General features: G+C 41.0%; 2 protein-coding genes across 4 annotated transcripts; both read right to left on the bottom strand.

The window, feature by feature from the left end:
* Positions 1 to 32,978: 32,978 nt before the first annotated feature.
* On the bottom strand, positions 32,979 to 55,711 carry CCDC34 (coiled-coil domain containing 34). 2 transcript variants are annotated; one of them, XM_065683370.1, is made up of 6 exons: positions 55,437 to 55,711; positions 49,937 to 50,069; positions 47,016 to 47,123; positions 37,522 to 37,680; positions 35,070 to 35,211; positions 32,979 to 33,495 (listed from the first exon to the last, which is right to left on the bottom strand). In XM_065683370.1, exons 1-6 carry the CDS (start codon positions 55,625 to 55,627, stop codon positions 33,287 to 33,289), a joined length of 942 nt encoding a protein of 313 aa, XP_065539442.1. In that variant the 5' UTR covers positions 55,628 to 55,711; the 3' UTR covers positions 32,979 to 33,286. The 2 variants fall into 2 exon arrangements, with proteins under 2 accessions (XP_065539442.1, XP_065539443.1); XM_065683371.1 differs by lacking the exon at positions 55,437 to 55,711 and adding an exon at positions 54,746 to 54,802.
* A 4,029-nt stretch (positions 55,712 to 59,740) lies between these two features.
* On the bottom strand, positions 59,741 to 141,046 carry LGR4 (leucine rich repeat containing G protein-coupled receptor 4). 2 transcript variants are annotated; one of them, XM_065683368.1, is made up of 18 exons: positions 140,493 to 141,046; positions 107,171 to 107,242; positions 91,778 to 91,849; positions 90,130 to 90,201; positions 76,984 to 77,199; positions 76,274 to 76,345; positions 74,474 to 74,542; positions 73,806 to 73,877; positions 73,634 to 73,705; positions 72,921 to 72,989; positions 72,450 to 72,521; positions 71,140 to 71,205; positions 69,948 to 70,019; positions 68,923 to 68,994; positions 68,510 to 68,635; positions 66,483 to 66,604; positions 65,757 to 65,831; positions 59,741 to 62,731 (listed from the first exon to the last, which is right to left on the bottom strand). In XM_065683368.1, the coding sequence occupies exons 1-18, from the start codon at positions 140,675 to 140,677 to the stop codon at positions 61,455 to 61,457; spliced, it is 2,853 nt and encodes a 950-aa protein (XP_065539440.1). In that variant the 5' UTR covers positions 140,678 to 141,046; the 3' UTR covers positions 59,741 to 61,454. The 2 variants fall into 2 exon arrangements, with proteins under 2 accessions (XP_065539440.1, XP_065539441.1); XM_065683369.1 differs by having other exon boundaries at positions 59,741 to 62,392.
* Positions 141,047 to 144,179: the final 3,133 nt, after the last annotated feature.

Here is a 144,179-nt window from a genome sequence, read left to right as displayed (position 1 = left end):
TGGTCTCCTCAGTGAGGATAAACAGTGTTGTGCCAATGTTTGGCTAATGAAAACCTCCAGAAACATACCAGGAGCTTAAAATGGAGACATTATAATTTTGTAGAGAGCACTCCTCCCTGTGAATTACTGTTCTGTTAGCATACCACCATGCCATCGCAAGACACCACTCTGATAGTAGTGGTAGCTGTCCTAGGGCTTGTTTACAATGGAGCCTATTTGCCAAAGCATCACCAAACCAACATAACTACTCCCTTTCTACTCCCCAACTACTAGAGATCTCTCAAAGCTTTGCATTACACACCACAGAAGGCCCAGAGATCCCTGCAATCTCACATAGAAGAGAGTCTTTAACAAGAGAGCCCATGCCCAGTATAGACATTGCTAACATGTTTCTTAAGTTGTTTCTACAGAGTTTCCTCAGACTGTGGGGCCAAAGCTACTTATGTGGACTAATGGGTCAGTTGCCACTTTCTACACTCAGAGACTGGTGGCTGGAGAGACTTGCCCATAACAAACCTGTTTTTAAAGCTCTTTTCTGGATAAATACGTGATCATATTTTTAAAACTGTTTTTTCTGCAGCAGTCTAAAACATTACAGACTCTGACACCTACCTCGTGGGAAATGCACTTGTGGCTGATGCCCAAAGCAGCGTTCAGGGCAGCATCATGAGATGATCCCATTCCTAGTCCCTGCCTCTCAGATCGCCCCTAGCACGTGGCTGATTCTGTGCCTCTTCCATTGGAGACACAGGTCAGGATGAACCTCCTGTCACATCTGTTAACACAGGCTGAAGGAAGAGGTCTGCCTGCTGGTCCCGCTCCCACCCCTTGGGGACCACTCCCACTAGGGGGACTTAGGCATCAACATGATGCCAGAACATGAGGAGCAGCTGCTACTTCTCCATGTCCCATTCGAGAAGTGAAGGGAGGAAGCTACAGCTTCACTTGTTGGCTTTTGCACTGGCTGTTTCTTTAGAGGAGAATAGCTGGAAGGCTACATGAACCAGGGAATTTGTAATAAGAGATAAAATGCTTTTTAAACAGTGCATATGCTTCTGATCAGGCTTGCCTGGACAGCAGTCCAGTGCTGTCATTGCTGCAGAACAATGCCGCTTTGTTTTTATTTGTTATTGGTCACATGAAGGTAGCTAATGGCCCCAACCAAAAGTCAGGTTTGTACTGCATCAAGCGCTGCTCTGCAAAATCCTAAGTAAAAGCGTTTGTCCTCAAAACCTTGTGTGGGAGGCAGGCAGTGGAAGGAAAGAAACAGTATCTCTGCTTTGCTATGGCAACTGACACACCAGGATGTTTGTGCAGGGTCACATAGAAAATCTGTAATAAAGCCAGAATTTGAACCTACATCTTCTGCATGCAATTACAGCACTAGCGCAACAGGTCCTTCCTTCCTCTCAAACATGTGTTGCCTGACTTCTATCTGTGAGCTTGAACCAAAAAACTTCAGCATGGAAAACAAGCCTTAAGCTATAGCACTGAGGAAGCAACTCCATCAGCAATGGGCAGTCAAAAACTCCAGTGATGCCTGCCGTCAGACACAACCTAGCTCTATTTATAAGGCTCCACAATACATGTTCTAGGAGGCATCTATTTGAGACAAGTTTGAAAGCCATCCACGACAGAAAAAGCAAAGCTGGTTTTCCTGCTGTATCATTGTGCTGTGTAGGGGTGAACACAGTGCCACGGGATGCAAATGCAGACCTACCCCAACTGGCAGGAAGCACTGGACATAGCTTAGGATATTTATTGGTCACCATCTCTGCTGGTTCCCTGGTCAGAGCTAGTATCTTTGTTTTCATTGAGAAGCCCTAAACAAGGTCTTCAGAAATTACTTGTTCTTCCCCAGAATGCCATGAGGAAGTCTGAAGATGTAGCGCTGTCAGAGCTAATGTCTTTAGACTGACATTGAGCTTGTACAGAGCAGGTTGCTAGTTCACAGAATAAGCACAGTAACAGAAAAGACAAAGAGCAGAAAGGGAAAAGCAAATAAACTGATGGCAGCAGATATTGTGAAACTGATAGCCTTAACTTACTGTGTTTCCCTCTCAGAAGTTATGGCAACAGAATATTTAATCTTGTTTATTCAAGACTTCAATGAGAAGTATGTGAGTAATAGGACAAATCCTAGTATTAGACAAACTAGCATAGCAAATTTTACTTCAGAAATTTAAGTAGAAGTGTATCTTGCACTATTTTTCCCTACTTAGTTATTGCTGCTATCTCCAAAATTCAAGACTTTCAATATACAGGTTTTTTGCTTGTTTAATTTTTCCAGAACTCTGATAAAGTACATACCATGTACTGGTATGCCTGCTGGCTTAGGAACTCAGATGCTTTAACAAAATGGCATTTCAGAGCTGCTCAGTGGCTGTTAGAGGTTTCCGGACCCCACCATTCTTATTGCTTCAGCTAGAACCCAAGGCACAGCCCAGGCCACAGGTTTCTAAGCTCTTGTCTCCTGGACATCCCTGGATATGCAGCTTCTACAGCTTGAGGAAGGTCACTGTTCAGAGTGATCTGGTGATGGAGAAACTGGCCAGATAAAGGGAACAAGGCCAGAGTCCATTAGAAACCTGCCTGACAGGAGGTGTTTCATTGAAGTTGTGCTGCTGGTTAGAAAATCCCTTCATTTCTTCCAAAATCCATCCTACTCCAGGAAGTTACCAAGCAGATGGCAGTCCACACTCTTGTTTTCTCAACAGGGATTGTGAATGAGCAACATGATAAAAGGTGCTGATTTGATTTGTTGGCCTGCTCCATAGTACAGATTTCAAAAGCTATTTGTTATGTAAAACAAAATCCTCAAAGATGGATGAGAAGAATGCGGACTTACTGATTCTCTTGGATGCACTTTTGGAATTTTGTGAAGTGAAAGATTTATGGGAACAAACAAGCTGCACTGTATGAAACAGCATGCAGAACTTCCAGCTAGGAGTTCAGATAAAACAGGGGATGACACTGTTAACAAAAATCAGAAGTAATAAATGTTAAAATAGTGGAGTACTCTCTATGGATCCACAAGATGCTATCTGGAAGGGAAACGGTGTTTCAGGTCAAAAGGATCCATTTTTACACTGCTCGCAACAGTCTTTCCTAGCATTCCAGGTCATTCAGGAAGTTTCACAGAACCCTTTAAAACTGCCATTTGTTCAGCTATTTTTGTTGTGCCTTTTCCATTAACATAATTGGGAAGTACAAGAAAATTAAGGTGGTCCCCTCGGGCTATCATAGGGAATGTTCCTGCCACTTCCACTATTGCCTCAGTTCTACCTACCACAAAGCCTACCTACTTCTGCAGTGGAAGAACTAAAGTAAAGTATCAGTGACCTTGTGCATACTACAAGCACAAATCAGAATATGCAAGGGTCTGCTGCTCAAGGCTGTAAAGCCCAGTGGTGAAATGTTATTATCCAGAGCCTGATTTACCACTAGGAATTCCAACATGGTTACCTAGGGGTTAGCAAGTCTAGGAAATACAGGAGGTTTTACGGAGCAAAGCAACTGGCAACAAGAAAGCAACACAGGCAGCATTCACTGCATGCCCTCAGCTCATAAGATTTAGGCCAATATCTGACCATACAGTATGTACCCATGCTGTTCTGTACTACTCATGACTTTGAAATCAGAAGTGAGACTTGTTTGTCTTCCCAGTCCAACTTTTTCCCAATATTGTACCAGTATGAACACAGTAACTGTTGAAACAGTTATTACTATGAGCCACATGTTGGTGTGCTCACCAGTACAAGCAGTCCCACTGAAGCAAACATTCCCAGTCATCATGCTGCAAGGCTCCAATATTCAACATGAGGAAAAAAAAAAACCTGTTCCTAAATCTCAAGGGTTAAAATAGGAGAAAAACTAAATATGACTTTTCAGTTACCGTGAGATAGAATTGCTTCTCACAATTGGAATCAGTTAAGTGATTGGTTTAAACTCATTATTAAACCAAGTGTTCAAGAATGTGCTATAGTTATAGTAAGATTTTTATACAGTAAGTTGTATAACTACTTAGTAATTGTCCTTTTTATTGTGGGTATTAAAACAACTACATTTTAACTTTTCACAGTAGCAGAACTACTATTGGAATTGAGAGAAAGTTTGTTGAAGCATGAATTTTCAGGATCACTTGAAAAACCAGCTGGACGACTATAGATGCAGGACACAGTCTAACTAGGAGTAATCCTTACATCCAGTAAAATTCAACCCTAAACCCAGGGATTTCACCTGAATAATAAAGGAGATTAGTCTATGATCCCATGTCCCTGATAATGATTTGTTACCCCATATTGCCTGGCAGTAAACAATTAAAGGCAAATCTTGGAAGGCTGATAGGAGTTGAGAGAACTTCATGCCTAGCAAAGGTAAGGAAAGTATATGTTCACACTGGAAATGAGTTTTAGATAATTATCCTACCAGTTAGGATTTACTGGACAATTATCCTGGCAAACAATGGGACATTGATGACAACAAAACAAAGGCATTTGTTTTGTTGAGAGCAGCTCATCTGTCAGCACTGCTGCCAGCCGGAGCCCCAGCGAATTGCCTCGGTCGTGGCTGTGGTCCCAGTGTGATCAGCCCACAGACAAGAGCTGCACAGCTACAGGGGGAGCAGAAAGGGAAACAATTTTCCTAACCTGTCAGCATTTAAGAACTAAAACATTTTTCCTTACCACAAAAGGAGTCAAAAATTTGGAGGGAAAAATGTGCACAGACTAAGTTTATGCAGATCAGATTGATTGGAGAGAGCAGTTTTGCTTTCCATGCTTCTGAAACATTTCCTTCAGATTTTGACCTCTATCTGAGAGACAGCAGCATTTCAACAGTGGAATAGAAAAAAGAGAAAAATGTCAGAATGGAAATGTCAAAAGACTGTGTCGTGTGTTTTTAAACCCAAAAATCCTCTAAGTAGGAGGCTCAGCTAGCTGAATCTTTCTTGGCAACTATTCCCCTGCAGTGAATTGACCCATATTTTCAGAGAACTTCTGACCAGCAACAGTCCATGGTTCATATGAGACAAAAGAATAAAACAACAGAGTCCTTCCCATGAGTCTATTTCTAGCACAGGGGACTTGGTTCAAGGTTGGCAGGCACCGCTGTAGCATTTTTATATCCTTTGCCATACTAGACCTAAACAAAGCTTGAGTCATGTAGGGTGATCACTCTGAGCACCAGCTCTAATACTAGACAAACCCTTAAAGTAACCCCATCTGAGCAATTTATAGAAATGAGTCATTCCAAATGTTAACACTGAACTTGTCCTCTTTCAGCATATTTCAGAGACATTTGAAGAGTACTCCAAAAGGCACTGTGCCTGCTGGTCCCTTGTTAACCTGAGAATCCCAAGGCACTAGAAGTTTAAACTTAATTCATAATCTGGCTGATTATATTTAGCCCTAATGTGGTGGTTTTTTTTCTTCAGTACAGAGAAAAGGGAAAACTCTCTTTTGAACGCTAATCAAAAGATGATTGTGTCTATAGAACACCTCACACTAGATCTTAAAACAGCTACATTCTTAAACACCTGAAAACCTGAAACTTTAGATTCAATACCTACAGCAAAAGAGAACTTGAAAATCACCAATATTCAAGTATTTCACACATTCCTTCTCTCCAGCAATATCTACAACCACCATCCTGAAGGAAATCATAGCTGAGAATATCTATTAGTTATTCAAATCCCAGATTTTCCAAGATCAGCTGACCCGCACTGAGAGAGCTGGTGCTGTATAATTGTGACCAATGCTTATTTCAGTCTGGGTAAACTCACTGCCTTACTGAGGCTTAACTAAAACCTCCAGCAAAAAACCTTGTACCTCAACCATATTAAAAAGGACAACTTCTCAGTCCAATTGGATCCCAGTCAAGAATGAAGTCTAAAACTCTATGACTTCAAGTTGCTTTTATTTGTTTTATTTCATTTTGGAGACACGAAGCCAGACGCCTCATCCACTGCAAATATACACTAAACAAAGAGAAGTTCCCTTCAGTTTAAGGAAGATAGGTACACAGGGACATATTCTTCCAGAAACTGAAGAAGGCTGTAAGAAGATAGGGTGATATTTCTTTTATCCTCTTGTATTTTTTTGTTTGATTTTTTAGTGGCATTTTCTTAAGGTGAAGAAGACTCATGAGGAAAGAGGAAAAAAAATCATTCGGAAGCTGTGTGGGTTAGCAAAATACACTGGAGAAAACAAGAGAAAGGGTCCTAGTACTTCCATACTGTTTAAGCAGGAAAGAAGCATGTAGATACTTTGCAATGAATGCGATGCTACTTTTACATCCCTGTTGTCTCTGTAGATTTGTACAAACTTTTTAGTTTTGACTGATAAAACATAATAGGTTTCCTGCCACTAACAACATGGTTCACCTCTCCCCCCCCAGTTTAACTGGGTCTGTCCAAGAGATCTGGCCCTTCACACACAATAGTTCACTTGCTGCAGAGCCCCTGCAGAAGCATGCTGAAAGCACACAGGAAAATATTTCTTCTGCTCTCTTCCTGAATTTCTTGAACTCTAGATGACCTGGAGTAAAACCCATTTTAATGGGGCCTCAGCTAAATCCATCAACTGAGTCCTTGTTGAACTAGGCAACACTATGCAGAAATAAAAATAATTAGAAAAAGACATTCTTGTTTCTTTTTGGAGTCTTGGTTCTTACTTTCTTTTCCTTAGAAGGCAAGGAAATAGTTATGTTTCCAGTTTTAATCCTCACTTCACTGTACAGCTAACCAGGACTATTCAAATAGTGCAGCTACTGTTCATTAAATAGCAGTGAACATGGTTTTAAGGCAGTGCCACAGGAGATGAGGTCCTGGTTCTCCACTAAACTTTCCAACGCATGCTTCTGATTTTCACTCAATAATTCCCTCTGATGGTGACACAAGTCCAGCAAGCAACTCTGAAAACTGAGAATTGGTAAGGAACACATAAAAATATTTTTTTACGTAAAGAGTGCATTTCTGTATGCCACCAGAACATCAACTTTATAATATCTCATTTCAGTCTGATGCTGCAGTGAAGGAAGCCAGAGATATTACAGTAGATGCATTACTTCATCTCTGTCATGCTCTTCTCTGGAGTAGAAGTTACATACTCAAGCAATTTTAAGACAAGTACATAGAAAAGATATAGAAGACGTCAGATGTCTTCAAAAACTTATGTTATTAGTATTGTAAACCCAAAACTTCACTCTTGCAAGTACGATAACTCTATATTACCAAAATAGTACATTTTTGAATTACATTTTAACTTGGATTAGAGTGACAAAAGAGGTAGATTTTGCAACAAACACAAATCTCAGCTCTTGATATTGTCTCATGTATTTAAACAAAATCAGTTACACCAAAAGAGTCTAAGTTAAGAACAAACCTCTCCTGTAGTATTAGCAACAAGCAGTCTAGGAGGTGTGGGAGATAGCAGAGAGAGAAATCTTTCCTATCATCTAATTCTGTAGCTTCTCATGAAAAGAACTTTCATCAACCTTTGGGCATGTTCCTGTGAGATACAAACCAGCCACAAGTGTTACGATCACAGCACCAAACTTCTGCTGAGTGGTTTGTTTACCGTTTGAAAACCTTAACCCTGCCACCCTCACCAGTCTTTCACAATTCCACATCCACAGTTCCTTACACACTGCATGTTCTTTGGATTTATGTGTATATTACATTATTCTTGATGGCTGAAAGATCTAAGCACACATTCCTTCAGGTCCCCCTTGTCTTCTAATACTTCTACATCAGCAGTCAGTCTTTACCAATCCACAGCTACACAAAATGCACTTCTTTCATGCTCGTATTTCATTCTATTTTCAAAAGCATTTTTAGGAATGAGTCAAATTTTCTAAAGTATTAAGCAGCTCCTGGTTTTGAAAATCTTACCACATCATTTAGAGGGCCAGTCTATAAGCCCTGAGGCAAATTTTCAGTACTGAGACAACAGAGGAGACACACTTTTTTTAATACTACCAGTATTTGATCATGTAAACAGCCACATACGTTTTGAAATGCAGTCCTCGGAATTTTTACTCTACCCTCCAGGCACTCTTTAAACAAAGGGTGCCTACATTTGCTATACAGGTCTTTACACAGAGGTTAGGAAAACATTCTTACAGTAAAAGCCACAGAAACAAGAAAAACACTAGTTTAAATTATGAGCCACAGCTGGGGATCAAAGGGTCAGCATTTTCACTAGAAGGGAATTCCTGTTCCACTCCTTGTATTATTTATCAAACTAATTACTGGATTGTACTTCAATAAAGAGCACTGCTTCTCAACTTTTGGCTCTGTTTGCCTCTAAATTTCAAGCAATTTAGCAACTGTCAGTCTAAGAAACCTGCTAAGGACTACTATAACACTAACTGCCTCTATTTTCTTTTTGCCTCTGCCTTGCCCCAAAACCCACACCAAGTTTTGCTCTCCATTACTCCTAACTTAGATACACCATATTTAGATTAAACAGTCACAGTCCTGACAACAGAATGCTTATCTCCTTTCTACTGCTCCAGTCTAAAAGCAGTTGCAGTCCTCAGCATTTGTGATCTTTACAACTTGTTGGATTTTTCTTGAAATGTGTCTATTTTTAAAAGCAAACCCATGGAAAAACAACTGAAACCAAATGCCATGTGATCAGGGCCAACCATAACACGAGAGCCCTAAAATAACAGGAGAGATACTGTGGTCATGCCTGACCTTCTGGACTGTTGTCCTGGGTTTACCAGTAGTATATGCATATGGGTTGAAGCAAAACAGCCCATACTCATGTCTGAAATGGTGCATACTACTAGTTTATTTGTAATGCAGAAGAACCCAGTTTACAGAGCCATGACTTTAAAGCTTCAAGGATTTACTTCAGATGCCAGAAATGACTTCATTTTTTGGAATAAACTTAAAAAATGTCACAGTTGAACTTTATTAGCTTATATGGTCAAAATCAGTTCAGCAGGCAATTTAATGGTTGCAGGAAGGTGCTTTAGCAGATTTTATGTCCTAAACATTTTTGAATGTGGAGTTATTCTGAATAAAGAGAAAAAACATCACAAGCACTATGTAAGATAGTTTTGTCTCTCTTTCTAGATCTTGAGTATATGTATATCTGCATATCCATGCTTCTGCTTACATGACTTGCAGCAGAAGCTTCCTGGCAGAGGTGGGCAAATCAATAGGTAAAAGATACTGTGTTCAATTTGCCTTGCTCTGGATCATAGGTATCTATCTGAAGTAAAAATGTTGACAGTAAAGATGAGATCATAGAATTATAAAATAGTTTTGGTTGGAAGGAACCTTCAAAGGTCATGAGCAGGGTCATCTTCAACTGGACCAGGTTGCTCAGAACTACATACAGCCCTGGCCTTGAATGTCTGCAGGGATGGCACATCCACCACCTTTCTGGGCAATCTGTGCCAGTGTTTTACCGCCCTCGTTGTAAAGAATGTCTTCCTCACATTCAGCCCAAATCTCCCCTCTTTTAGTTTAAAACCATCATGTCTCATCCTACCGCAACAGTCCCTGCTAAAAAGTCTCTCCTAATCTTTTTTATAGGCCCCTTTTAGGTACTGAAATGCTGCAATAAGGTCTCCCCAGAGTCTTCTCTTCTCAAGGCTGAACAACCCCAACTCTATCAGCTTGTCCTCATAGAAGAGGTGCTCCAGCCCTCTGACCATTTCTGTGGCCCATAGCATATGTGGCAGCCAGACCACAGAGGAAAGGAGAACAGTCAAATGCTTCTTGATGCATGAAGAATTCAAGCACAAAGGTGGAAGCACTTGTACACACATAGGGTTGAGTGACCAGAGGATGAATCCAACAACAGTTGATTTTGGCACAGGATCATACTTCGCTATACTACATCCTTCAGATGAACTCCTGCCAGAAATATTGCTGGGCAGAATCCAAACTTTCATCTGACCAGAATCACTGAGCATGAGCAGAGACCACTGAAACTGAACTGTAGAGAAGGGGTCAAAATTATAAACCACGACTTCCTACAGGTCTCAGAAATCAGGATCACCATAAAGACATACCTTCTTTGTAGGACCTTATTTAAAATCCATGGAAGTTAGTAAACTGGATACTTCTAACTGTTAACAGGGATGCTTCTGTGTTTCAGTTTTGTGTTTCAGTATCACCTGCCCAGAACATTGATTTCTTTCTTCTCTGTTTGTTACAACCTCAAGAGAGAAGATGAATACACAGAGCTAACAGTGACTCACACAAGAAGGTTACAAGACGGACTTACAAGGAAGACTTACAGCAGGCTGACCCCAGATGATGAAAGTACCAGTCTACCGTTCCACCATCTTGAACTGTATCTTCTGCTGGCAGCGTTCATAATGCTTTTGGTATTAACACTGCAAAATATTGTTTTGCAGAAATGTGACTCTGCAGCAACAACAACAACAACAAAAAAAAGAACAGTTATTGCAATATCTTTCTTATGAAGTCAATCATTATATTAGAAAGTCCAATTATTAAATGTGATCAAGACAGAAATCCTCCAGCTGTGACATTTACCCAGTCCTATGAGATGAAGGATGATCCTGATCTTTCCAAAAACATCTCTTCATCTGCCTCCTCCTCTTCCATTCCATCAAACCACGGAGCTATTCTCCAACACCTGTACAAACAGGAAGAGGAAACTGAACTGCTGCTAAGATCCTCATCTTCATAAATAACATAGCTCTGTTGTGCTGTATCATTTGCTCCCTTTTGAGTCCTGATGAAGTACAAAGCATAACACACAATAGCTCTGCTTAACCTTAATTCTTAACATTCAGGTTTAATTCATAGCTTGAGCAAAAGGGTCTTAGTCCAGAACCTGAATTGTTATCTACACAAGGTTTTAAAAGCTGTAATTTCTGATTTCAGCAAAAGATTTTGTTTCTTCTGTATACTTTGCCCTCTTTCCAAAAATAATTTTAGTTTCCTGTCTCAAAAATCTGTCTGTCTTCCATCACAGAAAGAGAAAGATACGGAAAAATTTTCCTCTGTTCATCTGATACTTTCATACATGCTACAGGGCAAAAAATAATAGTGCCAGTCTTCATAATAATTTTAATTATATCCATAACCTATGAATGAAAAATTAATAATAATGCAGATCAGAGTCATACAATACACCTTATCAACAAACAAAACATGCTACCTTCATACTTCCACAGGATGGTGTGTCACTAAATAAGACGGGTCAGGGAAGTAAAGACAACTGAGGCTTAACCTGGTCAAGAAACACCTCCTGAAACTGGGCAACAGTTATGCTTTTTTCTAATAGATACAGCACTTCCCAGAGCAGAAATGCATGATATTATATCAACATTTGGCTTTGTTAACTGTATTTGAAGACAGCTGCGTGATTACAGAAACTATGCTGGAATAATGCTGGCTCTTATGTACAATAGTACCTCAGTCCTCTCCTTTCACAGGTGGCTTTCTTTTGTCTCACTAATATGCCTGTTTTCACATAGATTGGTAGAATTGTCTGGCTGTTCAGACCCAAAGCACCCAGAATGAGGCTACTTTTCCCTCTAACATTTTAATTGGCTTGTCAAGAACAGGCCCAAGTGGGAACTTTCAATGCAGAACTGCAATGAAAGAGCCCATTGCAGAGCATCTGGTTTCCCTATAATGCAGACTGACAGAACAGATTCCTGCAGTCTCTTACACAAGTTTCTCTTTTGCTGGGGTACTTGGATCTCAGAATTGCACATTAATTCTTTGTATATCAAATACAAAGATGTGCTGACAGCACAAATGTCGAAGATGAAAAACCTTCCTTTTACTCTGATAATTAATCTTCTTAGTAATAGCATGCTCTTTGATGGATTTTTGTAACTAAGCTCATGACAACATTTGGAAAAGAGAGTGAGAAAAGCCCAAAGCAAGCCACAAGAAATGCTGAGGGCTGACAGCATCCCAAGAATCTGGGGAGCACAAAAAAGAGCTACATGTTCATAGCTCTGTCTTGCTTGTTCTGCCAAGTAAACAAGCACCCAAAGAACATTTCCAAATGTTTCCATTAACCTGAGTTTTCTAAGCTTCACAACCATTGAGCTCTTCCAGGGAGCTCCACAATACAGCTACACTAGAAGAGGATGCTGCAGGGCATCATCTAACCCTAAAAATCCTGAGTGGTATTAAAGTCTCCTACCCTCTGCTACCTGAACTAAGCTAAGGTACCAGAGCTGAACCAGAGCTAAGGTACCTAACTCCACAGCATGGCTTTCATTCTTAGAGATAGTGAGCATCCTTCAAATGATGCCAATGCAAGATGAGGATTTTACATTTTAAAAACAGGTTGAACTAATAACACCTATGTTAATACATTTTGACAAGCTGGAGCCTGAACATTTGTAATCCAATGACACATGTAAAAACTTAAATGTGGAATGTGACATTTTATCTTAATCACATAGATCTAATGCATAGAATACAGGTTCTCGTATTTCAAATGTATCTCATATATGTGAGATATACTTTGGAAAATACAGCCAGGTTCTTTGCCAGATATTGAACTGCTTTGCTCAACTGCTTTTAATTTTTGGAACCTCTTTAAAATGTGCAGATTAGCTCTTTTTAAAAGACTTTAAATCATAAATATTCAGTATTATTGTCGTGGTTTAAACCAATCCACACAGGTCGTCCACTCACTCCCCCCGACCCTCCCCACTCCCGGAGGGATGGGGAGGAAAATCAGGAGAATGTAACTCCCACGGGTTGAGATAAGAACAGCCCAGTAACTAAGGTATAACACAGATCACTGCTGCTACCACCAATGATAATATTGATAAGAGAAAATAACAAGAGAATACGATACCACCGCCAAACGAGTTAGACCCCCCCGAAGAGCGAGAGCCTGCCCCTCCCGGGTAACTTCCAGTTCCCCCTCCGGGCATGATGTGCTGTGGTATGGAATACCTCTTTGGCTAGTTTGGGTCAGGTGTCCTGTCTCTGCTTCCTCCCGGCCTCCCTCGTCCCCAGCAGAGCATGAGACTCACAGAGTCCTTGGCCAGAATAAACATTACTTAGCAACAATTAAAAACAATCGGTATTATCAGCTCTCTGCCCAGGCTGGAAGTCAAAACACAGAGCTTGCACCAGTTACTAAGAAGGAGTAAAACAGCTCCTGGTAAACCCAGGACAGTATCCACTCCTTATTCCATACCATTCACATCATGCTCAGATCCCACATTTTTCAGTATACCATCAGTCTTGTCTCAGTACACTCTTAGTGCATAGACCAGTCCTTATAAAGCTGCTGAGTCCATTCGGTCCATGATGTCAGGTTCCATCCCTTGGAACAGTCTTTTCAGGGCAGGAAAAGCTGTGTGCAGTGTTGGATTGTTGCCTGCTGGTGATGATTCTTCACTGCAGAACTTGTCTGGTTCTATCAGAATTCATTCTTTGTTGGGATGATGGTTGGAGGGAAGTCAGGGCCAGTCGCTGGTAACCTGAAAACATCTAATTGATGGTCTCTAAAAGTATTACACAGCAGGCAACAGCACACAATTAAGTTCATTGGCTGTTTTCCCCTAAAATCAAATCCCCTTGAGGTATACATCGGACTTCCCCATTTTCCTGCATTACCCATCAAGTATATCCGGGTCCCTGAGCAAAAGCAATCCCACGAGTGGGTTTGCCTTTACCTGAAGCAGGAATAACCCAGACTGTCTTCCCCAGCAAATTCTTCATATGCACCACAGGAACTTTGTCCCCCTCTACAATATGTAAGAGTTCTGACTGGGCTGGGCCAGCTCTATTGACCGAACCAACCAGGTGGCTTTTGGTAAGTGTGTATCCCAATGCTTGAAAGTTCCCCCTCCCATTGCTCTCAGTGTAGTTTTTAACAGCCCATTGTACCGTTCGATTTTCCCAGAGGCTGGTGCACGGTATGGGATGTGATATACCCACTCAATGCCATGCTCTTTGGCCCAAGTGTCTATAAGGTTATTCCGGAAATGAGTCCCATTGTCTGACTCAATTCTCTCTGGGGTGCCGTGTCGCCACAAAATCTGTTTCTCAAGGCCCAGGATAGTGTTCCGGGCGGTGGTGTGGGGCACAGCATATGTTTCAAGCCATCTGGTGGTTGCTTCCACCATGGTAAGGACATGACGCTTGCCTTGGCGGGTTGGTGGGAGTGTGATATAGTCAATCTGCCAGGCCTCCCCATATTTGTACTTCAGCCATCGTCCTCCATACCAGAGAGGCTTTAACCGTTTGGCTTGTTTAATTGCAGCACATGTTTCACACTCATGAATAACCTGGGCAATAGTGTCCATTGTTAAGTCCACCCCTCGGTCACGGGCCCATCTGTATGTTGCATCTCTGCCCTGATGGCCTGAAGCGTCATGGGCCCACCGGGCCAAAAATAATTCACCTTTACGTTGCCAGTCTAAGTCCATCTGAGCCACTTCAATCTTAGCAGCTTTATCCACTTCTTGGTTGTTCTGGTGTTCCTCAGTGGCCCGACTCTTGGGTACATGTGCATCTACATGGCGTACCTTCACCACCAGGTTCTGCACCCGGGCAGCGATATCTTGCCACAGTGCAGCAGCCCAGATGGGTTTACCTCTGCGTTGCCAGTTGCTTCGCTTCCATTGCTGCAACCACCCCCACAGGGCATTTGCCACCATCCATGAGTCAGTGTAGAGATAAAGTACTGGCCACTTTTCTCGTTCAGCAATGCCCAGGGCCAGCTGGATGGCTTTCACCTCGGCAAATTGACTTGATTCGACCTCTCTCTCCGCAGTTTCTACAACTTGTCGCCGAGGACTCCATACGGCTGCCTTCCATCTCCGATGCTTTCCCACAATACGGCAGGACCCATCAGTAAACAAGGCATACTGTTTTTCACTTTCTGACAGTTCGTTATATGGTGGAGCCTCTTCAGCACGCATCACCTCCTCCTCTGGTGACATTCCAAAATCTTTGCCCTCTGGCCAGTCCATGATGACTTCTAGAATGCCTGGACGACTGGGATTTCCTATTCGAGCACGCTGTGTAATTAGTGCAGCCCGTTTACTCCATGTAGCATCAGTTGAGTGGTGTGTAGAGGAGACCCTGCCTTTGAACATCCAGCCCAGTACAGGCAACCGGGGTGCCAGGAGGAGCTGTGCTTCAGTGCCAATCACTTCCGAAGCAGCTCGAACCCCTTCATAGGCTGCCAGTATCTCTTTCTCAGTTGGGGTATAGCTGCCCTCAGATCCTTTGTACCCCCGGCTCCAAAAACCAAGGGGTCGACCTTGAGTCTCCCCTGGGGCTTTCTGCCAAAGGCTCCAGGTAGGACCATTTTCCCCAGCTGCGGTGTACAGTACATTTTTGACATCTGGCCCAGTCCGGACTGGTCCGAGGGCTACTGCATGAACTATCTCACGTTTAATTTGTTCAAAGGCTTGTTGTTGCTCAGGACCCCATTTAAAATCATTCTTCTTCCGGGTCACATGATAGAGAGGGCTTACAATCGAACTGTAATTTGGGATGTGCATTCTCCAGAACCCCACAGCACCCAAGAAAGCTTTTGTTTCTTTCTTATTAGTTGGTGGAGACATAGCTGTTATCTTGTTGATCACACCTGTGGGGATCTGGCGACGTCCGTCTTGCCACTTTATTCCTAAAAATTGAATCTCTTGTGCAGGTCCCTTGACCTTACTCCGTTTTATGGCAAAACCGGCTTTCAGCAGGATTTGGATTATTTTCCTCCCTTTCTCAAAGACTTCTTCCGCTGTATCGCCCCACACGATAATGTCATCAATGTATTGCAGGTGTTCTGGAGCTTGCCCCTGTTCCAGTGCAGTCTGGATCAGTCCATGGCAGATGGTAGGGCTGTGTTTCCACCCCTGGGGCAGTCGATTCCAAGTGAACTGGACTCCCCTCCAAGTAAAAGCAAACTGTGGCCTGCACTCTGCTGCCAAAGGAATTGAGAAAAATGCATTGGCAATATCAATCGTGGCATACCACTTGGCTGCCTTTGACTCTAATTCATACTGAAGTTCTAGCATGTCCGGTACGGCAGCACTCAATGGCTGTGTGACTTCATTCAGGCCACGATAGTCTACTGTTAGTCTCCACTCTCCGTTGGACTTTCACACTGGCCATATGGGGCTATTAAAGGGTGAGCGGGTCCTGCTGATCACTCCCTGACTCTCCAGTCTACGAATCAGCTGATGGATAGGAATCAGGGAGTCTCAGTTGGTGCGATATTGCCGTCGGTGCACTGTTGTGGTCGCGATTGGCACTTGCTGTTCTTCGACTTTCAGCAATCCCACAACAGAAGGATCCTCTGAGAGACCAGGCAAGGTGGACAGCTGCTCAATTTCCTCAGTCTCCAAAGCAGCAATACCAAAAGCCCATCGGTACCCTTTGGGGTCTTTGAAGTACCCTCTCCTGAGGTAGTCTATGCCCAGGATGCATGGAGCCTCTGGACCAGTCACAATGGGGTGCTTTTGCCATTTCCTCCCAGTTAGGCTGATTTCAGCCTCCAATACAGTCAACTCTTGGGATCCTCCTGTCACTCCAGAAATATAGATGGGCTCCACCCCTTGACAGCTTGACGGCATCAGGGTACACTGTGCACCGGTATCTACTAAAGCCTTATACTTCTGTGGGACTGATGTGCCAGGCCATTTGACCCACACAGTCCAGTAAATCCGATTATCCCCTACCTCCACCTGGCTGGAGGCAGGGCCCTTCTAATAGTCATCACAACTTTGAACACTTAAGTCATATTGAAAGGGATTATTCTTCGCTATCACAGGAGCTGGAGTGCTGCCATTCAGCGAGACCTGGACAGGCTGGAGAGTTGGGCGGGGAGAAACTTGATGAAATTTAACAAGGGCAAGTGTAGAGTCTTGCATCTGGGGAAGAACAACCCCATGTACCAGTACAGGTTGGGGGTTGACCTGCTGGAAAGTAGTGAACGGGAAAGGGACCTGGGGGTCCTGGTGGATAGGAGGATGACCATGAGCCAGCAATGTGCTCTTGTGGCCAAGAAGGCAAATGGCATCTTAGGGTGCATTAGAAAGGGAGTGGTTAGTAGGTCAAGAGAGGTTCTCCTCCCCCTCTACTCAGCCTTGGTGAGGCCGCATCTGGAATATTGCGTCCAGTTCTGGGCCCCTCTGTTCAAGAAGGACAGGGAATTGCTTGAAGGAGTCCAGCGCAGAGCCACAAAGATGATTAAGGGAGTGGAACATCTCCCTTATGAGGAGAGGCTGAGGGAGCTGGGTCTCTTTAGCTTGGAGAAGAGGAGACTGAGGGGTGACCTCATCAATGTTTACAAATATGTGAAGGGTAGGTGTCAGGATGATGGAGCTAGGCTTTTTTCAGTGATATCCAGTGATAGGACAAGGGGCAATGGGTGTAAACTGGAGCATAGGAAGTTCCACGTTAACATCAGGAAGAACTTCTTTACTGTAAGAGTGACAGAGCACTGGAACAGGTTGCCCAGGGGGGTTGTGGAGTCTCCTACACTGGAGATATTCAAGGCCCGCCTGGACAAGTTCCTGTGTGATGTACTGTAGGTTACCCTGCTCTTGCAGGGGGGTTGGACTAGATGATCTTTTGAGGTCCCTTCCAACCCTTGGGATTCTGTGATTCTGTGATTCTGTGATTCCATCTGGAGGCCTGCTCACCAGAGACTGAAGCCGCAGCTCTCATGGGATGATGAGTCTTGGGCCTTGCTCCCCTCTTCAATTCGCCCACCCGTTCCTCCAAAACTGAAGTAGGTTTTCCATCCCACTTTGTCATGTCTTCTCCATGATCCCGCAGATAAAACCATAGGGTGGCCCGTGGCGTATACCTCCTGTATCTTCTCTCTCGAAGAATAGGACGCCTTTTGTTAATAGCTGAGACGTGTGTTGGTACACGTGAGGAGCTGGATAAATCCCATAGATCGTCCCTCAATTGTTTGAGATCCTGGGACAGTTTTTCCACAGCTGAGATGATGGAAGGGGTGAGGTTGTCTTCGAACTCTCGGAGTTTATGAATCATTTCATCCACTGTCAGTGGTACTATATCATTCCAGGTTACTGTTGCCAATGAATGGGCATATGATGATGGTGCATTCCGTGTTAGTTTTCGCCACATGGGTCGTGTATATTCGACTTCATCTGGGTCTATGGGTACATCCCCATTATTTGGCTTGATGTGATAGATCATCTCTACGATGGCTGATTCCCTCAGAGACTGGATGCCTTTGTCTAAAGTAGTCCACTTGGCCGAACGACATAACATCATCCTTGTATGGAAACCTTTCTTTCACAGCTGCCAAGAGCCGCCTCCAAAGACTGAGGGACTTTTTCTCTCTTGCAATTGCTTTGTCAATTCCCCCTTCTCTAGCAAGTGATCCCAGCTGCTTGGCTTCACTACCTTCTAGTTCGTGACCATCGGCCCCATTGTCCCAGCATCGGAGCAACCAGGTGATGATGTGCTCCCCTGGTTGACGGGTAAAATCTTTTCGCATATTCCGTAGCTCGGTTGAGGTCCGAGGTCGAGAAGTCACCTCTTCTTCTTCTTCGTCATCATGCGATGATGACTCCTCCTCAGATTCTGGACCAGGTGGTGAATACATTGTTTCTTCATCTTGCTTCACCCTTCTTGCCTCCTTTTTGCTTTTTCTCTTGCGTACAGGGGCAACTGATATTGGTACAAATTGATCCTCTGGTTTAGCTACAGTGATTTTCACTGTGGTTTGAGTAGCAACTGTACTTGTCGCTGGGGATGGTGTAGCTGCTGTACTTGGAGCTGGGGTAGCCGTGCTGTCTGTTGCAGCCAAAGTTTGGGTAGCAACTGTACTTGTCGCTGAGGATGGTGTAGCTGCTGTACTTGGAGCTGGGGTAGCAGTGCTGTCTGTTGCAGCCAGAGTTTGGGTAGCGACTGTACTCGTCGCTGGGGGTGGTGTAGCTGCTGTACTTGGAGCTGGAGTAGCTGCACTGACTGTTGCTTTGCCCTCAGATGCAGGGGCATTTTTTTCCTTTTGAAGGTGCTGGATAGTGTTGAACAAAGCCCTGTAAGCATATGCCAAGCCCCAGCACGTTGCCGTGATTTGTCCGTCTCTGGTATGGCCAGACTGACCACACACCTCATTTAAGTGTTTTACTAATTCTTCCGGATTTTGCACTTGTTCGGTGGTGAAATTCCAAAGTACTGGAGGAGCCCACTGACCTAGATACTTGCCCATGCTATCCCACACACCCTGCCACTCATGGCTGTCCAGCCCCGGGGAAAATCTCTTGGTCCTCCTATATCGTCGTTTAACCCCAGACAAGGCCCAAACCTGACTCTGCTTAACTCTTGAAATCAGACGAGATGGTTGTGGGCAAAACACACTCCGTATGCGGGCCAACGTGGAAATCCCCATCGCAATCAGGAAACAGGTCTCAACAATATTAAAAGGCCATTCAAGAACTTCAAAACTCTCAAATGATGCTGTAGCTGGTCTGAGAGGGGGGCTAGGAGGGTAAAAGAATGTTTCCTTCACAGGTTGACCACCCGAGAAGGAGAAAAAAGATGTGAAATTGCTAAGCACCTATATTATATACCTCCCAAAGTATAAAGGTGGTGACCACACTGGGAGCATAAGACCGATCAGTTTCATGATCAATGATTCTATTGTATTGCAAGTCATTATAATAAAGTACAATGAGACAAAAACCTTAGCCCAAGCCCCACACTTGAAAATCATTACCACAGCAAATACCGGCTGTATGTAATGTACAGAGTTCTGAACCTGTGAGACCCAGAGGAACAGCTTTGAGAGCCAATAAATCAGCATTGTGACGAGTGACTATTAATCTGGTCAGATCTGTCGTTATCTCAACCCTTCGTGCCCCACGTTGGGCGCCAAAAAGAACTGTCGTGGTTTAAACCAATCCACACAGGTCGTCCACTCACTCCCCCCGACCCTCCCCACTCCCGGAGGGATGGGGAGGAAAATCAGGAGAATGTAACTCCCACAGGTTGAGATAAGAACAGCCCAGTAACTAAGGTATAACACAAACCACTACTGTTACCACAAATGATAATATTGATAAGAGAAAATAACAAGAGAATACGATACCACCGCCAAACGAGTTAGACCCCCCCGAAGAGCGAGAGCCTGCCCCTCCCGGGTAACTTCCAGTTCCCCCTCCGGGCATGACGTGCTGTGGTATGGAATACCTCTTTGGCTAGTTTGGGTCAGGTGTCCTGTCTCTGCTTCCTCCCGGCCTCCCTCGTCCCCAGCAGAGCATGAGACTCACAGAGTCCTTGGCCAGAATAAACATTACTTAGCAACAATTAAAAACAATCGGTATTATCAGCTCTCTGCCCAGGCTGGAAGTCAAAACACAGAGCTTGCACCAGTTACTAAGAAGGAGCAAAACGGCTCCTGGTAAACCCAGGACAATTATAAAGAACAGTAAGGTCAAATTCTTGCTTTCTGTAACAGTTCACTCCTTCCACAACATTTTACAAAATATTTTGTAAAAATCAATCGTCTGACAATCTAATTAAATATCAGCCCTTTGTCTGCCTTTGTTAGATTCAAACACAGATTGAGATTTATGCAAGCAATGAAAAGGAGCCTCATGCAGTGTTGAAGAGTTGTGCCCTTAGTCTGAAGAAGCTTGGAAAAGTTTTGTTGAAAGCACATATAACAACACAAAAATTTATAGATAATGTATCCAAGAAGCACAGTAGTTTCCTGAATAAATCAAAAGGAAACCCATAGTTGTAATAGTTATATATGTAGTTAAAATCATGCCAAACTAGTTCATAACTCATGACTGACTGTACCTTGTCATACCCCTTCCTTATATTGGTCTGGCAATACAAGGAGAAAAGATTCCCATAACCTTCCCATAACCTGCCTGTGCTATCAAGACTTACTTCGAGGAGGAGAATTAAGAGATTTAAAACCAAATAATAATGGTTAGAGGGTTAAGAAGTCAACTCCACAACAGAAAGCCTGGAACGCATGCAATGCGCTGTGTCCTAAAGATGAAACACTTGCTTTTCAAAGCAGTTGATGAGAATAAGCTTCCAACAAGTGAACTTAGAGATACATCAGAACCTAGAGTTCAATTAGATGAAAGAAAAATCCCACTCATTTCTATCAGCATTTCCATCTAAACAGAATAGATTTAAAATGTCTTTGGAGTCAGACTCCTTGCCATTCGCCTAATGCACTGATTAACTGACATATTCTTTGATTCACTTGCTTTGCAGTCTTTTTATCATTTAAACCAAGCTGAACAATTACATATTACAAAAAACTAAGGCTAATGTTAATTTTCCTCTGGATTAAGAAATGGACAAACATTGCAGACCTTTCATTGATACAGGGATTGTTTGGTTTGACAGAATTGTTTTCAGATTGAAAAAGTACTCATTCCTTCTTAAAAAGCAAAACTGGTGCTATATCGTATAATTGTGTAATCCTAACCTCATGTCACAGCAGGCAATGAGAAATGCATATTCTAGATACTAAAACCCAGAAAATGTTCTCAAATGAGTGGGAGGTGTGCTAACAAGTATGGTTCCAAAAACTTCCAATAATTTAATTATGTCTCAGGTTCTTTTTCAAAGCTCACTTTACCAAGAATCATACCATATCCAGAACATTACAGACCACCAACACATCTAGTGAGTGAAAAATATATTGCAAATAAAATTACGTTATGTAACCTAAACAGTGTGGGGTTTATTAGATACAAGAAGCCTATGGGATCATTGCTAGAGAAGTATCATTACTCTATGATTTTTTTCCACTGTACATTTACAATTCTGACAGTACCCAGGAAAGGAAATGTGTGGGATCTCTCATATGACTGTATCCATGCACTGCATTCCACCCTCAGCAATGAAAGGAAAAACTCAAGTTCCACTATGAAAGGCATACCTCAGCTGGTGCTTTTGCAACTGCCAATCCCTCTTCCCCTAAAATGGCAGAGACAAATCCTTTAATCTATGTTGCTGGGTGCTGTTTCAAGTTTTATCCAGTAATCTTCCTTATCTTGGGGGCTTTGCAATGCTTGGGTCCTTTATCAGGTTCCAGCTTTAGTAAAGACCTAGTACTATAAGAACTCAGAGAAATAACATTTACTGGTTTTGCTGATAATGCATTACGTCCTACCCATTAGATAGACACCTAGCAGATTTATCACTGTAGACCACATTTATTTAAATTAAAATTCAGAAACCATGATGAAGCACACGGCACAGTCTGTCCGAACCCTTCCTTCTTTTTAAAGGAAACACAAGTTTTCCACAACTATACTGACATAAAGAAGTATGACAAAATCCTGCAATGTCTTAATTTCTGAACCAATAAAAATATCAAGCTAATTATTTCCCCTATGAGCTTGGCAAAAACAATCCAACAAATCTACCATCAACAGCTTCAAATACATCAGAGCTGCTTCTTGGGGCTCATAAAATAACAAGCAATCAAATTAGTTCAGAGAGCAGAACCCCTCATGTTCTGCCAGGAAACTAAGTAGAAGAGTACGTAGGAGAAAACTAACAGCAACACAGGAATCACACTTGAGAAACAGAGATGTACTCTTTCAAATTGAAGTTAAAATTATCAAATAATCATAACCAAAAGTGGAGGCTTAAAAAAAAAATGAAGTCTTGTAATAAGTTCACTATAAATTGCAAGGGTAGGTAATGACGAGAAACTTTCTGATTCCTTTAAATTGGAAATCAGGCCACATTTTCTCATTCATGTAATTTTCTTTATAAATTCTTTTTTTCTTTTTAAATTGAAGCAAATTCATCTTCACCTTTATACACAATAAATAGCATATAATGGATATACACCACATCTTTGTTTCCCTATCTATCTTCCAGCAAGAAAAAATATTCTTTAAAAGAGGAGCAATAGAACAGGATTTCTTTTATATTTTCCCTTCAAGAACTTGAGAAAAAATGTAGGTATTTTCCAACCACACTATTACAATTAATAATGTTTAAGGCTGACTATGTTGGTAGGGCAAGAAAAGCTCAGAGAGAATTTCTGTTTGTCAGCACCTTTTGAAAACAGACCCCTCACAGTCCTTACTCCTACATTTTATGCAGTGCTCTGCCGAGATGGAGACAGACCTCTCACACTACCCATTGGCTGGCCTTTTTGCTGGACCAGACATCCTTGACCTCCTAAAGTGCTTAGGTTTTAATTGTTTAGGTTTAGTTGCTTACACTTGACCTGGTATTTTCAGGGGATTTTTGTATGTGGACTTTGCTTTTTGTGATGTGAGAAAATTCTGGATTGAAAGAAAAGGGAATCCCATCAAGCTTGAGTTCAGACTGACCTCAGTTAGCTGTGAGTTTCATCTTCACATTTGATTAGGATTCCATCATTACTTACGGTTACATACCAAATTACTTTTGATAAATCTCTTCTACCAAAATCTGGCCAGAGGATCCTAAACCAGGGTTTCTCAGAAATTTCCAATCATTTCACTAGTTGCAGCATGTCTGGATTTTTAAAGGTATTCACACAGCTGCTGCAAAGCACTAGGAAAAGGGTTGTTAGGTAATCTAGAAGTATCAGTGAGTATCAGTCCTAGCGATAGTGAACATAATGTCAAGGGTTATTTTACTGGATATTTTACTGCTGCTGGCAAATATTTATTTATATTTTTTTTAACTGGGTTAATCAGGTTTCATAAAAACCCTTCTGTTTTTTCACATATCACAATTTTCAATACTGCAATATCATTACTAACCTGTACACTGAGAATTTATGCATATCATATGGTAACTACCTCATCATTATCACAACTGCACAAGCTTCAGAAATCTCATACAGGTTTCTTTACAAAAATCATCTTTCAGACAATTTGCAGGGTTCAATTTTACAGAGTTAATAGGAATATTATTTTTTACTTTTCTTTGTTACATTGCTTTTCTTGCAACATATAATGCTGCCAGGCACCACATGCACAACCCATACTGTTCACTTATTTGTGATACAGTTGGGTCCTGCTCAACATAACACTGGAAACCTCGTAAGGACTGAGGATGTACAGGCTGCTAGCGACTGTTCCGTGCTACTAGAAACCTACTCAACCATACAGTCAAATGACATCTTTATACTTCAAAGACCTGCTTCTTAGTTTTCTCCATCTGACAGTGGAAATGAAATTAGCTGTGAGACACAGCAACAGCTAAACCCTGATGGACGGGTGCAACCTCTCCCTGGGAGGAAATGGAACTAAAACAACAAGAAATTTAGTTTAGATTGACTAGCAGTGTTGCTCACCAAAAAGCACAAAAACTACAAGTTGATTTTCAGTAAATTACCAGGGCATTAGATTACAGATCACAAGACTAAGCTTTCTCCATTTTTGTAGTGTTTTGAGGTCGTTTCTTTAAATGAAAGTGAGATTATCATTCAATGCAGGATTTTAGTGAAAAAATACAAGACTCAGAATAAAGCTGGGACAGTGACAGTAATAACAGACACTGTTTATCTCAAGACACAGCTAATGCTACAAGAGCTGTGGACTGAAATGGCACAGAAAGAATAAAATTTACCAAGCAGCAGAGGCTTGCATGTTAGATACCCTACAAGACAGTAGTTGTATACAATGGAAAGAAACACACACACTTCTAGAGTTTAATTTGCCTTTCTCAAAGAGTATCACTGCACCATGAGCACGCCAATACGTATTCATTGATATAAAAGAACATAGTGGGAGTAGTTTACAAGGTAGGTGTCTAAAGTTAGGTGAGGTAAAAGTGAACCCAGGTGACTTATGTTTTTCCTTTGTCCCCAATTATTTGAGAGAAAATTCAGGAAAGGTCTTTCTGATTTAAACTGATAAGCAATTTCTCAAAATTCACCCACTTTGAGACATATCAAAAGTTAATAACCTAAGGAAAAAAAACCCACAACCCATCACTTAAAACCACTCATGAAAGTATACAGCATGGCAAACAACTCTTGAGGTTGCAAATCAAGTTGCATTTGAAATCCATGACACAGACTTTCATCTCTCCCCTCCCTTCTCCAGGAACAGGAAGAACTTGTCTTTCCAAAAACCTGGATTCTAAACTACGCCTCAGGCTGCAGTGAGTCGAGGTTTCATATGGGATTGGTTCAGTGGTTGTTGTTTTTTTGCCTTGTGGTTTTTGTTTTTTCTCCCCTGAAAAACTACCAAAGGGATTTGGGGTGGACTTAAAGTATAGAAAAGTTAGCATGTTTTAGAACTGGTAAAAGAGGAGAAAACTTTTACTAAGAAATAACTACTCTGTACATAATACTTTCTTGCACGGTGTGGGACATTACAATTGGATATATTTCCTTTATAGCCAAAGTTTTTCCTTTTTTTTTTTTGGAAAAGGCAAGCTCTTCTGGCTTATAATGTTAGTTCCAGACATTCTTTGAGTTTGGGCTGTGCTCTACTAGGAAGCTTTTATTATAGTTTTTAGCTTTTTAAAATTTCATATTGTCAAAGTGAATTTAGCTGCCTAGTGGAGTGTGCCTTTAACTCATAATCAAGAACAACAACATTACAGCGAAGATAGAAACAAATTTAAAACAAAGTCATGGAAAATACATAGTGATCTGGTTTCTAGATAACATTTAATTGCATCTGTTTGAGACAGTACCTCTTATAGCAATGGATCACCAGGGCAGTTAAAGTAATACTGCGCATGCTAACCATTATAAAAGAGCCAGACAATTTAAAGTTTCCCTTATCACTCAGCTATTCTGTGTAACAGAGCCTCCTACACTGTATTTCATATGTGTGCTTCTACCTGGCAATCAAAAGTGTTAATTTATGAAAGCTAGTAGCTTTCAGACATGCTCTGAGACTTTGGCAGCGAGAACTTACATAGCTTGTCCTAGATCTAACAAAGAGTCAGAGTCAGATATCTAATTCAGGAGTTTTAAATCGAGTTCTTTGATTTCATCACAAGACAGCATTCTTTACCCACTATATATTGTCTTAATGTTAATTAAAGAGCATGCTGTGCAATTCTACAAACTATACACAGCTAGACAAGAATCGCTTCTTGAGATCATGATTCAAAAGCTTATGATTATTCACTTCCCTTTTGTGTTAAGAAACCAAAGCAACACTAAAACTTAGCCAAATGTTTTTCATATATATAAAAATACACATATTATATATATTAAGACTCTGAGAGAAGTACATTTCAAATCTTTATGCAAATAAAAATATAATTTCATACATGTTTCTACTCTTGAAAAAGTCCCAAGATAAAACAGAACAAAAATGCTTCGTAGTATTAGAAGGAAGAACAAAACAAACCAAGCCCTGGATACACTTTGTAGATTGTATCATCAGCTTGTGAGGTATCTTTTGTTTACCAGTGATTTGGCCTAGAATGTCTAGATTGCAAACACTTTTTTATATAGGACTTAAACATAATTTACAATGGAATATGTGCAAAATTAAAAGGAAACAATAGCACAGTACTGCAATATTTGTAGTAGAAATAAAGTCAAAATGTTTATTAATCCTATTTCTCTTCCTAGCTAGCCTCTTTGTTGATCCCAGAGGGAAACATGAGTTGCAGTGCACCAATGAGTCACCATCCATGCATTTGCATCCTGACAACCAGCCGTGTATAGCAAAACCTTAACTGTAACTTAGATGCTAAGGGACACAGTTGTAAAAATAATTAGGGCTTTAGCATCAGAAGAGGAGCTACATTTTACCACCTCAATAGTTTCCCCAAAATTATCATTCAAATCCAAAGCATCCAAACCCAAGCTAAAACTGTTCTTATCAAGATCAAAAGTCAAAAATACTGTTCACTCAATAGTAACTTTTGAGATGCAACATTTTTTAGTTACTATAAATAAAACATAAGACTATTAAAAGAGATTTTTCACAAAACTTCTGGAAAAAAAATTTAAAACACTTTATTTTCCAATAGTCAACACTTACAAGTGATTTCCATTCATTCCTCCCACGGGCATTCAGGTGAGTAACCTAGTGGCCAAATGAGAATATATTACCTGGAGATGTTTAATCCCTTCTGATAAAAGAATTTTATTTTGCATATATAAATGAAAGTTCATGGATCAGAGAATCAGAGACTGAAACTCACGTATCTTATTTTCTAGGCCAGCAGATCTAAATCATTACTTTTAAGTTCTTTTATAAAAAAAACATAACAGTTTCAACAGCAATGCATTAGGTCAAATTCTGTAGCTTTATTGGCAAGGACAGCAAATTAATAGTAAACCACCATTCAAAACACTGAACTAGGCATGAAGTAGATTAATATTCTAAGTGACTATACCAAACATTTCGACTGCTTTACAAGATAATGCTTTAAAAGTATTAAAGGCTTAATGACAAATTGCAATGACACTGTTCAGTAGTTTTAAAAGGCATACTGTTGAAACCTAGTTCCCTTACTCCTGTTCAAGCATTTTAATCCTGAAACATTATACCTCTGAAGCAGCCTTAGAAGAACCCTAAGAATTTTATGTATGAGCAACACACCCAGACCACCTGAAATAACAGAAAAAGTAGGGAGGTTTCTTCACAGATTTATGTTGGAATCTCATGAAACATGATCAGCACATCCTACATCTCTACAGTCACAAGATTACACAAAATCTTACCAATTTTCAAAGCTGTTCAGCTTAACCAATATCGATGTGAAAACAGTTCCACAGTCAGTATGAAAGCACAGATTTTAGATATAGACCAAGAACAGCTCTGGCCAAAAAAAACCCAAACCCAATCAAAAAAACCACCAAGACCCAGAAGGATTAAAAAACATCAGCAGCACCTGGATCTCAAGAGTTTCTTCAAATTGTAGTTCCTGTAGTTTTTTCTGTTATTAGCACATTAAACCAGTATGAGAATACTTTCCTTGCCAAATTCAGTGGAGTCACATTACCCACTTCCCCTACACCAAGAATCTGGTACATTTAAACTGATTTAACCTCCCATTTTCCCTTCTGAGCAGTATAAGAATATGCATATGAAACTGGGCAAAGTCTGGAAAGCCATCTCAGGTTGAAGTACACACAGACTGAAGGAAACAAGGCAGTTTCATACAGTTTATGTCAGCTGCAATAGCCTGGAACATTATAATTAGTAATTTCTAAAATCTCTGAAGGAAGTACTCAGTTTGATTATTCTGGCTGAGCCATCTGAAAGAAACCTATTAGATTTCAACATTTACTGCTATATTCCCATTCCCGATCCAAATACACCTTTAAGACTTCTTTAGTTCTTCACCCTGAGTGCATACATGCAATCCTGAAGGGCAACTCTATTTGAGATAGCACAAGAACTCTTATTAAATTGACATTTGCCACTGTTCAAGCCAACGGAAATGTCAGCAATGTCTTAAAGCAGAATTGAGCCACAGATTCTTTCATACTCTGTTAATATAAATGCTATCAATGCCTGTCTTCACATGACAGGCCATTTTATGTCACTACAAGTAAATAAATGCTAAAACAAATACAAACTCATAAACAAACACAGAGATAATTACATCAACACACCTTACTGGTGGCCACATACTATTTCAAAAAACTTACTAGATTAAATACTAACATGATAGTATACGGCTTTTCAACTAAACCAGAGCCACAAAAAACCTTGTAAACTATCCCCCCCAAACAATTTACCTTACAGTAAAATGCTGTTCCTTTATCTAAACACTAATGAGCTTCAGGAAGCATAATTGTCAAACTTCTGACTCTCACAGGTCACCTCCACATGGCAAGGTCAGATAGAGACATTAACAACTAATCCATTAATCCACTAGTTTCACACCAATCCTCTGAGGAGATCCTTATAGAAAAATCCACGCATGGAGTTCTACAGCCTGAAGAAAATGCACAAACTTATCCTGTGAAGCCCACATTCTCCTACTTAAAAGAAACAGAGTTTGACACTCGGCATGTTTTATGGAGTCCGGACTTCTCCTAAGTGTGCATAGCAAAATTAATGTCCAATAAACACACAGAAGAGAATAGTGCATGAGCCACTAAAATTACTTTCTGCCTTAAAAAAAAAACCAAACAAAAAACCAACCAACAAAAGGAACAAGCTTTAGTGAACCAAAGGCTTTATATACTTTAGAATATGGAAATAACCTGCAAACAGCATTAAGAGAACATTCTAGTAAATCATGGCAGTAGTCTTGCTATGATTTTTTAAAGCCTTTCATAAGACCTGAGTTAGGTGTCTTTATTTATGTATTAGAATAAATAGGAAAATAAGCTGTTAAACACAGCATTAAAAGTAAACAGTTTTTACTCTGTATGCCCTATGATAAATATTAGGCTGCAGCAAGGCAGGTACTCTTAACAGACATTCATCTACTAATATAATGATAACCCATATTATATATTACATATTCATAAATGTTTGGCACTTGATTTACACATTGTTAGAGAAGTAACATGAAAAGACCCACCACGGACACTGTGAGCCTAGATATTTTGGTGACAGTAGAAATTACATACATCAAATCAGCTTGTGCATCCACCGTATGTGCTAAACTGATGAATATACTGGTATTCTCATACGAGCTTTTGCTTATTTTGTCAGTTTAAATGCCTTACCTTCAAGTGTTAAAATAGGCTTCCACTTGTATTTAAATCTGTAGTACAGATGTCCCAATTTTAGTTATTTTTAGCCACTACTATAGTAAAATGATAGACTTAATGAAGATTAATACATTGCTCTTTCAAATGCTTTTCTTTTTGTTCTGATGAAGAGTATTTCATGACTTTACAGTGTAAAATGAAAAATTAAACTCAATTGCTTAGTGTCCTTTGCACTGCTTTAACAACAGGTGAATGTGAAGTACTTTGTGAAAGCATAAATATATGAGACTTGACACTAATTCATACCATATCTTACTGACAAACACAAACCAAATCATCTATTAGCATGAAGTACAGTAAGATGCTGCAGTCTTGTTAGCATTTGGCATTATCTAGCAAGAACAGTCATAAGCATATTGTATAAACTGATTCACTCAAAGTAAAGGTAGAAGTAACATTTTAAGTAGAAAATTGACACGAGATAGCATTTTTCACTATTTGCCCTGAAGAAATTTACATTATTAACATTCAAAGCAGAAACAATATATTAGAATACTTACATGCCAGAATGTGCCTTAGTGGTTGGCGGCTTGTTGGGGTTTTTTGTAACCATTTAAATTTTATAATAGGTAACATACTTTTTAAGATTGTGTAACTTTTAAAGGATAACAACAGATTTCTTAAAGTGATACAACTATGATAACAGGGAAAAAGCCTTATTTCTTTCTGCTTTCTCCTTTACGCATTAATCATAGCACTGCTGAAACTGGAAAGGAGCTCTGAAAATCGTCTAGTCCAGCTCCCTTGTTTAAAACTGTGCCATCTATTGGCTGGGTCCTATAGAGTGTCTCCAAAGACAGGAACTGGGCTTACTGTAAAAACACTTACTGTATTTTAATTTGTGCCCATTACCTCTTCTCCTGTTACTGGGCACTGTAGAGAATGGTCTGCTTTATCTCTCCACACATCAGGTATTTACAGACATTGGTAAGATCTCCTCTGAGCTTTCTCTCCACACTGAACATTCCCAATTCTCTCAGCTTCTTTTTTTCCTGTCAAATGCTCTGATCTCTTAGTCATCTGTGGCCCTTCACTGAGCTTGCTCTAATGTGTCCATACAGCTTTTGGGGTGCCCAGATGGGAACAGGATGCCAGATGTGGTCTTAACCAGTGCCGAGTAGAGCAGAAGGTCCATTTCCCTCAACTTGCTGGCCAATGCCCGCCCTTATGCAGCCCAAGACGCTGTTGGCCACCTTTGCCACATCCACCACCTTTTTAGGGGACTGAGGTGAGGCTGACTGGCCTGTAGCTCTACAGGTACACCTTCTTGCCCTTCTTGAAGACAGAATTAACATTTGCTTTCTTCTAGTCCTCAGGATTTTCTCCTGATCATCATGACCTCTAAAGGTAACTTGGAGTACCCTTCGAATATTTGCCACCTCCCTCAACATTCACAGGTGCACCCTATCAGATCCCAGAGATCCCTATCTATCCAGCTTGTTTAGATATTTTGTAAACTGATCCTCCTCAACACCAAGGTTGTCTTCCTTGCTCCAGTTTTTCCCACTGGACTCTGGGACGTGATATTTCTGAGGTCAATCAGCAGATTGCCAGGAAGAAAGAAAAAAGTGAAGAAGGTGTTGAGTACCTAAGCCTTTTCTGTGCCCATTTTCACCAAGCCCCTGCCCATCTGGCAGTGGGCCTGTAAAAAATACAAGAATGATTCGTGTCAAGAACTTGGGAATCATTGTTACCAATGCACCTGTGACCAGTGTACCATGTGCGGGATTTATAAAAATTACTTTGATTATAATAAATGTTGCTGTCAATATAATGAAGGGAGAGAAGATGAAACAAAGGAATAGAACAGTCTTTAATCATTTTTGACTGTTAAAATAATAAGGTTTTGTTTTACTGCTTGAATGCTTTAAGGAAGGGGTTTGTGAAACCTATGCTTTGACTAAATAACCATATAAGGATAGAACTAGGGCTGTGATTAAGCTTGTGATAAACGATTCTTTATTAATAAATTACCAACGGGTTCAGTACCTCTTCCAAGAAGTTTCTTCACCGAAAAGCAGACCTCGGCAACAAGAAAAGAACAATGAAAAGGGGTTCACGTCGGCATCTGGGTACAGAAGAAGGGACTGGCTGAGACCCAAAACCAAGAATTACAAGAGACTGCACCCCAAAGACACCGGTGTGCGTCTTGGTGGAGCAGAGACTCCCCTGTGCACCCAGCGCTGCTTGCTTATTGCCTCTCTATATTAATCAATTGTAATAAAATAATTAAATCAGACCATGGCCAAGACAGAATTTTTATAACAGGCCCACATTTGTCCTCATTTCCCTTTTGCTGATTATATACCTACACATAGGCTTTGGCTTTCCTAATCCCATTTTTGCACACTTGCACTGTGTCTATATTCCACCCGGGACACCTGTTCCTGCTTCCCCCTCTTGTATGCTTCCTTTTTGTATTTAACTAGATGATCTTAAGGTCCTTTCCAACCCTAACTATTCTATGATTCTGTAACTGTAGTCAGTGGTTCCTTGTTTGCCTATGCTTGACTTTCTGCTCATTGAGGTGGACAATCCTGGAGCTTAGAGGTAACAGTCCTTAAAAATCACCAGCTCTCCTGGATCGTTCTTCTTTCCACAACCACATTTCATAGGATGCTTCCAAGTTCCTCAAGAAGACAAAATCTGCCCTCCTGAAGTTCAGGGTCCTGCTACTATTTGTTCCCTCCTCTTGGGATCCTGAACTCCACCATTCCATGGTCACTGCAGACAAACCTACACCAAACCTTCACGTCCCTGACCAGTTCTCCCTTGTTTGTACATATCAGGTCTAGTAAAGAGCCTCCCCTTGTCAGCTCCTCTACCAGCTGTGTCAGGAAGCTACCAGTGCTCTCCAGAAATTCCCTTGACTGCTTGTGGCCTGCTGCATTGCCCTTCCAGCAGATTCCAGGGCAGTTCAAGTCTTCCTGTGAGTCCAGGGCCTGCAAGAATAAGGCTTCTTCCAACTGACTAAATAATGTCACATACTTCTTCCTGATTAGGTGGTCTGTAATAGATGCCCACCACAACACTGCCCACCTTGGTCTCCCTTTTTAATCTTGACTTGTTAGGTCTCAGCTAATCACTGGTCCTCAAGCAAAACTTGATGTGTTCCTTCTGCTGTCTCCCCTCCTTGCTAACCCAGCCTGGGCTTAAAAAGCCTGCCACCCATCCACTGCAGCACTCCAGTGAGGTAAGCTATACCACTACATCTCTGCGATCCCAATTACATCATAGCCCTGCAACTGCAGACAGGTCTTGAATTTCTTCAGGATTAAGCCAAGAATCGCTTTAAAGTCTGTGTTAATTAGCACGTTTAAAATAACCCAGTAATATTGATGCCCCAAAGAAAAATCACATAGACAAAAGAACTCATTCAACAGCAAAAGAGGAACGGAAAAAACAATCCCATGCATTTTATTGGTATGGATCTACAGTCCCATTACAATTGGCTAAATATTAATTGGTTTGGGGTTGGGGTTTTTTTTTTGCTTTTATTTGAGGGCTTGGTGTTTTTTTTCCTTTTTTCTCTTCTTTTGATTTTTTTTTTTTTTGTGGTTTGTTTTGTTTGGTTGGTTTTGGGTTTTGTTTCTTGGGGGTCTTTTTGTGTGTGTCTTTTTTGTTTTTACTAATACTTCTGACTCAGTTCACTCAAGATCCTAAGAACAGTTCTGTTTTCTGTGTTACAACTGTTTTCCACTCAAGGATCTAATGCAGGCTTTGTCCTTGGGCTTGTAAATTACTACAGGCAAAGACATATATGACTGAGAAGATACAGGTCTCTTCTTCATGGTAAGAACGCTGTCTTCCTTTGGAGGAGGCACATGTACAGGTTTCCAAGGAACGGGATTACAATATGCTGGAACTGGATACAAATTCCCATCAGCACACCCTAAAATGTTTAGAAAACACATGTAACTAAAAAAGATTATTTACACTACAAAGCTTCATAGTGCAAGCAGTTACAATAATCATCTGGACTAACAAATTCAACAGCACCTGCAGAGGAAGACAGCATAAGCACATCATACAATTTCAATGATTTTGTTTTTTTTTTTTTACCAATAACTGGCATATTCTTCATCTCTAAGATAATAAACAGGTTGGATGCTTAACATTCATAATGCTTAATCCATTGTGTAAAAGCTTTAAATGTCTATGACTTAGCTACTCTGCATTATTTCAAAGCATTTTTGAATAAAACTTCCTGCCACCACATATGCAAAGCTCACATATTTTTCCATCTTTGGTTAACTGTTATTCTTCATTTTATTGAGGAGAAAAAAACACTAATTTTCCACGTATACATTAATAACCTGCAATGAATAACTCAGGGCCCATAAAGCAGTATGAGAAAACATGAAACAAAACAGAAGAAACATGTTTCCCATCAGTCATTTGTCTGTAGTGGAACTTCAGCGCATACATCACGGTTGGGTTAAACAGTCTGAAACACATTCTATTTCATGAACACAACTGAGTAGAGAACTATGTTTCAGAAATCACTTAAACAAGTGATTGCAGCTGTGAGGAAGTAATCAAGGTCCAAAACAAAACATGAGGGCAAGGTGTATCACCATTTATAAACATATGGAAGCAAAAGAACTCCACTTGCTTGACACGTTTTTCTGAAACATTCAGAGGCTGGAATTTAGATTCCAAAATATTTTCTGTTAAGAATTTGAATAATAGCAATTATTTTAATTCTAAAAAAATATAGACAAAAGAATATATATATATTTTAAGAATTAATTAAGCACACAAACATATAATGAAATTCTATTTCGTACTGATCTTCTGCTTTTGTACCATGTGGAATGACAGAAAGTACTAAATAAAGTGAGACAATATGCTCCACTATCAACAGCATTCTTTCTAACATTTCCCTTTCAAACAAAAAAGGAATAGGGTTAGAGAAGGCAAGAAGGTATGATCCAGGTGTAAAGCTAAATGGAAAGGAAATCCTAGCTAAGAATGCAGGTTGATTCCCAACTCTTTTTTTTCAGACAGGACTTTAGTCAGCCTCTGATTAACTTTTCCAGCTCAAAAAAACACTTCCTTTCTAAGGGGATTCAGGTGTGAGAAGGTGGCACACATCATCTGTAACACAAACAATAACTTTACCAGGATTCTAACATAACTGATTTGCTTTACAGGAACCAGCAATCGGTTCTAGTGATTCGTATGCCAAATTAGAAAAATAAGATCAAAATCAGTTATCATTTGGTATGCCACATTATTCTTTCAAACAATGTAATTTTCATCCCGAACAGCATGAACAGCTACAAGAATGCACAAAGGGCCTCAGAGTAGAAGCTTCTCTGATTTACACCATATGAGATATTAATTCCTGTGTGCCAAAATTAGATATTGGAAGAAAATCTTAAATGGGCTTCATTTTACATTAAAAGTTTAGAGGGAAGGAACCACAAACCTAAGTCATGGCATACGTGTAGAAGTACAAACCTGTAGTCTTCCCACATGGAAAGCCATAACCGTTTAAAACAGGGCGTGGTTTATTTCTAGCATTATGTAGCCATTCCTTAAAGATCTTCTCTGATCTTGTTTTCTTCTCCTGTAGCTCAGCTTCCCTTTCTCTTTCTTTTTCCTAAAAATAAAACAAAATTCTAAGATACTTAGAGACAAAGCCCTATACAATATACACAAAATGGTAAAATACATCTTTTGCAGATTCCCAGACTGCTAAGTATATTTCAATGTTTTCAAATACATTTTCCTGATAATAGAAGAGTTACTTTTTTTTTTTTTTTTCTTTAAGTCTTGGAAAAAAGGAAGAAAATAAAAACCCAAACAAACCAACTTCCACATTAATCCAGTGTTTCTCTGAGAAAAAACTCTTAGGAAACCTTTTGGAAGACTACATACAGAAGGTATTCTGAACATAATGGGCAGATGACCAGGGCCTACTGTGCTGCAGTTAACAAGAGGCTATTGCATCTGGGACAGCCACTCACTCTTTCCCTCATCTACCCATATTCATGCAGCCCTGGGTTAGCCATGACTGTGCTCCCTCCAAGCCTGCAGCAGGCTTGGGAAACCATTAATCAGAAATAAAGAATAAAACTAACATGTTTAGGCACAGCATTTAGATTTAAACTCAGTTTAATTGATACCATGAACACAGCTTATAAGAACCTGCTTAATGAAGACATGTCTAAAAAGAACACACGTGGTTTAAATCTGTTTGACTTTGATTTTCTTGGGTTTCAAAGTCCCTGTGCTCTGCATTTTAGAGCTTGTCAGAGACATAGAATCAATTTGTTAATCAGAAAATAAACACCACCAGTACAGAATACTTAAGTGTGTTTTAATTATATGGGAAATATCAAGATACTGAGAAACTGATATAATTAAGGCCTGAAAATTGATCTGTTACAGTTGATGGTATTTTAAAGTTAATCCAAAGAAATTATTATATGTACTCGTGAAATACTTACAAATGTGTTCTGCACTTTAAGAACCGCTGTAATGTCAAGAGGAATATAGAGAAGTTTTTCTCACCATAATCCTCCCCACACTTAGCTACAACAGTAGTGTAATACTCTGATAATATTACATATCCTACTAAAAAATAAAACTGTAATGTTAACTAAATCAAAATACAACAATCAACCTCACAGATAAGAGAGCTGGTCACACATTTTACAGTTTTCAACCATAATCATTACCAATATGTGATATTTCAGAGGAATTTTGGATGATTCCTGCAAGCATAGCCTTGTTAGAGCATTTATTCTAGTAAACTAAAATACCTCAAAGGCCGTCCTTTAGGAAGCTTAAAATAAGTAAGAGGTCTTCTGAAACTATGAAAATGCATAGGTAATTAATTAATATGAAATAACGTTAAAACTATAACTCCTGGCAATAGATTGGTACAGACAGATACAAAGAAAAATGCTTTTCATCAGAAATACGTGCAAGTGTGTCGTGGTTTAAACAAAGTCAGCCATAAACCACACAGCTCGTCCACTGACTCCCCCTCTTCTTTCCCTCCCTCTACTCCCAGAGGGACTGAGAGGAAAATCAAAAAGAATGCAACTCCCACGGGTTGAGATAAGAACAGTTTAGTAACTAAGGTATAACACAAATCACTACTGCTACCACCAATAATAATAATGATAAAGGAAATAACAAGAGGAAAGAATACAACACCTCAGCACCAGCCGACCGATAACTCGCCCCACCCTGACCGAGCACCGACTGATACCTCGTCCAACCCTGCAGTGCACTAGCCCTTCTGGGGTAACTCTCCGTTACATCCTGGGCATGATGTGCTGTGGCATGGAATACCTCTTTGGCTAGCTTGGGTCAGGTGTCCTGTCTCTGCTTCCTCCCGGCCTCCCCTCCTCCTTGGCAGATCATGAGGCTCAGAAAGTCCCTGGTCAGACTAAAACATTTGAGCGGTAACTAAAAACACTGGTGTTATAAGTGCTGTTCCCAGGCCAAAAGTCAAAACACAGCACTGCACCAGCTGCCAAGTAGGAGAAAAACAACTCCTATTGATAAACGCAGGACAAAGTGTAATAATAATAAAACAGTGGTGCTGGGAGAAAATTGTGCATATATGCAATTGCCTGTTTTCTGTCTGGGTCACTCTGAGTTATGATAGGTCTAAGTACAGTTGCAGGTGGTTTACAGTAGACTAATAACCAAAATGCATTACTATGCATCTTGCTTTGCAGGCTGTACCTCTGTGCCCTTTCAGAAGTTGTAATGTGAATGGATACATTCACATTACAACTTCTGGAAGTTTTTTTCATGTACGACACTGGCATTTGATAAATTCTACTCAATTTCATCAACATTTAATACATTTAATAATTCAATACATTTAACAATTTAATACATTTAATAATTCTGTATTTAGGTAACTCCATCCAAATAAATTATTAAACACCTTCTCTTTCTTCCTCTTTTCTGCCTCTTCAGCTCTCTTCTTCTTTAACCATTCTTTATACTTTACTTCAGCCTTTTCTTGTAACTGCATCTTTTCTAGTTCCCTTGTGGCTTTTTCTGCCATTTCTTTGCTCAACTTTCGTTCCTTTTCTCTTCTTTCCTACGTGAAACAGATTGAATAAACAGAACAGAAACTTTTCAGTATATTTCAATAAGCAATTCTTAAGAGGACTACAGTTCATTGTATTACATAATTACAAATAAAATTATCACAGACCTGAGAAAAAGAAAACATTGTAAGATCTTTGAAAACAGAATCAATTAACACCAGGTCCCAGATAAAATAATTTTAAACATAGAAAACTGTCACAAAACATGATACAAAAATTACTTTCAGGACTCCTTTTGCTATGATGTTTACTACTTTGATTTAGTCAACATTTTTTAAAACACTTCAGACACTTCTGTTTTTCTGGCAATGAAATACAGGTTGCAGCTCTTGACAATGACATGTTACGTTTACTTTTCAGTGAATCCAGAGCAAACTACAGTTCCAAACAGAAGTCAGACAACTTGTCCCCTTCTGAGAGTTGTTGAGATATGCAGATTGTTCAGGACACAAAAATATAAACTGATACAAAAATAACATAGTTCATGCTTTAAGTTCATGTATTCTCTACATTTTATTCTTTAGTTTATTTGCATACCGACTTCTATGAATCCATCTACACATTTATCCTCTTAAATGATGAAAAGGAAAATAATAAAACACCTTTTAGGGTAGGCAAAAAGTGGGAACTGTGTGGAGTGAAACTGCAACATAATCGTATAATTTGAAAGATACAATACACAGAGGTTTCATTCACTTCTACATCTTTTCACCGTTTTGAAGACCATTCTCTAAGCAAACAAGCACATACAGATAGCCTTTTCTTCATCTGAGCAGGATGCATTTTCACTGGGAGACCAACAATAGCTCTCCCATCCCTTCCCTTTCATAACCTTTATCAGACGTCTGGGATTGTATTGATACAGCACTATTTCTGCTCAGTTTGCCTAGCTCTGAAGAACCTGCATACACACATAAAGGCGAAGATATTTACCAGACAAGCTGTGCACATGACTCGGAAGAGAGGCAGAAGATTTGACATCAGTTTCCACTTTACAGAAAAGAACTCTTGAATAAAAATGTTTTTCTTTTAAGGAATCTTTTCTCTTTTATGCTTACTTCTCTTGAACAAAGGAAATGTGTAGCTTAGCAGAACTTATGTTGACTCAAGATTGATTCTAGTTGGCAGTATGGAAGTCAAGAGCCTAAAACTACAACTGCAAAGTATAATAAATAAATGGAAAAGTGGAAAACCACACAAGAGCAGGAATATTCATCCCATTTTACCTCTTCTAAGCACAAAAGGGCAGAAAATCTAAGCTACGGGTCTTAACACAAAAAACATGAAAATAAATATAGGAAAAATCTGAAAATGAAAAAAAATAAAAAATAATGAGCCCCTTTCCATAGCTAAGGGGATTGATCAATAATGGGCAGCAATTGCAAGCAGAAAATAGCCTAAAAACGTTTCTGAAGACTGTAATCAAAAGGCAGGGAATCTTCTTAAATTATCTTTACTCACAATACTTCAGATGAGTTTAGCTACTATCTAGGCTGACCCAAAGTTAAATTAGGTCCAATGTAAACAACAATATGCCATGCACGCTACCATGAAAGCCACAACTATTGCTAAATGTTACTTCCAGTGAGACATCCTCAAGATGGGGAGGCTCTCTGAGGAACTGCAGACTTTGTAGCTGCCTAAAACTTATTCTGCAGACAAATCAGAAACGCTTCCTCTTTCTCTCATGCACAGAAGAGCTTTTCATTCATAAAGTTAGTATACACCAAATTCCCAGCTGCTTTAATAACATGTTTCATGTCAAGCTCCTGTCACCCTGGCCTTCTCAAGCTTTCCCCCATCCTAATTACTTCCCCTTACACAAGCCTATCAAAAATGCTAGGAATGTGCATACTAATGTACATGTTATTCAATCCTCCTTTCACTCTCCTTCCACATTATATAGGGGGAGGGAAATTATGTAATTTGTTTGTGCTTGGTGTTGTCAGATTAGGTTTTAAAAATTCTCTTTCATCCTGCATTCCAAACAGACACAATCTATTCACTAAGCCACTAGTAAAATTTACCTACACTTTAAAACATGACTACAGGTATTACACAAATTAAAGTACTGATTGTAAAAGGAGCACGACCAGCAGGTCGAAGAAGGTGATCCTGCCCCTCTACACTGCTCTTGTGAGACCTCACATGGAGTACTGTGTGCAGTTCTGGTGTCCTCAACATAAAAAGGACATGGAACTGTCGGAACAAGTCCAGAGAAGGGCCACGAGGATGATCAGGGGACTGGAGCACCTCCCGTATGAAGACAGGCTGAGAAAGCTGGGGCTGTTAAGCCTGGAGAAGAGAAGGCTGCGTGGAGACCTCATAGCAGCCTTCCAGTATCTGAAGGCGGCCTACAGGGATGGTGGGGAGGGACTCTTCATTAGGGACTGTAGTGACAGGACAAGGGGTAACGGGTTAAAACTTTAACAGGGGAAGTTTAGATTGGATATAAGGAGGAATTTCTTTACTGTAAGGGTGGTAAGGCACTGGAATGGGTTGCCTAGGGAGGTTGTGAATGCTCCATCCCTGGCAGTGTTCAAGGCCAGGCTGGACGAAGCCTTGGGTGAGATGGTTTAGTGTGAGGAGTCCCTGCCCATGGCAGGGGGGTTGGAACTAGATGATCTTAAGGTCCTTTCCAACCCTAACTATTCTATGATTCTATTCTATGATTCTAAAACATCCAGTTACTCATTGCAAGAAAGGTTTGCTCTCCTTCCACCCCACCCCAGCACATTAAGGAAAAATGATACAAATCTGCCCTGCAGGTTTACTGCTCTGGGCTGCAATCCTATCAAGCCTTGGAAACTACTGAATCCTGGGCTAAGTCACTTCTTGGAAATCCCCCACCCAAAACAAACCCAGCTGTGCCACAAGCAGAGGTGGTGACTCAGTAGGTAGCATGTGTGTCACTGAGTCAGTACCAACGCCTCATCAGCAGAACTACTAACTTTTCAAGAAAAATCAGACCTCTGTGTATGAGGAGAACTGGCAAAGGAATTTAAAATTTGAAGAAGCATTCCACTTTCTTCCTAACAGAAGGTAGAAATATGAAATAATTGTCCAGGCAGAAAAAAGCCCAGCTGCCATTGAAACAGGAACAATAGTGGGAAAATTAATAAAATATATGAGAGGCTGGAAAGGGTACAGTGCAGAGCTGGTTTCTGTTCCGCATTTTCTATGTGGGTGCCACTGAACAGAAATCTTTCCAGAAATTAATGTTGGGGTTTATATTTTTTAAGATACTTCTTATTGCAAGCCTTTGCCATTTTCTGGTCTGCAGAACATAACACCACTTTTCATAGATAACTGATGGTTCTATTTTACAGCTGTTTGCTCTGACATCTTAGCTACCACATGCTAGCATTATTTGATGCTGACTGATGGTAAAATGTAGGAAAAGTCCACATTGCTAGCAGAACATACATCCAAATTTCCCCATTTATCGTCATAGTAATCCTGAGCATCAATCACAGCAGCCTCAGAAATCTCGGCTGTTCAGCCAATTTTTATTATGTTTTCAATTTAGCCGTATTACACAGCTCAGTCACCAAGCCTAGCCCACAGATATACTTCTTTAATCTCTCAAGAACTGATATGCAAAAAAAAAAAGAAGAGGCCAGAAAGGAGGTCAGTGAAACAACACTGAGCTGCATTTGTCTACTGGCAGGAATGTTTACAATGATTTACTCTTCCAGTTCAGTCAGTGCAGACCCCACTGCAGTCTAGTAACTGGAGAATTTTAAGATGGTTACATACATGCATCTTTCACCCAAACCATGTCCTTTCATGTGCATACTCAATATATGTGACAAGCAGAAAGTCTTAGTGTAATTAGTCCCTGAACACTCTCAGGGCTTCAGAAGAATACAGACTCCATGAATTCTGCTAAAACACACAGACATTCCTATTTCAGTCATCTGCCACTCTGACCTCCTCTTCCAGAAATGTGTCTAAAACTCATTCTAACATTAAACATGAAGAATTACTTCATTCTACTTACAGTAGAAAGTAAGTCTGGATACAATTATGAGCCAGGTACAAACCACAGTTATAACCATGGCATTGGCCATGCACAACCTCACCGAAAAGAAGACACATCAACACTGCTAAAAAGTAAAGTACATTGTAAAGTACTCCAGGTCTAGATGCAGAAAACCCCACAATATGCAGATAAAAACTCCTTAATTAAGCCCAGTCACAAAGAGAGTTTAACTATGTAAAGACAGACTTAGGTAAATAAACAGGAAACTTAAATTCTTAAATGCAGTTGGTTCTCAGGAGTGGAAAGTATGCTAGATTTTAAGCTTCCCTCACAAGTACTTTCTTGAAAGGGTTCAGTCTTAAACAAGGTGAACATCCCAGTATCTCTTTCAGGTTTAAACTGCCAGCAAAAACCACAGCACATCAGACTTTACAAAAATGTAGCAGCAACCACTGCTTTGACTGAGAACATTAGCTGTTAGAACATCAACCTAGGACAGGGAAGATCCAGATTTCATTGCCTTTCTGCCTGAGGGGATTCAAACTAACATGTCCTACTGTGGGGAGAAGTGGCCCAAGCTGCAGGCTGGGATGATAGGATTCTCCACCTCTTCTGTTGAAGAGGTACCACTCCTCACCAAATAATTAACAATCCACTGGATGAAAGACAGCCAGCAGGAGTGAGCATGACTTTTTAAGTTGACAGTCATGGTCAAGCTGCTGAACCATCTGTGTTCTCTGTTACAACAGTGAGATAAAATATGCATTAAACAAAAAGCCTTTGGAGTAACAGCTGGAATCTAAGCCTCTCTTCTGAGAAGAATCATGAGGCACACCAAGAAAGGGAAGTCTGCTGCAATGTTCTCATTGTCACTCGTTATTTGACAGTGTGTTGGTCTTAGGCTTTCATATTTCGTACTGATTTTTCCTTCTTATAAAGACTACCAGTCAATAGCAAAGTAAATTGTAAGAACAATGCAGAAAGTATTAGAAATGATAGAGTCAAATTAAGATTAGTATAATTTCTTTTCCAATATAAAATGTGTAACTTCATTACTTGTGCTTTTATAACTTTGCTATCACCTTAATATAGATACCACATTAATATAGCATGAAGTATTATATGCCAATTAAAGACCAATGACAAGGATGCTAACAGCATGAGTTTCAGAATTATGTGGTTTTGGGGATGCAATCATTCCACTTTTGAGATAGCAGTTATTGTTGCAAATACATATATTACATATGTACTGGGTTTTGTCTGGGATGGAGATAATTTTCTTTATAGCAGCTCTTGTTGTGCTATGCTTTGGATTTGCGCTGGAAACAGTGTTCTGCTGTTGTTACTGCTGAGCAGTGCTTATACAGCTTCAAGGTTTTTTCTCTTTCTCATACCACTCCACCAGCAAGCAGGCTGGGGGTGCACAAGGAGTTGGGAGGGGACATGACTAGGACAGCTCACTCCAGCTGACCCAAGGGATATCCCAGACCTAGAGCATATAAAAGCTGGAGGAAAGGAAGAAAAGGAGGGATTCTGGGAGTGGTGGCATTTGTCTTCCCAAATAACTGTTATGGGTAATGGGAGCCCTGCTTTCCTGAAGATGGCTGAACACCTGCCTGTCCATGGGAAGTGGGGAATGAATTCCTTATATTGCTTTGCTTGTGTGTGCAGCTTTAGCTTTACCTATTGAACTACCTTTATCTCAGCCCAGGACTTTTCTCACTTCTACCCTTCCAATTCTTTCCCCAGTCCTACTGTAGGGGAGGGAATGAGCAGCTGTGCTGGGCTGAGCTGCCTACTGGAGCTAACCCACAATATGTAATATAAAGATGTGCAGACGAGGCCTTCAGTGGCATGGTTTAGTGGTAGACTTGGCAGTGCTGGGGTAACGGTTGGACTTGATGATCTTAAAGGACTTTTCCAACCTAACTGTTTCTGTATATACACATATGCATATACACAAATTGAATACTCTAGATATTTCTAAGTTCATATTCTATTGGCATTCTAAGAATGAAGTAGCTTTGCAGAGGAGGCTGAAGCGATGGTGGTGTTAGTGGCTGTTGGGCTTTTTTAACTTACTCAGTGGTGGAGAACAATGACTGAAGTTAACTGATCTGTTCAGTATCTACAGGAAGTCAGCCGGTAAACATGAAATGATAGATTTCAAGGGTCTCTTTTTGTAATGATAAATTCTAGGCATTCTTTGGTTTTATTTTCAATAAAAAACTTCATTCCTCTAAGAATGGGTCCTTTCTTGCTGAGAAAAAAAACAACACATAAAGCACCAGAATGAACTTACACAGAGAAACTAAGCATTCCTGAGCACTAATTCTAACCTGAAAAAATGAGACAGCAGTTGAATTTTCAATACCTATGCAAGATTTAGTTCTATGATGTGATATGGATTGAGGACATCAATTCCCTTCTTTTCAAACTTCATGGTTCAGCTATTAGTTGCCTACACAAGGGCTCCCAACCAAACTGGAGACTAAATACAGCAATTATCAACCAAGCAACTAATTAACAGTCCTGAAAGATTAAGACAGATTCTAATGGCTTTGCTGTTCAGTCCTGCATACCACTCAAATCGAGGCTAATTTAAAAATGAAAACAAGACACTGAACACCAGCTTTACTTGCTCAGCATTTAGTCATGCCACCTTATTTTTATTAATACATCTATCAGTAACTGACAAATAGAAGTTTTAGTTATATACAAAATCATGTTGGGTTTGTGCAAATTTTCTTCTGGAATCAAAGGAATGTTTGGAGATATTTTAGTGTTAAAATACTGATTTTAATAGATGAAAGATTGATATTCCAGTAACTTCTTAAAAAATAAAGCTCTACTACATCTAAATCAAAACAAGTCCAACAGACTTGTGTTTATGCACAAATGACTCCACTTTAGGAGAGAGAAAAAATAAGACTACCTTTGTCCTCCAGAGATCTGGTATCTTACTGGAAACTGTAAAGGCATTAGCAGAACCAGGACAGCACCTGACAGTTAATTTTATTAAACTTGCAATTCCTAATGAGCTGGAAAATTTTGTCATATTTGCATAAACATATTTCACAGCTGAGAATGTTCTTTGGTAGTTCATATTTCAAAATATTACTTCTAGTTCATTTACAACCTTTCAAATCATGAAAGCTATTTACATAGAACATTAAATAGCTATGCTTCCTTTATTTTCAAAAATAGCTTATATAAAATAACTGGAAACATCAAAAAATTCACAGCATATAGTTTTAAATATATATTAAAACAATAAAAACTGCCAGTGAACGGGGCTCAAGCTTTGCTTCCTAATCTGACCCAAAGCACTATGTTTAACAGTGAAAGTACCACAATTGACATTGCCATGCAAGAAAACTTGCTTGGCATACAAAAAATCATCAGAATTATTTTATGCACAAACATTCCACTTCACCAGGAAGAGCTCCAGGCCAAGTGACAGAAAGCAAAAGCAGGGACTGGGAAAATGAAGAATCACCTGTTGTAGGAGCAGATCAGGTTCAAGATCATCTAAGGAACCTAAAGGTGCATAAGGCCATGGGACCGGACAAGATGCATCCATGGGTCCTGAGGGAACTGGTGGAGCGAGTGGCTAAGCCACTATCCATCATATTTGAAAAGTTGTGGCATCTGGTGAAGTTCCCACTGACTGGAAAAGGGGAAACATAACCTCATTTTTAAAAAAGGGAAAAAAAAAAAAGACCCAGGGAACTACAGGTCAGCCAGTCTCATGTCTGTGCCTGGCAAAATCACAGAGCAGATCCCCCTGGAAACTATGCTAAAGGCACATGGACAATAAGGGTGTGACTGGTGACAGCCAGTGTGGCTTCACTAAGGGCAAATCATGCCTGACAAATTTGGTGGCCTTCCAAGACAGAGTTACAGCATTGGTGGATAAGAAAAGAGCAACTAATGTCATCTACCTGGACTTGTGCAAGGCTTCTGACACTGTCCCGCATGGTATTTTCTGCAGTCTGCACATAGGGGCTCAGAATCAGTAACTGGACTTGAAAGAGGGGGGTGTTTATTGCATGCTACAGTGAAGAGTACCATGAGGTTTTGCCTCAAGGAGCATCTTTTGATGCTTTGAGGAGAACATAAAGTGAGTTTTCCCTAATATGATATGTATACAGCCTCCCCAAGAAAATCATAGCAACCACTAGCGCTCATGAATATAGCCTTAAACTTCATTTGAAGGGAAATATAACCTTAAACTTCATTTGAAGAGGAAAACGGCATCGTTAGCGCTGAATAATAAATTTTCTACTACTTTTTGCTGTGTATCTGAATAAGGAAGAACCCTTTTTACATCATAACAAATGCTTAGAGCAGGACTGGTTCTGGGGTAGGTTTATGAGAATCATCCAGTCAGCATGGAGACTAACAGTAACCTAGCTTAGATCCAAACACAGGTTATTCTAGCAGCTCTAGACTGAATCTTGAGTTTTGAAATGGTGAAGACAAATGTATGTTTGGATATACAGCTCAGCTAGTGCCACTGTGATATCTTTACTCAATTTTCATCTCATTTTATTCAGTACCAGGGTACAGAACAGTAAACAACTGGCATTGCTAAGACTGTAAGCCAACGAATGCATGTGCCCCTGAACTACCAGGGGTTGAACAAGCCCAAGCGTCTGGTGCGTTCCCATTTCTGTCACTTGCTTTGTGCAACATAGAGCTGTATAGTGACATATTGATTGTGTCTGATTCTGATCCTGAACATAGACATCCCTCTCAAGAGAACTTAAAAAAATTTTTGATCCCCCTCAGAAATGACTTTTTGGATGAAGGAATTCCCAATTGTATACTGTGGCCTACAGAGAATTTCCTGAATCTGGCCTCACACCTCAATTATCCCTCTGAAGGCATATTATTTGCCTGTCCACAATGGTAGGTGACTCAAATCTTCTTCTGGCTCTCCTTTGTGCACAAGACATTGCAGACAATCAAGACATACACTCTACCCACAATGCTTCGACACTGAACCTAGGAAGTCACAAACAGTAAGGTATACTGAAGACTAGACTCCAGCTATAACTAGCAGAAGGCTACTGCACAAGATGTAGGCCAATTGTCAGTTATATGACTACTCAGGGAACAATCTCTTTATACCTTATAGAAAGAAAAAAATTGAGAAAAAAAGAAATCAGTCTTGGAAAAATGTTTAACTGTGTTGGCATGGTTTTAGAATTCTCAACTGAAACAGCCATTCATTCCAACTAGCAACAGGTTGTCCAAACAGTCTAAGTAAATTTTACATAGATTTATTTAAAGCATGGTATTTGCTCGAATATTTGCAGCCAAAGCAGTATTTACCTCCTCTCTTTTTTTTTGGACCCATTCCTTATGCTTCTCTTCAGCTATCCTTTTCCTCCTCTCACATTCTTGCTTTTGCTTCATCTTCTCAAGCTGTATATTCATTTCCTAATTAAAGAAAAAGTATACATCTTAAATCTGTGGTGACCACCTACACCAATACACTCAATATTGGAAATAGCGCTGCAGTTAAAACAATGTTACCATTAGATTTAAGTATTTTTCTGTCATTAAGATTTTGGAAAAGATGGATGAAAGTCAACACAAATATTAGGAAACGCAAGTGTGAAATTTTTAGAATAAGAACTGTAAATATGTATTTCCACTTGGAGTACTGTGTGCAGTTCTAGTGTCCTCAACATAAGAAGGACAGAGAACTGTTGGAACAAGTCCAGAGTAGGGTCACGAGGATAATAGGGCTGGAGCAACTCCTGTATGAAGATAGGCTGAGAAAGTTGGGGCTGTTCAGCCTGGAGAAAAGAAGCTGCGTGAAGACCTCATAGCAGCCTTCCTGTATCTGAAGGGGGCCTACAAGGATACGGGAGAGGGGCACTTCATCAGGGACTGCAGTGATAGGACAAGGGGTAATGGGTTCAGACAAATAGGAGATTCAGGTTAGATATAAGTGAGAAATTCTTCCCCATGAGGGTGGTAAGGCACTGGCACAGGTTGCCCAGAGAAGCTGTGGCTGCCCCACCCCTGGCATTGTTCAAGGCCAGGTTGGACAGGGCTTGGAGCAACCTGGTGAGGTGTCCTTACCTGTGGTAGGGGGTTGGAACTAGATGATCTTAAGGTCCTTTCCAACCCTAACCATTCTATGAGTCTATGATTTCAGGCTTTGGAAGCAATTCATTCTTCAGCTTACTCAAATGTCCTTTCAGTCAGTGGAATCTTAATTTGTGGCAATACTTTTCTACAACACTTAAAATTTACACACCACTCTGCATTCAGGAAAGCACTGAAAGCTAATCGAAATATTACTCACTTGTGATTTTTAGTACCAGAAGCTTAACCAAAAGCTTAAAGACAAATTTAGTGAAGATTTTAGCAAACTTTGAAACAAGAACTTTATTTTGAAGATGAGAGAAGAAATTCTGAAGTATCTTCATAGGACACAGAGTATATACATGATCACTTATATCTCTCCAAGGAAATTAATCAATAAATTAAAAAGATGACTAGGACAACGGCTTCTCTAACAGTAGCATCAGCACAAAGCGCTATTTTTCAATGAAAATTTAGAGACATTGAATTATTTCTATGAAACTGATCTTATGGTCCCTAAGCTGCAGTCAGTTTCATACAGAATCCCTTCTTTCTGAAAAAGTAGAAGCCTACACAGAAAGCTCATACCAAACAGTTACAATATAGACAACATCTGAAACTATAGTTGTTGCTGTACTGAGCAAAGTTGCAGCCACTAACACCTTCTCCAAATTCTGAAACATCTGTACTGCAGGGACCGTGGTTTCTGGAAAAGGCAATGGCACTGTAAGTACCTTAGAAGACCCACATCCACTATCCACTTCAAATGTTCACACACATTTCCCACATTCAGGGCAGTCTCGATGCTGCTGTCAGCAAAACACCTAGGACTTCACAGTTTCTTCTTAGGATACTTTTTATATGCAAATGTAGTAACATATTTTTATATCACAATTACATACTTTGTTCTCTTCTGGCATCTTACAGAAAGGTTGATTGATATAAGCTGTTTGAGTTGCCTATATTGCAGTTTAACATCTAATGCTTTTAAAATCTTTAAATTTTAAAACATTTACCTATTCCACTGATTTCTACATGGCTTTAAGTAATGCTTATCCTACAACTCTTCTTAATATATATTTGAGAGATTTCTTCTCAATTACATCTAGTAATGTATAAACGCTATCATGTGATACACAAGAATAAATTGCTTTGATTACTAATCAAGACCATGTGAGAAGTCCATACACCAGCTACATGTTTTACATGACACCAGAAATTACTTTGGCTCATTTTTTGTACTTAAAATTAAAATAGGGAGAGATGAATTGAATCTAAAGGGGAATATGATCTGAATATTAACAGATCATACCATATTCCTCAAGTTTAACAAACTATTCTGGTGTTACGCTGACCTCTCAAAGACTGTTCCAGAACCTTCCAGCAGTGAGTGTTTTATAAACAACATAAAACAGCTGTATGTTATTCACTTTACAGATAAAAACAATCACAGAAAGGTCAGGACATTGCTCAAGATCAAACAGTAAATCAGTAACTGAAGTGACAAATGATCTAATTTTGATGTGATTGTTCTAACCACTACCCAACACTTACAGTATCATTTAATCAACTGCAGCTACAAATACATTAATCAAGAAAAGATACAGCTTGCACTTAATTCTGCCCCAGCCCCAGTATTCAAAATATGTAATTTGCAGGGGGGCAAAATATAGAAGGAGAGAAAAATCCTGGGACAGGGAAACCTATCCTAGGGAAGGACACCAAACAGCTGTATAATTACACATTAAGTGGGTAACAACACTGTGCCTCATATCTAACCAAGTAGCTTCGCATACTTAACACCCAGCACACACCCTGTCGTGTTTTACTACCTACATGCAGGCGTATGTACCCATGACGAAAATTAAGGTACCAATTATATAAATGCTTGAGTGCTTTAAAGTCAAACCATTACCTGGGAATTGGATAAGCAGAGTATTAAGCAGCATCACTTCAGTGAAGCATAACATTTAGCAAGAGAGAATGTACTTAGCGTGAATCACGTCAGCATTGTCAAACACAAACACTACAGAAGCCCAAAACACTGAAAAATAATGGACAAAACTACTTGGGTTTCCACAACCAAAAAAAAAAAAAAATTCCTGTGCTTGCTCTCTCCTATTAGACTTAACACTGAGCTAACTGCATGTATTCACCTCCGCAGCTCTAGCTTGTAAGCGGGCACGTAGCTCCTTCTCTTTTCCAATGAACCATTCCTCCCATGGTGAAAGGTTATCTTTCAAAGGTGACTCTTTTTGCTCTTCTGCTATGTCAGAGTCTTCAGCCTTCCTGAATCAAAATGAGAAATGTAACAGAATATTACCTATATTACATTGAAAACTTAAGCAGTACTGCTGCCTTGCAAATGACATTCTTTTTATGGCATATTGTGACAGCAATTCCATCTTTTCTGTTACTAGCTTAGCAATCTCCAGAATGAATAAATGGCATATATAGTGCACCTCTGACCATCCCCCTTATCTTCGACTTAGTAAATTCTAGCTTATTAGTCATTTTTCCCCACCCTGTTCCAAACCATGCAAGAGATTTAGGTATTACCTCTTATGAACTACACAGAAACTAACACCAGAAACATCAAAGTGTCACCTTCCTTCTCACAACCAAGGGAACCAAAGGAAATCAGACTTAACATTAACACCCTGTCCTTGGTCACAGACAGGCTCCATGTACAAAGTGGCCTTTAGCATGAGCAAAGGATAACCATGAATGCTTTTTCTTCTTTCATGTCCTATAGAACTGGATTAATGATATCACACAGTCTCAGTATTAAGAATCCATTCATTCTAATAGGTAAAGTTTTCCACCCTAAAAAGCTTTCACTGTTGTGGTTTAAACTCAGCCACGCAGTCTCTCTCTCTCACTCCCTGCCACTCCCAAAGGGATGGAGAGGAGAATCAGAAGAATGTAACTCCCATGGGTTGAGATAAGAACAGTCCGGTAACTAAGGTATAACACAAAACCACTACTGCTACCACCAATAATAATAACAATAAGGGAAATAACAAGTGAAGAGAATACAACTGCTCACCACCTGCCAACCAATACCCAGCCCGACTGAATCACAGAATCACAGAATCCCAAGGGTTGGAAGGGACCTAAAAAGATCATCTAGTCCAACCCCCCTGCAAGAGCAGGGTAACCTACAGTACATCACACAGGAACTTGTCCAGGCGGGCCTTGAATATCTCCAGTGTAGGAGACTCCACAACCCCCCTGGGCAACCTGTTCCAGTGCTCTGTCACTCTTACAGTAAAGAAGTTCTTCCTGATGTTAATGTGGAACTTCCTATGCTCCAGTTTACACCCATTGCCCCTTGTCCTATCACTGGATATCACTGAAAAAAGCCTAGCTCCATCATCCTGACACCTACCCTTTACATATTTGTAAACATTGATGAGGTCACCCCTCAGTCTCCTCTTCTCCAAGCTAAAGAGACCCAGCTCCCTCAGCCTCTCCTCATAAGGGAGATGTTCCACTCCCTTAATCATCTTTGTGGCTCTGCGCTGGACTCCTTCAAGCAATTCCCTGTCCTTCTTGAACAGAGGGGCCCAGAACTGGACGCAATATTCCAGATGCGGCCTCACCAAGGCTGAGTAGAGGGGGAGGAGAACCTCTCTTGACCTACTAACCACTCCCTTTCTAATGCACCCTAAGATGCCATTTGCCTTCTTGGCCACAAGAGCACATTGCTGGCCCATGGTCATCCTCCTATCAACCAGGACCCCCAGGTCCCTTTCCCCTTCACTACTTTCCAGCAGGTCAACCCCCAACCTGTACTGGTACATGGGGTTGTTCTTCCCCAGATGCAAGACTCTACACTTGCCTGAGCAGTGATCTAACCCTTCTGGGTAACTGCCCCTATTTTTACATCCTGGGCATGATGTGCTGTGGTATGGAATACCTCTTTGGTTAGTTTGGGTCAGGTGTCCTGCCTCTGCTTCCTCACGGCTTCCCCTTCTCCCTGACAGAGCATGAGACTGAGAAAGTCCTTGGTCAGACTAAACATTACTGAGCAGCAACTGAAAATATGGGTGTTATCAGTGCTGTTCCCAGGCCGAAAGTCAAAAACACAGCACTGCACCAGCTACTAAGAAGGAGAAAAAATGACTGCTGCTGCTGAACCCAGGACACATACTTAAGAAATATGGCTTGAATAAAATACTTGATGATATTATACAAGATTCTATTAAACTTTTAATAGGATACCTTGCATAACTCCTAACTTCTGCACTCATGAATAATAGAATCATAGAATCATAGAATAGTTAAGGTTGGAAAGGACCTCAAGATCATCTAGTTCCAACCCCCCTGCCATGGACAGGGACACCTCTCACTAAACCATCCAACACAAGGCTTCATCCAACCTGGCCTTGAACACTGCCAGGGATGGAGCACTCACAACCTCCCTGGGCAACCGATTCCAGTGCCTCACCACCCTTACAGTAAAGAATTTCCTCCTTATATCCAATCTAAACTTCCCCTGTTTAAGTTTGAACCCGTTACCCCTTGTCCTGTCACTACAGTCCCTGACAAAGAGTCCCTCCCCAGCATCCCTATAGGCCCCCTTCAGGTACTGGAAGGCTGCTATGAGGTCTCCACGCAGCCCTAGCCCCAGGCCAGAAATATGTTTTAAAATATTCTGTACATGAACTATTTCATATGTAATACAGTACAATCGACTCAAAGTTAATGAAAACTGAGAACTTGCCTGTAGATTTCTTTACAAGATTCCTTCAATCATTCCTTCAACTAGTGAAACTAGACTTCACTTTAGTATTTTATATGGATGCATGGGTTCTGGAAACACCTACCTACTTCACTACAGTCAGTAATTCTGTTTACTGAATTCAAGTTACAGAATAGGCATACAAACAAGCATGTTATGTTAATGCTCCTGAAAATAAATCTTTTAAGCATAAGATGTCTGGTTTTTATCAATATAAAAGTATTACATATCCACAGGGAACAGCAATACTCTGTTGCCAAACATTTTACATCCCAGTACTCTTTAAAATATACTTCTGTGACATAAAGCATTTGGGGACAATGTCATTGGTCCTAATGTCTATTACTGTTACCTACAGGTATGTGTGCGAACATGACTATTCACTGGCCAAGCCATAACATACCCAGGAGAACTGACTCACAGTGAAACTAACCTGAAAAAGGGCTGTTTTCCCCTGAGAGAAACCCTCTTTATACTGTGCTGCCACAGAAATGTAGCACAGCAGGACACCTTAACACAAAGACAATGCATGGACAGACACAGCACCGTCCAAGCACTCCCAAGCCAAGCATTTTCCAGTACTTCCTGCTGCACGCTGGTGCTTTTATGCTACAGCATTAACAAAGACCTAAAACTTAACAGAGAGAGTTTTTAAACAGATACATATAATAAGGAAGGCAACTCAAGAATTCATAACAGCACATCTTATTAGAAAACAGCTCTCTGAAAGCTACTTAAAGATAAAGTATTATGCATTCAAATTTAGGAAACCAACACAGCTTTGTCCAGACTTGACGTTTTGGGCAGGGATACTTCCTCAATACATTCTTTCGCTGTGCATGATTTGCACTGGGGCACCTTCTACTAGAATAATGCTGACATATTAAACCAACCTGAGAAAAATACTAATAGAGGGACTGAATTAAGAAAAATAATATTTACTGTGTTTTCTTGTATCAATAATTATTAAATTGAAGCTTTTGACTTCTCAAAAAAAGTTAAAAAGAATCAGAGTAATGTTAAAAACTTGCTGTATGCAATAAATAAAAATTATCAGAAAATGAAGTTAAAACAGAGGGCAACACAAGGTCAATATGAAGAACTGCTAGGAGACACATTTCCCCTCTCTGAGCTACTGTGTCTGAAGCTCTCAGATGGCACTGTAGCACGGATCAGAATCCAATCCTTCAGTGCACATCCAACTGCACTCTCCCGGCACACCAATTATGTATTTCGAGCTACACAGACTCTGAATTTCATGGGACCATTTTCTGAAACGTTAATATGTTCACAGCTATGACCTTCTTCAGAATAATTAAAAGACTTCTTAATGTACCATATGCTCAAGTGCACTTTTCTTTTTAAATAAACATCTTAAATTAGATCCTTTTGGCATTAGAACTGAAGTCTGATTAACAGAACACTGTGATTATCATTTACCATATATTCACTTTAGTCATGCCATCAAACATAACCCTGATCCATAATGAAAGTATGAAAATGCCTAACACCATTTCACAAGGCTGAAAACAAGGCCTTTCTCTTTTGCAAATATTGCATTTCCCACATTAAATGTCTGCCTCCGGCTAATTTTTGTGCAGTTTTAAGAGGACAGCAACAAAAAAGACTCTTTGAGAGAGTGTGTACATATTGTGGGGGGTGGGGTGGGGTGGAGGGTAGTGGCTGTGTAAGAAGAAGTGGGTTTTATTATTATACTTTTGAGATCTTGGCAGTCATATACGGAAGCTGCTAAATGAATATTTAGTAGACACCTATTACAACACAGCAGCAGTATTATTCAGATGCAGTGTCTGCATGAGCAAAGTTTATATTGTGCCTGCATAGTTTAATGAGATTGTTTCAGCTCAGGCCCAAACAGAGGTCGTCTTCAGTCACATCTTACCGCTTGTCAGGGAATACTGCAGCAACAGGCCCTAAAATTGAGAGCTGTCTCAAGTAGCAGCTCAAGCTGCAAAGACATGTAGTGGTTTGAACCAAGCACTACAGAACTTCAAGGTACATGAACAACGCTGCTCACTGGGAAGGAGTAAAAGGAGAATTAACAAAACCTGAAACAGGAAGAACCATAAACTGGTTATTATCCTTCTCAGTCTGATGATTCCCTGACTACATTTGGACACTTTCCCTGGACTTTTAGCATCTTTTCCAAGACATGCTTGTAAGGAAAGTTCTGTTTGGCCCATATTCCTCCACTGACCTCCATGGAAGCTTGACAGCCACACGGAGACCCTGCATCCCTGTGAAGTTCATCTGTCCTTCCCTCATCCCACTTGTTAGTAACATCCACCATCAGTTACTGCACAGATCTGCAAAGTTTCCATTGTGAAGACGGTATTCCAGAATAAGACAGGCATTTCCTGCTCTTCCCCCTTCCATTTTAAAGGGAGAAATAAGAATTATTTATACTCCTGTCAAGCAGAGCAGATCCCAAGGAAAGAAGGCATATTAAGTTTGCACATAATTAAAAGGGAATGAAATTAAGCCACAGGAAGAAAACCTGTGCAATGCGTACACACAAAACTGCCTCTAGCTAGGTACACCAGGCAAAACAGCTTATTAGTTTCTAAGAGCATTTGAAAGGATAATGGCAATGGTTGTACTTTTGTAAGCTGCAAAGACCCTGAGGATCAGGCTAACAGCTTATAGGTATTTTATAAGCCCATGAAAATACTTTGCTAACAGAAGGTACTTCTGTAACCTGCAACTTCCTAAGATACTATAAAAACGAAGGAGCTGCCTAAAGCACTTATCTATGCAAACAAATCTATATTTATGTGCAATAACTTTCCAGCCTCAAGCGGAGGGAGGCGAGTGCAGGAGTCCAGCTCCTCACACGAAGGCCGGCCCCGATCTCCCTGCTCGAACCTGGGCCCGGACGCAGCGGTTACCTCTCGCCCCGCAGGGAGGCCGCCGCCCGCTCTTCCCCCTCGTCGCCGCTCGGGGAGCTGGGGCGGGACGCGGAAGAGAGCGGGGAGCTGCCGGAGGGACTGAGGAGCTCCTCGGAGCTGGCAGAGGACGGCGGGATGAGGTGGACAGCCCTCCTCCTCCTCCTGCCGTGGGTCCGGGCGCCGCTGCTCATGCTGGCGGGCGGAACCGGCAGTAGAAGGCAGCGACTAACAACGCTCAACGGCTTCTTCCCGCCCGCCACCAGACAGCACCGCTCTCCCGGCGGCCCCCGCGGCTCCCTCCTCTCCCCCTCCTCCTCCAAGCGCCGCCATGGCAACCGGGACGCCCCGCCGCCAATCTTCTCGCCCGCCGCGCCTTGCCTCAGGCCGGTGGGGGGCAACCGCGGCCCCGTCTGACGCTGCCGCCGTCGGCCCGCATTGGGCTCTGACATGAGCGCTGTACAGCTGTTCTTTCTTAGGGAGGAACAGTTTTGCACATTTAGCCGTTCAATGAACGGGAACCAGCAACCTCACGCGTAAATGATGATTTCCAACATGTCAGAAGAAGGTAGCTTAGCATTTCCCAACAGCCACGCCCAAGACAAGTGACACATAACATAAGCTGATGATCCAAGCATTGGAGACAACAAAATACCATTAGAACATAAATTTCATGCCAAGTAAAGTTACAACAAGAAGACTTCACATCAGACTGAATTCTTACAATATAAGGTGCACAGTGCAATGCCTCAGCCTTGTTAAACAGGAACCACGTATGGTTTTACATGAATGTCTGTGTTTGTGCTGCATGCAGCTAAGATGTCCAGGAAGTTTTTTACTACATGGCTAAACAAGCACTGAGAGCAAAGCTCCACATCATGATGGGAATGAAAATGTTAAGTATTTCAACAGGCTGCAGAACAAGGTAATTTCAAACCATCTTAGGAAGGCTTGAAAACCTTCCCTGGCTTTAAAGCCCAGCTCATAGTGAAGAGTGGCAACAGCCTGAGAGGAAAAAAAAAGTCCTGTCTCACTGAATTGAGGAATTCTGGAGCTCACTGCACTGGGCACCGCTCACTTCTGATGGAAGGCCCACAGCTGCTACTCTGGGATGGCTAGAAACTGGGAAATGAATGTCTCAAGGCAAGGCAGCAACCAGCTGCAATCTTTCCAAAGACACAAACATGTGAGTCTTTCTCTTCCCTCCTGGGAAGCCCCTCCTTGGGCATTCAAAAACAAGAATTGGGCAAGTAGCTTACATTAAGAAACCTCAGCATTGTAACAAGGTTTATGCATTGCAACAACCTATAGACAGGGAGGCAAAAGCCAGTTCACCTTTCTGTGGATTAAGGCATCATTACTGGAATAGAAGTGAAGTATAAAATAATACCATTGTTATCCCTCTTCTTACTGCTCTGCCCAACTTGTCAAGCCTGCTCCACAGCTACTCTGCCCTAGTTAATAACACAGGCACGGTAAGAGCCCAAACAACATCCTTCGTTAAATACTAAGGTTTGAAACAACAACCCTGCAGGTTCAGGTACACCACTCCTATGGCCACAGAAGGCCTGACAAGCAGACAAACAGCATGTTACGAGGACATGCTTCACAGCAAAACTTTAATTCTGTGAATTTAGTATCATAATAGGAAAGCTTCCCTCTAAAAAGCATCTGCCCTGGCAGGAATTAATCTCCAACTCTGCTGAAGCCTAGGGCAAAATGAAACCGACACGATGAAGCTGCTGCAAATAACTGAGCTTAGTTAATAAATACATACACACACCCTTATGGTTGTTACCACTGTTGAAAAATCAGCTTAATTTCTCAAAGAAATGGCAAAAAGTACATTCAGTCTTTCAGTGCTAAATGAACCAACATCATCATAGACTATGGAGTAAGTACTTAAAGCTATCTAGCAACAAGGAGTTAAATTCAGAGTAAAGACAGAGTGATGTATTCAGACCTATACTTTGTCTGTTCTGTCATGCCAATCAGCATGTCTGAACATCCAAACGATCCTGACAAATTGCTCACAAGTAACCCCTAATTGCCATCCACAGTAGTTGAAAAACCATTTAACATAGAAAATGATGTCAAGGAAGCAATTTCACAGGTAACTAACACAGAATTAAATTCTAGGCATAAATCAACTACCCTGAATCACTAACTACCCTGACTTGACAACTGTATGAAATACTTGAATTTGCCAAATCTTCTTTATGATAACAGTTGAAATTTAGAAATTGAACTGTAATCTGATCAGCTCAGTCTCCAAAAACTTATGAGCCATGAGAAGGAACCTCTCAGTTCAACCTGATTAATACTACATGGATTTAATAAAAAGAATCAGATCTGATTATTTTCAGATTTAATGCATAGTTCCACCTCTACACACAGGAATACAGAAAAAGCGTAAGAATAATCTTACTAACTCACCTTACTAAATTCAGACACAAAATAAGGCTTAGACAAGATGCCTGAAGTTTGAAAAATGTGTATCTTAGTTTTACTTGCAACCTGGAAAATACAAATCAAAACAAACAAACAAACAAACAAAAACTACAACAGAAAATTTGAATCAAATATAGCCAAATTTGCCTTCCCGAGTCTTCAGATATTCCAGTGTGGGGAAAAACAATGTGGCAAGCACAGGAGTGAGGAAGAAAACTACTTGGCTCATGCTGTGTCAGGGCTGAACAAGCCCTGCCTGTACTTATCTACTGGCTATTTTTGTGCCTGCATTTGTAGTTCTTGATGAGAGGCTGTGAAATCTAGAAGGTAATGAATTGCTTCAGTTTTCCTCCCTGGCAGAGCATATTCACATCTCTGTGATACACCATGCTCTCAGCCCTCCTGCTTTTGAACAACCTTCGCTTCTCTATCTCATTCATGCTTCTGCACAAAGTCTTTTTCTCTTTAAAAGCGTCAGGAACAGATTTACTTGCTCTTTTTTGGCCTGAAATTTTGAAGGCATTTATAGGTTGTATTTTAGTTATTGGAAACCAGTGACTCACTTCTCATTTTGTTGCCCTCAAGTCTAAATAATTTCCCCACAGTAAATGCCACAGTGATCATTAACTACTATTTCTTAGGTAAAACCTAAATTGTATTTTATAGTAGTGTTGTGCCATGAATGCAAGATCTGTAATGTGTCTGTTCACCCTCCAAGTTCTTATACAACAGTGAAGAGCAATTTGTGATGTATTATCCCATTTCAGATTTCACTTTCTTAATTATTGAATCATCTTCAACTGAACATCAGTGCTAAGAGTAAATCTGCCAGACTCTACTGCATGGTATGTGAAAGGCAGTATTAAAAACTCTTCCTAAAAATAAACTTGTTATGCTAGCACTGAAAGATCAAAAACAACTGTGTAACTAAAAGTTATTAAGTTGGGAGACACAGCAAAGGAGGCATTACCTGGTGGCTGGATTTCTCTGGGTTCTCCTTGTGTGACCATCCATAGGTGACAGGCAATGCTGAGACAGGCAAGTTTTGCAGCACTGCTTCTTGGTGTGTTGATTTCAGTAGCTACTGCCAGCAATCTCTCACCTCTACCAATAGATAAAACCTATGTGTGTTGGAAAACTCTGGGCTGACAGCATTAAAAGATAACTGCTAGCATCACCTTAAGTCCAAAACCAGACTGATATACAATCAAATACTGGAACACCAAATGGATCACATCTGAGCATTTTAATAGAATTTCAGTGAAGACTCATCTGTAAAACAGAGGCAGAAATCAATGCATACCAAAGAATATTGTTTGAAAACACAACAGGCTTTCTGAAAGCTGGATGGTTGGACTTCCTTCCTTACTGGCTATGAAATGGCAGCTGACATTTATTGTCCTTCTTGAGAAATATTCCGGTTATCTGTGAGTGGCTGGCCAATAGAGGGAGCATGGAACATGCTAGGTCTGACAAAACTATGGCTTTAAAAAAAACCTGCCTGCAACTCTCAGCATAGAAATAGTACCAAAACCAAACTCATCTGTATATTTTTCTAAACCATTCCAAGATCATTTAAACTCAAACACAGTATGCAAATCTTTAATAAGCAGACTGCTTCATAAAAGGGCAAGGACTTCTCTGAAGGTTTTAAACTTTTGCATGCCAAGAGTCAGCATTAGTCCAAGATCATAAATCCCCTTGTAAATGTCAACTTTCCTATTTTTTCTGGCAATTGTTTCCTGAAGCTCTAACCACATGTAGCACAGAGCAGATGACACATTATTTATGCTCAATAATTTTATATGTGTGCCATTTTCAGCCTTAAACTTTTGAAAAATTGAGATAAATAACAATCAATATTCATGTACCCTTTATTTGCTTTCAGTGTAACATTCCATGCTAATTGCAGATGTAATATTCATGAGTGTAAATATAAGAATTAACAACTCTGGGTTGGTTTTCTTCACTTTTGCTTTACATGTGAATATTTTGGCTTACAAAATTAACAGAATACAGTAAATAATCCTCCCATACTTTATACAAACTACATGATTTTGATATACAAGGATTCTGTTTTTATTACAGTGACAATATACAACCATGTCTATTTACAATGCAAAAAGTATATAAACCACATTTTAAACATTCTGCTACTGGCAGCAACTATTGTTTAGGAGGTAGCTTTAATTAACAAAATGAACTGAAGCCACATTTCCCATCATGTGTTCTATCAAATAATTTACAATACAAAGATAAAAATTCATTGTATAAACAGTATATACAGTTTAATTCTGAAAACAGCAATCTAGCTTTAAATCTTAATGAGAATGTCTCCAGAGTAACTGGGATGGCAGTGGATTTGCTCTTAAATTTAGTGTATTGTTCAAGAAACATACATGTATTTACTTAATCATGCATTCATAACTTTGTATCAATCGATTTCAAACTAAATATAGATAAATGGATTGCTGATTGTACTTAAATTATTTGGGTCTCAGAACTTGAATGGTTTAAAACTATTGCACTGATTTACGTGAAAATCAGTGACTCTGCACAGTGTACTTCACTCTCAGTAAAATAATTGGAAAAATGCTTTTCTTTATTGCAAAAATGCTTTCCATTTCCCCTCCATTTGCTAAAATCTCAGTCTATTCATAGGTATTATTGGGGCACTGTAACATTCTACAGGCTGCAAAGTATTAGTCGGTCTTTCTGCAAAGACAGCTGTGTACAATGACAGCACTGCTAACACCCCCCTGATGCATCAGTACTCCTTCCAACAGTGTGACCTGAGTGCCTAATACTAAAGCAAGTAGCTGTGGTTCACCTGAAGTCATGCATCATCACTGGAAAAACGTGTTCAACCCTATTATTCCGGACAGCTGTTAATATTCTTATTTCATCATCTACAGGTGTTGTGGATTACAAGTGCTTGATTGTAACAAAACTTTTTTTCTTAAAAATTGAGTATTCTGAAATACAAAATGAACATGGTATTCCTATACTGCTGTCACAGTTACATGTGGGAGAATTAATCCCTTTTTTGGCCCTGCAGTAAAATTCATCCTGAGATTCAATGCTGAATACACTATACAAAGCTAGCAAGAGAGGTTTTTTTGCTCAATTATAGAAAAGTCACATTTAAAAATAATTTCTTTTACTATTAAACAGCTGTCTTTTAAATTGTGCTTTGGCAGGAAAAAGAAAAAAAGAAATCAACAGAACTTACCTCACCAATAGCAGAAGCAAAGAACAACTGGAGTACAATGTGGAAACACATCATTAGCATGTAAAAAATGTATAAAAGAAACCACTATTGTGTGGAAAAAGAGTAAAAATATTGGGTAACAAATTTGGTTTACCAATTATTTACAGTCAGGGCAATTGATTAATTTGTTTCATTATTTTTAAACGTATGGCTCAAGAAATTACTGCCCACTTCCCTTCTTTACAAGTGACACTAAACAATGATTACAAAAGTGCTTCCTGCTCAGAAAGGTCAAAACAGGCAACAGTCTATGAAGGATTATACCTCTTTATTAGAACAGCTGATAGCAAAAGGCCTTTTCAGTCTTTAATTCTCGGTATGTTGTAGGCATAACGAACCAAAGGGAACCCTCGGCTTTGGTAGAAGCATGCACGGCCGCAGGCCTGCACTTGGTCTGAGCTGTCCGACACAAAGGAGTCGTCCTCATCCGCATAGTCAGAGTGGGCTGACTGGGTTCCACAGTCTGACCAGTAGCCATCCGCCCTTTGGCAAGGCACCACTGCCAGTGCGGGGCAGCTGTGTGATTTGATCAAGTGTTTACAGGGCACAGGCTTGGATAACAGGAGCGATTCGCAGCATTCACACACAGTGATGTTACCCTGCAAGTGCGTGTAGACACCACAGTCGTAGTAAAAATCCTGTGTCACACAGTCCCCTTGAGTATTGACAGCGATCGCTACTGCTCCGCTCTTCCTGGTCATGTGGCGCCTGAGCAACTTCCAGTCTTCCTTGAACTTCGGGTTGAAGAACACGTATAGGACTGGATTCAGGCAAGCAGGCAGTGGGAAAAATATCAAAGTAACAGACTTCATGATTTCAGGGCTGATAGAAATCGCAGTGATCAATGGTGCAAATGAGAAGAATGCAACAGGACAGAAAAAGATGCAGTTCGTGAAGATTAGCCAAGCGACATGCTTAATCATGCTGGACTGCGAGTTTTCGGAGAGGTCCTCTTTCTCTAAGTTGCAATACAGTTTAGTGTAGATAACAGCCATTAGCAAAAATGCTAATGAATTCAGGAGCACTAAAGTTACGGTGAAACCTAATGAAGATGTTTCTCCAGTGGGGAAGGGCAAGCAAAGGGGTGATGCTGAGTACTCCGCTGTGTAAAAAAGTGGTAAGCATGCCGCTATCACAGCGCACAGGAAAGCAAAAACTGCTGCAATCTGAAACTGTTTTTGGCGATTGCTTTTCCCCTTTTTAATGATCTCCTTCGCAGAGAAGCTCCGTTCAACAGCTGCCAACATCAGGAAAAAAATGGCACTTTCTGACGAAAAGACGGCAAGAAACCCAGCCACTCTGCAACCACTGCCAGTCTCCCACCATATGCCAAATTCAGCAAATCTTCCCCAAGAGACAGCATCCAAGAAAGTTAAAATACCAGTATAGACTCCCATAAATAAGTTAGAGACAGAAATCAGACCTATAAACAGTTTAGAAGATGGCAATGGAGTACAGGATGCAAATATTGTTAACATGACAAGCAGGTTGAAGAATAAAGCAACCAAAAAAATGAACCAAACAGTAAGTCGAATCATCCAGCTGCCCAACAAATATTCACAAGGCTTAAAAGCACCTAGAAGAAAGAAAAAAACAAACAAAAAAAAAAAAAAAACAAAAAAAAACAGAAGGACAAGCAATTTAGGAAAAAAATTGTGCCTTAACAAGCAAGGTTTTCAAAAGGTATTATGCGAGCAGTCCTCATTAATTCATGAATAGAGCACACAGCTGAACTGCTAAACAGGTCAGCTGAAAGTAAACTATTCTGCTGAAGCTATTTACTAATTAATTATGCCTGAAATAATAATTACTGTGATGAATGGTCACTTGAGAATACTTCATGTAAACAAGCTCCTAAACAAACTTAATTACCTTTCAGCTACTCAAAATAGCTTTCATTACTGCCACCTAAATACCTTTTATTTTCTTTAGATTTCATACTTCATTAAAAAAACACTGGTACCAAATAAAAGCTGATGTTCACAACCAACTTGCAAAGTGAAAGAATTTTTTAGAAGTAGCATGTTCTCTTGAAAAATGACTTACAAAAATGCCTTGTGGAGCAACTTTTCATCACAAGGAAACATCTGTAAAACAGCTGACAAATTCAATTTATCAGCTTTAACAGGGGCAGGAATTCACCACAAGCCCCCTCCCCAACCCTTGTCACTGAAAGGCACTTTGAGGTTGGAAAGTCGTATCAGGAAGATGAATTTTTTTTTCTTCTTCTTTTGCCACTTAAAAAAACTTAAAATAATAAAATACACCCGACAACAGAAATAATACGAGCTTAGACAAGGAAGAAAGGTCACTACTCCTGCTTACCCCTCTAATCCTTCTAATTGCTATTTATTCCATAGGGAAATCCTACTGATTTTAAGTAACAATTAGAAGAGCTAACCCCTCCTACATCCCCATTAGGCACTGCTAATTGTCCAAAGCACAATAGTTGGGGATGGCACTCTGGGAGCTGAAGGCAGAGCAGGAAAGCCCCAGACTGTGCTACCACCTTGGGCTGGAGGTTCGGAGCTGGATTCAGCCCACGACTCCTGGCTCTGTGCAGCTCATGCCCTTCCTTCAGGCAGGTGAAAGGTAAGTACAACCCATCCCTCCTGCAGGCTGGAACAGCAACGAGGCAGAACGATTAAATGCCAGCTCAAGAATCTCCCAAAGCCTAAAGCAACTTCCAGAAATTACTGAAGTGACAAATCAAAAAAGAATCTGCTAGTTTGTTTAAAAGAACAAGCTTCATTTCTGGGCAAGAAATAATGATGCTAACTGGATTATCAGATCAGTAAAATTCCCTTTTTTACAGATATTACTGAGACATCTTCACCAGAATAATTATTTTTACGGTACGTTCATGAGATGCAAAAATACCTGCTAAGCTGAATCTACTTGTAAATGAAAACAACTTTCACCTTAGGAAATGTAAAAGTGTCAATGCTGTGCTTCAAAAATCATTTTTCTAGTAGCTGTGCAGTGAGGCATCTTTGGAGAAAAAAAACCCACCACATTTTCCTGTCTTTCTCACAGGGTCTAGCTATCCTTAGAATTAAAAATTACCCTCCCCTTTAACCAATATTCCCAGCCCACAGGGGGAAATTCATGCTGGGAAAGACGAGTTTCACAGCTTACAGTGCTATGCTACTTGAGTACCAGTGTTCAGCAATCCATTCCTGCCATTAGGCAAAGCAGAAAGTGGATCTACGAGATGAGCAATGATTCAGAACTTAGGTGGTGGGTGGAGTGTCCTACTTATGACCAGACGACAGCACGGTATAGAAAACAAGTTGTTAGTATGGGAGGGACTGGTGAAAAACAAGGCAAATTGTGAACTTGTAGAACACGCTCTTCATTCCTTTTAGAGCTACAGCATCTCTGGCATGGACAAAAAGAGAGAGCTAAAAGCTTTAGAGATTTAACCTATGTAACACACCATCTGAATTCTTGTTCTGTGAACAGAGGATCAAAAGCAAATAAGCAGCTTTGGTCAAATTATTTCTCAGATCACGTACAGCTACATTAATAATGTATTTTGACTTTCTGACCACAATTTTTTTGATTGTGATTAAGAAATCCTTGTGATATTCTGTATACTAAAGCCAGAGCTAGCCAAGAGATGAAATGCTGACAGATTTTCATAACGGATGTAAAACACCAGTTTAGGAGAAGAGAATGAAACAGAACTTGGAAACCCCCTGCTCATCCAGTATTAACTTCTCTGGAAGTATCCTGCTCCTCCCATCTATGTGTTCCTATTCATGCAAAGATTAGAGTACAAGAGGTATAGAAGGAATCCTCTGGAGAGCCCATGGCAAAGGCAAGGTTGAAGGAGGCACCACAGCAAATGCTTTCAGAGCCAAGTGGAACCGTGTGTGGAAATTCGCAGTTCAAGGAAGATAAGCTGAAGGGCAGCAATGAAGCTGCCAAGGATGGAAACACTTGTTTGCAAGATCAAGGACTTTCAACACTCCTGGGCTGTTCAAGCCTGAATTGGAATAGTTCTGATATGCCAATAAGAATACTCATTGCATAGGTAGCTGTAGCAGTTTAAGATGCTACTGCATGCTCCAGCTACTTGTAACAGCCCTCTGCTGTCAGTTAATGTGGCTACAGTAGGGCTGGGGAACAGATTAGCTGAAGTGATCCCCATTCTCTCTCCTGCAAAGATATCAGGCTTAGTTAAAACCACCCGTGACAGTAGTTTGAGTTAAGCTTTTAAAGCACAAGCTGACTTCGCATTGAAGCAAATGAGCATTCGTATAGACATCTCTTTGGCAAGAGTAACACAGAATTAGGGGGCAGTGCATTAAACACAGCAGGCTCTAAACACAAGCGTTACAGTCTTGATTGTTCTGCTTATGGAAACAAAGTTCTGTTTTTTCCTAGTATAGTTCTCCAGTATAGTGCTACGTGTCTAAAGCTGAGCCAAATCTTTGTGACTGCTCATCCAAAACAATACTGACATCAACTGAAGTTTCACTCAAGCTTTGTAGAATTTCATCTTCTGTGTACAGAATGACTAGGAGGAATGAAACATGTAATTCTGCAGACAGATATTTGCATAACACCATGCTAAAGCACATTATAAGATTTACCTGTTGCTGGTGTACAGTGAATAATAGTCTGTCCCAGTTCCTCATTTTCCTCATTTCTTAGAACATCTGCATCAGCTGTATCCAAGTAAAAATGAAAAACAGATTAATTGTAGGAAGAAAAAGTGAAATTCAGGAAAGGATGGAGGTAGCGCTTTGAAAGATCAAAGGCCTAACAGTTCACCAGCATTCAAGACTTTAACAGTGGAGCTGTTCCCGTTTGGCACATGAAGTCAAATGCTCAGTGCAGGAATCGCTGCAGCAGTTTGAATTACTATTGCATGTCTCAGGTACTCACAATGCTCTATAACAAAGCAGCAATATCATCACTGGAGAAAAATCTATGGGCCTTGAAGCGCCACAAAGAACTGTCGTGTTTTAAGTGAAACCACGTGGTTTAAGTGAAAAGGACAAGTCCTTTCTGAACAGAAAGGTCAAAATACTAAGAACTATAACACATTTTCTGCTCTGGCAGATTATTCTTTTACTATTTTTTTTTTTTTTAAACAGGCAAATCTTGCACTGTCAGATAATACATTTCACTTTCATTTAGAAGGAATATGGCAATGCCAATCTGTAAGCAACAAATAAGCACTTCCAAAGACAGCTTTTGTATCCCTATAAATATTTTCATTTTCCAAATTTCCTTATTCAAAGACAACATACACCATTATTCAGTCTAGTGTGGCCCAAAATAATACTGCTGGTTTAGCACAATGAAATGCTTACCCTTCTCACGATCCAGCAAGGCACCTTGATCTTGGTGACCCGAATCTTCAGCATTAGAGTTTAAGTAAGAATCACAACCCCAAAATGCACAGCACTGGTAAGCATACGGTACAGAGAGTGACCTGAAGTACAGCCAGAATACCAGTGTTACCTACTTTAACCGATGTTAAGATTACCATCTATTAGTAACATTTAGATAGCACACTTGAGTGCCAAACTTGAAGCTTCTTTTTGTCACAGTCACTAATAAAAAACTATTACTTCAAATTGGATCAGTTGTAACCATTTTTGATGAACTTTTGCGCTGAGATAAAGAATAGGTGAAGACCTACATGTTGGCTGCAAGGAGTACAATGAAAATAGTGTGATGTTTAGCACTCTTTGCTACTGATTCTACTCATACAAACCAAATTCTGATCAGTGTTTGCAGTGTTGCTGTGCAAATGAAACTGCAAACTAATTAAGCAAACTAATTAAGGAGTAACTGTTTTGTAAGAAAGTTAATTCTCAGATGATGACATTAAAAATTACGTCTTTCCTTCCCACTCTTCATTTTGTGGCCCCAAAAGAGGAGGGTTTTTTTCCCTATTTTGTTTATTTAACAGAAATGGCACATACTATTAATTCTGGTACAGAAGTACAGCTGCACACAGGGATTTAAGAAGTCCACATAAACAATGAGATAATAGCAGATCAGAAGCTGATTTTTGTGACTCAAGGTTACAATATCAGCTATCTGCAGTATTGTTTCTGAATTCTGTTCTTGTAAATGTCATCAGTCTGAAGGATCCCACAATGCTTTAGTTCTCAAACACAGATCAAAACCTAAAACCAATCTGCTGTTTCTATAGGACTGCTGAGGCCTGATTCTAAAAGTGACATGGATTCCTTCCGTGGTCTTAGACAAATTAATACAGGAAAAAAAAAATCTTTAACTGCTTCTTAATGTACAGCAAGACCTTTGAAAACACAAAGCAGTTAATCACTGTCTGATCCACCTCGCACTGAAATCAGTACTGGGCTTTCATTTTAATGATTGCTGTGACTTTTATCATTTGCCTCCAAGAACAGATAGCGTATGTATTTATAAAGTGTGGTGATTATGGAATCAAGACATCTGTGCCTCTGCTCCTATTTTCCACGCTCTGAAAGACAGATGTGCTCAGTTCAGTAACAACTGGAATCCACCAGAAAACACTACTCCAAAGTTAGGTGCTATCTGCCTGACAAGTGGTGCACGAAAAATATAAAAGGCTCCAAGGAACCACACCTGCAAGTGTCTTCTATACTAGAATAGTCAGGTTCCCTTTCATATATGCCAACATAAGGCAATACAGGACTCAGCAGAGGGCCTGACCAGCAGGTCAAAGGAGCTGATTCTGCTCTACTCTAATAGAGTAGACCCCTCTACTCTGTTCTCTTGAGACCCCACACTTTGGAGTACTGCATACAGTCCTGGTGTCCTCAGCATAATGACATGGAGCTGCTGAAGCAAGTCCAGAGGAGGGCCATGAGGATGATCAGGGGGCTTGAGCACCTCCCTTATGAAGACAGGCTGAGAAAGTTGGGGCTGTTCAGCCTGGAGAAGAGAAGGCTGCGTGAAGACCTCATAGCAGCCTTCCAGTATCTGAAGGGAGCCTGTAAGGATGCTGGAGAGGGACTCTTCATCAGGGACTGTAGTGATAGGACAAGGGTTAACGGGTTAAAACTTAAACAGGGGAAGTTTAGGTCAGATAAAAGACGTTCTTTACTGTGAGGGTGGTGAGGGACTGGAACAGGCTGCCCAGAGAAGCTGTGGCTGCCCCATCTTTGGCAGTGTTCAAGGCTGGACAGGGCCTGGAGCAATCTGGTCTAGTGGAAGGTGTCCCTGCCTGTGGCAGGGGGTTGGAACTGGATGAGCTTAAGGTCCTTGCCAAACCATTCTATGAGTCATCATAAGCATTATCTAAACTGGCTTAATTTATTGTCTTATTGCTTGTTACTGTCAAAATAAGCAAGGCACTCTGTGGTGTTATTTACCAACGTACCGGAGCTTTGCAAAGCTCTTTGCTGCCAAAGCTTCTTTCAACTCTGAATTGCCTGCAAGTTTAAGCTGGTTCAGTCCACTCAATCCTTCAGTTGGAACTGAAGAGAGTTCATTGAAACTCAGGTCTCTGAAATGTGAATATTAAGACATTGTTACAACAAAGTAAGTCTGAAGATGCTTTAACATACATTCCATTGAAATAAGAAGGCTCTTTAGGCCTCATACTGAGGCTGTGGCCTGGCAGATGCTTGTGAGTGCAGCAGGCACTGCAAACAATGGTCAGCTACGGAGAGGTTTCACCATTCACGCATGAAACACACAATGGGCAAATATCAACTTTAAGCTGAAAATATTTACTATCTCAGCAGTTTAATGCTAGAGAGAGGAGGTCTCTGCACAGAACAGTCTACTTACAGGTTAACAATAGCTCCAACAGTGGTGAAAGCTTCCTTGTGGATCTGTCGGATCCGATTTCTACTGAGGTCACTACAAAGAATGCCAAATGAGATTATTTTATCAGTTTTATCAAAACTTTGTAACAGCCACTGTAATGAGGGAAAAAAGCTAAGGTGACAAATACATTATGCCTTTGTCAGAAAAGCTGGACAACCCTCCCGCTTCCCTTCTCTCCCCTAGTCAGTCAAGTGCAGTAGCAGCCAAATCCCTTGGTAAGGCAGCTGTATCCTGCTTCACCTCACCCCCAAAGGAGAATCCATCTCCCATTTCTGCCCTGCTTCCCTTCCTTCCTGGCGCTATCATCACAGCCTGTGTTCCCAAGGCATAAGCTGGCTCTAGCATCCCTTACTCCCAGGGTGAAGGTGCCAGGAAAATCACTTTGGTGACAACCACACCAGCACATTGGCAGGGGAGGGGAGAGGCAACACAACAACAAGCAGAAGGGCCTCCACTCTGCTGGATTTCAAAATCCAGTTGAACCACTATGACTTATATTATGACATTCCTTTTGAAACACCTGTCAATTTTTGTCCTGATAATTTCAGTGTTCCTAATACAATCTTCCTAAAGCAAGAGATATAGGGGAAAGAGATAATTTTGTTTACTGGGCTGCTCATCCTGAGGAAAATATATAGGATCACTCCAGTAAATACTGTATAATGGAATAATACAGTAATAATATAATGCAAGATAGCAGTGATATAATGCAAAATAGTGGAGTACCAAAAAAACACCATCTCATTTTTCAGTCTCCGTATATGTATGTTTTTAGAAGTATCTTTATAGGCTAGAAAAACAAAATGGCGAATCAAAATATCAGGACTGAAATAGCTGCTGCTAATATTTCCTGCACAAGATTTGCTTCACTTTAGGATCCAGCACACTTGGGTTTTGCCATCAATTAGATTTATAACACCAAGCAGTTTACATGATAATCAAAAACATTATCATGTTTTACTCAGAATGCGGTTATGTGCACTTACAGGACATGAAGGGAGGACAGTCCTTGAAAGGTATCCTCTGTGATTTCGTTGATTTGATTGTGCTGTAAGGAACTGCAAAGTGAAGAAGTATAAAGAGAACTAATTAGTTAACTGGTCTGACCTCAAACCAAGGGTTAGGTAGCTCTGTGCCTGCTAATTCATAAATTTAGCCTTACCAGTGGCAAGGCTTTTCTCATCTCCCCTTGCAGGCCAACAGTTTTACTATTTCCCATAGCTATTCCCATACTATTTCCATGTTAATACAACCATGAAGCTCTTTCATGGCACCTCTGCCTAATCCCAATGCACAACTCATTTAATTCAAAAGAGACTTAAGCATGGACTGAATTATTTCCAAGCAAAAAAGTAATACTTTGCAAACTCTGAAGAATCACACTGAGATTTAAAGCAAATCCACTTCATTTTGCAGGGAATCTTTAGGTATGTTCTGACCCTCAGTGTACTTTAATTTCTCAAAATACAGATTTATGAAAGGAAATACGTTGAGAAACACCTCAAGAGCTAATGGGAGAACTGTACGTCCAGTTCAATAGCTCCCTTTACAATGAACCACATGTACAATGAGCCTGAAGATGTCAAGAGCGTAACAGCAAACGCCTTTGAGAAGTTTATTAGCCCTGCTTTGGCCACGAGACAAGACGCTTGAGTGCAGTAGGGACAAAAGGAGAAGTAAGAACATATGCAAACATGTTCCACAACTTAGGCAGAAATATTGTTTAGGGTCTGGAAATTAAGCTTAAGAAAATTCAATGAAGCAAGGAAAAGCAAAGATGGGTTTTGAATGTGTCTTACAGTGAGTGGAGGAAAAAACATTTTACACAAATGTAGGCTGATGGTTGGAGGGAACTGAAGAAGAGCGGAAGAGATAAGAGGCAAAAAGAAAAACATATAAATGCTCATTCCATTTATGTGTATAGCAATACTATTCTGAAATGCAGGATTCCTTTTTGTGCCACATGAACAATTTAAACTTAGCTAATTGAGGAAATTGAACCACTAAAAACAAGTGGTTGAATTCTCTATCCAGCACACTTCTCACATTAGATGGTCGTATCTCCGTCATTAATCTTAGAAACTTAGGATAAAACACAAGCAAAAAAGTTTCTAGAGACTTGGATTCAGCATACTAAGGAGGCAATAAAGATAAAAACCATAGGTGGTTTTTTCTTACATTTCTTCCAAGGAATGGCAGCCTTTAAAACTTGGCAGGTCCTTTATATTGTTATAAGACAAGTCCCTTCAAAACAGAAAACAGGAGAAAGGTGCTTAGTCCAGCTCTTCTCTACTAGAAACATCTCATCATTTGTAACCATTAAATGGACTGGCATCATCTTCCTGTTAGCAATGGTCTGAGACGAAACTAAGGGCAGTTTAGAGAAAATCATGAAGGAAACCACAATTCAATCAGTGAGGTAAAGCCAGCAACCGTTACAGAAATTTCACCCATCAAAAACTATTTGACAAAATTGAACTACTGAAACTGGTGCCTTGTAATTGAAAAGTAACAGAAAAACAGGCTGTGCCTCTGCAGTGGCTTTGACAGCTCATGAGAAACCTCCCAACCAGTATTTTTGATTCTATATCCTATACCTACATATATTCTATATTCTATTTCACTGCTTTCACCTCCGCATCTGGATATACGTCTACCCCAAAACCACACTGTACAAATTCCCTGAATTCTGAGAGTTGTAATCTAAAAAGGTTTTCTAATTATCCGCTTTTTCAGAACAAACTGGATAGATGGTATGCAGTGAAGGAATTTAGTGCAATTTTTGATTTAGTGTGTTGGTACCTCCTTGCAAAGCATCCCCAAATTTCTGTTCAAAAATAAACTGCCATTTGAAAATAAATTCCACCTCATCATTTCCCCCGCCCAGTTTGTCTTCTATAAAACAGAACCTATTTTTCTTCTCCTTTTTTTGCCACTTGCTTTTGTTCCAAATTTTCCTGCATGTATACTTTGTAAACATAGCTTTGCCCCTCCCCTCCCAATGGTTTACTAGTTTGGATTTCTTTGCATTTATTCTAAAACACCCTTCTACTGCTTATTCTGTCTTTCCTTTGTATTGCTATCCTCTTCCTAATCCTCATACCTATTTCTCTTAGTTCATGATGCTCCTTCCTGTGTTCTCAAACACAGAAAGTCACAGCACCATAACTAAACTCTACTCTGAATGTAGATGACTACTGTTGTGTTACTAGCGAGTGGTGGCAGAATGAGTTTGAAGATGCAAAGACTGTTCTGCAGCACCACCTTATATGGATTTTATACCATAAGAAAGAAACACAGTGCATGCCCATAAAAGGAATATAAGTCATTACATCAATTCTGCCATGAGGCTTGATTCTTAAAATCAAGAAGCCACAATTGGATCTCCAACTCCAACAGAACTACTAGGATGAGCGTTTCTAAGCAATATTTTTGCTTTTCTTTCAAAACATTTTGATGCAAATGAAAATAGAGGAGTGTATACTTACAAAGTTCGTAGCACCTTTTGCTCTTGGCATAAATTAACAGGAATACTGTTTATCTTGGTCCCTGTTAGAGTTCTGTGGGGAAAAAAGGGAAAACATAAATGTTTGCATTGTTGCTGGTAGATGGCATAGCAAGCACATGCAAGAGCAGAATAAGGATGGTATCTCAGCTACCAGGGTGCTACATTAACCATCAATTTGTTTGGAAGTGGCCAACTTTTCTGGTTTTCAGTTCTGTGAGAGAGGAGTTAGTATCAATGGGTTTTTCATAGGCTGTTGTCAGCTCACCCTATTAAAAAAATAATTAAGAGGCACCCAGATACCACATTAAGGAAAGCTATATAATTACATTTTTTTACAGGAAGAGAACATATAAGCAGTCACTCTCCAGATCCACTAACCGTGTTTCAAACACTCCACAAGAGTGTCAAAGTAAATAAATTATTGCAAAAGACTTCTGTAGAAGATACTTACAAGCTCTCCAGGTTAACAGTTCCTGTCAAATTAGGAAACCACTGCACCATGCTGGCACCTCGAATGACCCTTAAAAATATACCCACAAAAATGAGCTGTAAGCTATCAGGTAGATATTTTCACTAACAAGACATTCTAACATTCTTACTGCTTTTGTGTAAGTTTTACACTTGAACAGTGTGTAAAAGTATTTTCACTGCTTCTTATACAAGTAATATGCTTAATAAATCACTCCTCCATTAGCAAACAACTGGAATTCATCAAGCTGATAAAAGTTGTATGAATACATGCATATGAAAAGGGCATAAACGCATAGGCAGTTTGTAGATCAAAGTTTGAAGCCTCACTCTGCTTCACTTACTCATCACCCTCAGAACTATCTTTTGAGAACACGCATACACTAACCTGCAAAACATTCTCACAATGCACATCCCTGTTCAAAAAACACCTAAGATATATTGCAGTTTGTTTAAGTAGGAACCTGAGCATTTGGCCTGAGGTTATGTGTCTTATGCAAAGCAATCAAGATTTTAAAAAAAGGTTGTAGAGCTTCTTAACAAACTGGATATTCCAAACAATAACAATGTTTATTAAAGCTTAATGCAAAAAAATTGTAAGGCAGTCAGAAGATTTAATTATTTTGAGTTCTTAGCCACAACATTTCATATCCTTATATCCATTTATTGTTACTGTATAGTTGAGAGGATACTTACAGGGAATGCAGATCTGACAGATTCTGAAATGCTGAGTTCCCCACAAAAGACAAAGGATTATCATACAAATGTCTGGGAAATAAAAAATGTGTTTTAATCCTTGTTCTTACAGTCACTGTCTGCTACATACAAACATACACCTATACACAATAGGTGCATAAAAATTGCTTACATCGTTCTAAGAAGGGGGTTTCCTGCAAATGCACCATCAGGAATTATGGAAATGTAGTTACTGTGAAATCCCCTAAAGATATTAGCAAAGAAAGAAAAAAAGAAAAAGTTTAAAAATATACTGCCAGTAGATTCAACCAATAGTCATTTTCTTCACACCTACTCAATTCCCAATCATGCCAAAACCAAGACTGTAGTTAAACAAGAATAGGTCAAGTTGTAGAAATAACTTGGAAGGAATGATTTCTGTCTTCTGCACATCAGCTAAACAGAAAATATTTAATTAGAAAGAAACTACCTCTGTCCCACAACAATCCTGTGTTTTCTCTCTTCTTCCTTCTCTCTTAAGGAGGGGACAAGGAAAATGTGTGATCAGTGAATACCTAATTCTGCTACTGGGGGCCAAAACCAGCTCATATTCAGGACCTATGGTAATGGTTCTCCTTGAAGAAATTGCTTACAGCTTATACAGCTCCAAAATTATTTTCAATAGGTTCCCTGTCTAGCTGATGATTATTTTTCCTTTAATTATAGCTTCACTCAGCATTACTTAATCTGATTTAGACTGCTGCATAATAAAATATGCATTCCTAAATCCAGGGTTTTTTTTTCTCCTTATTTATGAAAAGGACAAAAAACTGGTTAAAAGGGAGAATAAGTAATACTCACAACTCCTTTAGACTTGGCAGTGCTTTTATGGCTTCAGGAAACTCTACCATGTTATTATAATTTAAATCCCTAGAAGAAAAAAAGCAGGAGAATTATAAAATTCCTAACAGTGGTCATGAATTGTCAAAATAAGGTTTGTTTAAGACAATTCAATGAAAATAAAAAGTTCTCAGAAGATCTTTAACTAGGCCATAGAATAACTGAACTTATATTTAGCCTTCTAATGTTTTACATGTTTTATAACCAGCTAATAACTTAGGTAAGATATTTAATATTACCTAGAGGATTATTCATATTAAGTCAAATGTTTCTTTAAAGCAAAGCTCCTTATTTTTCAACACCTCACAGATTTTTCTTCACCAGAATTTACATGGAAATAAACTAAGATTTCAAAGTTCAAAAAAAGAGTAGACAGAAATGACTACCCTTTGTTTGCTTTCAGACTGTAGAAAACAAGAAGTAAATACGCCGTTAGGTAATAGCAGACCTTGTAGCAAAACCAATTATAAACCCTGAACAGGAGAAGAGGGAAATCTCATCACACTGAATCAATACACATCAGTGACAGAGATCTGTTGAAACCACAGTTAACCTGTTACCATTCCAGCAGTAATGTCAAGACCTGCTACAGTTGCGTTTCTGTGAAAGGGACTCCTTATAAGCAGCAAAAACTCGTGTAAAAAGTCTTACATTTGCTATGCATATATACATAGCATCTAATTATTACTTAATTGAGGTTCTAAGAGAATGACAACACAGTTGGAGTAAGCAGCATTCCTGGAGTCATCCAAACCCTTCATGTTAACAGAGGCTGTCGCTGGCTTGCTCTTGCCCTTATTTATTTAGCATTCTCCCAAGCATAACAAAATGCACCACTGAAGCGATACTGCATATTAGATGTTTGATCTGTGAGATGAAGAGAAGTGGGGAATGTAACACAAGCAGCTGAAAAGCATTCCTTGGCAAGGAGGCACTCTGGAGATGGAGTAGTACTGCAGATGTGGGATCTGGCCACCATGGACACCACATACTGAGAGGACTATGAAGTGTCAGCAGGGACAGCAGACACAAGGTGCGGGGAAGGTGATGCTTCCCACCCCCATCCAAAAGAACATAAAGCTCACTATTTCAGATAAACCAGTCCATTATCTTAATATCTGCCAGTATTTGAAGTGAAGTCAAGTCAACCTCTTGTATGAGACACTGAGAACCAGGAGCTGGGCTGTTTCCTATCAGCCTGCAGAGGATCAGTTCAGGAGCTGAGGGGACACGTGAATGAGTCTCCGTGGCAGGCAGTGGTGCCCGCCCAGTATTGGAGGAAACATGGAGAAACAGCTCTCTAGGGCCCTCTGAGAAACCTCCTGTTGTCACACAACAGTTCTGGCAGTGTATCTTAAATATGTTTAAACCTACAGTAAATCTGAGAAACAAATATTTGTCCCTTATCACCTGCAGGGCCACTTAAACACTTCTGATATATCCACCTGACTCAGTGGAGTGCTACACAAAGATACACCAGCCAGATCAGAGCTAGGAGCATTAAGAGCTACATCATCCAGCATGACATTTCACCCAGGCTAATGTTTACCTGCTTCTCAACATAATTAATTAGTTTTGGTGGAGCACTGCACTGATACTAGCCTTCAGTTCCAAGACCTGAACTGGACCCCGAGTGTTGGTGCTGTGCTGCGCGGTGCATACATGACTTATTTGCAAGATCTTCACCATACCAGTGAGGTAACCTTAATTAAGCTGAGAATGAGACAAACACTGATCAATCACTTTAAGAAGCATACTTACAAGGTTTCAAGGTTGTCTAATCCATCAAAGCAGTGCTTTCCTATGGTTTTTATTTTATTATTATGAAGATGACTAAAAAGCAAAAACAGAAGAATTACAAACTCAAGTTAATGATAATGATTTCATGCAAGTTAATACATTAGCATGTATTTCTATGAAATCAAGACAGTTAAATGGTTTAGAAAAAAACATTGCATGAGGTAGGTTATGCAGAAGAATGTCTTTCACTTCCAGACAGAAATATTTCATCCTCATATGGAAACAGAAGAGACTGCCTACAGTCAAGACAGCCTATTTTAAACCTTTACTCACTATCCAGAAGGGTGATAAGAATACGTTTAAACATACATAATTTTTTGTATCATCCTTGGAGATATTTAAGACTACACAGAAACAGGTCTGTAGCAGATAATATTTTCTTCTTGCAATATCTCTGAAAGCTTTCTTTGACAAACATTGGCTCAAAATACCCATTACTAAAATGAGATCTGAGGAACATGCCTATTTGACTTTCTGTTTAAGAGAAAGTCTTTAGAAAACCTTCAGTGGATTGTCTAGTACACATGGTCTCATCTTGTGTTGGCAATATAGGCTGTTACTAGACAACTGAGCTAAAATATAGCAAAACCATCATTTTCAGTGCCATCCTAGTAATCAAAATAACTGAAGAGAGAATCCGAATAACCTATGAAACAGTTACACATACTCACAGAACAACAAGACTTGAAAGGTTTGTAAATGCATAGTCAGGAATGTGTGTTATTTTGTTGAGAGCCAGCGTCAACGCCTGCAGAGAGGGCAGATTGCTGAGCGGGTAGATGGGAACTTCTGTCAGACTGTTGTCATCCAACCAAAGGTGACGCAACTGCACCAGACCCTCAAAACTGTCTTCTGGTATGGCAGTAATATGGTTGGCATCTAAACGCCTACATTAAAAGAGAAAGAATTCACACAGGAAACTCACAAACCACAGATAAGTAAAAATACCAATTGAAAGAAAGCTTCATAAAAAACTTCTCAGACATTTTTAATAAAACATGTTAACAAATTCATATGCTTATAATCAGCCTGTGATTATAAGCATATTGAATTATAAGCATATAATGAATATATGAATTATAAGCATATTTAATTATAAGCAAAGTGAATTGCTAACTGTAGACATCTCACACACACGCACAAAACCTCAGCTGCTAATACCAGAATAGGTCTTTAAAATGGTAGCTTGATAGTGCATCAAAGATTGCAGAGGCATTTATACATTTGAAGTGATTATCACAGACCCATAGAATGGTTTCGGTTGGAAAGCACCTCAAAGCTCACCCAGTTCCAAACCCCTGCCACGGGCAGGGACACCTTCCATTAGACCAAGTTGCTTCCAAGCCCTGTCTAACCTGGCCTTGAACACTGTCAGGGATGGGGCAGCCACAGCTTCTCTGGGCAACCTGTGCCAGGGCCTCACCACCCTCACAGGGAATTTCTGCATAAGATCTCATCTCAATCTCCCCTCTGTCAGTTTAAAGCCATTCCACCTTGTCCTCTCACTACAGGCCCTTGTCAAAAGTCCCTCTCCAGTTTTCTTGTAGGCCCCCTTTAGGTATTGGAAGACTGCTCTAAGGTCTCCCCTGAGCCTTCTCTCCTCTCCTGTAGCTCCTCCTGTAATGTATTATTCCTATAGCTACACTGTTGACAGCATCACGTACACTTTTTGCTGTGGTGCTGCTCTACACCTTAAGTGACTACTTTAGAGAACTGCCTTTAAAAGCAGTTCTTGAACAGTTCAGAGCTATGAATTATCCTCACAAATTAAACATTTTATCATTAACCAAAACTGACAAACCTGATATTGCAACTCTTTGTCTAATGGCTTTAGTAGCAACAGCAGAAACTCTTATGCAAGATGACGTGCTTTTTCCTCATGCACAACACTCTGAACCAATTTGGTTTGGCATCTTCCAATACTAGCAGTGTGGTTACTTGGATAGCATCAGTGGCAACCAGGGTGGGCAAAAGACATGGATGGGGACACATTCAGGTTTGTCCACACTATGTCATATAAGCACATGTGTTGTGAACAGAAGTGGAAAACCACCCATACTAAAAGTTTAAGCTTGGATTTACACAGATGGAAGCCCCAGAAATAGACAGCAGCAAAGGGTGACCCAGGAAGAAGCAAAACATTAATAAAGCAATATTCTTCATATAGAGCTGAGAGGAAAGGTCAGCAGTGACAGCCCACAAGATGTAAATGGACTGTAACCCACCCAAGGCAGGTTAGGGCTGTGAGCAATAGGCAATGTTTGCCTGTTCTCTGCCCCGGAGGCTGTCTGCTCAAGGTCAACACACAGCTGAACCATGGTGACACTGCTGTGAATGTGGAAGAAAACACCTTGCATAAGTGCCTTTAAACAACTGGTGTACCAGCCATGGGATGTACACTGCTGTCTGTGGAGACAGAACATGTACACCCTCCTCCATTAGCATAGATGACACAAATCAGCACAGGTTTTGACTTCCATTAAAGCATTCATTGTGTTTCCAAAGCCATGATCAGACACGCTCTGGGAACTCTAGCTGAGTTAGTTTAAGAAGTTGCTGCCTCCAGCCACTTGTCCTGTCCCTCTCTGGGCTGGCAAAGTGGACCAAGTGACTGTGCTGCACTTCATCCGAGGCAGTCATGACAACTTAAACACTGAATTTGAAGGGAGAAGACAGGCTTGATGAAGAATTGATACACCTAATCTAGATCCATAAAAGAGAGTTTTGTTGTTGTGATGTACATGGTTTACAGATTTCAACATATTAGGAAACTCAGCAGCTGAATTTCCATGTAATAAAAAAAACAAGAAATACACCAAATTAAGCAACAAATACACATACAAGTGGGAACCTTCCAACCTCTCTCTGCAGCCAAAGGCTCTCTCCTAAGATGAGCAAGGTGCCATTAGCTCTAAAGGCATACATCAAAGAGCTAATTCCTATGGTTCATACACTGGCATCCCCTTATCATTTGCCCCATGGTCTGACAGGTGTGTACACTATTCTGTTTGAATGCTTTTAGGCTGCACTGAGACTGGAACATTTCAGAGAAATTAAATGTCTGATGATAATGAAGAAATGGGGGGGGGGGGGGGGATAAGCCTGAGGCTGTGCTTCAGAAAGAAAAAAACAAACTAGACGTTACCTGTCTTTCTTCTCTCCCGTAAATTCACACACCTCCCTGAAGATCAAAAGAATTACTTTCCAGTGGAATAAACAGATCTGAGTCTTCTCCAACTAATTTCTCTCTGCTGACCTGCTGATTTTTTTTGTTTTGTTTTTAACTTGTTTTTATTTGTTTCATTTTGTAAGCAAGGCAGCGTACCCAAAAGGCAGGCCTCGGTTCTTGTCCACACCTATGTCTGTACTTTCACTGCTCTTCACACTAAATTCGTGTACACTAGTAGGCCCTGGAAAACCAAAACACACAATGAAGCCCTGAGCTGAGGAGCACCTCCTCTCCCACTGTAAAAGCAGAAGATGACCAGAGGAAAGAAGGATGCGAGCAACAAGGCAGCTGAACTCTCATCCAGGAAGAACAAAGAGGTCACAGAGATGATGATGACGGACCCTTCATCCCTACCTTGCATTGCCACAACCTATGTCCCCCAGTACAAGTGGATCGAGTACGCAAGTAGCTGCATCTTCAGCTGATGGCTCTGCACAGCCATCCAGTCTTTTGTTCACCTTCTGACCACAGCAGTAAAACTGGGGGGGCAGAAAAGACCACCACCCACAGCTGTCATTGAGCAGGCAGGTTTCCAGGTGAAAAAGGGTGTTTTTCAGGCTGTCACTTCTTTGCCAACTTTTACCATCATCTTAACAAATGCAATGTCTGAATAGAGTTGAAAGTAATAAACAATGCCAAATCATAAAGCCCAAGCCAAGCAGAAAGACAGGACATCATGCTGTGATTATCTGTGCGTCTCCCACCCTCTATTTACATAGTGACTTTCAGATCTCTGCAGCTGAAAATCGCTGTGCTACAGATGCCAATGGATACATCACTAAAATAAAAGTGGACTGTTTGCCCTGAGTTTCCTTTGACCTGCATTTATAGTTTCGACAAGAAAACCTGTGATTTACAAATGTTATAGCAACAAGCAGAGCACTGAATGAATCAAAGCGGTTATCATGTTCAATGCACAAAACACAGCTGAGATGCTTCTATTTAGTGGGAAATGCACATAACAGAGGACTTTGTGAAACAACCGAAAAGCAAACCTAGAATATTTGACAACATCCACAAAATAACCTAACTAAGGACTGTGCCTTTTGTTTAAGATGGGACAAGGGAATATTCACTACCTCAAATAACTAGCAAAGTACAAGTAATATTCTTCACTTGGACTGAACTTTTACAAAGACTGTCCTTTTCCACTAAAGTGTTAAAGATAAGACTGTGTTCTTTAAATTAGAGCTTGCGGCATGTACTTAAATTCCTTAATCTTTCAGAAGCTACTCCAATTCCAGCTTCCCTATAGGCATTGGCTTGTGAGAGACCTTTACATTTTAGTCTATAAATTCAGAGTTCACTTGTAGAGCCACCCCCTTTCCTTTTATTACCTTTCAAGTTCCCTCCTCAAACAAACTCCAACTTCCACCAGAAAGAAGAGCAGGAGGGTGATATGACCCTATATAATCAGCAGCTCTTATATCAGTATTTGACATGCTGTTAAAACATGTAAAGAACATGGCAACTTAAAGGACTTCAATCAACTCAGACTTAAGGAAACTCAAGCTAGGATGAACTCCTACCTCAATTCAAACAAATAAAAGCTGGGAAGTCGAACACACACACACACACATATGAAATTGTTATATTTACATAGACACAATGTTTTGTTGTCATCCTGTAGCCTCTCCAGGCATTATATGGTCAACTCTTGCTCTCAGGGAACAAACCACAGCAGCATGCCAGCAGCCACTGCTGTAGATGCTCCCTGATGAGCCAGCAGCCAAGCTCTTAGCTGCACAAGATACATCTCATAACTGTAATCTCAGTAATATTATGAATGTACTGCCACACATTAACACTATTTACTTGGGAAGAGGAGACTATGGCAGATTTGTTTGCAGCTACTGTCCCAGCCTCGCTCACTCTCACTGTGACCACACTGAGCCTCCCAGGCTTCAGGAGCTGGGAAATTTTTAACAGCCTTGTACTAATAGCAGTTTAACACTGATGCTAATGAAAAGAAAAATCTCTCCCAACTCTTGTGTTAAACCACTTCTGCTCAATAGCAATCATTAAAGAGCTTTTGCTCTTTAAAGTGCTCCTTCAGAAACCACAAAGAAATCACTCAAATAACAGTGGAGTAGATTTTTAGGTTTTGAAGTTGAGTACTGATAAGCCTGGTACCTAGGAAATCCTGCTACAATGCAAGGCAACAAACCCACCATGTTAACAGAGGTACTTTAAAATACTCTGCACGTTTGCTTACTGCATATCAAGCAGAGGCTCTCACTACCTTATGTGTTGAGAACATCAATACCAGGATTTCCTTTATTCAACAACAAACTTACAGCAGCTCTCAAAGTAACGATACACACCAAAGCTATTTCAGCTGCCAGTACTGATGTGCCAGCACATCTATTTCTTCTAAGTAAATGTCTAAGATGGCACCAGAGATCATACAAAGTTTGCTGCAAATTATGCACAGAGGATTCAGGTGATCTTTACCTACATGCTGTGTAACTTCCATTATCCCACTTCAGTTTCTGATAATTCAGTTTCTAAATAATTTCCTGATTCTTATTTAAATATTACATTTAAACAATTCTTTAAGCAAGCCCAGACAGTTTAAAAAAACCAAAAAGGCTACAAAAATCCCAGAGATTCCTGAAGCTCACAAGAAGTACCCATACCTCGCTTTCAAGAAAACCAGAACAGCTTCTGAAGGTGAACATGGCATAGAAAAATGGGACGCTCGTCATTCAGCAAGTATGTGAAGTTTATGGAGCAGTATATTTAAACTGCTGCCTATTTAAAGATCTTTCAGCACAAACATGCTCAGGAGAGCTCTTCTACATTCTTTACTCAAAAAAAAAAAAACCAACAAACTGCAAGGGAGAAGAGAATACTCAGCATATTTAAGTTGGCATTGTTTATGCAGTTTAAAAAAGACATGTGGGTAAACTTCTTTCCCCATTCTGGTGCCGATAGTTTAATCCCACAGTTTAACACAGACTCACTGAAGGGCTGGTCCCCTTTAACCCTTCAATAAGAGCAAAGCAGGGAACTAAAAAGAACTCTGAAGACAAGCCATTAAAACTTCGTTAGTTGAAAAACTATCTGCCACTGGTAAAGGTTCACACTACATGTAAGACCTTAGAATGCTTCATCAGTCATCACTGTTACTGAACATCATCTCAGAATCCCAAGGGTTGGAAGGGACCTAAAAAGATCATCTAGTCCAACCCCTCTGCAAGAGCAGGGTAACCTACAGTACATCACACAGGAACTTGTCCAGGCGGGCCTTGAATATCTCCAGTGTAGGAGACTCCACAACCCCCCTGGGCAACCTGTTCCAGTGCTCTGTCACTCTTACAGTAAAGAAGTTCTTCCTGATGTTAACGTGGAACTTCCTATGTTCCAGTTTACACCCATTGCCCCTTGTCCTATCACTGGATATCACTGAAAAAAGCCTAGCTCCATCATCCTGACACCTACCCTTTACATATTTGTAAACATTGATGAGGTCACCCCTCAGTCTCCTCTTTTGCAAGCTAAAGAGACCCAGCTCCCTCAGCCTCTCCTCATAAGGGAGATGTTCCACTCCCTTAATCATCTTTGTGGCTCTGCGCTGGACTCCTTCAAGCAATTCCCTGTCCTTCTTGAACAGAGGGGCCCAGAACTGGACGCAATATTCCAGATGCGGCCTCACCAAGGCTGAGTAGAGGGGGAGGAGAACCTCTCTTGACCTACTAACCACTCCCTTTCTAATGCACCCTAAGATGCCATTTGCCTTCTTGGCCACAAGAGCACATTGCTGGCTCATGGTCATCCTCCTATCCACCAGGACCCCCAGGTCCCTTTCCCCTTCACTACTTTCCAGCAGGTCAACCCCCAACCTGTACTGGTACATGGGGTTGTTCTTCCCCAGATGCAAGACTCTACACTTGCCCTTGTTAAATTTCATCAAGTTTCTCCCCGCCCAACTCTCCAGCCTGTCCAGGTCTCGCTGAATGGCAGCACAGTCCTCTGGTGTGTCAGCCACTCCTCCCAGTTTTGTGTCATCAGCAAACTTGCTGAGGGTGCACTCAGTTCCCTCATCCAGGTCATTGATGAAAATATTAAACAGCACCGGTCCCAGCACCGACCCCTGAGGAACTCCACTAGTCACAGACCTCCAGCTAGATTCTGCGCCATTGACCACAACTCTCTGCCTTCTTCCTTTCAACCAGTTCTCGATCCACCTCACTACTTGATCATCAAGCCCACACTTCCTTAGCTTATCTATGAGGATGCTGTGGGAGACAGTATCAAATGCCTTACTGAAATCAAGAAAAACTACATCTACCGCTCTACCATCATCCCTCCACCTAGTCACTTCCTCATAGAAGGCTATAAGGTTGGTCATACATGACTTCCCCCTCATAAAACCATGTTGGCTGTTCTTAATGACCCCCTCATCCTTGATATGCCTAGTGATGGAGTCAAGAATAAGTTGTTCCATCATCTTTCCAGGGATGGAGGTAAGGCTGACCGGTCTATAATTACCCGGGTCCTCCTTCTTGCCCTTCTTATAGATTGGTGTGACCTTTGCCATCCGCCAATCCTCAGGCACCTCGCCCATTTCCCACGACTTACCAAAGATGATGGAAAGTGGCCTAGCAATGACCTCCGCCAGCTCCCTCAGCACCCATGGGTGCATTCCATCCGGACCCATCGATTTACAGATGTCCAGTTTGCATAGCTGATCCCTAACCCAATCCTCATCTACCAAAGCAAACTCCTCCTTTGTCCTGACTCCTTCTGGGGCTATAGAAATCCGGGGCCCTCGGGGAGAGTCTGCAGGAGTAAAGACAGAGGCAAAGAAGGCATTCAGCACCTCTGCCTTCTTTATATCCTCTGTCTCCAGGGTACCCACTTCGTTCAGCAGTGGGCCTATATTGCCTCTTGTTTTAGTTTTATTTGCTATGTATTTGAAGAAGCCCTTTCTATTGTCTTTAACCCGACTAGCAAGATTGAGTTCCAAGGAGGCCTTAGCTGTCCTAATTGCCTCCCTACATCCTCTAACAACTGTCCTATATTCCTCCCAAGCGGCCAGCCCCTCCTTCCATAATCCATAGATTCTCCTTTTCCACTTGAGTTTGCCCAGCAGCTCCTTGTTTAACCACGCCGGTCTCCTAGATCCCTTACTTGACTTCCTACTCATTGGGACGCTCCGATCCTGAGCTTGGAAGAAGCGGTCCTTGAATGCTAACCAACTATCTTGAGCCCCTTTACCGCCTAGTACACTTTCCCATGAGACTTCCCTTAGCAGTTGACTGAAGAGGCCAAAGTTGGCCCTTCGGAAATCCAGAACTGTGGCTTTGCTAGGTATTCTATTCCTCCCACACAGGATCCTAAACTCCACCATCTCATGGTCACTGCAGCCAAGGCTGCCATTGACCGTCACCACTTCGACCAAACCCTCCTTGTTGGCGAGTACTAAATCTAGCAGCGCTGCTCCCCTAGTTGGTACGTCCACCATTTGCATTAAGAAATTATCATCAATGCACTCGAGGAACCTCCTAGACTGTGAATGACTGGCTGTGTGAGTCTTCCAGCAAATATCGGGGTAGTTAAAGTCCCCCACGACGACTAAGGCATGTAGTCGCGAGGCTACTTCCAGTTGCCTGTAGAAAGCCTCATCAACTCCTTCGTCCTGATCAGGAGGTCTGTAATAGACCCCCACAACTGTATCACCCGTGCCAGTCAGCCCCTTGATTCGTACCCACAGACATTCCACTTGCTCCTCATCCGACCCCGGACAGAACTCAATACATTCTAGTTGCTCTCTCACGTAAAGAGCAACTCCACCACCTCGCTTTGCTGACCTATCTTTCCTAAAAAGGACATAGCCATCCATGACCACATTCCAGTCATGTGAACTGTCCCACCATGTCTCTGTAATCGCCACTAGATCATAACCTTTAGCCCGCACACAGACTTCTAACTCCTCCTGTTTATTCCCCATGCTGCGTGCATTGGTGTACAGGCATTTCAGGGAGCCAGTCCTAGTACCCTTTTTCCCCTGCGGGACAGGGTCTAAAAAGCTATCCTTTCCCACAAGTGAAACAAGAGATTGATAGTCCTCCTTAGCCCGCCATCCTTCAATCCCTAGCATGTTCCTCTTGGGCTTGTCCCCAACAGGCCCAGTTAAATCCCCTCCCCCCTTCATAACTAGTTTAAAGCCCTGTCAATAAGCCCTGCTAACTCCTGCCCCAAAACCCTTTTTTTTCTCTGGGACTGGTGTATCCCGCCTGTCACCAGCAAACCAGGTGTCCCATACAGCAGCCCGTGACTGAAAAACCCAAACCCCTGCCTTTGGCACCAGTCACGTAGCCATACATTAACCTGCAGAGTCTTCTTATATATCCCTTCACCCTCGCTTGCAACAGGTATGGAGGCAAACACCACTTGCGCTCCAGACCCTTTAACCAGCCGTCCCAGGGCCCTGTAGTCTCTCTTCATCGCCCTTACGTTCCTCGTAATAATTTCGTCACTGCCAACCCTGCAGACACCCCTATCCTTCAAAACTCTATACTCCAGAATCACAAAATTATCAGCATAAACCATAAAACACTCTTAAATCTGTAGGGATTTAAAATCTCTAAATAGGGAATCCTTCCTAAAACAAGGAACACCTAGAAATGCAACGCTGTAGCAAGTATGTGCTACAGCACATACTTTAAATGTGTCCTGTCTGACTGAAATAACTCTATCTGACTGAAATGCCTTCCATCCTCTGTCCCCACCTTTTTACCCTGCATCTTTACCGTGCAAAGCAAGATCCTGATCTTGTTTCTTTCGGTCCCACACTTAAGACCGCAGCCTTTTCTGCTGGGCCAGGCTGATTTCCTCTCCCAGAAAATATAATCACATCCCAGTTGTGGATTCATGCCTCCATGTGGACACGTTCATGCCTCAGGCTTTATCCTGCTGCAGGCCTGCTCCAGCCTTCTGATATGGGAAGACAGACTGCAAAACTGGTTCTAATCCTGCAGCGGAGGCTGTGAGCAAGACCAGGCTAGGGAGCCACAAGTGCTACCAGGTACCGCAGACAATGTCTGCTGACCACATGCATGAAGCCACTTACCCTGCAGCTCAGGTGAACACCCACATGCAGAGAAAGGCAGGAGCTATCACATTAGAGTGCCACACTGGCATGATCCCAGTACCTGCAATTCGGGAATCTGGCATAACAGCGTAACTGTAGTGCTTTGAAGTAGTGCTGCAGAACACTCCAATATTCCCTGCATGTAGGCATGTGTGCACCTGTGCAGGGACAGTAACTCCGTGATTCCTGACCTACAATGATAATAAATCATCTCCAATACGTGAGCTGCTACTGACAAGCTTTCAAAAAGCGACTCCTGGATTTGATGGCAAATGCCCACTAGAATTTGTGGCAATTACATTTCTGGAGTTTAAATGGAACACTCAAAGCATCTACAATTCTTTGCTTATCATAGACTCAAAGAATGGTTTAGGTTGGAAAGGACCTTAAAGCTCATCCAGTTTCAACCCCCTGCCATGGTCAGGGACACCTTCCACTAGAGCAGGTTGCTCCAAACCCCATACAACCTGGCCTTGAACGCTGCCAGGGATGGGGCAGCCACAGCTTCTCTGGGCAACCTGTGCCAGGGCCTCACCACCCTCACAGGGAGGAACTTCTTCACAATGTCTCATCTCAGTCTCCCCTCTGTCAGGTTAAAGCCATTCCCCCTTGTCCTGTCCCTACAGGCCCTTGTCAAAAGCCCCTCTCTCCAGGTTTCTTGTAGCCCCTTTAGTCACTGGAAACTACTCTAAGGTCTTCCTGGAGCCTTCTCTTCTCCAGGCTGAACAAACCCAGCTCTCTCAGCCTGTCTCCAGAGCAGAGCTGTTCCAGCCCTAAGAGCATCTTCGTGGCCTCCTCAGGACTCACTTAAGCAGGTCCACATCCCCCTTATGCTGGAAGCCTCACACATCCTGCCAGATAGACTTTTCTGGGGTGCTAGACAGCAAGTTCCCACTCAGTAAAACTCTTTCATTTTGCTAAATCTCACCTCCATAAATAAAGGCTCTATTCTAAACCTCTTTCAGAGGCCAGAGCTGGGAAAATATCCAATGTAAACAAAGTAAAGAGCTGTTGCTTAGTATTCTGAACCAGGCTGGCTACTGGCCCGCTATAATATAAACATTAGAGATCATGAAGCTCCTGTAACCATCATCTTTATTTCCACCCAGGTATGTTTACCGGGCTTGTTAATACATACAGTGTGGCAACCATCTTCCTACGCAGCTAGGACTGGAGCACATTAACAGAGAAACTGGGTAGTGGATACAGGAGTTGCAAACCAAATGATTATCAATACATTATAAAGTTTTATGAACAAGTAATTGGTGTCTCCACCAAGAAAAAAAATCCCCCTAAAGCCTACTTCAGAGCAAACTGTGAAACTGCCAAGAAGAGTCAGTTAAGAGATGTTTAAACTTGCAGGTTTGGGATGGAGATTATATATTTAAAAGGTAGAAGCAGGTTTTTTACATCTATTCTGCAAAGAGTTATTTGTTTTAGAAGAAAGTCGCAGCAGCTCAGGAGCTTTAAACACATTTTTGCCACAAATTCCTTTGGGCGAGAAATAAATAATTTTTTTCCTTCCCTGCCCCCCCCTCCCCCCCTTATTAAAGAAAGCAATAAAGCAGTATGCTGACACTCACGTTTCCATGCTCACACACACACCTCAGGAAACTAGCCCTACATTTCTTTGACAGAAGGTGCTCCCTACATCAGTAGGGAATATGCATAATTACCCTGTAATCCTGCAAGTGATGCAATAAACTGAAAGTTTCCCTGAAATTTGTTAAAATGACAGATCTGCATTCTGGTGAAGGAAACAAACTGCCCAGGAAAAATGCGCTACATTTCTTACTACACTTGTCTCAAAACCCAACTTGTTTTCAAATTGCTGCCAATCCTCAAAAACAATGTGATCTTCAATGCAGACAGATGTCCTTCTCAGGAACAGAGACGCGGGCAACCCAAAGTGTGAGGCACAGCAGTGGAATTAAGAAATTTTGTCCCTTCCCTTTTGCACATAAAGTTATCATCAAACCAGTAACTGCAGATTTGATATACTGAACTTTAATTCAAAAACAAACATACTGCAAACAAGTAGAGGAAAAAAAGCACATTCACTGAAAATGAAAAGATGATTTGTAGACAACAACGGGTATTTACTAAAGCAGTTTCTGTTTTTTGCATTAGTGAAATGCTGGAAGCCAGAAAGGTGTTTTGTTTTAAATAATTACTAAAGGGTTATTCACATCATACAATATGAAGGATGTATTTGCACAAAGTGACAGTGGCACTCAGACCAAGGTATTCTGTCTTCTACGCACACATCCCAAGACAAGAGGGAAACGTGGACATTAGATTCACAAAATGGCTGCAAACTGAAACGTGCATCTGTCCTACTCTTGGATTCAAAAGCCTGGAAAAGCTCCTGCCAGCTCATGGCATCAAAACTCATTGCTCCCTCCTGCTATGAGTTGTGTGCTTCCCATGCTCACAGTGGTGGACAAGAGATACTTGTGGTAAGCAGCGCAGCAGAAGCAGCTCTGTGGCTCTGTGGGATAATCTGCAGCCCATCTTATTCTTCTGCCCTGTGCTGCTTACTGTGCTTTCTTCAGGTGAAAAAGGCAGGAATACCCACGCAACTAGGAGGAGGGTAGTGGCCAAGATCCAAGTTGAGGGAATGCAGAAAGCACCTTTGCAAAAGTTGCACAATAGTTTGCAAAGCCAGTTTGCAAAACTAATTGGGTTTTTTCCTCCACCAAACTGTTCCATAATCTGATGCAACACAGAAAGAAACAAGATCTTAGGCCAGAAACCTGAATTTTGGCACAAAGGGAAGAGATAATCTGCCCCCTCTCTCCATATGTAAGCAGACAGGAGGGAAAATCTTGAAGCCCTTCCCCCATCCGCCTCCTCATCACAGTGATAAGCATCTACCACCTAGAGAGCTATAACTAACTATTAAGGTCTGATTAAGATGCTTTATAAAACATAATAAGCCATGAGATAGTACAAGTATGTATGAAATACCTTGTGAGCAACTAGCAATAATGGCTGAGGTATTCATAACTGTCTGTGTGATTTCAACACCTTCCAGTAAAACCAATACTATGTATGTCTCAAGCAATACTGCTTCCCAGAAACCCCTTTTCCTCCTCTGGATACAAAAGACTTGGGCATGATTCATTTTTTTTTTTTTTTGCACAACACTTTAAAATTGCTCAAACACCTTAGGACATGCAAGAAGGATGATAAATGTTTAACACCACCACCACTGCATTTATACAGCAATCTTGAACCTGTGTTTGAGGTTTGAAAGAGTTTGGATTTGGGTGACCCCACCAAAGATGACAAATAAAATTCCTTATAAACTTAGCTTGGGAAACTTTGCTCCAGTTGAAACTGCAAATATCTGAAAGCCCAGGTGCATTACTGCACATGCATAATTATACTTCAAAACTTGCTAGAATGAAGAAAACGTACACAAAGCAACTGAAAGGGGAACTTGGAGAACAGAACAAGAACAAAAAGCAAAGTACAAAAACTCACAGGGACTGTAAACCGCTCAACCCTCTGATGGCCTCATTAGGTACAGTCTTCAGCTGATTGTTCTGCAGGGTTCTGTAAAAATCCACTGTGTTAGTAAAGTGCAATTTGACAATAATCTTTATCAACAGTAAAGGTGGCAGAAGAGCCCATGGTCCTGTTATGGTTTCACAAATTTCTAGCATACATAAAAACATGTAAAATTATCAAGCCCAGATACCCAAAGGCAAGGATGAAACAACAAAATGGCCTATTTCAGTTTTATTTACAACCCATTCATTAACTGCATGAATTTGCAGACAACAAGCCTCTGACATGTAAGTCAGAAATTGCCCTGGGAGTTCACTGGGGAGGCTGGACAACTTAACGCTGTTACAAATTTGCTACAATGCATGATATCTTACTGTTTTCTTGTGAAATCATCCTATACATGCTACGAAATACACAAACCTCTAATTTTTTCTTAAAGCCGCATCAATACACAATGTGTTAACAACCTAATTTACAAAGTGAGTTCACAACAAAGCACCCCTGGGCACAACATGAAAAAGACAAAGAATGAAATCAGAGCCAAACTGAATTAAGTTATACTGGGGTTTTATAAGAAATTCTCTTATGGGACAACATATTATTACATGATGAGTTCTTTCATAAAGAGAATTTAAATAACAGATCTCACGCATTATAAAATCTTCCTAGATTTTGGTGCATACTGGTGTAAGAACACAAGTGGACAAGTTAACTGTTACTTAATAGCCACAGTTTCAAGAACTGCTAGAACCTCAGGCACCTTCAGGACTGAGTACCCTGATGAAGACGCCTTCAACAGCTTTGATGCTCTGCATTTAACTCACAAAACATCACATTTGGTAGTTTTGCAGATGGGCAGCTTCCTAATCTGTACCCTGCTTACACTGTCTGTTTATAGTTCTTCCTTTACAACTTCAGGGTCCTTTTCCACTATTGATTTTTTTTAATATCTGCTGAATAAACTGTCCATTACCCTACTACCCATTGGAAATATTTACATTAGCATAAATGCTACAACTGCTACATACAGGTTTTTAGAACAAGCAACAGAAAGCTCTTTTTATCCTTAGCTATGGGAAAACAGTTGAAATGAATATTCTTGTCTCAGAAAGCAAAACAAGATATGGGAAACAGGGCATACAGCTGTTTGGGGTTTTCTGTTTCAATTAGAACTTTTTTTCTAATAGTAATTCATTTTCACCCAAAGCACCAAACTCTAGAAATTATTTCCAGAGTTTTAAATCACTGTAAGTACTAGTACTACCTGATAATGTCGGGGCACCTGATGGAGTAAGCTGAAGGGGTGGAAGAAAACAAAAATCTTTATGTGGCCTTTTTAGGATTTTTCATTCTTAGGATTCTTCTACAAGATATACTTCAGAAGCAAGTAAGTGTTCTAACTAAACACAGTAATTACGCTTTAGTCAGGCTCACCACTGTTCATCATCACCAGTGTTTATCATCACCAGTTATAGCAGGCTTTGTAATAGAACAAATAAAGCTGAAGAGCTAAAATGGGACAGGGAGAGCAAAGATTTCCTCCAGCCTACCAGTAAACAGGCTGGCTGTGCACTAAGAAAGCATACAGCTAGCTATCAAGCTTTAAAACACCATTACTTACAGAACTTTGAGTTCTTTCAACCCAGACAAGGCCTTTGGATGGATAAAAGAAAGGTCATTGCCAGCCAGTCGCCTAGAAAAAAATTGCAATAATAATTTCAGTCATATAATAAAGCACTTTTAAACCATCTAGAAAGGAAAAATCACAGATATGTCAAATCTTGCAAGCAGTTATGCATTCTGTGTTCAATTATGCCATATTCATGACCTTCCAAGTTGGCAACAGTTACTTCAGTCATTGCACATTTTTAACTACAAGAACACATAACTCAGCCTCATGGATATATTTTGCAAACATGCTAGAAAAAGCACAGCCCAGAATGATAAAACAATCTTCTTATGACACTGGGTTTGAAAAGTGCATTTACCAACTATTAACACAATCCCCCGGCTTTCAGCATGGATCTGCTGAAAGACATGCTCTGCTACCTATGTGGTTTTAATTTATACAGCAGTTTCTAAAGGAAGTTAATGCAGTTAAGTAAAAATAGCTAGATCCCAGCATGAAACAGGGAAAAGTTTCTGTGAGAATCCCAAATGTGAAGATGATATTTGTAAGCAGGCAGTATGTTCACAGTGCTGACAACTGACAGGATGCCTGCTGACATTACCAAGACATAATCTTGGTAATATTTCATCTTTTGGGTCAGCTGTTTGGACAGACATTTTAGGACAGAAAACTCTTCTGGGGGAGGTAGAGAGGGAACAAGATCCTCAGCTGTACTCTCTTCTCAAGATGTTGCTGGTTTCATACTTGGGACTTCAGACACTAACGTAAATTGTGAAAATCACCATGATATTAAAAGCAATAAATATAGGAGATTCTGCAGAAGACAAAGCAGGAAAGCAGAGACAGAAGCCAAAACAGCTGCTTTCAAAGAGCTTGCTCCCCCTTCCCCCATGTCCTGACCAGCAGACCCTGTGTGGTCCAGCCTTCGTTGAGTTGCTAATAGTTGTGACACGAGGTATTTTATTAAGGATAAAAGACAGTGATGCAGAACACCTGGTAATCTGTAGCTGCCAAAGATGCCATCACTGCAGCCAAAGTATCTGCTTTCAGACTTGATTTCACATCCAAGCTAAGGAAAAGCGATGTTATGGAGAAGGTTGTACAATGAAATCACCCAGTGGAAATACTATCTACAATGCACTATGTGTTAATAATTAAACAGTCAGTGTGCTTTAACAAAGGCAACAGAATATCAAAACCCACCTCTGCTGTTTCAGAGTAGTCTGAAGCAAACCAGCCACAGTAAGGGGAAAGTATTGTTTGAAAGAGGCAAACGAAGGAAATAACAAGACCGTCATCCAAAGCATCAGCTTGCCAGAACATGACAACATTATTACGTTCTTATTTTAGGCTCTGTTTCTAACTACATAAAAGAGATTACCCAAATTATTTTGTGCCCACATAAATCTGCTCTCAACAGAACTGATGACTTCATAAAATGCTGCCTGATAGAGAGGATGCTAGTTATGTTTATCAAATGCATTTGGCAAAGATAGATGGTTTCACTGACAAACCAAGAGAGAAGAGGATGGCTTCTCGTGAACAGGAAGGTGCCTACAGCAGCAGATACTACCTGATTTTAGAAAACTGAGTTACTATCATTTGTTAAAGCAGACCTTGGTATTTGTTTAGTCCTTCTATTTTCATGCACACCCCAACTGCCATAGCTATGGTTCTGACATCCTTACAAGCATGCTTAAATCTCAGCTTCTTCTGCCTGAAGAAGCTGAGCTCTCCGGACTGCTGAGAAAGGCTTGTCTGTGTGGCTTGTGTGTAACCAAAGGGAAATCACAAGTGAAATTAAAAGAATCAATGTAACTTACTCTTGAAATCTCCTGTCTGCAAACAACCTTGGGATTTCAGAGCTGTGGCATCATTTTTCAAATACTTGGCATTTTTAACATGAACAAAAAATTCCAGATGGCAACTAAACACCCCCCTAAATTCACTTTATTGTCAGTAGGTGCCTAAATCAACTGTATTAATTTTTTCGGGGGGGGGGGGTTGGGGGGGGGGGGGATGGATAAACATGGAAGGACGTTTGCAGTATTTCATGGCTTTCTTTTATCAGTTTCTTAAGAAGTTCACTGTAAGCAGAAATATTGATGAAACATGCTGGGTCTCTATACCAGAAAACCAGTGATCTAGAAAACACGTTTATTTTTAAAAGTGTTCAAAACATCAAAATAGAAATCCTTAAATCAAGCAAAATTTAGCTGACGTTATTGCATCAAGTTATTTTGACACTCTAGTTGATGTTGATTCTACCTATCACACCATTCGAGAAGCAGCAGCCCTGGTACAAATGGGTGTTAGCCAGCTCTGGCTACAGCTCTGCTGAGGTTCCCTGTTAATTGGGATGGTGTGTCGATCATCAGGCATCTGCTGTAACTTCCCCACCACCAGAAGAGGCTGGGGGTTATGATTTGTTTGAAAAAAGCTGAACTAGATCCAGTTGAATAGCCTCCCCCACCCTCACTGAGTGTCACTGACACAACCTACAGAGCACTAGAAACAAAATACAGCTGAGCCAGAGCAAGGCTTGTGTGACTTCAAATAGCAAGACTTCACCTACCTCAAGGCAGCTCCTGTTTATTCAGCTTTCTTGCAATCAACCAACAGAAAAAAACCCCTCTTGCAATCCATTGCATTTCCATTTCTCCTCCACCTGGCAACCTTCCAGGAAGCAGGAAACAACTAGCCAAGTGTGCAAAGGCTTTACTAATCAGTTTACCAAATACACATTTATCATTCACGTCCTAGCCTTGGGGAGCACGGCTGCTCATCAGATTTCAACTGCAGTTCTCCAGCAGGCAAAGACCAACGTATCTTCCCTCTGCTGCGGCATGCAGCAGCTGAGAGAGGATGGAATGATTTCTCTTTACACAACCAGGTTCATTTTAAAGAGAGATGAAAAATTAATGGAGTATAATATAGCACATGTACAGCATATAAATTAAGACACTACTGAAATCACCCAGCCAGGTTTTCCATGTTACCTCCTTTCAGCATATCTCAAGAATAGTCACATTCAGATTTTCAATCTGAACATTTACCATGTTCAGGCTGAATGCTTAAATAATCAAATATTTTAAAAAGCACTTCCAAACTTAAACGGGAGATTTAGGTTAGATATAAGAAAGAAACTATTTACTGCAAGAGTGGTGAGGCACTGGAACAGACTGCCCAAAGAAGTGGTGAATGCCCCATGCTGGAAGTGTTCAGGGACAGGTTGGATGGGGCCTGGAGCAACCTGGCCTAGTGAAAGGTGTCCATACCCACGGCAAGGCATTAGAACTGGACGCTCTTAAGGTCTCTTCTAACCCAAACCATTCTGTGATTCTTTCTCTCACACACATGGTAAATTTGCTAAGGAAAATCACAGCTTTACCAAGGCCCAACTCCAGCACAACAGAAAGGAAGCAAACTTCATCTCCTTGCAGCAAGACTCACTTTCAACTGCTTGGGATCAACCCTGAGAACCTCTTCTTCATTGGGAGACAACTTCACACTGCTACAAAGTGGCACCTGAAAGCAGCCCTACATTCACACTACCCATCCTTCCCTTCAGAGACCTTGTCTGAAAGCCCATCTATTGTTACTGAGTCAAGGTGCATCACCATTAGTTAAGAGATCTTTCTCCAAACGCCAGGAGACCATCCAACAGATTCAGTCATTGAAACAGTAAAGTCTTACTTTAATAAACTACTGTAAAGTGCCCTGTTATGCTGTAGGCCACAAAATCTTAATTTGCTGTTTCTTCATTCTCAAGGCACACAGAAACAGCAGCAGGCATCATCTGCCATGGAGCATGTGTGTACCACACTGACCAAGAGTTTCCCTGATAACTCAGTTATATCTCCCTTTGTTTGGAAACTCTGACCAGGATGCGGGTATCCTGCATTAGTTCATGTGAGTTACAACTTGAAGGTTTCTGCAGTGGAATCACAGTTGTAATGTGTGACCACATTAGGTATCTTTCTTCCAAGCTGGCAATCTCCTTGTAATTGCTTAGTATTGAACACTGTAGTCCTCTATTTTTGCTTTGAAAAATAAAAATTTAGTGTTTCAATGGAACACAATCTCTGTAAATTTGGATAAATTCAATTAGAAGCAATTTGAGCACAGCAGGATAATAAGAGTAGAACATGAGGACAAAATACTTCTTCTATCCCATCACATAAAGGTACCCTCTAATCATTAGTTTCAGTGACACAATAAATGATCTCCAGATGCAGAAGACACTTTGGTGCTATTACAGAAATGCAGATACAATCTGGCTGGGGAATAATATTCCATGGTATCTCGGTCCCAGAGTACACAGCAAGCACAGCTCCTTGCAATGGAACTCATCTGAAAGCAGCAGATTGCTTTCTGTCTTTTGGGAAATTAAAACTTCTGCAATTATGAATCTGGCAACCTGGCTGCATGCTAACCAAGCCAAATTAACCACTGGTGTCACTCCAAAATCAGGCAGGATGTCCCAGGTATACATTTTTGTCTGTAACAATTAAAACCATCACTCTTCATTTTGACAGGATGCAATACAACCTTCTTGGAAACCTCTCTGCTTGTCTTGCACCCCAGATGGTGGTGAACCTCAGGTTACTTGAGCAAAGAATTAGGTATTCTTCTGTCCTTCTGAAGATCTCGTGCAAGTAACGTGTTTTACTATGGGTTCCTTTCTTCCTCTTTGTGGTATTCTGGGATCCTCCTAACCTTATCTGTCCATCCTGTCTCTGATCACAATACATTGCCTACTTTTTCCATTCATCACCTGTAATCTTACTGCCTCACTGAAAATTCCAACAGTGACAAAGACTGCAATCCCTATGTGATACAAATCACCTGATTTATTACTTTTATTTCTCCATTAGCTGCTTTCTGGTAAGACTCAAGACTCTTACTTCAAGATCTAGTCAAGGCTGAACCTTCTATAGCCCTTATAAACCATCCATCACTGCCCCTCTGTCCACTCAACTTTTAGCTCTTCAACCTACCTATTTTCATCCCATTGGAAAACATTCCACTGCTTCCCCACTTGCACTTTTGCAATTTCTTTACTTCCTTGCTCTCTTACATCAAACTATTCTGCCATCCTCACATGCCTGTCCCCAACATCAATGTCATCAGGAGTAGCCTTTGAAAACACCTCATAGACACACCTTTTGATATGATGGATTAAATTTTCTCAAACCTAAGAAAAGAGCTTCAGATTAAACCTATTCCAGAAAAGCAGCTGCTTCAGAACAGAATTCAGTTTTCTTAACAGATGACACATAGTTATACACTACATTTTGTTCATCAAGGCTTGAAGTTTCACACAAGAGGTATAGCCACTTGCAGGAAACTACCAGGGGCTCTCTGTGGGCCCAAGGCCTGTTGTGCAGCCAGCTCCCACCCAAGCTGGGCAGCTGCAGAAGGGGACGGGCTGGTAAATGAAAGCCCTACCTACCACTACTTTGCTTATCTGTGATTAGCAAACAACCCCTTCGGGACTTCTGTCAGCTGCAGCCTGCTGCACTGCTGTGAAGCCAATCAATAACCTACAGATTACTCCCAACTCTTCCACGCTGATTTCACATAACTCAGTGGATGCTTTATTCTGCTGCTGCTAATGGAAAATGCATTTGTCCCCTTCTCCTTTTCTTATTGTAGTTTCAGTATTATACAACCTCAACCCCTAAAGTCATGAGTATGTAAGCCAAGACACATCAGGACTGAGAAACAAAGCCTGTAGCTACTACTAGCACTGAAACTGCACCAACTCCATTTAGCTGAGCAGGCACTTCTTATCCTCAGCCTTCCCTCCCCAAAGCATTTACAGCTTTCTCAAAGTTACATTGAAAACAAGCTGTTACCTTGAAGTTCAAAATGTGTTCCTGGTCTAAAACTTCAACATGTACAAGCAAACTAAACCAACTGAGTAAAAGAAACCTCAAACCTGACCAAAAGTTCTTCCGTTACATTGTCAGCAAAAGTCACCAGCACCCACTGCAGGACAAAATATGGCTCTATGATACTGCTTTTCATGGACTATCAAAGAGTATTTGTTATTGTATTTTTATTTTTTTTTTTACTTAACAGGAAAGTAAGTTATGATGGATTTTGAAGAAAGCAAGCATTCCCATCCATGCAAAATATGCTCTATCATTCAATTTGCAGGAAGTATCTGTGTTTGGATAAGACCTCCTTGAAGCAGAGCCCACAGGCTACAACATATATGCACTGAAGGAAATATATAATAACCTAAACCAATTATTATACAACATAAGCTCTTAAAGCAACCTGCTTCTATAGTTTCAGTTACTATTTTCCGGGGGGGGGGGGGGGGGGGGAAGTTTTCACAAATCTGCTAAGATACCCTTGTCTTAAATATAACCAGTACTGTGTTGTTCAGAAAACTGGCAACAAGTCTACAGCATGACAAGTTGCAGTGAGCAACTTTGATTCCTATGGCCACCAAATCAGAATACATTTTATAAAATGCACCTTCTCCTCTCCAACTGCCTTTGTGGTTCTTGCACTGTGTCATGATAACCTTTCCTTTGCCCTACCATAGGCCGAGTAGACCTTTCTCTTGATAGTTATCTCAAGGCACCTGAGTGAGTCTGCATGTGCTGATCCAGGTTCTACCGCTCTGGATTTCTAGGTCCCTCTAATTTCTCACTGCCTGAATAGCCATTGTTACAAACACCGTTGTGTTTACTTGAGAACATGTCCCTGTTCCTCACCATGATGACCAAACTTAAAACACTCCAGTGGCAGAGTATGGTGAAGTAGGTGGTTTGCTGGATTTTATTTCTTCTTCCTGTTGCCTCAAAAAGCCACATCTAATGTTAAACTTCTCCTTTTTTGCCGTGGATGCTAAGGGATCGGGGGCACTCAGGTGTGCTATGGGAATGATTTCCATAGCAGTGGGCTAGCTGCTGAGAAACCAGAGGGGAATTTGTAGTTGACAGCTGCGGTCTGGAGGACTCTGACACTCCAAGAGGGATCTGTGGATTTCATACCAACTTCATCATGGGCCAGCACAGAGAGAGAACTGACAGGAGCTCTTTCAGGATCAACACGCTCCTTCCTAACTAGAAATGTATTTCACATACCTTGTCTGGAAGCAGAGACACAGATAATGAAAGTAACTGAGCTCAGTTTTGATCAACTGGGATACAACAACTGAATCAACTACAGGTTTGTGCTTTTAGCCAAAACAGTGATATTTGGAAGCTCAGAAGGTTTCCCAGAGTATGAAATATGTTAATGGTTACACGAGTAAAAAAATGATTGTTGAGATAGTAAATCCTCAACATTGCTTTGATCTGTCCATACAGCATGTCTCTTGCCCTGATATTTATTGCTTTCCAGGCTCGAGATCTTTTGAATGACCATGTAGTTAGCAAGTGCAAAATGCTGAAGTAGATTAAGTCTACATATATTTGGCAATTAACCTTTTGTTACAAGTTCTCTAACCCCTTCAGCTACATACAGAGTGAATACGAGACCCTGGATTTGTAGAAACCTTCACACCGAGTGACCTTGGAGGAATGGGAGTACTTTTCAATATGATTTTTTTCTTGTTTCAGATTGAGGTCAACTGTTACCTTTCTCCCAGCTGAAAAAAAAAGGCAAATATTTTATCAGAATCATCTGGAGTTTTACACAGGAAGAGCAGGAAAAGAACTTTCTATGAGTACTGCTTACTGCTTCTGTGCCAGGATAACACCTGCCAATGCTAATTAGGCAAGAGTATTTCAGTACTCACAAAAAATATACCAAAATACAACCACCCAAGAGGAGAGGAAAGAAGGGAAAAGAATTACTTTATTCTTCACTATGTCTTCTTATGGTAGCACAGTGTCATACCAGAGCACTATAATGACAGAAATGCACTCTATTTTCTCAGAGCACAGCGATAATGCATTTACCTCCACACAGAGGATTTGCTTTTAGTGCTTTTCTGTCTAACCCTCTCAGCTTGTTGCAGAGCTACATGTGACTCTTGTTGAGGCTTGAGCCTAGAACTGGCTTCCTACTCGCTGGCACACGCACATCTTTTGTCACACGCTCCAATTCCTGAGACCAAAAGGAAGAGGTAGATGCACAGCAGAAGCACTGTTTGGGGGACTCTACCTGGAGAGACCCAGCCTGAGAGTTTGGGAGGCTACCAGAAGTTCCTTATCTGGTTTATACATTCACACAGCCCCAACCTGGCAGCTCAGGCAGCATAATAAATTCAGGCTCGTAAGATGGGTCTGGAAGCTTAACACCTCAAAGTTCAGCCTCCAGGCCTTTTAGCTAAGCCAGCTTCTGTGTGCATGCACATGTCAAAGTAATGCTAAGCACTGAAACTCAAAGACAACAGATAAGTAAAATGTGTAATTTCCCTCTAAAAGTACTTGCTGCAGAATAACCAGTCCTGAGATCCTCATACACAACAATGCCAGCTTTTGCAATGAACGTGTAGAAACAGAAACTGGAAAGAAACTTCCTCATCTTTTAAAAACAATAGAATTTACTCAACCTACTAGTATTTGTCCTCACAAACAGGAAAAATATGCAACTGTTAAGCACAGCAAGACCTTTCTAAACTACAGAAATATCATTGTTCTATCAGCAGGATCGAAACTGATTTAGAACTCACACAGATAAGAAAACATTAATTAAATGCAGGTTGGCCAGCATGTTTTCAAACATCATTAGCATCTAGTGTAGACCAAGTAAGTGATGTTTAAAAATATCTTAGCTGACTGTGGTTGGGAGACTACTTGGGAGTCTTTGCCTAAAGGTTTGTCTTGACTAGAATCTGAAGATGCAAGTTACAACACGCCAACGTGCTTTCTACAGCTCTGGCACGCACGAGGCAGCACATGTTTCTCATGCATGCTAGCTGGTCGAGTCGAAGCATAGGCTACTTGCTACCACACGTGAAATCTACACCTTGCATTTTCTTCATTAGAACTTTACCCCTTGGAATTCAAGCTGCAGCAACTGAGGAAATTACCTCCTCCAGCTGTTCAAATATTCAGAGCTGGTAGATGGATGAAGAGCACTCATCGGCTTCCAACCCAAAGTCAGCCGGCTTTTTGAAATACCAACAGAGGACATCTACCAAAGCAGCTGTAGAGAGCTCTTGGCTCGTTCCTCAGTCTCTGCTAGCAGGGCTGAATGGACACGTAGGGGGTGGTAACATCTCAAATCACACCAGCTAGTTGCACAAGAGGATATTTAACCACAGCCTCAGTTCCCACATGCCAGCTAACACAAGGCATCAAGAGAGCTTTTCTTGTGAAGATTCATCTCTATCTTTTCTACTCAAAACAAGCCCGTCATCTCCAGCTTCACACTACAAATCCTGGGACTACTCATGTTTAATAAAGGGAGAGGAACTGCACCATCTCATCAACATTGACACACTACCTTGAAAATAGTATTTTAAAAGACCTAGGACTAATGGACAAAAACCATCCTTCCTCCAAATGCTCCACAGCCAGGTGAGGAAAGACACTGCCTCCCAAACTAACAGCTCAGCCTTGGTGGCCTTGGCGTTACTTCAAAACATGTCTTATTCATAAAACCAAAGTAATAAAAAAGACAGACACTCCCCCTCCCTCCCCAAGGATAATACAACTTGGTGCTGATGCAGAAATTAGAAGGAAGGGGACCATCTAAATTACACACTGAAATAGATACAACAAAAGCAAGCAGCTGTGACATTTCAGCCAGGTGGTCATCTTCAGTTGCAGTCAAGAGGAAAAATAACTCTAGACGTTTCCCTTGCAGATACTTCCTGATTACAACCTTATGGCAAAACCACCTCATTTTCACTGCCAGAATGCATTTTAATTAATCCTTATGTTCTTAAAACATACTTTGTCAATGAAAAGCCATGATCAGAGACTCTGCCTGGGGAAGAGGGAGTTGAGATGTTTAAGCAAGGCCTCTTAGTGCTACAATCAGCACAGATTTTATTAAACAGTCAAGCAAATACTCAGTTGCACTCTTTCTTTCCCTGAAAAATTAGTTGCATGTATGCGGTCTCTCGCTTGCTGTTTTTTCATCTCTCAAAAAACAGACTAGCACTGTCTTTCAGAAAAGATGAAATCTTTATTGATCTAAATCTTCCTTTTATCATTTTATTTCCCTAACCATTTTCACCAGCCATTAAATAAAAACCTCAATAAAGTGTCACAAAATGAAGACTGTTTCATATTGTATATGAATAAAAGCCAGAAACACAGACCTTGACATCAGCACACATCTGGAAGATAAGAGAGCACTGCTGTCTCTTCAGTGCTTTCAGCTTCAGTGCTTGTGCTTTCAGGAGGTACTGTTTTCCTCGCAGTATTACTGGGCATGATATAGTCTTCAAAACCACACCAGTCAGAGAGCACAGCGTCCTCCCTAACCCTTACTGGAGAAGGTCAGAGCCCTGCTTTTAGACTGACTGGTTGGGAGGTGACCAGCACTCTCCTTCATGCAACCATGTGCTTGTGTCACAGGCAATCTACAAACAGACTGCAGGACAGTTTGCTGTCCTCTGCCTCTGCAGCCTCTCACACAGACCAGTAGCCAGGCAGCCAAAACCTTATCATCTAAACTTCACCCATCAGTGCAGGGCAAATAACACTTTAAAGACTATAGAGTGGAAATCGAAACAAGGCTGGAAGGTCAGTAAGTCAAGGGGTTTTCTGCTTTATTAGAGTGGTTGAAGTTTCTGAAGCCAAACTGGTAAACTGGGCAAAGAATGAAAATAATTGTTGATTTGACCTCCTTTATGACAGTGCCTTTTTAATTAATCCAGCAGATCATTAGCTAATATGGTGAATGGAAATCATGCAGTTAATAACCTTCAGACTGCTTCAGATAATTTTATTTATTAGAAGGAACTGCATCTGTGTAGAAGAGTCTCAAAACATAACACAGCCTAACTCTTCCAGTTCAAAATTCACACTGGCAAATGGTTTCTGCTTTCTAAAAACACTGCATTATCTAACTGTATTTCCATCTTCTAGCTTTCCATAAATAGTTCAAGGTGTGGTTAGAAAAGGGTGGCCAAGTTCTTCAAGGATTTTTAGTTTCCATATCCAGCAGTTCAGGGCTTCAGTGTATTTATGTTAGCATTTTCTGTGGAATACACTTCATTAACTGCTGTGGCAAAGCCCTTGGTGGTCCGCTCCTCCCTGACTCTGACCATTGCCGTTTCAATCATTTGAAAATTACTTCCAGATGGGTATCAGTTACACAGAGATGGAGAATTTTTATAACATTTATAAATAGTGCAAGAATCCTACAGACATATGATAAGTGTGCTATGCAGTGACAGGCACAATGAGGCTGTGGACAGGGGCACGTTGAGCACATAACCCAAAGGGCACATTCTACCCATGGACAAGCTGGAAGCTTTTCTTGTACCTGTGAGTAACGCTCAGGTAGGATGCTACCTTAAAAAACTCAGAGAACACCTGCAAATTTGGTCATTCTCAGGGGAGTCACTTCCCTAAACACGTCCACTTTGTGCCAGATCACGTCTTCTTCCACCTAGCAATCAGTCTCCCAGACTTTTGCTGGTGTCTCCAATAACCCAGCATGGAACAGGATGCATCCATCAAAGCACCCAGGTCACTCCCCCTTCAGTGATGTAGAAAGCACCTTTGCACTGAGCAATCAGCTTGTATGAGTCTGGCATGCTTCTTCTTGCACTTTTATGTGCTGGTGTTCATTTTAGGATTCAGAAAATGATCCTCCAGACTACCAAAGAATTCACTGCATTAAGGAAATTACAACCCCCATCTTAAATGGCTCTTACTGCATTTTTTAATCCCATCCTCTTCGTACAGGCACTGTGTAAGACTCAGCTGCCTACATAATACATCTAATTGCCTCCCATTTACATTCAATTAAATCCTGTGATACTATTTTGCAATATTAATTAACTGCCTTTGCCAGGGGCTAATCTCCCTGAGCACTTGACAAACAAAACGGCTAAAGTACAGTAAAAAGAGAAAGGTGTCTAGGATTGTCTCCTGGATGAAAAGCTACTAGAGTCCATGGTGATGTGGGTACTTACTGCATTCCTATTAGTTTGTGGGATTTTCATTTGCTTCAGATGTGCAATTCTTGGGAAAAGTTCTTGATGGAAAAGTTACTTCTAGCACAGATTTCAACACTGCTTTTTCTTTGGCGTGGAGACTCACACCCAAGGTTTCTGTGCTGAAATACAACTTTGCTAGTGCCTGGCAGTCAGAATGTGGATCTGTTCAACTATAAATAAGAGACAGGGCAAGAGTGTGAAGATCATCTTACAGAGGGAAAATTGTGGTTGTACAGTGAGAAGTAAAACAGTTTGGGTTTTTCTGTTTGCAGTAAGCAGATATAAAGACCACACAATTTCTGTATTCTGTCCCATAGAGAAAAAAGAATGAGCAGAATGAAGCAAAACCATGTCATGTCTAGAGCTGGTTATTTCTATTAAGGAGGGAAGCTACTTTTCTTTGAATCTACTTGATTATACTCCCTCTAAGGAAGAACATGAACTGAAGCAAAGGAACAGAGCTGACTTGTGCATGGATGGTCTTGAAAGAAAACTTCCTCATTCAGTGCTGGTAGGCATGGCCAGAGCCTTTGCACTCTTTGCTTCAAATTCAAAGCAGGTGCTGCTGCGAAACAATACCAACAGCTTGCAAGTCTCAGTTAATGGTTTTCAACTGAAAATTACTGTTCACGGATACTGTCTGCTGATGGCTCTGCTCTAACATGCGTTTTCCTGTCTTTCTGCATGCGTGATAGCTGTTGAATTGGAGAGAGCTTTTCTTTTGTATCTTTCTGGAGAATCTCCTACCTCTGCAGCTGTAGGAGGTAACTCAAATAAAAATGAAATCTGTATCTGGTTTTTTTATTGCACTAAGGAATTATGATTGATCTTAGTATGTCTAAACATTTGGTAACTATCATTTTTACTGTAAAGTTGTTGGGGTTTGTTTGGTGGGGGGGTGATTTTTTTTGTTGGTGGGGTTTTGGTGGTTTTTTTTGGTTGGTTGGTTTGGTTTTGGTTGTGTTTTGTTTCCCCCAGAAACTGCTTTAACATTTCAAGTAAGCATACTAGGAACAATTTAAAGCTTCTGGGTGTTCACTTTAATTCTGAGCTTAATGCTAGCCTATTTTTTCTTGCAAATTGAAATGCTGGAATATAGGGGGACAATGAGAGAGATGTTGCTGTTGCAAATGGCTCTTAGGCAACTAGCACAATAGATGATGGCTGAAGGCTCTGCCTTTTCTCTTTACCTTCTTTACCTCCTGACACACCCCAGGGTTTATGGAAGTTACACAACATGCACACCCACCAGTTAGGTTTTTATTGCTTAATTACTTATAGGGGGGGAAAAAAAAAGAAAAAGAAAAAAAAAAAGTCTCCCACAGTCATCTCCAGCTGGGAAAACAGAGTTGTTTGTGTTTTTTTAACTAACTTTAGCTGTGAAATATGACTGTTAAGAATCTCAAAAAAAATGAACTACACATAGTTTAACAAAACACACAGGCATACAGCAGCATGTATTATAAAGCACATAAGGAATGTTGGCTAGTACATATGCTGGGCCAAACAAGCCTTCTCAGGCTTCTAATTTTTCTTTCCTTTTTTTGTTGGTTTTTTTTTTTTCTTTTTAATTAAATTGACTACTCCTGCCACAGTGCCTTTCTGAAATTGTGTCACTTGTACACACGCATCATCTGAAACTCTGGTAAACCTATTTTCTTTCATAAAGTATTCTTGACTACATTGCAAACTTAAGCAATACCAAAAATAAGAGGGAATAAACCCAAACCTGTTAAGCATGAAACAAGATACCACACACTATTCATCTGACACAAATAAGATCAATTGCTTCACAATTTTCCTGGTGAAAGTCAAAACCATTTAAGAACCAGGGAAAATTGAGTTATTTAAGTGTATAAGTAATGGTAGCTACTACATTATCAGGATATAAGAGAGACCAAAATTGTAAGGAGAGGTAGAAAACTTATTAGACAAACCAGCACAGCTAGAGTGCAAGGAAGAAAAGCAGAGCACCTTTCAGGAATGCAAGCTTTTCTTCAGGAGCAAGTGATTCATCTCATATCAAATTTCTCAGTACCTTTGTTCCAGTACGGTGCAGAGGTTGAGTTCCTTATAGCAGATAACCAGAGCCAAAAGGTTCTGGGTTTTACCTGCAATTTTGCAATGGGGTTAATTTATCCTGTTGCCCTCTATAAATGTCTTCCATGCTTTGCTTCAGTCTCTTCATCTGTAAAGTTGGAATAATGCTTCCCTACTTGATAAAGGTTTGTCTCTTTGGGGAAATTAGTTGTTCTTTCCCTAATGTGCATTTATTGAAAAAAAATCTCTCAACACAGCATTCATAGTTCCAGTCTAGCCAAAGTCACTAATGAAGACAGCTTTACTTTGTATTTTAAAGGCTCTTCTATGCAGGAAATGCTACTTTGACACTGAAAACACAGGAGAAGCAAAGCAAATCACTGTGGTTTTGTCCTATCTATTGCTTTTTACTGGAACTTCTCAGTGCTTACTGGCAAAGGTTGAACCATTACCTTCTCCTCACAGATAAGGAAACTAAGGCACATAGAAGTCCTTTGACGTATCAAAGTGCCTACTAAAGCAGCAATTGGAAGTCAAAGCCTTATCCCTGTTCACTGACTCTGAAACGCAGTCTAATTCAGGGCTATGCTGCGAAAGGGTGCTTCAACTTGGCAAAGGCACCTCAGCAAAGACTTCGGTTCAACAGAACACCAGGCACATGAGCCTTAGCACAGCTCAAGGATTCAGAAATCCAAGTATCGCTTTAGTGAAACTTAATAAAAAGCTAAAGAAAAACAACAAAAAAACCCAAGAAAAGAGTGAGGTGAGATGAAGATGGGATGTGGAGAATTATTTCTGCCAGGGAAACTAAAACCAAGAAGCCCTGTTCCACAGAACCTGGATTTCTGATGTAGGTCAGGATGGGCTTATGAGCAGTGCACCTGCAGCCTACGGGGGCAATGGGAGCAAGCTGCTCTGTAAATGAAACAACATACATTTTATGGAACTTATGCAACAACTATACTGTAGCTCCTTCAGAAACAATGGTAACTACACACCTCTTGTGTTATCTTTGGATAACAATGTAATTAGTATGTGTCATCACTCTAGCCATGATTAAAATAATTACCGTAAAAAGCCCCTTGTACGTAGCATTTACTGTTCCAGTTTCCAAACATGTACAGGATTTTTTTTTTAAAGCATAACTGCTTTCCCTGTTCGCAGCTCAACTCAACACTATTTCCCCACCCACCTTCCACTTCACACAGCCATCTGATGTTGTAGCAAAACCTGAACATGTGTGAAATACTTACAGCTCTTCCAAGTAGGGAAAGTTCTTGAATGCATCCTCCGGTAGCCTTGTGATGTTATTCATGCTGATATCTCTGGAGAAGAAAAGCAGACAGATTTATGAATAAGCAGGAAAGGATTTTTACACTCTAGCAAAAGGAGGAGAAAAAGAAAGCTTAGGCAGATTGCATGACAACAAAAAAAAAGAAATTCCAGCACCACACAATAGTATCTCTTTCTAGTAACTTGCATCCTGAACTTTCAAAGCACAGTAATTTGAGAATCCAGCTGCAGCAAAGACCTATATAATGGAAAGCTGATAAAAGAGTTCTCTGACACCTCTAAGCAACAAAAAATTCCCGTGAAACTACAGGGTATGCATGGATGGAAGAGGCTCTACAGCACTCTTATCCCCAGTACTGATTTTTACCAACTTACACATGCACACAATTTTAAACACAGATGATTAAGACCACTCTACAACCACATCATACGAAAAGAATAATAATAAAAAATACTATGACCACCCACCATGCAAATTTTCATCCCACAGTGTCTTAAAAAAAAAAAAAATATGCATTGGGACTTAATAAATAGCTTCTGGCAAACAGGGCTTCTGGAACAACTGACAAGAATAGCAGAAACATGTCCTAGCTCTACCACAGTCATTTTCCTTCTACAAAACTTATAGAAGTCCCCGAGGTAATAGTTTTAAGCAGATTTCATTCTCAGTCCGTGAGCAGAGACAGGCCAGCAGCAAGTGCTTACATGATAGGTATGTGGACCTGTTCAACTTTTTTTTCTTTCCAAAGGAGCAGTAAGTGGCAAATCTGGTGCCATCACCTCAGTTCACACCTACATAACCATCACAGATAATCCCATCCTAAAGCAAGTTATTACTCAATGTGAGTAAAAGTAGCACGAAAACAATTCAGTTTGATAATTAAACTAACAACTGCCTAACAATTCATGACATAACCCAAGTTCTTACTTTCCACTTGGTTACTGCTTTTTTGGGTTGTTTTTAATATGCAGTTTAACAAGCAAGTCAGTGAGACTACATACAGCCCTCCCTGCTTCCACATGCTGTTCTGTAGCATCCATGTGCCACCTCCCCACAGATTTTGGGTAAAAAGAAACAAACAAAACTAAATTACCCCTTCCATCTCGCTGACAGTCAACCAGTAACACTGAGGCTACTCTAGGAAGATCTTGAAAGGTTGGTGACTGCATGCAGGACAACAGATTTTGCTTGCCACCCAAAACGCTTAATGTCAGAATAAAGTACCTACAGCTAGGGCAGATATTCTCAGCCCATCCATAGCCATCTCTCTTTTCAAACATCTGCCTCAACTGCAATTATCACTTCTGATGAGGCAGAGAAAAGGCAACTTGGCTCTTCCTGCTATGCTGGGAAGGCACAAATCCCTGAAGAACTATTTTGTAGCAGCAAAAACACAGCCCATGAGACATAAAAAGTTTCACATTCAGGATATCTTCCATGGCTCACAGCCATGACAGTACTCGGTGCTGATCCTAGGAGATTCGAAGTCAGGCCCCCAAGGGAAACAAGGAGCATGTGGAGGGGTTGGTGCTGCTTCTGTGGACAAACGTCTAAGGCATTTGTGTCTCCTTTCATACTGTGACGAACCCAATGCCACGTCAGTACCATATAACCTACCAAAAATGTTGCAGCAGCTAATTAAACCACTTTTTGCAAGAAGTGCCCACATTACTCCTCCAGCTGCCAGACCATAATGTCTAACACAGCTCATGAAAAAAAGTTTCCTTATTTATACTGACAACAGAATGCACTATTTAAAACACACCATAGTTACTGGGGGAAGAAAAAGTTTTCCCCCACAACAGTTGACAATGTCAACTGATGTCAGTGAATTTATGTTCAGATTAACAACTAACTGGCAACTGGTCTGCTGGCCCTGACCTGGCAGCACAGGCCCTCAGCAACCCCTGATATGAACACTGCACTCTTACATATAATCTAGATGAAATTGTTCTTTTAAACTAAATGTTTAAGTAGCAGGCCAAGGCTTCACTGCTCATATCCAGGTGTAAACCAAGGGAGTTATTCCCCAGGAGTTCTTAAGAGTAGGCTAACATAACTCAAAAGCAACTGTACACCAACATAACTCAAGTCCAGTGGAGGCTAAAATAAGGTTCAGCACATACAGACCAACCCAACTGTGAGAAAAGGACCAAGAAAATCCACTATGGCACAACCGACTTTCTCACTAAGCTCCAGGAGCTGAACTGGAAGATGATTTACTTCTGAACTCTACAGCCTGCATGCTTTAAGAAGTTCTTTGTGTCTCAGCAGCAGCTTGGGTACTGTAAGATGGTGCAGTTGCTGTGGGTGACGTTTTTCCTCTTGTTCAGGAAAGTAAATAAAAGTATGACATACATGCATCGCCAGCTGCCTGCTCCACAGGAGTCTGCAACTTTGACTCACCCTATCCCCCACAGGCATTTTTCAGATTGTCATGAATATATGTGCTTCACACATCCAGAGGACTACACATCCCTGCCACTATCAACTAGGAAGCATTTATGAATAGAGCAGAAGAGCAAGCAGGGAGTGGAGACTCTACATGAATCCTAAGAAATAGTAACCCGTGCAAGCAAATCACAACTCTCTCAGAAGACTGTCCAGGTGATATAAAACCCAATCATTGTATATTAAATGGTGGTAGTAAGTCAACGGTACGTACCATCAGAAAGCACTTCATGAATGACTAACCATCAGTTGGTTGATGGTTTTGACTGCAACCACATCTGTTGCACTACGTGACAGCTCTTTGGGGCAGAAAAGTAAGAAATCACATCTGTCTGAAAGCAATGGTCTTGATGTTTCAGAGCAAAAAATGCCTGCTTTTCACAAATGTCACATGCAATCCTAAACAAGTCAATGGAAACCATGTAGATCTACAGTACGGCTGACATTCAAATTTGACACAATTTTGGGTTTCTCTGGGTTCTGAAATCAGCAAAGAATGATTTTTGCCTGTGAGTTAGCATCTACAATTTTCATATAGGAAGTAGACTCTTCAGATGTAAGCATGAAAAAGAACACCTTAATAATGAAGATGCGTAAAGCATCATCAATATTCCCAAATCCTACTGAAATTTCTTAACAGAAATTTTTATAACAGAAAGATGCAAAAAGATGCATTGCAATTCTGTCTTTAGCATTATCACGTCAATCTTCACAGGCTGCTTACCACGATGCCTTGCTAAAAGTCTGGAATTATGACCAAGTTTCTGTATTTACCTTCACTGCAACCAATAGTCACTCCTACTCAGTAAAAAAGCCAATCTTTATAGCACTAATTCACAGACTTCCAAGGTTTCTTCACTATCACCACACTACTTCTAAATCAAATTTTGTTTAATTAAAAGCATTATGTAAAAGCAGTTCTGCTGCAGAAATAAGTGTGATTACAAATGCCTCACTTTGAGCACACTTTGAAAAACTGCTAGATGAAATTAATCTTATCTGAAGTGCACTATCAGCAAAAAAAAAAAAACCCCACATAGAAGGAAAACCACAAGGAATTGTAGAAGCCAAAAATCAGACACTTGTTTTGTTTTTTATCTATATGTATGTGTGTGTGCGTATACATATAGGTTTTTTAATTTTCACTTCACTCTACAGAATATCCTCAGTCAAAAAATGAGTTCAGGGGCACAATTTTCTGGTAATAAAATATTAAGAAGTTCATGAGCTTCAATGCAAGAATTTACAAACATTATCAAACATCCATATCACTAAAATTAGATAACTTAGTAACTGCTCTTTAAAAAGTTTACCAACTTAATTTGGAAGACACTGGCAGTATTCGTGGCAATGATGCTATCACACAACCGAAGGGTCACGTCAGCAGTTGCCTAATGCCTCATTTCACCAGGACTCTGTCGAAGGACACTCTCTGGATCGGGTTATTACACCCAGACCTAAGGCCCCCCAAAACGGCAAAATACCTACAAATCTTTTCATCATCACCAAAACACCACCCCCCACAACACCCCAAAAACCACAAAAAAAGCCACACAGTTGACATCGATTTTACTGGCACACTGAAGTTCTGACTCAGTATCTGAAAGGCATATCTTTCATTTTTTGTTCTTTCATCCCTTTGCAGAATGATCTGTCAGCCCTGGCAACCTACAGCTTTGTCTTGAAATCAGAACTCAGCCCCATGCTTATATTTGGGTTGTTTTGCCTGGGAAGTGCAAAACAAACACAACAGCTTAAAGAGGCGAAAGATGAGGACAGAGATGTTGTGGGCTTACGCCATGGATTTGTCAGGAAAATGGAGAAGTCGGGGTAGACCTGCACCTTTCAGCAGCTAGCCATTAACTGAGCTTATCTGTACAAAGCAGCCAGGCTAAATCTTCGCTTGCTCATCGGCTTTAACCGAGGCAGAGAGATGGTAGATGTTCCCCATCCCTGGAAATATTCAAAGGTGTGATCAGGCAAGGAGCTGGCATAAAAACTAAAATGATGAGCAGCTGAAGGTGGCAATTTCTTTAGCAAGAAGAGGCTACATGTCAGGGGTAACATGAATCGCAGGCTTACAGTTACAACTGGTTTCACTATTTCAGGTAGGAGGGATGTAACACCAGAATATAAACAATATTGTGTTCCTTTCTCCAGCGCTATTGCTGCTGTGGCTGCAGTTTTGAACAACAAATAAGGCTCTAGCACTTGGTCAGAAGATTTATCCTTCTTCCAGGAAGGTAATACAGAAGAGAGGAAAAAAGCCCCACCAAAATGCAACTAGAACAAGTACTGAAAATGTTATTTCACTATGCCATGTGCTGCAGAGACTGATTTTTACAGGCCAGAGGTGAAAAAGACACAGTACTCCAGCACTCATCTGTTGTTTGCAGCGTGCTTCAGCAGATTCCTCCAGGTTATTCAGACTGCTACTTTAATCTTTATTTCCAGCTTAGTTTAGAAAGTCCCCTGCTTTCACCCAACACTGACACATGAAGTCTTTACAAATACTTGTACATATAGTAACCAGTACAGATGCTAAAAGCTATGAAACCTCCCTCTGTTGAAAATAGGCATCAGTGATAAAATAACCTGGGAGAGGACAGCACCTTTGCTAGATACAGTAAAAATACACAGTACCACATCTCCTCTCTGCATAAATTTAAACAACTCTTAAAGCACCCAGCAGCAGAAACTTCAGAAACCTGAACTAGGCAATATAATGCACTTAAGCTTTTTTATTATACTCCTGTGCAAAAATTCCAGTCCCTGATGAGATATTTAGGTTATCAGTTTGCGGGTTTTTTTTAAAGATTTTTATTCTACCACTAACCAAATTCAAAGTCCTCCAGGCTTCAGGATGAGCAGAAATACTTCCTCCATCACAAATGGCAACTTCCTAATTCTATCACATTTTAAAAAGGGAAACTCCTGCTTATCTTTAGAAAGTGGCTTCAGTCACAGCTTCCATCTATGGTATCAGGCAAAAGAGAATTAGATGAAATGCACAGCTTCTCACAGTATCTCCTGCAGGACACAACTCTCGCTTTCATTTTAAAGCATAGCCTCTACCATGAAGCAGCTTGAAGTTTATCCTTAACTTCCTAACGATGGCCAGAGGGGGATTCTGGCACAAATAGAGTAAGGGAACAATAATTCTTGCACGAGAAGAAAAGCTGCAACAAAGAAGGGCCACAAAATGGGTAACACAGACTGCCTGTAAGAGGGCTACAGAAAGGACAGGTAAAAAATTATAAACAAATTAGCCCAAGATACAGGCTGAGACTGAAAGCTAACAACCCACAATAGCTGACAGGCATTGGAAAAGAAAACTAAGCCAGCCTACCTGGACTGAAGGACATTTAGCTGCTACAGCCTTGTTTTGATGATACTCACTGTTCTTCACTGCATCTCCCTAGCCAAAAGGTATGTGCATTTTATTCAAAGAAACCTTGCTTGCTACCCAACTCTGTTATGCTGGCACATCTAAACCTCAGAGATGCGGGTGCTAAACTCTCAATCCTGTGTTGCAGCCTTGACTATCAACACCCGGATTTGCCTGAACTGGGGATGCATGCCTCTTCCTACCTACCACATCCATGCACTCTATCCGAAGGCACGTCAACTGCATAAAAAACTCCAAAAAATCCTGTACGAAAGTTCTTCAGCTGGAAAAACATGAAATATCTAGCTACAGAAAAGGAAAATTACATTGCAGCCAAACCCAATCAAGATTGGCTGCTTAAAATACAAAACCAAAATACTTCCCCCACCCCATGCTCCCCTGCACTTTGTTAATAGCTAACTTCTTTTTGGATATCACCTAATCTCTATCTTTCATGAAGTTTAGAAGGAAAGGGGGAGAGGGAAGGAGAAAAAGAGGGAGAGAGGAGTGTCTGTTGAAGGAAAGAAGATCATGTTTCAACAAGGCACCTTTAAAATCCTATAAAATACTCCCTCTGAGCAAGCTTAACCTGTTTGCTGATAGATAATAGCATGTAATACTGTAGGCTCCATTCAGTCTTTTCCAAGGTCTGGGCCCTCTGCCACTGAGTTATTTAATTGTAACACAAAATGATTTAGGCAGAGCTATCTCTATTTGAATAAAGCCCTCCTACCTACTTGCAAGAGACCATTAGGTAAAAGGTCTTAGTCTTACGTAAAATTCCCCAGGTATTCAGCTTCAGTAGCACTAGGAAAAGCTGGAGCTGTTGGTATCTTTACAAACTACATTCAGTAAACCAGGTTACTGCAAATGCAACTTAACATGACAGAAAACATTCAGCAGCAATCAGCCACCAGTTGCCACTGGGACCACTGATAGGTGGATAATGTCCCGATTATGCTAACATTGGTGAAGATCAACAAGACAAAGCAGCAGGTATTTTTGTCAGTATACCAGACCAACAATTCTCTGCCAATTATCAAAAAAACAGGGACAGAAGTAGATGCTGCTTTATCCCAGTGCTTCAAATTTGATCCAGGTCACATCTGCATTAACAGCAGAACTACCTGGAGCAAACAGTGGGCAGGGGAGGAAAGGAGAAGTCAGGGACACTCAAGGCTAGACTCAGGGACACTCAAGGCTAGACCAATCTAAGTTGTCCTGTGGTGCCATTCTGAAGAAACACCTTTGGCACCAAACTCCTTGTAGAAATACGCTCACATGATGAAAACCAACATAATTCAACCAAACCACACACTTCAGCAACCAGTTCCAGGGAAAACCAGGAGCCGAATTACATCCCTAGTTTAGACCTACTGTTCTGTCCTAGTTAGCCAATTCCCTCATGATGAACATAAAACCACAAGTTTGCATTAATACTGTCCCATGTCTTAATTGTATTCAGTATATAATGAAAACATAGAAAGCCTAGAGGATCAGCAAGGAAATTCTAATTAAATTAATTCAATGAAAAGTTTGGGTTGTTTTTTTGTTGTTTTACTCTATCTTCCTGATAACAAGCAGCAAACAATTCTCTTCCAGAAGCACCTCCTCAAAGATACTGTTTGGAATGGCAATGGACTGCGCCATGAATCGCATCAGCACAGCTAAAATTCATGGGCATGTATCACAGGCAGACATGCCAATCCCAACAGCTAGAAATCATGAACAGAAGGCAAACAAAATTGCCATGTGTTGGAGGATCCCAGGTGAATTTTCCAGTAATTTGGAGTGGTTTTCTCAAAACAGACTGAAAATTGTCTTTCAGCTTTACACTTCATTCATGCTATAAAAATGTCATCATTCGAGGCCTGATGTGGTTCTGGGCAACCTGATCTAGTTGAATATGTCCCTGCCCATGGCAGGGGGTTGGACTAGATGACCTCTGAGGGTCCCTTCCAACCCAAACCATTCTATGAATCTACGAATCAAGCAAATGAAATCTGATGTTTACAGAGGAGCCTACACTTGGGAAGTGTTTGGGCTTGCGGTAATGTTTGAGTTTAAAAAAAACTTTACAGTTAATACACTGAGTAATTAATTTATTACCTTTTATATACTACCTACATCTGTTACTGCAAGGTTTGGCTACCTCAGCCTACACTATTAGCTAATGTTTATATGGTAATAGGACACTGATGCCCCAATATGTTAGACTGCTACTGTATCTAACATTTACCTTCAACCAGCTTCTGACAGCTCTGCACAACTGCTGGTGCCCATCTCTCACCCGGGAGGGCCCAGCTCAAGGGCACCTCTGGGTATGCCAAGAGCCAAGGACTCCACAGCATTTTAACTATCTGATATCCTCCAATCCTCACTGCCATGCCCCAACACATTTTTCTCCTTCTAATCCTCACCTATTGTTACTTTTAACATGGACAAAGTTGTTGAGGATAAAGCAGAATGGAAGATTTGAAACTAAGTATTTCATTAATGTACATTTTTCTCCTTGTGATTCTATCTCTCCCCAAGTACCTTAAGTATATTCCTACAGCTTTTGACATGACCAGAGACCTCCAACACTTAAAAAGGCACAGAAACCTGTTCTGTATTCACAGCCCATTTTGCAGTCACAAAAAGCCTATCAGCCATGCCATTTTTTCAATTATGAGCATGTTTCCTTTCCCACTTCTTCTAGGAAACATTCTTGTAAGAAAGGATATATTCAAATACTTAAAGCCTTAGTCAACATCTGCAGTGACTAGCTAAATAAGACAGAGGTTGCATTCCCACCCAGCAAATACACTTGCCATTTCCTAAGTACTCATACTATCTCTCCAATGAGCACAACGTCTTATCATCTCTTGTTTGTATTGCAACAAGAAGCTAAGGGCCCTAGTTCAACATATCAACGTGACTGGCACTGTACAAATACACAGTTGGAGACACACCTAGAAGAGTTTGCTGCTTAAATGGACAAGACAAACAGCAAATGGACAAGAAAACAGGCACAGAAAGGTGCAGTAAGCTGTCCAAAGTTGCCAGCAGAGCCTGGAGTCCCCTCCAGTCACCCAATGCTGCTCTCAGGTGTTATGCCCAGCAACTACCCACCATGCCCTTTTCAAAGCAAATTAATTACCTTTCTTTTTCCTGGGTTTTTGGGTTGTTTTTTTTTTGGGGGGGGGGGGGGGAGGGGTGTCGGTTGTTTTTTTTTTTAGCAGAACAACAGGACAGGAGACTCTTTTGACAGTTTCTCCTTTGCTAGATGCGTAAATTCACTCCATTCGGTAGCAGCAGAAAGAAATTACACTCTAACAGCTATGCAAGAAATTATGTGCAATGTTTCCATCCACTTTTCTGTGGCTCAAACGTACTGGAACATTTGTGTCACTGCTCACTTGGGGATGAAGCACTTAAACTGCTTTTTCATGGAAGCAATCAAACATCAGGCTACCCACCAACCCTGGCTATTAAGAGGGAACTGAGATACTCAAAAGTTTTAGCAAACAGGGGTACATGGAGCTCTTTCTCAGTACAAATACAAAAAAAAAAAAAAAAAACCAAACACAAACCAACCCCACATAAATCCTGTTGATTCCAGTAAGCTTTTAGCATTTTGCTGAAGTAGCACCTACATGTTCACTGACAGCCACAGAAAGGCTGAAAAAATTCAGACATGTCTGTTCCTGCAAGGGAAGTAACATCCCCCTTTCCCCCACCGTATCTCTTAAGTTATTTCTCCTGCCTCCTCCTTCCCATGTCACATCAACCTGTTGGGTTTTTATTTTCTTTTTTTATTTTTTTCTTCCAACGTGATGTCTTAGCTTTCTTTCAGACACAGTAACTAGCTCTAATGTACCCTATTCATGTGCCAATCAAGCCATCATCATGATCTTAGAGAGAACAATACTTGTATGCAAAGGCCTATTTGGAACCGGTATTTGAGTCACTGCAGGTCAGCCATTAAGCATTCACACATACGGTTAATGGCCTATGTTGACACATGGTGGGGAATTAACCCAGAAAAAAATTCCACTGCGTTATTATGAAAGAGATCATATCCTGGAATAGGACTATAGCACAAGTTAACAGGCTCTTCGGTTAATTTTTAAGAGTCACACATTTGGTGCGGATTACAGGCTGAAGGAAGGGCTTATTGTAAACTGGAGGAGGAAACAAAATGTCTCTCAGTGCAAGAGTATTTCCTTTACATAGTTAAGAGATTATTTATAGCTGATAGTAAAATTATGCATTATTCATGGTTTTATAATTATTTACTCTCCAGAATGCAGGAATGCAGGGAATTGAGTACAAAAAAATACCAGGCAGTGAGTGTGACAGGCACATTAGTCAAGAAGTCTGAGGGCAAGCCAGAGCTGAGATACTCTTCCTATATTTGTGAATATCCATCACAAAATAGGAATAATCAACCTGTGCAAGACCATGAAGAAATCCATTAACAAACCATCATCCACCTCTCAGATCTGTAACCAACCTTCCATGTGCTGCTACCACCTAAACTACTAGGGAAGCTCCCAGCATGGCTTCATCACAGCTACGTTCTGGCCTGAAAGTTGTTTAAAATCATGTTGACAAAGTAACCTGGCTAACCAAGACTCCAAGAGTAACCACAGATTAAAATGTCAGAAAGATCATCATAAGCATTTGGTGACAAACCCCTCAGATACACAATCACTTGAGGTAACACAGACTACAGGGGACTTCAGGAGAGCAGTGAAAATCTGTAAGGACCAACATTTTCCAGAGGACCACTGCAAAGCACCTTTGCCAGTCAGACTCATCATGCCCTGAAACTAGCACAGCAGTTGTCTGGGGGGGTGAAATCTGAACAATGTCATTATTTCATGCCAATTGCATGCTTTCTGCACTTTACCCAGTCTGGCTCCTGTCTCCAGACAGTACAGCTCAGGCTATGCACAAAGCCAAGGCAAGTTGTAAATCTGGCAAGGTGTAAACCTGGTGCAAGTATTCAAAATGCTATCCTCCTATTAGCGAAACTTCTGCATTTCACTGATGTCTCTTCCAGCTATGGAAAACTATGAAGAATACTTTAGTGCCTTCATCCCATTTACCAACCCATAAACTGGCTGAATAACAGCTCTCCAAGTAAGGGGCTTGAAACTGGAATCATCTCTGCCCAAAACACACACATCTAAACCATTCATTACTACCATAATTTCTGCAAAGGCTTGAGATGATTTGTAAAAGCCACTGAAAATAAGCAGAAGGATGTTTTCTTTTTTTATTATTATTTTTTAATCCATAGCTCTCCACATATAAAGGGTAATAGAGAACACAGCAACAGACTACATGTTTAAGGCTTCAACCTATCACATCTCCAGGGTGTAGTCACATGATATGTTTTCTTTCTCACAAAGGAAATTGGCTTATATTCCCATCGCTTTCCACCTCCACAGTGGAACTGTTTACAGGCAGCATTCTATAATCAGATCATTGTAATAATCTGGATTTAAGCAAAAACATTACTGGGTTTTGGCCTGTTATTGTTTTTTTTTGGATGGGGTCAGCTTTCTTCTCTAGAGCATGGCCTTGGAGAGAGCTCTGCCAGCACAACAGCAGCAGACGCTTGTGGCAGTAGGAAAGAGGAAAGATACTGAAAGAGACAGTGGGAACTTCGCACTAAAAGCAAACACAGTGTGTAGCTATGCCTGTGATGAGATCAACACCAGATTCCCTAAAGGAGTTTTACAGAAAGGTATTTGTCATGTTTTAAGTAAATGAAATTTAACACTGTGTTTGCAACCAAGTCAAAATAGGGCAGCACTGCCAGATGCAAGAATTGTCTTTACCACTGGGGAGTCATACTGAACCATCAACCACCAAGATAGCTATGTCATTTTTAAATTACTCGAACTTTGACTTTCTTTAATGAGTTACATAAGCCCCAGGTTAGACAAATGTTCAAGTCTTAATTTAAATCACATATTGCTAAACACTTTACCCGTTACCAAGCCAAAGTTTTATTCACGACTATTGAGGAAGTTCTCAAGCATTTTGCTCCTTATCAAAAACTTCTGTGAAGAACCACTCCTGAAACACTAGGAACATCACCAAACTATGTCATCTAACCAGTTTAATGAGATCTGTGTGTCCTCCCCTCCAGTCTTGGGTCCTTGCTGCATAACCACAGACACCTACAAAGCATGTTTCGTTCCATTTAACAGCTTCAAGGGCAATGCCATAAAACTTAAACCGCCTCTACATGACTGTAGGGAGCCACACTCACCCTTTGGACTCCAAGGACACCACATCTCCCTCCACCTAGCAACACAGTATTTACTATAACAAACATTTCACACCAAAACCTCCCCATTACAACTCCGGACAGAGCTTCAGTTCCTTGTCCCAGCAGATACTCATTTTGTAGGTTTGGAGAGGTTGATTCCCTTTCCCAAACCCCTTGTTCAAAGGAGAATAATCTTTTCTGCATCTCTGCAAGGAAGGGGGAGGCAGGATAAAGGTGCTGATGTTTCTGAGCTGCCCAGACAGAGCCCAGCACTTCAATCTGATAGAAATGCAATGCTATCATTACAGACATATATTCACATCAAAATCTTCTGTTGCATTTTCACTGTGGTTTTGCTCTGTTACAGAAAGACAATACCAACAGCTACACATCCCATTTTATAAAAATGCCAACTTTAGTAACTCTAAGTACTCTGGATTTTATTCATTTTCTTCTGGTTTATTTTGGACTCCTAGTCTGTCCCACCCAATGTTTAGAAAGCAACCTGAGCCTCAGAAGTATGGGTAAGCCCTACATTTTTAGAAGGCTACAAGCAAAAAGAGCAAAATAAAAATGGTGTATGAACACAGTCATTGACACAATGAAGCCAGAAGACAAAATGTAAACATCTCTATCAGTCCAAATGTATATACAACAGGTTCAGCATCTAAGATTTTTATTCACTTGCACATAACATATAACATGTAACTTGGATGTAACTAAAAATTATTTGTAGGAGAAAAAAAAAATAATATATTTTCCTGCAATACAGCACTATAATTATCTACATACTGTGAGAAAACTAAAATCACACAGTACAGCTTTCTAGTGTCAAAATAGATTTTGTGGCAGCACCTGGAATGGCCTTTATAGAACCAAATGTGCTTTTACATAGGAATTTCCAAGGCATCTTAAAGTAGCTGACAAAGCATATTTTGATACGATGTAAAACTCAGGCTACGGAAAATATTGATCATCAACTACCGCACAGTACCTGAACAGAAGAATAATCTCCACTTTGTGACATTTGAAGGTTAAAGTGTGACTGAAATGCTCTGAAGTTGATACCTCACCAGATGGCAAAGGGAGGGTTGCTGCCTACTGACAAGATGTGTAGCTCGAGACAAGAATCCAAACAGCCTCCCAACCTTTACAGTTACTCTGGTTTCAGCTACATTCCTCTTTTTATTTGAGATGGATGGCCAAGGCCCTTACACACATAAATACACGGGCTGAGCATTCACCTTACATTCCAGTGACCCTTAGACACAAACTGAAATGAAAGCTGCACAAAATGTCTGCCAGCACACTCTTAGAGAACAGCTACAGGTTCAGGTTCTACTTCCAACAGCATAGGATTGAACAAGGGATGTCAAGGAAGCATTCTAAACCAATTTTACTTCTTCTTGTATAATTAGAGTCAGGAATTATCTCATTCTTACCTGACTTAGAGCAAATTATTTCATTTCAAGAAGCACAAAGTATGCTTTCCCTTGTGAAAAAACAGAACTCTCTGCTCAGTGGTCCAAGTGGTACAGCTTTTATTCTCTCCCACTTTCTCAACTTCTATTTGCTGTCATGTTAAAGCAACATAATATGCTTTATTAAATGTTAATGATGTAAATCAAAGTTCATGATTTACAGTGACACAGCACCTGTGGTGGACACATACGTAATGGTGGGTTTTCTCCCCCAAAGTCTGCAGTAAAAACCATTTAGCAACATCACAGAACTGCACACATTTGCATCACTCATATTCTTGAGAACTTGGTGAAGGTACAGCCCCACCACTGACACCATCCAACAGATAACAAGAGCCCACAGAGCCACATCCTCCAGAAAGGATGGATCCTCCATCAAGAGCCTCAAGCGAGGCTGTCTGCACCATGTCATGGGGGACACAACTAACTTCAATCAAAGTGGGTTGGAAATACAGGAGCAACTGGCAGGAGCAGTCATGTCTGTAGATAGCAAGCCATCCAGTAAAAAAAAAAAAAAAAAGAAAAACAAAAAAAAACTGTAAAGGAAAATATTCAATCTGGATGAACAGAAACCAACTGAAAGCACAAAAGCTCTTCTTAAGGCACCAGGAGATGAAGGATTAACGTCCACAAACAGCTTTCAGCCTCAGAAGGCTGAAGGACAAAATGCAAGACACTCCATTCGCCTGCAGCAGAAAGCCACATAAGATGACGAGCACCACCTTTTTTATACACATATTATATGAAGAACCATGCCTGGATACAGATTTTACATGGCTACACAAAGAGGCTATCACAACCACCAAGAGGCCTCCCGTGCAGCTAACGTGCTGAGAAGTCTGTCAGCATAACAAACCAAGATGGATCAACTCTGACTGCAACATGGTTCCTTCCTCAATATTTGCCCCCAACTGGAAGAGACTTCTCCAGAATCAAAACAGTTGGTAAACCTGGCTACTCATTAACCAAGTCTTTTCACACACTTAAACTACAAGTAGAAGCTGAAAGAAACAAACAAACCAAAAATAGAGAGAAAGAAAAAATTTTGAATTTAAATAGCAAGAGGTGTGGGAGAGTATTTTACAACGTATTGGTCCAACCAACCATGTGGAAGAAGCGATGGCAAGTTTCAGGCACAGGGAGACTTTCTAAGGTCCCTAATGGCATGCAGACATGTATTTTACAAAGTCCTACAACAGCAACCGGCAGAGGTTGTCCCTCTGTCACTACGGCACACAAAGCAACCAGCACAGCCTGAGCTGGCAGCCGTAAGAGGGTTAATGCCCACTGCACACCAATTAGAAAACCCCCTATAGTTAAAATCAACTGCAATTGCAAAGAAAAAAAAAAACCACAAAATAAATAAGAAGAGAAAAAAGAAACCCAAAAAAAACCTCACTCTCTCAGATGCCCTGAGAAAAAGCCAAGTACGCTGTTATCGTGGGGACACATTTCCATTCCACAACAGCATATTCACAGTAGTTTTCAATAAACATCTACACAAGTCACTTTGGGGGGGGGGGGGTAAAAAAAATCTGTTTTCTTTCATACAATTCCACAAAAATAACTGTCATCACAACCATCCTTGTGTATTTGCCTGCAGTGAAATCTGTCTGCAGCTGCCCTGTGGAAAAGACAGGCAATAATTGGCTTCTTTCACCTCTGTTAACCACGAACAAAAGTGTCACTCAGCTCCCAAATGGACAGAAGGCACCAATGGATGGTCAGCCCGCTGAGCCAATGGGCTGGAATAACAATAACCCTGTAGCATTTTCTTTTTCCTTTTGTTTAGTCTTTCAAAGCCCTTAATTAAGACCCTCACAAAGCACCCCTACAGACTTCTTTCAATGAGGCATTACACGCCTGTTTTCTTGTATTTAAGGAAGAAAAGTAACAGGGATTTCTGAAACACATTAAGCAGCACACACAATTTCCATGTATTCACGACTGAAATACTGTTACATTTTAGCTTTTAAATATTATCATCCATAAAAAGAAGTTCAAGCTTACTCTGCCCACTCTTTGCTGCACATCCATTGCTATGTCAAGAACAACGACTAAATACAGGTAGCCATAAATCTGGTGTAACTGCAATAGTTCACTCCACTCTTTCGTGAGCCAGCAGCTCCCAAAACGAATGCAAGTGGAATGAGGCATGTTGATGAAATATCCCTGGGCATCCTAAAGCAGGCAGCTGAGAAAGGATGGGGTAACGTAGGGAACTAATTTGTTGCGACTGCACATGACGCAGTGGCATTGTCTGAAAATCAGAGCTGGTGAAGGCAAAGGTAAATTCCCTGCTGGGTTTGGTGACCTTCCATACAATTCAGTATCTGCTGTCATTTAATATACATGAAGGTAATCTGTACTCCATTATTCACGACCAAACTGATGGAATACCGGTGTTTGTGTATTAAACAGGACATCTGAGGACCACTACTGCTTTCTGGCAGCACAGGCAGTCACTGCTGAACAGAAAAGCTATAGAAACTTCCAAGAAATATCTGAGCACACAGCAGCAGCTCTTTTTTTGAAAGTCATGTCCCCCAGCCACAAACAGGAAACAAAATAGCCCTAAGAAAAGACCATTGAAATACCATCCTTGTAGGTGCAGGCTACTTTGGCCAAACCTAGTCACCATGTCCTTTCCCACCCCAAACCAGCCTCAGCAGCAGGCTAACATGGCCCCTGTTTTTGCGGGGCACCCAGGACAGTGAAGGGAGCCAGTGTGGTTGGGGAGCATCAGGTACAAGTAGGACCTAAGGAAGCCATCAACAGCCAGCGATGGTCCAACCCCTCCCGCATGCTGCAGCCCCTCACCATTGTCTTGTAAATACTCTTGGCCTGTGAAAGGTGGCATCTGGGCAGCTTCCTAGCATTAGACCAGGATTATTCTTGCAGCAATAGAAGGTGCAGCCAAACAGTACCAAAATCATCAGCAGACACAAAAAAAAACCAGGCTGAAGCTCTGGTAATCTCCAAAACACTCTCTTCCCTGAAAGAGAACAGGAATGGCTTTTTTCTCACTGACAAAACAAAGCGAGAACAGAACAAAGACATTTCTATTACTATTACCAATCTGAGTGAAGACAAAAAGCAATGGTTTAAAACCCCCCTTCTACACTACCTACATATCCAGCAGGCATTCTTTAACAAGCAGCACTTGCTATAAAGACCACACACATCTAGTCAAAATGCAACTGGGTATAAATCAGCTTAGACCTTTTTTATTCTTTTTATTTATATTTTTTTAATACACCAACATTAGCCGCATGTATCCATATTCACACAGACAAGGAAGAAACTTGCCTTTCAGAAATGGTAATCTAGCAGCAGTACTTGGTGATTTTGCTTTTCAAAGTCAGACTGGCCTATTTAGTTATTACACACTAAAATCTCTCCTAGTCAGACCTCAGACTACTGAATTACAGCCACAAGAAACAACACAAGATTATCAATCGTGCTGCATGGACATTGTTCCTGTTTACTACTACTACAAGAAAATATGATGTAACTGTACTAAAAGGCAAGAATAAAATACATTTTTTTAAAAAAAGATAATGGCTACATGACTTGGTTTTGAAGGCCCAACTCCAAGCACATATTCTTGGAAAGCCTGTTCATATGCCTTTATCAGAATGTGTTGTATCGCTGACCTTGACCATGATTATTTACCACAGGAGTTCAGGAAGAACTCCTGATCAACAGCAAAGAGAAGTTAGTTAAATTCTTAAAACAAGCATGAAATGTCATTCTAAATCCGTCCAATGCACCAGCCACAACCCAAATTCATATAATGCTGATAAAAGTCTCATGAGAGAATCTGATAAAACTGCAATACAATATTAATATTCACCACTGCAGTATAATGTAAAAAAAGCAAAACAAGACCCAGCCTCTCCCATGCCACCCCCCAAAGCCCCACATACAGCTCCAAGTGCCCAGGACAGGGGGATCTCAGTACCTAAACAGCCAAGGTCTTATAATACAACAACAAAAAACAAACAACCCTCCCAAAAAATCCCTGTGTGGACATCAGAGGCGCTCTCCAGCATGACTTTGTCAGTCAGGAATCGCATCCCAAACTGGACAGTTGTGCTAACCAACTTTAGTAGTACAGCTGTGGACTTGTGGATTCTGCCCTGACGTGAATAAAAATACTACTACTTTCCATTGCTGACCCAAGAATATAAATTAACTAAAAATTAGCATATTTTTCTAATTTTCAAGGAAAAGACATACAAGCAAATGAAATATTTCACAGAAACCTTCAGCCAAAATAAACTGACAGCCATCATTTGCCATAAGTAAGAGGTCAAAGAAGCACTTATTACTCGTGAATTTCTTGAAAAGGTAAAGTTCTCTCTTTAATTTAACTCTGTTCTCAGTATTTACACAACTACACCTATTTAAAACTGAGTAGATTTTAATCACTAAACTGTCAAGAAAAAAACCCAGCACACTTAATGCAAAAGAACATTGCAAGTATTTACATGAAAAACAAAGACCTACCACATTACCTATCCAGCCTACACTCTTAGCAACAGAGATTAAGACTTGTCAAGTTTAATCATGTATACTGGATCAATTTTTTTATATAAACGCATCAGATGCATGTGTGATGGAAAAGCAAGAGAGCCACAAAAGGCAATCAAGTAATCCACCTGCATTTCTAGCCTGCTTGTAGACAGAAACATCATATGCATCTTTCCAGCAATATGCATCTTTTAGATTAACTCCAAGAAGAAAACTGGGCTTGTGAACCCTTATCTCCTATCTTCACACAACAAACATGGGCACATTTTAACTTCATCATTGCTATCCTACAGGCATCCGTTGCTACTCTCCAGCTCTTACCCAAAGGCCATAGGTCAAAGCAAAACCCTTTCTGATGTATAAACCTATGTTGCAGGGAAGACAACTATAATGGATGCATGGTGGACAAAGAATACCCCTCCCAAGCTGCATTAATAAAAAGATCTGGTTTTTCTTGCTCTCTCTTGCTTCAAAGAAGTCCGGTTTCTTCTGCCTTGAAAGACTATGGGTTTTACTGAATCAGTAAACTGGGGCCAGTAAAACTTGCCATGCAGCTCAAAACCTGTCTCTAATATGGACACCTGAGTACTACCAACACCCTGCTTTTCTCATTACCAATATTATCATGTATTAAGACCAATGCAGCAATTTCTCCAACCTATCACCAGCAAAACTGTGTAGATACTGTTAAAAAATAACAGTAATAATGAACCCCATGAGAGTTGAGAGGGTAAAAAGGTTTTTATTGAAACTAGAAAATCATTTCCTCTTTTCATTTTTAGTTACACCTATTATTCTCAATACTTCAGCTACCAGAAACGAGATAGTGCTCTCTAATTATTCCGTCAGATCCCACACTAAACACCAACACTATCAAATCTGAAAAATATAAAGCAGACTTAATAATTTAGCTTTTAGTTGAGGGACAAGTAATCCCGCAATGGATCAGAGACCAGAGCTTTATGAGACTACCTTAAAAGATGAGAAGACACTTCAAACATGATCACTTTTTTTCTGTGTTTTAACAAACATCAGGATATAATGAAGAAGGCAGCATAATTAAAAAACATACATGGCTTTGTCATACTCATGTATGTGGAAAAAATAAACTGTTCTGAAGACACTTGAATTTACAAATGTATTTACAGACTGTGTAATAATAAGGTCATTATTCCATCTTAATAACAGCACTGAATATTCAGAGGTCCTAGATGTATGGAACCTTCTGTTACTTTTCGTTATATTTACCACAAAATAGCTAAATAAGAACAATTTTTATTTACATTTTTCTCTACCAGGTTTACAGTTTATCTACAGTAAGCCTGGTAGAGAAGCATCATCCCCATCCCTTTGATGTATAGTATAGTATTGTATTTTGCGTAGCAAACAGGCTGATTAAAGTTGCAGAAGACAAAGCTTTTGGAACTAATTCCATACTACTCATTCCAAGAAATGATCAAGTCTTACCTCCTCTAACTACCATCAACTTAAAATTATTTTAGCAATTTATTTATCCACTTTAGTCGTGCTGGTCTTTACTATTCCTGTTTTCTTTCCCCCATGCTATGCATTAGGAAGAACAGCATTAGGAGCAACCAGAAGAATATAACCCTGAGAAATTTCCACAGGATTAAATATGTATTTCTTTGCTATCACAGGAGCAATCAGTCTGGCAGCATTACATCACATTCATCTCATAAGGAGTTATTCTCTTTTGACATTTAAATAGTGTCTGACTAAACAACAGCTGCTAGTAGGAATGGTAGAATTAATGGATGCCATTTCCTAAAGTCAAAGTTTCCTTTTTAGCTGTCTTGTCTCATTACAGTACCAAGATGCAGTGTTAACTAGTGCTTTTCTGCAGAACCCACACCACCTTCAGCAAAGGGAGAAATATTTGGAGCTTGCTAATGCAGTACATCTAGCAGTTGAGTTTCAGCAAACTGAAGTTTAACATGCTATGCAAAAGGTATAAATTATGCTTCCAAGACAGCTCCAGGCACTGCCTTGTTTGGAGTTGCTTACTGAGCAGCTACATTTCTCCAAAAAAACTAATGTGCAGAAGGGTAAAGGGCAGTGAAGGTAATTATTGGAAGGAAACCTCTCCTCAGGCCAGAAAAGAATAATTAAACTTGTGCATGTTAAATCACATAGGGGAAGTGAACACTGAAGTAATCGAGTGTAAGTGATAGCAAGACCTACCTACAATCTTCCTGAAAGGAAATTAAGGAAGGGGGTAATCTGAAGCAGGACTCTTTAGACAACACAAATGCAATACCCCCAAACTTCATTCACAGTTCTTTGTATAAATGTGAGTTCTTTGTACAGACATACATGTTTCCCCTACATACTCACATGCATAGCACCCCCACAGCAGAGAAAACTTTCAGTAACCCAGTAATTAAATGAGTGTGCTGAAACCTAAAGCACTTCATTCTGCAAGCCTGGATCCAACATAGTTACCTATTGCTCATTAATCTCTCCGCAGGTAAACAGCTAAAAATGCTTAAAGATTTTCAGCTTTTAAGATGCCTCTTCAACTGCAACAGTGTTTTGGAATCCACCTCAGCTAAATGAATGCAACATATAGGAATAAGCACTGTGAGTTCCTAGTCTAGTCCTTCCTAAAAAGTCCTGAGCTATTGTGTGAAAACTTAACAAAAGTCACTTGCACAACCCTGAAAAGATGGTGAAGGAAAGCTGTAGCAGAATCTTCTCCTCCTGGGCTTCTGAGTTGCCTGTCTGGGGAAAAGAGCCTAAGACATGAGCCATGCACTGTTGCTGTTGACAAGATAGCAGCAGAACAGGGGTCGTTTGTGGGTTTAATTGCACGCATTCTTGTCTGATAGCTGCTGAAGTTTCTTGGATGACCTGCATATATTCTGTTAAAATATACTATGTACTAACTGCTTTTAAAATGTAAAGCAAATACAGAGCAATACTCTGTATTTCTAACATCTGAGACACTTCAGGGGACAGCTAAACCAAAAAGAGACTACTTTATCACAGCAGGTTAAAAAGCAATCCCATTTAAGTCCATGCTGGTGTGCCTGAACTCCAAAAGGAGAAAACCAAAATCTGTACTGTAGGCAGATGTTAAGGCTTTCCCAGTAATTTGGCAGATACGAACTGTTAAAAGATCTGCTATCAGCCTCCAAAGACACATTTGCTAGCAATGCTCTGCTGTGAGAACTGTTCTGCCTCCTTTACCAGACCTTAAAACTTGGCAACTTATCTCTCAAGCCATTCAGCAAAGCCCTTAGATTAACTTTTAAGGCTGGATATACAAACAGATTTCCATCTATGTACAACAGAGCTAAAGAACAGTGTCTGGGCAGCAAACCTCACCATTATCAGACCTAAGGCTTGCACTACAATGCAAACAGATGGCAGGGCTCAAATCCTGAAGCAGGGTGTTACTACTCAATGGGTTTTCCTTCTTTAAATCAGATACGCAAAAGGACTTTGTCCCTTTGCAAAGGACATGCAAAGTGATACTGGAAATGGCCATATGTAAAATACTTCTGTAATTTCACTATTGATTCACACTGTGGTTCACCTATGCTCTTACGATCAGAAGCTACTTTTCAATTTGACATAGCAGTTTAAGAAGGACACCAGCAATTAAAACATACTTCGTACTTGGGATGAATGACCGTAGGCACTACACACTTCTTGTCCTTCTCTGCAACATCACGATGCAGAACTAATGTACTGTCTGTCAAAAGGGGGGTTGGGGGAAGAGAGAGGGCGGGTTGATAAATGTACATATATCATGAGCACATTGTAGAAATCTCAGTTTCCCCAATACCTCTACAGTGTGAAACACCAAGCAGGGTCTGGTCACACAGGAGCTATCAGTGCAACACCTGTGCTCAGTTAGTGCCCGTTGAAAAGAAGTACTCTGGAATAGGGATAACTCCTCAGTAATGCTGTAATTCCAGAATGATGCAACAGGGCAGGAAAAACACCCAAGTTCTTATTTAAAGAAAAATACCAGCTAAAGTTCAGGATAGTACCTGTTGCTTGTTTAGCCATACAACAGAATCAACCCCATGCAGGTGACTCTATATCCATTTTTGCCATGACTAATATTTACTACTCCAAGACTGTAGAAAAAAGATCAAAGTCCAGCTGTACTCTGAACAAATGGGGCACGGGGATGATGAGGGAGAGGTGACAGACTCCAGCCAGCATAACATGGTTTTATCAGACACAGCAAAACAGACACATGCACAAATGTTTGCCAATTTGCACAGGATTCTATAAAACAGATTCATGTTTTTAGAATGCTCATGGAGGAAGATTTAATACTGTCATGGTATGGCAGAATTTCCCAACTTGGTGATCACTTGCACATTACTTATCATTTGAAGCATTTGATTCTATCCTATCTATTGTGGTAACAAAGCTTACATGGACAAAAAATTATTAGTCTGGCACAGACATTAAGAGAGCAAGCAGTCAAGGATCAAACTGCACAAAGCTCCCCCAGCCTTCCCAAATGTCTTATCCAGAAAAGCCCAAAGGGCCACAGCAGTTCCATACTAACTGCAGACAGGGAGTGTGCCCCAAGCTGTATCTTCTGCCAGGCACTTGAAAGACAGAGATGAAACAGAAGCTGTCTGTTCCCATGGAAGATGCCCTAGGACAAAGCAATTTGCTCAGCAACATGACCTACAATATCAATCTGACCAATAATAAATCAAATCAGACTGGACATCAAATTTGCTGAGCCAAATTCACTGCGAAAACAGCATTAAGAAGGAATATTTTTATGTTTATGTTATCATGCCACTATTCTCTATTCCTCATGGCACTGAATCAGCTGAGACCAGGTGATGCACTATACCTGCAGGAAATGGGGAATATATTTGGCAAAATAAATATCCAAGGTATTTGGAAATAGGCATCAATCTCATCTATGTTACAGACCAGTTAGTTATTAGGGCAAAAAATTTATGTGAGGAAAAAATGGCACACTTACTTCAGAGTTGAAAAATACATGTATTTTAAGGAGGAAAAACTGGCCTTGCTGCACAAATGCAGAGGCTTCTGCTGAAACACTAAAGAACTGCCATTTATTATACTCAAACCATATAAAAACCCTGCTTAGAACGCCTAAACATCAAGATACATATTTAGTATGGAAACCAGAGACCTGTCTTTTCAGGAAACAGGTTAAAAAAAACAGCATGTAAACAAACTAGTTGACAACGACATGTCAGGCAAGTCAATTCTAAATCAATGATTGACCTGGATACTGAAGAGATTTAATGCCTCCACTAAACACTTAGCACAGAGCCAGCAGATTTGCCCTTGGAAAAGACATGGATTTTCTACATCTAGCAAGACTCATACTAGCTCTGTAAAATATTAACAGTCTGGTCAATATTAGCAAATATCTTTTTTTTTTCTTTTTCCCTTTTTTTAAATTTTCTTTTTTTTTTTTTTTATTTTTTTTATTTTTAAACCCAAATATTAAAAACAAAAGCAGTGAAAAAAAGTACCTAAAGGCAGAAGCCTGTGCAGGTCCAAATCACCAGCAACTACATTCTCTGAATAAGGCCCCTTACACAGGACCATATCCTTTTCTCTCCCAGCTCAGTTTCCCCCCCTCTTAATTCCATAAACACCACCAGAACCCCAAGGAGACACCCAGAGGAAACACAGCAAGGTGAGAACTGCTTGAATAAAACACAACTAAAAAAGATGAACAAGGAGTCTGCAGATTGCTGCTGGCAGCAGCTTTTCAAAATTCCCTTAAAGAATGTGTAAGTCTGGGCATAAGCGCATCAATCTTCCAAATAGTGTGAGGCTCCCTTCAGTAGGTTCAAGGGCTCCTAACTTGCTGGAGCAGCTCAGAGAGCACTGAGAGAGCAACAAAGCAGGTTTTCCAATCTGAGCAATGTTTCCCCTGGTTAAAAATACATTTTTAGGCTCTCAAACACAGTACCTGAAAGAGCAGATGGCTCCTTCATAATCTTAGGTGGAAGAAGCGAATGAAGACCAGATCCACCAGTTCTGCTAACTGAGGAGCATGAGGTTTCCCCACAAAAAGACCCACTGCCTCAAAGAGAGAGGCCTGCACACTGAAGTCTCTTCACTTTTCCAAATGAACTACCTGTACCCGGTACTGTTCCGGAAAAATAGCATTCAGAAAAATAGCAAGGGTTATTTTTAAAAACATATGAAGTGGAATTTTACACATGACAGACATGACACTCCTTAGGTGAAATTTTAGTAACAAAGAAAGGACTGGAGCTAGACACCACCAAGTCCTTTTAACGAGGCATGGAGCAGCAAAGCTTTCCTCAACATCCTCTCCTGACCTGCACTATCCTCTCCTGCAAGACAGTGCTGCAACAGGAGCAAACCATCCATGCTTTCCTGCCACAAGCCCAAAGCCTTGAATGGGGAAAAACAAACTTTCACTTTCAAGCTAACACACCACATTGTCTGGATCACAGGAAGAACTAGTCCCATTTTGTGCTCTGAAAGGGAACGTAATGGGAATAGGGGGAGACAGACCCCAAGGCACATTCCAGAAGGACCCTTGCATCTGCGCTTGCAACTTCAGGACCTACTGAACACCAAATGCCAGCCACCACAGCACCCAGATGGTTAACAAAAAACACAGAACCATAAAATGGTTTGGGTTGAAAGGAATCTTAAAGCTCATTTAGTTCCAAACCTCCTTCTGGAACACCTTCCACTAGACATTGCTCAGTACCATGTAGAAGAAAGAAGGGCGACTATGGTGAACTCTACTGCCTGGTCACATTATTAATACTGCAATGCCAAAAGAGCTTTGCTCTACATCCACGATTCCAGTCCCACAGCAAAGCACAACGCCCTTAGCAAGAGCATTTTGAGGGCTCACAGCAAAAACTCTGTGGCTAGCTTACCAACCTACCACAAAGTTTGAAGCCCCCAGCCCTCTGCCCTTGCAAAGATGGGAATGAAATATTCCATATGTTTCCTTTGTCAGAGACATGCCTATTGAAAGCACAGCCACGCCGCTCTCCCTGCTGGGGCACCGGGTCAAGCTATTCATCTGTAACCATGCAGATGTCAAGAAGGTAATGGGAGAACTCCCAAACAAAAACACATTTTCACAGAACAAGGTTCTAAAATACACAACTGTGTTTGCAGCATTATTAAGCTAAATTAAACAGGTTTAGGCCTCCCCTGCATACCTCTGAAATTGCACATCCATTTATGATTCACTGCTAATTGTGTACCAGTTAAAAACTCCAAACACATTTGCTCAAAAAGTTCAGGGTGAAAAAAGTCCTTGCAAGACCTAGCATTCCTGCATGACTGGATGGGGAGAGAAAAGGAAGTACACTACAAAAAAATGTCTTTACATTTTAGTAAGAGAAAGCTCAACTGGGAGCTGCAAATACAGCTGTTTCCTCTCTGAGGGCTGACTGCTCAGGGTACTCTTCAAAAAGCTCTCTACAACTTCATCTGACTTCACATTTATTTCATCTTTTCCTCAAGATAAAAAATTAGCACTTCCTCTCTTGCAGGAAAAAGAATAAAATCTCTTCTGCCCCAAAGAAAGCCCCTTCTACATAACTTCTATACCTTCTTCCAGACTATCTTGATGGTTTGAGGCTCCTCCTGTGTTTTTAATGCAAAGCTTACAGGAATTAGTTACTATATTAAAAAAAAAAAAAAAAAAAACAAAGCTATAGTTCTTTACCATAGTGATAGTTTTCCTACCCCTGAAGAAAAAAATTAGCTATTATTTTTTGATCTGAAGTTAAGAAAATATTAAAATCAGACTCAAAGTTTACTTCAATGTTATTTATCTTCACTGTGCCAGAATCTTGAGACCAAGTTGTCAAAAATCAGCAGCCACTGTCTGAATTACCTACAGTTAACAAAGTTATAAAACAAGATTTTTAATTACATGTGTATTTATCAATATTAGACTTGAAAAACATCAACAAGAAGAAATAAAACCACTGATGCACTCTGAGCATCAGATTTCAACCACAGACCTTATATACTTTATAGTTATCTCCTGTTATACCAAACTTCTCACTACATTCAAAAGTGCTATCACTTGAGAAGCACAAGAATCTTCAGTAGTGAAAAAATGTAAAAAAATGTAAAACCTTCCACATACTCCTGACTTTACAGGTTTCCCTAATGAATAGTATTCAAAGATAAATGCAAAAGGCACACAAGAGAAGCCTAAGGAATTTATTTTTATTTCTGTAATGCTATGTTTAAAACATTATCATATTAACTGACATGACCCATAACGCTGTTAGCTGTTACGTATTCAAATTCAGCAGTCATTGTCAGACACCTCCTTTAAGCTGTTGTTTTTGAGACAGTCCCCTCTGTTGTTTTGTAAAAGATGCTTATCATTACTGATGTCAGTTGACCAGTTTATGCAGAATGGACTTTCAAATCCAGGGAGAAGCTGAAATACAGGTTTCTTTCAGCAACAGCAGTATGTTTCTGGGAAATGGAAAGTTCTAACCTTGTCACAAGCCTTTAACACTTAAATCATTCAACAGCAAAATAAAATCGATTCTGCTATTTCAGCTATGCATTTTGAAATAAATAACAACAGATTTGGAAACTTTCAATTTCAGTGAAACTCCGACAGCTGCAGTAACTAAGCACTTTAAAAGAAAAGCAAAAAAGGTCAATTGTTTTGTCAGGTAGATCACATGCTGTTTCTGCATGATTTAATTACACTTTCCAGGCACCCATACATTTAATGATAGATGCTTCTCATTGGGACATACCAGCTTTATTTGGAACACGAAAGTGAATAAATCTGGGCCTGATTCTGAAACAAGGGATTTCAAAGACGTTTATCGTGAGGGCAGTTACTTATATAGTAACATCAAGATCTTCCTCTCTTCTGCTGTGCCACCCATTGCTGCATGCAGCTCTACATCAACTGAACCAGCTGCCCATCTATCAGCAAAGGAAATACTAACAGCTACCTCCGCATTTCCGAAAGGGTTGTGCAGGGCAAGCCGGCGGTGGGAAAGCTTCAAGAACCAACATCACATGACCAGAAATCTCTTCTCAGACCAAAGTTTGAGAACATCTTATCAGAAAACTGCAGCCATACCTGAAAGGCAGGTATGGGAAACCACAGAAGAGCATTTCCCCTGCAACAAAACCCTAGGTCACTACAGCAGCAGATGGCAAGTTCACCAGGTGGGGAGGATGCCCAGGGCCCATTAACACATGAAATCCTGTTCATACCTCTGTTGGCAAACATCTCAACTTATATCTCTCTTGCTTCAGTTTACCGGCTTCTTGAGATAGAGATGATTTCTTCTCTTACCCTCTCTCATGTACCCTTTCCCACCTTCGTCTCCTATTTCTAGATCACACAGATCTCTATAATTCTTCCTCAAGCTATTTTTGACTTTCTGCTTCTTCCGTAAAGAAACCCAAAACCACAACTTGGCAGCACAGAGCTGCTGCCTGAAATGCATTCATCCCTTAATAGAATAACTGCTGGCCACGAAGTCCCATGCGGCCATGCTGAAGTAACCAGCCCCATCCATTTCACTCCCTTGCTTGCTTGCAAAACAAGGAACAGGCAAACCTGAGCTGTTGGCAACTCCTCTGTAATATAAATAAAACATCAGCTCCTGCCCATTCCCAACAGAAGGGCCACCTTTAGGAAGAAGCTTTTAGGAAAAGCACAAGGGTGGCTGAGAGGAGGGTCTCAGACACTCAGAGACACTCCTGAAGGCCCGCAGTTCCCAGGCTCTCTAAAATGAGATATGGGTGCTCAGCCCTTCTGAAATCTAGGCCAGTAATTTTCTCTGGGTAAATAAGAGCTTGTGTTCTGCAAAAATTGCTGGCTTAGATGTAGAATACAAAACAAATAAAGATCCTCGCAGAGGAGGCTTCTCAGGGTTTTGTTTTGTTTTTCAGTCCTTATATTATAGTTCCCATATTTTCCATCTCAAGCAGATAGTTATTAGTAAATTCCTCTCAAGAACTGAAAAGGTAATTATTTACTAGCATAAACTTGCTCACATTAAAGTCCAACTTTTTTTTTTTCCATGCTGAAGAATCATCTTAGCATTTATTCCCCAAAGTCACACTTAGGAGCCTCTGCCAGGAAGTATCAAACAAGAAATGTCATATTGCTGATACAAATGCTCAACGTACAAAATAAAAGCCAAATACCTGACAAATTACATGCTACAGCAGGGCACTGGGGTTTTTCGGGGGAGGGATAAAAGAAAAGGAGGAAAACACCAAATTTTCTGCCAACAAAGAAAATTAAAAGGGTAAAAAACATTTAACAAACTTTGGAACAACAAACACCTCACTTTTCTGTGCACTACCCAAGAGCATCTACTTGTTTACAAGACTGACTGACAAATCAGACAGCTTGAAATTAATCACAAAGACTCCAGTCTTTGAGTGAAAGCTGCTGACCACTGGGTGCTGGATGCTGTATCAAACTCAAGTCCCCTTTCCAGCCTGTGGGATTGCACAGGCACGTATAAATGCAACAGCATTTCTGCCAACTAACAGGAATATTCCCATTAAAATGATGTGACTGTGTCTTTCCGAAAGTAGTATAAGAAATATGCTTTTATAAAGCCAGAATAAGCCTCTTATTACTTGCCATCCCATCACCACCATGGGGCATTAAGCAAGCGAAAAAAACCCAATGGTGTCACTGTAAAACCTTCAAACCTCTAATTAGATAAGGCTTTTCTATCTCAGAAGAACTGCAATTATGCTACGTTTTCCAGACTCAAGGTCATGTCTGGACATCTTTACTTTTCACCATAATAACTCTGCTAGACAGCCTTCATAAAACCTCAGCCATGTCCTTTCTTGTGCTTATCTGACCAAAGCAGATGCTAAATATCTGTGTGTTTGTACCAGACGCATTAGAAGAAGACATCTCACATCTACCTACTGCATTTCATCACCATCCTACAAAAAACAAAAGTGCGAGATGAAAAGACAAATAACAAAATGCACAAGCTCTGCTGAGTCCAAACAGAACCGTACCATTTTTGCCATTGATACATAAACAGAGCAGGACATGAAATGCTAACGTGAAACAGCGTAGATACTTCCAGACAGTAAGAACACTGTAAAAAAAAAAAAAAAAAAAAACAACAGAGGATCAAGTCTCTGTGATTGCTGAAGTAACCTGTGGTATGAAACACACAAAAGAAGGGTCCTTCTAGGCTGCCACATCTTAATCTTACAAATCTTGTGCATAACACAGCACACAGAAAGACAGCCAGTATTAGGTTAAAGGAGTAATAAAAAAAACCCAAAAAGACCAAGATGACTGTTTCAGGCTTAAGTTCTACCCTCTAAATCAGCCAGAGGTCATAAGCCTACCTTTCACAACTCAAAGTAAAATTAAAGCAAGGGACCCTGCCACTCCCTAAAAATACAAACAAGAAGCACCAGAAGGGAAATCAGCTGTATTGTTTTTACCTTTCAAGTGCCCAAAATACAATAGCAGGCACTGAGAACGGACTACATTCCTCATGATTGTCAGGCAAGCCCCTACCTAAAATGGCCAGGTCCATGTAAGATGCCTATGACGTCACCAGCTAGAATTATCTGCTTTTCATCTCCTGCACAAGACTCACACATGTATTAAACCTCTAAAACTGCAATTTGAGTTCTTAAACTGACACCCATGAGAAACACAAGTACAAGTATGCCCTACCATAACTGTCTTCCACTAAAGTGGATGCTTTCTAGCACATGGCATGTGAAATATCATAGATCAGGCGTGTACCGCATTGGTTAAAAAACCCAAACAAACAACATTTTCACATTCTTGCATAGGCATCTCAACTTGCTAGACGACAGTTATTTTGCAACAAAGCAAAATCACAGCCTTCATAAACAGAAAAACAGGCAGCTGGTAATTAAGAGTTACATAAACACCTACCTAAATTATACAGAACAAATGGCCGCCTACAGTAAAAGTATCAAGTAATTATCCATGGTCATGTCCTCCTGACTCCCTCCCATCCCATCCCCTCCAGCCCCTCACAGTGCCCGGATCTAGTGCTGCCACCTCTCTCTTGTCTATCTCCCCAAAATCTCTCCACCAAGATGACTGTGGTTGGGATGACGTACCCACCCTTCTTCATTCAAATTCTATCTCTCAAAGCGCACTGATGACTCAAAAGTAATGAGCTATAGATGCCGTCTTTCCAAGCTGCTTGGTCTGATGCAACTACCCTCATGTAACCATGCTGCGCATCAGCAACCATGCTGCACATCAGTAACAATGTAACCATGGATCCCACTGCTATCACCCTAGTCCTCCTCTCCCTGCACCCAGCATCATGGTTGCAGCACCTTTTGCCAGGTATGAATGGAGTGGATTTAACGTACATTCCACACAACAAAATAAAAATCTGTTGTGTTTGGAGGAGCTTTCTAACCACTGCAGTAAGCAAAGAATGAGCAGTGAAGCAGTCAAGAGCTGAAGAATAGGAAATAAGGAAAGAAGGGGGGAACCTGAAAGGAGGTACTTTTGAGGCTCTACAGAAGTCACTGCCTGACCATTCATGGCAGCCCGGGAAACATGGCTGTGTTTTCAAAATGCAGCTTTGGAAGTTATGTTAAATTATTAAAATTAAAAATAAATTAAGACTGCAGGAAAACAGATGTAAGAAGAATTAAATACCAACCCCTTCCACAGTTCTCAACTGCCTCAAAACTCATTCACTGCCAACTTGGGTCAATAGTGAGCTAATTTCCTTCAGTTGCTCTCTCCTGGCTAAAGCAGAAAAGCAGGAACAACTTTGCTTCAGTATCACAGAATATCGCCTGTAACACTCTTCCAGCCATCTCTGCTGTGCTGTGGACTTGCTGCTGCTACGGCTGTAATCAAAAAAAAAGCCCTGTAGAAATGCTAAGGGGATTTCCTGGCATCCTTACATTGCCTGACACAAAGCATAGCAAAGCTTTCTTCTCTTCACATAGCTAGGACACTTTGCCATGACACAAACATGTCAGCTGCGGGGGGAGGGGGAATGTTATTTTCTTTCTTTTTTGCCCCTCCTCATGAGCCAACTCAGCTTCTCTGGCAAAACTGTACATTGTCCAGGCCAAGCAGGTCTGAAATGAGCTTTTTATTGCTTACAAAACTGTTTTCTACATATCCTAAACTTCCAGTGCCCTTGCTACAATAGAGACTATTCAAGCACAGAAGTGCCAAGAAGTCACCCTTTTTTTTCCTTCTGTAAACAAGGGAACGGAACTAAACACAAGTGGGGACCAAGAGCTTCCTTCACTGCCACAGAACAAGATAGGTAGAAAGTTTCTGCTCAGATTTAAGGGGCATAAAACCAACAGCGACACAAATCCATCAATGAAATACGCTGAAGCATACAAAGATCTCCTACTTTTACAAAAAGCCTTCAGGTGGCTTCAGGAAATTTACCTGGAACTTGCAAACTGAAACTCTTCAGTGACTTTATCTCTAATGGGTGTTGGCTATGACAACTCGTACCATTAGACAAGGAATGCCATGTTGCAGGCACGCAGAGATGTACCGAGACCAATTTTACATGACAGCCAGACAACACAGTAACCATAAAAGCTGGCACTTAAATGTGGCTTTTACCAGATAGGCTTCAGGTACTTGATGAAGTTGGGTAACTTTCCTGTTTTGTCTGCAAAGAAAAGACAATTTACCAGCGAATCCAAGGGTTCATGACATCAGGTCCCGATTCCTTACCCCCCACAGTCACAAAACACCATTTCTGCCACAGAAAAACCACCACGAAGTCAGTTCCCAACAACACAGCACAGGCACAGAAAGGAACAAAGTATTTCAGCATAGGTACCAACCGAGACCGGTAACTTTTGCCATTCATCAGGTACTACACAACCAAAAGGCCCGGTAACCCTTCTCCACCCAGCTTAAACTACTAAAAGAGAGAAAAAAAAAAATGCAAACAGGAGAAATTGGAAACCTGCTCAGTAAACAAAACATCCAGTAACTAAGAATCAGACTCTCTTTGCATATTAAGTGTAGGCAAACAAAGAGGGGGGAGGGGGAAAAAAAGTGACATTTTCGTAGGCATACACCGCTGCTGTATTTTGACAACACAGCAGCTCACTACCGATGTGTACTCATGCGCTGTCACTTGCCGGGGTGCACTCTGTGCTGTATGCTGTAAAGCTTTAGCAATAACAGACCTGACCACTGGCCCATACAAGACCTTGCTCCAAATCTTTGCTGAGAAGCAAGGCAAGACTGACAGGTTTTATTGTGAAACTTAGCAGGTTTGTGGATTAGCAAAGCTACCATATTGAAAGCTACAAATCCCTCTCTGGTCATGTCTCTACAAAACAGAGTGTTCATTCCTCAATTAAAATCATTATTATTGAAGTTACCAAAACTCAACGCAACATCCACCAGGTTGTGCCTGCTTTACAATATCATCACAGGATATCGGATAAAGGGTTTTCAGATTTTGTATTTTGTTTTGTCCACAAAGAAAACTCAACAAAGCTCACGACGCTTGTTTACGCTGTTTTTTTTCCAAGGTTCAGCTCCGCATATACACTAGGACGTTTTGTAACAGCAAAGGCATCCTTATTTAACTGATTCACGCTTGCTGAGGGCTGGAAACGTCTTGACTTTGGGGAGAAGATCAGCTAGCGTGGGAGCTGGTTTCTGGAGAAAACTGAAGAGAAAGGCGCTGCAGTGCGAGGACATAGCACAGAGGCACACACACACGTGCAGGCAGCGGCTCCCCTGCCTTACAGGACGGTACCAGGAGTCCATCGAACCCTACAGGAGCTCCCCCTCCGCAGCCACAGGCTCCCCTCGCCAACCCTCCCAGCCTTTTAAACCTCCGAGAGGCCAGGCCGGGCCCCCGCGGGGCAGCGGCCGGGCCCAGGTGCCGCCTCAGGCCCCGCTGCCCTCACCTGCCCCTGCGAGCTGCCCAGCGAGCCGCCCAGCGAGCCCCGCCGCTGCCCACAGGCCGCCACCCGCGGGCTGGGCCGGGGGGCAGCGCGGAGGCCGCGGTGGTGACCGTGTTAAACCAGCAGCAGCAACAAAAGATACGTAAACACACGGTTATAGGGGGGTAAATAAAGGGGGACAAAACACCCGCCCGCCCAGGCCCCCACCCCGACTCACAGGGCGTGCGTGAAGGCGCTGAGTCCCGGGGGCACGGCGGCCAGCCCCCGCCCGGAGCAGTCCACGCCGCGGTCACCGTCGCAGCTGCAGGACGCCGGGCAGGGCGGGGGGGACGCTCCGCCGCTGGGCCCGGCCCAGCTCCCCAGGCCCCAGGCGACGAGGCCGAGCAGAGCGAGGCACCGCATCGCCGGCCCCCACCGACCACCGGCTCGGCCCGCCGCCCTCCGCACACCGAGCCCGGCTACCGGCGGGCGGAGAAAAACGAGAGGTTTAAAAACAGCAACAACAATCACAACAAAAGGTAAAAATAAAAAGGCGCCTCCGGCCGGCGCGGCGCTGGGGCCACCTCAGCGGCGCGCCCGGGAAGCCAGCCCTCCGCCGCCCGCCCGCCCCATCCAACGCCCGCCGCCGCTGCTCATCTCAATCCAGCAGGTCCCGCGCGGCGGCGGCCATCGCCGGCTCAGCCTGCACCGCTGCCGGCGGGTGGCGGTCCCCAGGGAGCGCGCCGGCTGCCGTGCGCCCCGGGCCCGGGCCCCGCGGCGGGGCTGCCAGCGGCGGGGCTGCTGCGCGCCGCCCGCCCCAACCGAAGCTCGTTCGCTACGAGCAGCGACGACGCCTGCCCTGCGCCCAGAGCAGAGATGCGTATGCTAATGAACAACCCCCCCCACCATCCGGTTTGCTCTGATTTCATTAATATGCAAAGCAGAGGGCGGTAAAAACCAATGGGCGCCTTGGGGGCGGGAATACCCGGCTGTAGAGGCCCCGCCCCTACGCGCTCCTGTCGCGACTCCCAAGGGCGTCAGCTTGAGCGGACGAGACTCCGGAGCCGCCCCGGACTCCCCATCCTGGTGCCCGTCGGGATGCTCCGGACTCCACAAACGTGACAGAAGGATCTCAGCAACCGTGGGGCCAGGCTGTCCCTGTGCTGCAGGAAAACACCGGTCCCGCACCCCACCCCGCGCAGCCAAGTGCCGGCATGAACTGCTTCCCGACGTGCGCCCCATGAGAGGTGACAGCAACAGCCAGCCCCTGGGCCTGGTATAAGAGAAGGCTGACTGGCACTGCACCTCCATCCCCTTGAGCAGGGACACAGTGCCGTGCTGCTCCCTGACTGCTAGACCTAGGCAAGAGGGAATGCGTCAAAAACTCGAAACAGTTTTGCATCGAAAGAACTGTTTCCCAGGCACACAACCCCCCACAGACGGTACCTGGCAACAGTATCTGGCTTTGATGACAGGTCTGCATTGTAACCACACTTATGCCAGGGGCTAGTCTATAACTTCTTCTTATTGCCTTAAATCAAGCAAAACAAACGGATCTGAAAAACCATCTACCCTGGGGGTTAGGATCCTCCATTTTACTTTGGATGTCTCTCATCTACAGCCACCACCAGCAATAAACCACGTGTTCAACTCAGCTTTCCTATGCTCCACAGAACCACTGTGTCTTACTGGGGATGTCACAGCAGCAGCACTCAGGCCACACCAGCTGGGCCCTCTCACTGTTGGCTCCCTCTGGTCCAGACCCTGTAACAGGCTCTGAGGTGTCAGACCTGGCTGAAGTGAGCACTGTGATGGCACGGGAGCCTACCCCAGTGGCAAACACACCATCTATTTTACATGTCTGCTTGGGATGCTCTGAAATCACCTGGGGAGCTGCCTCTCCGGTTCCGCCATCAGCACAGCACAAGGTGCAGCCTGAATCACAGCCAGGCAGGTGGCTGCACCACCCAACCCAAACAGCCCAGGTCCCAGAGACCCCATGAGAGATCCAAGCTTTCCAAAGCCCTTCTGCCGCTACATAGGTACCAGGCTGTTCATTTCATGGATCAGCGATGGAGAAGCACAGAAACAGGGAAGTGACTGACAACCTGCTTCCACTGTAGCAGGCAAAACATAGAATCATAGAACGACAGAATGGTTCGAGTTGGAAAGGACCTTAAAGTTCCCCTAGTTTCAAACCGCCTGCCGAGCAGGGACACCTTTCACTAGACCAGGTTGCTCCAAGCCCTGTCCAAAGGGGTCTTGAACACTGCCAGGGATGGGACAGCAAATGAGTCCAACGACATCACCCTGTGTGCACCTAGCTCTACTGACTGCCCCAAACCCAAGAGCAGATTCGCAATAATGATCGAACCTCAATCCAGATCAAGAACAACTGTGCAACACATGGCACACTGGCACTGACTTCAAGTTCCTATTACGCGTCCAAACCAGGAAGCAAAGAGGCAGTGCTCACAGCAACCCTGGCTTGTCACCAGTGCTCTGATCCATGTTGGGGGGGGGGGGCAGGGGGGCAGGAGCTGAAGGTCCCACACACCTTACCTTACCACAGGCGACCCTCAACAACACAGACATTGCAGAGGAGACTCTCCATGCTGGGCTGAGGTCCATGCTAATCTCACCTTCCCTGTGCTACCTGAGCTGGGGGAAAAGGAGAACGGCATCAGTTTCAAAGTGTTCACTTGGTGACATTTCAAAATCAGGCCTGTAAAGAGCTGAAGACTGAAAATCATCTGTGCTCAAGATGGTAGAGTACACACCAAGGACACTAGAAATATGTATCTTCCAGACACAACCTTCACCTCCTATATTTCTCCTTATCATTTTTCAATGGTTAATTCCCTTCTAAATATGTTAACATTATTTTACCTACTTACTGAAAATATTATTCTCTTCCATACTTGGAATCCTGTTCCCAATGCACTGATTTTGTATGAACTTCATCATTCGCCACTGCAAAAATAAGGTCATTTTAATAACTTGCTTTGTGCCTGTGTTATATCTAGTAAGCACTACAAGGTTCTCATCAAAACTTAATTTACCAATGTATGATAAGGCTTTGCCATACATATATAGACACATATGATGATCGCCTGTCCTTCTCCCTGGTTGGTCTTGTCAGCAGAAACATATCAAAACTGTGTTGTCCTGACAGCCCCTGAGGCTAAAAACACTGCACATTCATGTCGCTGTTTCTGTGTCTGTGTTCAGGGACAGCGATGGAGAAGCAGCAACCAGAACAGGGAAAAAATAATTAAAAGGAATTATTTTTTGGCCATATTTCCACAAGCAGACCCAAACCAATCCAGGCAAGCAAAGTGACCTCCTCCCCCTGACTGGCAAAGAAAAACAGCAGAGTGCTTTTGCTTACTCTGTAAACAGTCTCACTTCACTAACCAAAGATAATGGGAGCAGAAATGACCCTCGGTGCCTGCATGGTGTTGGGAAGATGAACAGGAGCACAGAGCATACTTTGTACTGCGGCAGTGGTGACCTGCAACACCTGCAGAACTTCTCTGCTGGAAGAAACAAGGACAAAGGATTTCTGGTAAAAACAGAGTAACAAAGCACTTTTTTCATCCTTTGAAAACACTGGAATAGCTTCATTTTTTCTTTCAATCTTTGCCTAGTTTCAAGTCTATCCATTTCTTTTCCCAGCCTGGCTTCAGTTATTTTTTTCCTTAGTGGAGCTATCTCAAGTCTCCATCTTCCAAACTCCTGTCCTAGGAGCAATCCATTTGTTCTTTCCAATCAGATGATACTGCTTTGCTGCTTCCAGTTTGTCCATAACTTGCTCTGTTCAATGAACCAATCTCTGCCTCCCCCTTGCTAGCACCGTTCTAGTATTGCTCTCCATCAACAGCCCACCTTTCTCTCTCTTCTTATGCAGCCACCAGTTTCCAGG

Source organism: Lathamus discolor, chromosome 6, assembly GCF_037157495.1.
Source record: "Lathamus discolor isolate bLatDis1 chromosome 6, bLatDis1.hap1, whole genome shotgun sequence".
Lineage (NCBI taxonomy): Eukaryota > Metazoa > Chordata > Aves > Psittaciformes > Psittacidae > Lathamus > Lathamus discolor.
The sequence above is the reverse complement of the archived record's forward strand: the minus strand, read 5'-3'. Positions and strand labels throughout refer to the sequence as shown.

Bases quoted from the DNA above. Each gene is read 5' to 3' on its own strand.
- CCDC34 (XM_065683370.1), bottom strand. From the start codon at position 55,627: ATGAGCAGCGGCGCCCGGACCCACGGCAGGAGGAGGAGGAGGGCTGTC. The intron at 35,212-37,521 runs GTGTTTAATAAT...TTTTATTTTTAG, and splicing joins AAAAGAGGAAGAAAGAGAAG to GAAAAAGAAAGAGAAAGGGA. The intron at 33,496-35,069 runs GTTTGTACTTCT...TAAACATTTTAG, and splicing joins TCCATGTGGGAAGACTACAG to GGTGTGCTGATGGGAATTTG.
- LGR4 (XM_065683368.1), bottom strand. From the start codon at position 140,677: ATGCGGTGCCTCGCTCTGCTCGGCCTCGTCGCCTGGGGCCTGGGGAGC. The intron at 90,202-91,777 runs GTAAGTAATGGT...GGATTTTTACAG, and splicing joins TTGAAAGAACTCAAAGTTCT to AACCCTGCAGAACAATCAGC. The intron at 74,543-76,273 runs GTAAGTATGCTT...TTTTTCTTCTAG, and splicing joins TTAGACAACCTTGAAACCTT to GGATTTAAATTATAATAACA.